Here is a 143,240-nt window from a genome sequence, read left to right as displayed (position 1 = left end):
GTGCGCACCTTGCCAACTGATAGAAAACAGTACCTTTGCACTCTCCTGACTTTTCCAATCACAGGAACATTCGATTGGAAGCTGTTTTGGACAACTTTTCTTTTCTTCCTGCCAAACACTTGGCAGACATCCGTGCAACTTCGAGAACACGATGGGAGATGTTTTCTGTGCTGGCACAGTTTTTCCTAGCCAGACATAGTGGAAAAGCGTTTTGCTAAGATGTAGACTACAAAAGACGCGAAAGACGAAGGTAGGATGCTCTCCGGAGGTAAGAGCCGCTGCCGGGCGTCTTTCGGCAGAAGCCGCGCTAAGGAGAGCACTGTGAGCGGCACAATCGTCTTTGCGCGAAGAAGCCGCTTCTTGGGCTCCGGCAGCCGGCGAGAGCGGCAGCTTCGGGAAGGTGAAGAAGCAAGCTGTACAACACTGGGATTGTGTGCGCACCTTGCCAACTGATAGAAAACAGTACCTTTGCACTCTCCTGACTTTTCCAATCACAGGAACATTCGATTGGAAGCTGTTTTGGACAACTTTTCTTTTCTTCCTGCCAAACACTTGGCAGACATCCGTGCAACTTCTAGAACACGATGGGAGATGTTTTCTGTGCTGGCACAGTTTTTCCTAGCCAGACATAGTGGAAAAGCGTTTTGCTAAGATGTAGACTACAAAAGACGCGAAAGACGAAGGTAGGATGCTCTCCGGAGGTAAGAGCCGCTGCCGGGCGTCTTTCGGCAGAAGCCGCGCTAAGGAGAGCACTGTGAGCGGCACAATCGTCTTTGCGCGAAGAAGCCGCTTCTTGGGCTCCGGCAGCCGGCGAGAGCGGCAGCTTCGGGAAGGTGAAGAAGCAAGCTGTACAACACTGGGATTGTGTGCGCACCTTGCCAACTGATAGAAAACAGTACCTTTGCACTCTCCTGACTTTTCCAATCACAGGAACATTCGATTGGAAGCTGTTTTGGACAACTTTTCTTTTCTTCCTGCCAAACACTTGGCAGACATCCGTGCAACTTCTAGAACACGATGGGAGATGTTTTCTGTGCTGGCACAGTTTTTCCTAGCCAGACATAGTGGAAAAGCTTTTTGCCGAGGTGTAGACTACATAAGACGCGAAAGACGAAGGTAGGATGCTCTCCGGAGGTAAGAGCCGCTGCCGGGCGTCTTTCGGCAGAAGCCGCGCTAAGGAGAGCACTGTGAGCGGCACAATCGTCTTTGCGCGAAGAAGCCGCTTCTTGGGCTCCGGCAGCCGGCGAGAGCGGCAGCTTCGGGAAGGTGAAGAAGCAAGCTGTACAACACTGGGATTGTGTGCGCACCTTGCCAACTGATAGAAAACAGTACCTTTGCACTCTCCTGACTTTTCCAATCACAGGAACATTCGATTGGAAGCTGTTTTGGACAACTTTTCTTTTCTTCCTGCCAAACACTTGGCAGACATCCGTGCAACTTCTAGAACACGATGGGAGATGTTTTCTGTGCTGGCACAGTTTTTCCTAGCCAGACATAGTGGAAAAGCTTTTTGCCGAGGTGTAGACTACATAAGACGCGAAAGACGAAGGTAGGATGCTCTCCGGAGGTAAGAGCCGCTGCCGGGCGTCTTTCGGCAGAAGCCGCGCTAAGGAGAGCCCTGTGAGCGGCACAATCGTCTTTGCGCGAAGAAGCCGCTTCTTGGGCTCCGGCAGCCGGCGAGAGCGGCAGCTTCGGGAAGGTGAAGAAGCAAGCTGTACAACACTGGGATTGTGTGCGCACTTTGCCAACTGATAGAAAACAGTACCTTTGCACTCTCCTGACTTTTCCAATCACATGAACATTCGATTGGAAGCTGTTTTGGACAACTTTTCTTTTCTTCCTGCCAAACACTTGGCAGACATCCGTGCAACTTCGAGAACACGATGGGAGATGTTTTCTGTGCTGGCACAGTTTTTCCTAGCCAGACATAGTGGAAAAGCGTTTTGCCGAGGTGTAGATGAGAAGAGGAGCTAAAGACGAAGGTAGGATGCTCTCCGGAGGTAAGAGCCGCTGCCGGGCGTCTTTCGGCAGAAGCCGCGCTAAGGAGAGCACTGTGAGCGGCACAATCGTCTTTGCGCGAAGAAGCCGCTTCTTGGGCTCCGGCAGCCGGCGAGAGCGGCAGCTTCGGGAAGGTGAAGAAGCAAGCTGTACAACACTGGGATTGTGTGCGCACCTTGCCAACTGATAGAAAACAGTACCTTTGCACTCTCCTGACTTTTCCAATCACAGGAACATTCGATTGGAAGCTGTTTTGGACAACTTTTCTTTTCTTCCTGCCAAACACTTGGCAGACATCCGTGCAACTTCTAGAACACGATGGGAGATGTTTTCTGTGCTGGCACAGTTTTTCCTAGCCAGACATAGTGGAAAAGCTTTTTGCCGAGGTGTAGATGAGAAGAGGAGCTAAAGAGTGGATGTTAGCAAATGACACCCATCTTCAAAAAAGGCAATTAAGAGGACTCGCCATAGTACAAACCAGCCAGCCTCTTTTTTATCCCCAGGAAGTTGATGAAGCAGCTCTTCCTGGAAATCCTTGCCAGGCACATGACAGATGACCAAATAATGTAGTTAGCATGATTTTTCAGGGGAATTTCATGCTGAACATCACTTTAAACTCCTCTGATGAATCAACTTGACTGGTAGATGAAGGGAATATTATCTGCCTGGGCTTCAGGGAGGTTTTTGACATACCTCTACATGGCATCACACATACATATGGAAGCAATAGTGCAAAGGGGAGGGAATCAGTGTCTTTTCAGTGATGCTGAGGGAAAAGACAAGAGGCAGTGGGCACACACTGAAATACAGGAGATTGCCTTTGAACATCAGTAAATGTTTCTTTACTGTCAGGGTGACTGAACCACGGCACAGACTGCCCAGAAAGATTGTGGAGCCTGGATCTTTGAAGACATTAAAAGTACACCCAGATAGAATCCTGGGCAAGAGGCTCTAGGTATCCTGGTTTAGGCAGGGGGGTTGGGCCTGGTTAGCCCCACCAACCCCTTCCACTCTCTTTCATTCTGTGCTAGTGAATTCTCTTCAAGATGCATTTCAAAGCACTGGCATGACAAAGTTCTGTGCAGACAGAGATCCAAATGGACATGGCATCTAAGTTCCTTAAGCAGTGTTCAAGAAGAATGTAAAACTCTGGCACAAGTGTCTCTTCCCTAACTGAATCCCTTTCATGGGAAAATTCCCAGCTCTAGAAAGATCTTCTGATACGCATGCTTAAGACTGACACTGGCTGAGCAAATTTCTCCCTATGTATATCTAAGACCAGTTAGGATCTTCACCCAAAGTGCAGTCAACATAGTCACAGAATGCCTATTGTTAAGAAGTGACAGCTTCCATCAGAATGGCAGCTATTGGTCCACAAAATGGATTAATGGATGGGAATTATCTACGTGGGTTAAAAACAAAAATAAAGAGTTGGTCTTTATTTATCAATTTCATGGCAATATTGATAAGGGAAGAAAAAGATCTAAGTCCTTGACTTTCTGGACTCGAGGAAAGATTTTAAAAATTCCTTGTAAAAATGTATGATCACAATCAGACTATTGAAACCATTTTAGTTGGGAACAAAGTTCCAAAATTGTCTAGATAGTGGCAAAGAAGCCAAGAAAATAGGAAAGAAACAAAAAGAGAGCAAAAGAGTCAGCTTCAGTGTACAAGCTCGTTCTAGAAGTAGTCTGCTGGGAAAAGGAACCCCCAGCTAAATTTCCAATGTATTCCTGCGCTTGATTCAGTAACTGGTCAATGTAAAAACCAATCCTTTTGTACAACTTCTTCCAGCAACAAAAACTCCAACAGGTTGACACTACCATCATGCCTGTTCCAGACATATTTAAAAGAGAAATGATGATTTTCTTGAAAACCTACTTACATAAAAGTTGCAAGATGGTGGAGGGATTCCCACATCCTCCTTCCTCCATCTGGCTTGAAAGTATATTTGATAAAATATGCAACAAAGCACATGATTTATAAGGGAGAGTCAAATGGATGATTTGGGAATCGATCTCTTGTTGATAGTAAACTTCATATCCACTCGGTGTGACCTTTTTAAAACAAAATGTGGAGCTGAGGCATGAATCTGCCACAACAATTGTAAAGCAAACATACACACTCCCCTTCATATGCCCCCCCCTCCACACACACCTAGGCACACACAGAGATCAGCATAGCAGATCATGAACACCTTGGAAAAGACTGAAATGCTAAATGCCTCTCTTGATGGGCAAAAGAGCTGGTGCAGTAATTCAAATGCCTGGTACAAAAATTCTGTTTAATATTTAGCTCCTATTTAAAACACAGCTTTTCATTTCATTCTATTTACAGAATATTTTCATTTCATTTGTTTCTTTAAAATTACTTAGTTCTCACCTGTTGTATGTCTAGGAATATTTTCTTCCAAAAATAGAAAAAAATAGATGATATCTTTTCAGCAGAAAACATTGGTTGATACAATTTTAAACCATCATGATATGGAAGAATTCTTCTGTCCCTCTCGAAGGTGGAAGAAGCATTTGGATCACAGATCATCTACAATGAAATACTTGACATGTTTAAGATGCTTTCAATCAATTTTGATCGTCAATTGCTTATTTGTTGTAAACAGTAATTTTTCAGTGAAGGGAAAGTGTGTGTGGTATATCTACATGATATGTTCAAAGGCAGTTCCTACTAATGGCCAGGCTGAATTCCAGTAAATAATGTCCCGAATGATATTTTGCCGCCTTCTTTGGCACTTCATGAAATCTTACCCCGATGAAGTGCTGAAACAAAGAGATTTTCTCTTAGAGAGTGTCTCATGTTGTAACCTATCCCATGGATTTTATGCTGTAATTCTTATCTCTTTTAAAATTTACTATCTTCTGTACAGTTTTCATGAAACTTTCTGTTACAGTAGTGAATAGCACAGATAAATGTCATTTTGTACAACTTTGAATTTACCCCAAGAGCTGAGAGAAAACTTGATCCTATACTTCAATCCGAGTTTCTTCTATAGTCCAACTTTGTTTCTCTACCATCAAGCTTCTCCTTTGTTGCTGCTCCAAGCCCCGTCCAAGGTGACCTTGAATACTTTCAGGGATGGGACACCCACAACTTCTCTGGGCAACCTGTTCCAGTGTTCCAGCACTCCCACAGTAAAAAAGGCCTTCCTTTCATCTAATATGTGTAGGAAATCATAAATCTAGGCATAGAAGCTTGGAGTGCAAATTTGAAATTCTTTGGATTTGAAGCACATTTTATATGAATACTGACTTACAGATGACTAAAAGATGTTGATGGGCATTTGAGCTGACAAGTTTTGAAAAAGTGCACGGAAATTAAAATTGAAACCACTAAAATTAAAAACTCCTTGCCATTTTCTTTTTCCTCTCCTATTCAAAATTGCATATGTCAGATATCAGTGCTTCATGCAAACCTCTCAGATGCTCTCAGAGAAAAAGCTTTTCTTTCAGACTAAGTTGCGGTTGACGTAGAACACTAGCAGGAGTGAAAGATTTTCTGGGCATCGGGGCAGCCCGTTCTCCTTGGATTTGTGTGCAGAATGCATTTTATCCAAACTGGAAAATAGATCCCAGCTCTGTTCTATTCATCATTCTTACTTCATCAGGCCAGAAGATTCTGTGAAAAGTAGCCTGTGGACCTTGAAGACAGCGCATGTGAACCAGATGAGAGGTGATAGAGAAGTTGAGGGAGAGAAGAAAGAGCATGAGGCTGAAACCAGAAAGTATTTCTCCACGTGATCATGGAAGATTGCAGGAGCCACTTGGTACTATCAAACCAGCCCAACTTGGCACTGGTGCCACCTTGGGTCTGGGAGCCATGTTGCATATCGTGCATTTTAAGGAGCCAGCTGGCCACACCCAGCCATATGCCCCCAAACACAAACCAAGGCCCTTTTCTCTGGCAAACAAAACTCAGCTGCCCTGCTTCTGGATGGCAGATTGCAGGAACCACTTGGTACTATCAAACCAGCCCAACTTGGCACTGGTGCCACCATGGGTCTGGTCACCATCCTGCCTATTGTAGCTTTTCAGGAGCCAGCCGGTCACTCTCAGCCATAGGCCCCCAAACACAAACCTCGGCCCGTTTCCCTGGCAAACAAAAGTAAGCTGCCCCGCTTCTGGATGGCAGATTGCAGGAGCTACTTAGTACTATCAAATCAGCCCGACTTGGCACAGGTGCCACCTTGGATCTGGGAACCATCCTGTGTATCGTGGATTTTCAGGGGCCACCCAGCCACTCTCAGCCATATGCCCCCAAAAACAAACCACGGACCTTTTCTCTGGCAAACAAAACTCAACTGCCCCTCTTCTGGATGGCAAATTTTAGGACGCACTTTGTACTACGAAAACCGCCCGACGTGGCACTGGTGCCACCTTGTGTCAGGGAACCATCCTGCATATCGAGCTTTTTAAGGAGCCAGCCGGCCAGGCCCAGCCATATACCCCCAAAAACAAACCACGGACCATTTCTCATGGAAACAAAAATCCGCTGCCCCGCGTCTGGATGGCAGATTGCAGGAGCCACTTTGCACCATCAAACCAGCCCGACTTGGCACTGGTGCCACCTTGGGTCTGGGAACAATCCTGCGTATCGTACATATTCAGGAACCAGCCGAACACTCCCAGCCACAGGCCCCCAAACACAAACAACGGCCCATTTCCCTGGCAAACAAAACTCAGCTGCCCCGCTTCTGGATGGCAGTTTGCAGGAGCCACTTGGGACTATCAAACCAGCCCGACTTGGCACTGGTGCCACCTTGGGTCTGGGAACCATCCTGCGTATCGATCTTTTTAATGAGACAGCCGGCCACTCCCAGCCATATGCCCCCAAACACAACCCACGGCCCTTTTCTCTGGTAAACAAAACTCAACTGCACCGCTTCTGGATGGCAGATTGCAGGAGCCACTTGGTACTATCAAACCAGCCCGACTTGGCACTGGTGCCACCTTGGGTCTGGGAACCATCCAGCCTATCGTGGATTTTAAGGAGCCAGCCGGCTACTCCCAGCCACAGGCCCCCAACAAAAACCACGGCCCTTTTTTCTGGCAAACAAAACTTAGCTGCCTCACTTCTGGATGGCAGATTGCAGGAGCCACTTGGTGTAATCAAACCAGCCCGACTTGGCACTGGTGCCACCTTGGGTCTGGGAACCATCCTGCGTATCGTGGATTCTAAGGAGCCAGCCGGCCACTCCCAGCCACAGGTCCCCAAACAAAATCAACGGCGCTGTTCCCTGGAAAACAAAACACGTCTGCCAACATTTTGATGGAGTTTGCAGGAGCCACTTGGTACTATCAAACCAGCCCGACTTGGCACTGGTGCCACCTTGGGTCTGGGAAACATCCTGCGTATCGTGGATTCTAAGGAGCCAGCCGGCCACTCCTAGCCACAGGCCCCCAGACAAAAACCTAGGCCCGTTTCCCTGGCAAACAAAAGTAAGCTGCCCCGCTTCTGGATGGCAGATTGCAGGAGACACTTGGGACTATCAAACCAGCCCAACTTGGCACTGGTGCCACCTTGGATCTGGGAACCATGCTGTGTATCGTGGATATTCAGGGGCCAGCCGGCCACTCTCAGCCATATGTCCCCAAACAGAAACCTCGGCCCGTTTCTCTGGCAAACAAAACTCAACTGCCCCTCTTCTGGATGGCAAATTGCAGGATGAACTTGATACTAAAACCGCAGGCCGACTTGGTAGTGGTGACACCTTGGGCCTGGGAACCATCATGCGTATCGAGCATTTTAAGGAGCCAGCCGGCCACTCCCAGCAATATGCCCCCAAAAACAATCCACGGAATTTTTCTCTGGCAAACAAAAATCAGCTGCCCCGCTTCTGGATGGCAGATTGCAGGAGCCACTTTGCACCATCAAACCAGCCCGACTTGGCACTGGTGCCACCTTGCATCTGGGAACCATGCTGCCTAGCGTGGATTTTCAGGAGCCAGCCGGCCACTCTCAGCCATAGGCCCCCATACAAAACCCACGGCCCGTTTCCCTGGCAAACAAAATTAAGCTGCCCCGCTTCTGGATGGCAGATTGCAGGACGCACTTGGTAGTATCAAACCAGCCCGACTTGGCACTGGTGCCACCTTGGGTCTGGGAACCATGCTGCGTATCATGGATTTTCAGGAGCCAGCCGTCCACTGCCAGCCACAGGCCCCGAAACACAAACAACAGCCTTTTTCTCTGGCAAACAAAATTCAGCTGCCCCGCTTCTGGATGGCAGATTGCAGGAACCACTTGGTACTAACAAACCAGCCCGACTTGGCACTGGTGCCACCTTGGGTCTGGGAACCATCCTGCGTATCGTGGATTCTAAGGAGCCAGCTGGCCACTCCCAGCCACAGGCCCCAAAACACAAACAACGGTGCTTTTCCCTGGAAAACAAAACTCGCCTGCCAAACATTTGATGGCAGATTGCAGGAGCCACTTGGTACTATCAAACCAGCCCAACTTGGCACTGGTGCCACCATGGGTCTGGTCACCATCCTGCCTATCGTAGCTTTTCAGGTGCCAGCCAGCCACCCCCAGCCAGAGGCGCCTAGACAAATATTTCGGCCCGTTTCCCTGGCAAACAAAAGTAAGCTACCCCGCTTCTGGATGGCAGATTGCAGGAGCCACTTTGCACCATCAAACCAGCCCAACTTGGCACTGGTGCCACCTCTGGTCTGGGAACCATCCTGCGTATCGTGGCTTCTAAGGAGCCAGCTGGCCACTCCCAGCCACAGGCCCCCAAACACAAACAACGGCGCTTTTCCCTGGAAAACAAAACTCGCCTGCCAACTTTTTGATGGCAGATTGCCGGAGCCACTTGGTACTATCAAACCAGCCCAACTTGGCACTGGTGCCACCATGGGTCTGGTCACCATCCTGCCTATCGTAGCTTTTCAGGAGCCAGTCGGTCACTCCCAGCCATAGGCCCCCAGACACAAACCTCGGCCCGTTTCCCTGGCAAACAAAAGTAAGCTGCCCCGCTTCTGCATGGCAGATTGAAGGAGCTATTTAGTACTATCAAACCAGCCCGACTTGGCACTGGTGACACCTCTGGTCTGGGAACCATCCTGCCTATCGTGGATTTTCAGGGGCCAGCCGGCCACTCTCAGCCATATGCCCCCAAAAACAAACCACGGACCTTTTCTCTGGCAAACAAAACTCAACTGCCCCTCTTCTGGATGGCAAATTTTAGGACGCACTTTGTACTACGAAAACCGCCCGACGTGGCACTGGTGCCACCTTGTGTCAGGGAACCATCCTGCATATCGAGCTTTTTAAGGGGCCAGCCGGCCACGCCCAGCCATATACCCCCAAAAACAAACCACGGACCATTTCTCATGGAAACAAAAATCCGCTGCCCCGCGTCTGGATGGCAGATTGCAGGAGCCACTTTGCACCATCAAACCAGCCCGACTTGGCACTGGTGCCACCTTGGGTCTGGGAACAATCCTGCATATCGTGGATTCTAAGGAGCCAGCCGGCCACTCCCAGCCACAGGCCCCCAAACACAAACAACGGCGCTTTTCCCTGGAAAACAAAACTCGCCTGCCAGCTTTTTGATGGCAGATTGCAGGAGCCACTTGGTACTATCAAATCATCCCAACTTGGCACTGGTGCCACTATGGGTCTGGGAACCATCCTGCCTATTGTAGCATTTCATGAGCCAGCCGGTCACTCCCAGCCATAGTCCCCCAGACACAAACCTCGGACCGTTTCCCTGGCAAACAAAATTTGGCTGCCCCGATTCTGGATGGCAGATTGCAGGAGCCACATGGTAGTGTCAAACCAGCCCGACTTGGCACTGGTGCCACCTTGGGTCTGGGAACCATCCTGCGTATCGTGGATTCTAAGCAGCCACCCGGCCACTCTGAGCCACAGGCGCCCAAACACAAACAACGGCGCTTTTCCCTGGAAAACAAAACTCGCTTGCCAACATTTTGATGGCAGATTGCAGGAGCCACTTGGTGCTATCAAACCAGCCCAACTTGGCACTGGTGCCACCATGGGTCTGGTCACCATCCTGCCTATCGTAGCTTTTCAGGAGCCAGCCGGTCACTCCCAGCCATAGACCCCCAGACACAAACCTCGGCCCGTTTCCCTGGAAAACAAAAGTAATCTGCCCCGATTCTGGATGGCAGATTGCAGGAGCCACTTGGTACTATCAAATCAGCCCAACTTGGCACTGGTGCCACCATGGGTCTGGTAAACATCCTGCCTATCGTAGCTTCTCAGGAGCCAGCCGGTCACTCCCTGCCATAGGCCCCCAGACACAAACCTCGGCCCGTTTCCCTGGCAAACAAAAGTAAACTGCCCCGCTTTTGGATGGCAGATTGCAGGATGCATTTGGTACTATCAAACCTGCCCGACTTGGCCCTCGTGCAACCTTGGCTCTGGGAACCATGCTGCGTAACGTAGATTCTACGAGGACAGGCGGCCATTCCCAGCCACAGGCCTCTAAACAAAAACAGCGGCGCTTTTCCCTGGAAAACAAAACTCGCCTGCCAAATTTTTGATGGCAGATTGCAGGAGCCACTTGGTACTATCAAACCAGCCCAACTTGGTACTGGTGCCACCATGGGTCTGGTAACCATCCTGCCTATCGTAGCTTTTCAGGAGCCAGCCGGTCACTCCCACCCATAGGCCCCCAGACAAATATCTCGGCCCGTTTCCCTGGCAAACAAAAGTAAGCTGCCCCGCTTCTGGATGGCAGATTACAGCAGCCACATGGTACTATCAAACCAGGCCAACATGGCACTGGTGCCACCTTGGCTCTGGGAACCATCCTGCCTATCGTGGATTTTCAGGGGCCAGCCGGCCACTCTCAGCCATATGCCCCCAAACACATACCACGGCCCTTTGCTCTGGCAAACAAAACTCAACTGCCCCTCTTCTGGATGGCAAATTGCAGGACGCACTTGGTACTACGAAAACAGCCCGACTTGGCAGTGATGCCACCTTGGGTCAGGGAACAATCCTGCGTATCGGTCTTTTTAAGGAGCCAGCCGGCCACGTCCAGCCATATACCCCCAAAAACAAACCACGGAACTTTTCTCCAGCAAACAAAAATCCGCTGCCCCGCGTCTGAATGGCAGATTTCAGGAGCTATTTAGTATTATCAAACCAGCCCGACTTGGCACTGGTGCCACCATGAGTCTGGTAACCATCCTGCCTATCGTAGCTTTTCAGTAGCCAGCCGGTCACTCCCAGCCATAGGCCCCCAGACACAAACCTCGGCCCGTTTCCCTGGGAAACAAAAGTAAGCTGACCCGCTTCTGGATGGCAGATTGCAGGAGCCACTTGGTACTATCAAACCAGCCCAACTTGGCACTGGTGCCACCTTGGCTCTGGGAACCATCCTGCGTATCCTGGGTTCAAAGGAGGCAGCCGGCCACTCCCAGCCACAGGCCTCTAAACAAGAACAACGGCGCTTTTCCCTGGAAAACAAAAGTCGCCTGACAACTTTTTGATGGCAGATTGCAGGAGCCACTTGGTACTATCAAACCAGCCCAACTTGGCACTGGTGCCACCATGGGTCTGGTCACCATCCTGCCTATCGTAGCTTTTCAGGAGCCAGCCGCTCACTCCCAGCCATAGGCCCCCAGACAAATATCTCGGCCCGTTTCCCTGGCAAACAAAAGTAAGCAGCCCCGCTTCTGGATGGCAGATTGCAGGAGCCACATGGTACTATCAAACCAGGCCAACATGGCACTGGTGCCACCTCTGGTCTGGGAACCATCCTGCGTATCGTGGATTCTAAGGAGCCAGCTGGCCACTCCCAGCCACAGGCCCCCAAACACAAACAACGGTGCTTTTCCCTGGAAAACAAAACTCGCCTGCCAAACATTTGATGGCAGATTGCAGGAGCCACTTGGTACTATCAAACCAGCCCAACTTGGCACTGGTGCCACCATGGGTCTGGTCACCATCCTGCCTATCGTAGCTTTTCAGGTGCCAGCCAGCCACCCCCAGCCAGAGGCCCCTAGACAAATATTTCGGCCCGTTTCCCTGGCAAACAAAAGTAAGCTACCCCGCTTCTGGATGGCAGATTGCAGGAGCCACTTTGCACCATCAAACCACCCCAACTTGGCACTGGTGCCACCTCTGGTCTGGGAACCATCCTGCGTATCGTGGCTTCTAAGGAGCCAGCTGGCCACTCCCAGCCACAGGCCCCCAAACACAAACAACGGCGCTTTTCCCTGGAAAACAAAACTCGCCTGCCAACTTTTTGATGGCAGATTGCCGGAGCCACTTGGTACTATCAAACCAGCCCAACTTGGCACTGGTGCCACCATGGGTCTGGTCACCATCCTGCCTATCGTAGCTTTTCAGGAGCCAGTCGGTCACTCCCAGCCATAGGCCCCCAGACACAAACCTCGGCCCGTTTCCCTGGCAAACAAAAGTAAGCTGCCCCGCTTCTGCATGGCAGATTGAAGGAGCTATTTAGTACTATCAAACCAGCCCGACTTGGCACTGGTGACACCTCTGGTCTGGGAACCATCCTGCCTATCGTGGATTTTCAGGGGCCAGACGGCCACTCTCAGCCATATGCCCCCAAAAACAAACCACGGACCTTTTCTCTGGTAAACAAAACTCAACTGCCCCTCTTCTGGATGGCAAATTTTAGGACGCACTTTGTACTACGAAAACCGCCCGACGTGGCACTGGTGCCACCTTGTGTCAGGGAACCATCCTGCATATCGAGCTTTTTAAGGGGCCAGCCGGCCACGCCCAGCCATATACCCCCAAAAACAAACCACGGACCATTTCTCATGGAAACAAAAATCCGCTGCCCCGCGTCTGGATGGCAGATTGCAGGAGCCACTTTGCACCATCAAACCAGCCCGACTTGGCACTGGTGCCACCTTGGGTCTGGGAACAATCCTGCATATCGTGGATTCTAAGGAGCCAGCCGGCCACTCCCAGCCACAGGCCCCCAAACACAAACAACGGCGCTTTTCCCTGGAAAACAAAACTCGCCTGCCAGCTTTTTGATGGCAGATTGCAGGAGCCACTTGGTACTATCAAATCATCCCAACTTGGCACTGGTGCCACTATGGGTCTGGGAACCATCCTGCCTATTGTAGCATTTCAGGAGCCAGCCGGTCACTCCCAGCCATAGTCCCCCAGACACAAACCTCGGACCGTTTCCCTGGCAAACAAAATTTGGCTGCCCCGATTCTGGATGGCAGATTGCAGGAGCAACATGGTAGTGTCAAACCAGCCCGACTTGGCACTGGTGCCACCTTGGGTCTGGGAACCATCCTGCGTATCGTGGATTCTAAGCAGCCACCCGGCCACTCTGAGCCACAGGCGCCCAAACACAAACAACGGCGCTTTTCCCTGGAAAACAAAACTCGCTTGCCAACATTTTGATGGCAGATTGCAGGAGCCACTTGGTGCTATCAAACCAGCCCAACTTGGCACTGGTGCCACCATGGGTCTGGTCACCATCCTGCCTATCGTAGCTTTTCAGGAGCCAGCCGGTCACTCCCAGCCATAGACCCCCAGACACAAACCTCGGCCCGTTTCCCTGGAAAACAAAAGTAATCTGCCCCGATTCTGGATGGCAGATTGCAGGAGCCACTTGGTACTATCAAATCAGCCCAACTTGGCACTGGTGCCACCATGGGTCTGGTAAACATCCTGCCTATCGTAGCTTCTCAGGAGCCAGCCGGTCACTCCCTGCCATAGGCCCCCAGACACAAACCTCGGCCCGTTTCCCTGGCAAACAAAAGTAAACTGCCCCGCTTTTGGATGGCAGATTGCAGGATGCATTTGGTACTATCAAACCTGCCCGACTTGGCCCTCGTGCAACCTTGGCTCTGGGAACCATGCTGCGTAACGTAGATTCTACGAGGACAGGCGGCCATTCCCAGTCACATGCCTCTAAACAAAAACAACGGCGCTTTTCCCTGGAAAACAAAACTCGCCTGCCAAATTTTTGATGGCAGATTGCAGGAGCCACTTGGTACTATCAAACCAGCCCAACTTGGTACTGGTGCCACCATGGGTCTGGTAACCATCCTGCCTATCGTAGCTTTTCAGGAGCCCGCCGGTCACTCCCACCCATAGGCCCCCAGACAAATATCTCGGCCCGTTTCCCTGGCAAACAAAAGTAAGCTGCCCCGCTTCTGGATGGCAGATTACAGCAGCCACATGGTACTATCAAACCAGGCCAACATGGCACTGGTGCCACCTTGGCTCTGGGAACCATCCTGCCTATCGTGGATTTTCAGGGGCCAGCCGGCCACTCTCAGCCATATGCCCCCAAACACATACCACGGCCCTTTGCTCTGGCAAACAAAACTCAACTGCCCCTCTTCTGGATGGCAAATTGCAGGACGCACTTGGTACTACGAAAACAGCCCGACTTGGCAGTGATGCCACCTTGGGTCAGGGAACAATCCTGCGTATCGATCTTTTTAAGGAGCCAGCAGTCCACGTCCAGCCATATACCCCCAAAAACAAACCACGGAACTTTTCTCCAGCAAACAAAAATCCGCTGCCCCGCGTCTGAATGGCAGATTTCAGGAGCTATTTAGTATTATCAAACCAGCCCGACTTGGCACTGGTGCCACCATGAGTCTGGAAACCATCCTGCCTATCGTAGCTTTTCAGTAGCCAGCCGGTCACTCCCAGCCATAGGCCCCCAGACACAAACCTCGGCCCGTTTCCCTGGGAAACAAAAGTAAGCTGACCCGCTTCTGGATGGCAGATTGCAGGAGCCACTTGGTACTATCAAACCAGCCCAACTTGGCACTGGTGCCACCTTGGCTCTGGGAACCATCCTGCGTATCCTGGGTTCAAAGGAGGCAGCCGGCCACTCCCAGCCACAGGCCTCTAAACAAGAACAACGGCGCTTTTCCCTGGAAAACAAAAGTCGCCTGACAACTTTTTGATGGCAGATTGCAGGAGCCACTTGGTACTATCAAACCAGCCCAACTTGGCACTGGTGCCACCATGGGTCTGGTCACCATCCTGCCTATCGTAGCTTTTCAGGAGCCAGCCGCTCACTCCCAGCCATAGGCCCCCAGACAAATATCTCGGCCCGTTTCCCTGGCAAACAAAAGTAAGCAGCCCCGCTTCTGGATGGCAGATTGCAGGAGCCACATGGTACTATCAAACCAGGCCAACATGGCACTGGTGCCACCTCTGGTCTGGGAACCATCCTGCGTATCGTGGATTCTAAGGAGCCAGCTGGCCACTCCCAGCCACAGGCCCCCAAACACAAACAACGGTGCTTTTCCCTGGAAAACAAAACTCACCTGCCAACTTTTTGATGGCAGATTGCAGGAGCCACTTGGTACTATCAAACCAGCCCAACTTGGCACTGGTGCCACCATGGGTCTGGTCACCATCCTGCCTATCGTAGCTTTTCAGGAGCCAGCCGGTCACTCCCAGCCATAGGCCCCCAGACACAAAGCTCTACCCGTTTCCCTGGCAAACAAAAGTAAGCTACCCCGCTTCTGGATGGCAGATTGCAGGAGTCACTTTGCACCATCAAACCAGCCCGACTTGGCACTGGTGCCACCTCTGGTCTGGGACCCATCCTGCGTATCGTGGATTCTAAGGAGACAGCTGGCCACTCCCAGCCACAGGCCCCCAAACACAAACAACGGCGCTTTTCCCTGGAAAACAAAACTCGCTTGCCAACTTTTTGATGGCAGATTGCAGGAGCCACTTGGTACTATCAAACCACCCCAACTTGGCAACAAGTGGTTCCTGCAATCTGACATCCAGAAGCGGGGCAGCTTACTTTTGTTTGCCAGGGAAATGGACCGTTGTTTGTGTTTGGAGGCGTATGGCTGGGAGTGGCCGACTGGCTCCTTAAAATCCACGATACGCAGCATGGTTCCCAGACCAGAGGTGGCACCAGTGCCAAGTCGGGCTGGTTTGATAGTACAAAGTGGCTCCTGCAATCTGCCATCCAGAAGCGGGGCAGCTTACTTTTGTTTGCCAGGGAAACGGGCCGGGCTTTCTGTCTCGGGGCCTATGGCAGGGAGTGACCGGCTGGCTCCTGAAAAGCTACGATAGGCAGGATGGTGACCAGACCCATGGTGGCACCAGTGGCAAGTTGGGCTGGTTTGATAGTACCAAGTGGCTCCTGCAATCTGCCATCAAAAAGTTGGCAGGCGAGTTTTGTTTTCCAGGGAAAAGCGCCATTGTTTGTGTTTGGGGACCTGTGGTTGGGAGTGCCCGGCTGGCTCCTTAGAAACCACGATACGCAGCATGGTTACCAGACAAGAGGTGCCACCAGTGCCAAGTTGTGCTGGTTTGATACTACCAAGTGGTTCCTGCAATCTGCCATCCAGAAGCGGGGCAGCTTACTTTTGTTTGCCACGGAAACGGGCCGTTGTTTGTGTTTGGGGGCCTGTGGCTGGGAGTGGCCGACTGGCTCCTTAGAATCCATGATACGCAGGATGGGTCTCAGACCAGAGGTGGCACCAGTGCCAAGTCGGGCTGGTTTGATAGTACCAAGTGGCTCCTGCAATCTGCCATCCAGAAGCGGGGCAGCTTACTTTTGTTTGCCAGGGAAACGGGCCGAGGTTTGTGACTGGGGACCTATGGCTGGGAGTGACCGGCTGGCTCCTGAAAAGTTACGATAGGCAGGATTGTGACCAGACCCATGGTGGCACCAGTGCCAAGTTGGGCTGGTTTGATAGTACCAAGTGGCTCCTGTAATCTGCCATCAAATAGTTGGTAGGCGAGTTTTGTTTTCCAGGGAAAAGCGCAGTTGTTTGTGTTTGGGTGCCTGTGGTAGGGAGTGGCCGGCTGGCTAATTAGAATCCACGATACGCAGGATGGTTCCCAGACCAGAGGTGGCACCAGTGCCAAGACGGGCTAGTTTGATGGTACAAAGTGGCTCCTGCAATCTGCCATCCAGAAGCGGGGTAGCTTACTTTTGTTTGCCAGGGAAACGGGCCGAGGTTTTTCTCTGGGGGCCTATGGCGGGGAGTGACCGGCTGGCTCCTGAAAAGATAAGATAGGCAGGATGGTGACCAGACCCATGGTGGCACCAGTGCCAAGTTGGGCTGATTTGATAAAACCAAGTGGCTCCTGCAATCTGCCATCAAAAAGTTGGCAGGAGAGTTTTGTTTTCCAGGGAAAAGCGCCGTTGTTTGTGTTTGGGGTCCTGTGGCTGGGAGTGGCCGGCTGGCTCCTTAGAATCCACGATACGCAGCATGGTATCCAGACCCAAGGTGGCACCAGTGCCAAGTTTTGCTGGTTTGATAGTACCAAGTGGTTCCTGCAATCTGCCATCCAGAAGCAGGGCAGCTTACTTTTGTTTGCCAGGGAAACGGGCCGAGGTTTGTGTCTGGGGGCCTATGGCTGGGAGTGACCGGCTGGCTCCTGAAAAGCTACGATAGGCAGGATGGTGACCAGACCCATGGTGGCACCAGTCCCAAGTTGGGCTGGTTTGATAGTACCAAGTGGCTCCTGCAATCTGCCGTCAAAATTTGGCAGGCGAGTTTTTATTTTCCAGGGAAAAGCGCCGTTGTTTGTGTTTGGGGGCCTGTGGCTGGGAGTGGCCGGCTGGCTGCTTAGAATCCACGATACGCAGGATGGTTCCCAGACCCAAGGTGGCACCAGTGCCAAGTCGGGCTAGTATGATGGTGCAAAGTGGCTCCTGCAATCTGCCATCCAGAAGCGGGGCAGCTTACTTTTGTTTGCCAGGGAAAAGGTCCGAGCTTTGTGTCTCGGGGCCTATGGCTGGGAGTGACCGGCTGGCTCCTGAAAAGCTACGATAGGCAGGATGGTGACCAGACCCATGGTGGCACCAGTGCCAAGTTGGGCTGGTTTGATAGTACCAAGTGGCTCCTGCAATCTGCCATCAAAAAGTCGGCAGGCGAGTTTTGTTTTCCAGGGAAAAGCGCCGTTGTTTGTGTCTGCGGGCCTGTGGCTGGAGTGACCGGCTGGCTCCTTAGAATCCACGATACGCAGCATGGTTCCCAGACCCAAGGTGGCACCAGTGCCAAGTCGGGCTGGTTTGATAGTACCAAGTGGTTCCTGCAATCTGCCATCAAAAAGTTGGCAGGCGAGTTTTGTTTTCCAGGGAAAAGCGTCGTTGTTTGTGTTTGGGGGCCTGTGGCTGGGAGTGGCCGGCTGGCTCCTTAGAATCCACGATACGCAGGATGGTTCCCAGACCCAAGGTGGCACCAGTCCCAAGTTGGGCTGGTTTGATAGTACCAAGTGGTTCCTGCAATCTGCCATCCAGAAGCGGGGCAGCTTACTTTTGTTTGCCAGGGAAACGGGCCGAGCTTTGTGTCTGGGGGCCTATGGCTGGGAGTGACCGGCTGGCTCCTGAAAGGCTACGATAGGCAGGATGGTGACCAGACCCATGGTGGCACCAGTGCCAAGTTGGGCTGGTTTGATAGTACCAAGTGGCTCCTGCAATCTGCCATCAAAAACTTGGCAGGCGAGTTTTGTTTCCCTGGGAAAAGCGCCGTTGTTTGTGTTTGGGGGCCTGTGGCTGGGAGTGGCCGGCTGGCTAATTAGAATCCACGACAGGCAGGATGGTTCCCAGACCAGAGGTGACACCAGTGCCAAGTCGGGCTAGTTTGATGGTGAAAAGTGGCTCCTGCAATCTGCCATCCAGAAGCGGGTCAACTTACTTTTGTTTGCCAGGGAAAAGGGCCGAGGTTTTTGTCTGGGGGCCTATGGCTGGGAGTGACCGGCTGTCTCCTGAAAAGCTACGATAGGCAGGATGGTGACCAGACCCATGGTGGCACCAGTGCCAAGTTGGGCTGGTTTCATAGTACCAAGTGGCTCCTGCAATCTGCCATCAAAAAGTTGGCAGGCGAGTTTGTTATCCAGGGAAAAGCGCCGTTGTTTTTGTTTGGGGGCCTGTGGCTGGGAGTGGCCGGCTGGCTCCTTAGAACACACGATACGCAGGATGGTTCCCAGACCCAAGGTGGCACCAGTACCAAGTCGGGCTGGTTTGATAATAACAAGTGGATCCTGCAATCTGCCATCCAGAAGCGGGGCAGCTTACTTTTGTTTGCCAGGGAAACGGGCCGAGCTTTTTGTCTGGGGGCCTATGGCTGGGAGTGACCGGCTGGCTCCTGAAAAGCTACGATAGGCAGGATGGTGACCAGACCCATGGTGGCACCAGTGCCAAGTTGGGCTGGTTTGATAGTACCAAGTGGCTCCTGCAATCTGCCATCAAAAAGTTGGCAGGCGAGTTTTGTTTTCCAGGGAAAAGCGCCGTTGTGTGTGTTTTGGGGCCTGTGGCTGGGAGTGGCCAGCTGGCTCCTTAGAATCCACGATACGCAGGATGGTTCCCAGACCCAAGGTGGCACCAGTGCCAAGTCGGGCTGGTTTGTTAGTACCAAGTGGTTCCTGCAATCTGCCATCCAGAAGCGGGGCAGCTGAATTTTGTTTGCCAGAGAAAAAGGCTGTTGTTTGTGTTTCGGGGCCTGTGGCTGGCAGTGGATGGCTGGCTCCTGAAAATCCATGATACGCAGCATGGTTCCCAGACCCAAGGTGGCACCAGTGCCAAGTCGGGCTGGTTTCATAGTACCCAGTGGCTCCTGCAATCTGCCATCCAGAAGAGGGGCAGTTGAATTTTGTTTTCCAGAGAAAAGGGCCGTGGTTTGTGTTTGGGGCCTATGGCTGAGAGTGACCGGCTGGCTCCTGAAAAGCTACGATAGGCAGGATGGTGACCAGACCGATGGTGGCACCAGTGCCAAGTCAGGCTGGTTTGATAATACTAAATAGCTCCTGCAATCTGCCATCCAGACGCGGGGCAGCGGATTTTTGCTTGCTGGAGAAAAGTTCCGTGGGTTTTTTTTGGGGGTATATGGCTGGACGTTGCCGGCTGACTCCTTAAAAACATCGATACGCAGGATGGTTCCCTGACCCAAGGTGGCATCACTGCCAAGTCGGGCTGTTTTCGTAGTACCAAGTGGCTCCTGCAATTTGCCATCCAGAAGAGGGGCAGTTGAGTTTTGTTTACCAGAGAAAAGGGCCGTGGTTTGTGTTTTGGGGCATATGGCTGAGAGTGGCCGGCTGGCGCCTGAAAATCCACGATAGGCAGGATGGTTCCCAGAGCCAAGGTGGCACCAGTGCCAAGTCGGGCTGTTTTGACACTACCAAGTGGTTCCTGCAATCTGCCATCCAGAAGAGGGGCAGCTTACTTTTGTTTGCCAGGGAAACGGGCCGAGGTATTTCTCTGGGGGCCTATGGCAGGGAGTGACCGGCCGGCTCCTGAAAAGCTAAGATAGGCAGGATGTTTACCAGACCCATGATGGCACCAGTGCCAAGTTGGGCTAATTTGATACTACCAAGTGGCTCCTGCAATCTGCCATCCAGAATCGGGGGTGCTTACTTTTGTTTTCCAGGGAAACGGGCCGAGGTTTGTGTCTGGGGGTTTATGGCTGGGAGTGACCGGCTGGCTCCTGAAAAGCTACGATAGGCAGGATGGTGACCAGACCCATGGTGGCACCAGTGCCAAGTTGGGCTGGTTTGATAGTACCAAGTGGCTCCTGCAATCTGCCATCAAAATGTTGGCAGGCGAGTTTTGTTTTCCAGGGAAAAGCGCCGTTGTTTGTGTTTGGGCGCCTGTGGCACGGAGTGGCCGGGTGGCTGCTTAGAATCCACGATACGCAGGATGGTTCCCAGACCCAAGGTGGCACCAGTGCCAAGTCGGGCTGTTTTGACACTACCAAGTGGCTCCTGCAATCTGCCATCCAGAATCGGGGCAGCTTAATTTTGTTTGCCAGGGAAACGGTCCGAGGTTTGTGATGGGGGCCTATGGCTGGGAGTGACCGGCTGGCTCCTGAAATGGTACATTTGGCAGGATGGTTCCCAGACCCATAATGGCACCAGTGCCAAGTTGGGATGATTTGATAGTACCAAGTGGCTCCTGCAATCTGCCATCAAAAAGCTGGCAGGCGAGTTTTGTTTTCCAGGGAAAAGCGCCGTTGTTTGTATTTGGGGGCCTGTGGCTGGGAGTGGCCGCCTGGCGCCTTAGAATCTACGTTACGCAGCATGGTTCCCAGACCCAAAGTGGCACCAGTGTCAAGTTGGGCTGGTTTGATAGTACCAAGTGGCTCCTGCAATCTGCCATCCAGAAGCGGGGTAGCTTACTTTTGTTTGCCAGGGAAACGGGCAGAGCTTTCTGTCTGGGGGCCTATGGTTGGGAGTAACCGGCTGGCTCCTGAAAAGCTACGATAGGCAGGATGGTTCCCAGATCCAAGATGGCACCAGTGCCAAGTCGGGGTGGTTTGATGGTGCAACGTGGCTCCTGCAATCTGCCATCCTGACGCGGGGCAGCGGATTTTTGTTTCCAAGAGAAATGGTCCGTGGTTTGTTTTTGGGCCTATATGGCTGGGCGTGGCCTGCTGGCTCCTTAAAAAGCTACGATAGGCAGGATGGTTCCCTGACCCAAGGTGGCACCAGTGCCAAGTCGGGCGGTTTTCGTAGTACAAAGTGCGTCCTAAAATTTGCCATCCAGAAGAGGGGCAGTTGAGTTTTGTTTACCAGAGAAAAGGGCCGTGGTTTGTTTTTGGGGGCATATGGCTGATAGTGGCCGTCTGGCGCCTGAAAATCCACGATAGGCAGGATGGTGACCAGACCAGAGGTGGCACCAGTGCCAAGTCGGGCTGGTTTGATAGTAATAAATAGCACCTGCAATCTGCCATGCAGAAGCGGGGCAGCTTACTTTTGTTTGCCAGGGAAACGGGCCGAGGTTTGTGTCTGGGGGCCTATGGCTGGGAGTGACCGCCTGGCTCCTGAAAAGCTACGATAGGCAGGATGGTTACCAGACCCATGGTGGCACCAGTGCCAAGTTGGGCTGGTTTGATAGTACCAAGTGGCTCCTGCAATCTGCCATCAAAAAGTTGTCAGGCGAGTTTTGTTTTCCAGGGAAAAGCGCCGTTGTTTGTGTTTGGGGGACTGTTGGTGGGAGTGGCCAGCTGGCTCCTTAGAACACACGATACGCAGGATGGTTCCCAGACCCAAGGTGGCACCAGTGCCACGTCGGGCTGGTTTGATGGTGAAAAGTGGCTCCTGCAATCTGCCATCCTGAAGCGGGGTAGCTTACTTTTGTGTGCCAGGGAAACGGGCCGAGGTTTATGACTGGGGGCCTAGGGCTAGGAGTGACCGGCTGGCTCCTGAAAAGCAACAATAGGCAGGATGGTTCCCAGACCCAAGGTGGCACCAGTGCCAAGTTGGGCTGGTTTGATGGTACCAACTGGCTCCTGCAATCTGCCATCTAAAAGTTGTCAGGCGAGTTTTGTTTTCCAGGGAAAAGCGCCGTTGATTTTGTTTGGAGGCCTGTGGCTGGCAGTGGCTGCCTGTCGTCTTAGAATCCGGGTTACGCAGCATGGTTCCCAGAGCCAAGGTGGCACCAGTGCCAAGTTGGGCTGATTTGATGGTGCAAAGTGGCTCCTGCAATCTGCCATCCAGAAGTGCGGTAGCTTACTTTTGTGTGCCCGGGAAACAGGCCGAGCTTTGTGTCTGGGGGCCTATGGCTGGGAGTGACCGGCTGGCTCCTGAAAAGCTACGATAGGCAGGATGGTGACCAGACCCATGGTGGCACCAGTGCCAAGTTGGGCTGGTTTGATAGTACCAAGTGGCTCCTGCAATCTGCCATCAAAAAGTTGGCAGGCGAGTTTTGTTTTCCAGGGAAAAGCGCCGTTGTGTGTGTTTTGGGGCCTGTGGCTGGGAGTGGCCAGCTGGCTCCTTAGAATCCACGATACGCAGGATGGTTCCCAGACCCAAGGTGGCACCAGTGCCAAGTCGGGCTGGTTTGTTAGTACCAAGTGGTTCCTGCAATCTGCCATCCAGAAGCGGGGCAGCTGAATTTTGTTTGCCAGAGAAAAAGGCTGTTGTTTGTGTTTCGGGGCCTGTGGCTGGCAGTGGACGGCTGGCTCCTGAAAATCCTTGATACGCAGCATGGTTCCCAGACCCAAGGTGGCACCAGTGCCAAGTAGGGCTGGTTTCATAGTACCCAGTGGCTCCTGCAATCTGCCATCCAGAAGAGGGGCAGTTGAGTTTTGTTTTCCAGAGAAAAGGGCCGTGGTTTGTGTTTGGGGCCTATGGCTGAGAGTGACCGGCTGGCTCCTGAAAAGCTACGATAGGCAGGATGGTGACCAGACCCATGGTGGCACCAGTGCCAAGTCGGGCTGGTTTGATAATACTAAATAGCTCCTGCAATCTGCCATCCAGACGCGGGGCAGCGGATTTTTGCTTGCTGGAGAAAAGTTCCGTGGGTTTTTTTTGGGGGTATATGGCTGGACGTTGCCGGCTGACTCCTTAAAAACATCGATACGCAGGATGGTTCCCTGACCCAAGGTGGCATCACTGCCAAGTCGGGCTGTTTTCGTAGTACCAAGTGCGTCCTGCAATTTGCCATCCAGAAGAGGGGCAGTTGAGTTTTGTTTACCAGAGAAAAGGGCCGTGGTTTGTGTTTGGGGGCATATGGCTGAGAGTGGCCGGCTGGCGCCTGAAAATCCACGATAGGCAGGATGGTTCCCAGAGCCAAGGTGGCACCAGTGCCATGTTGGCCTGGTTTGATAGTACCATGTGGCTCCTGCAATCTGCCATCCAGAAGCGGGGCAGCTTACATTTGTTTGCCAGGGAAACGGGCCGAGGTATTTGTCTGGGGGCCTATGGCTGGGAGTGACCGCCTGGCTCCTGAAAAGCTACGATAGGCAGGATGGTGACCAGACCCATGGTGGCACCAGTGCCAAGTTGGGCTGGTTTGATAGTACCAAGTGGCTCCTGCAATCTGCCATCCAGAAGCGGGGTAGCTTACTTTTGTTTGCCAGGGAAACGGGCAGAGCTTTCTGTCTGGGGGCTATGGTTGGGAGTAACCGGCTGGCTCCTGAAAAGCTACGATAGGCAGGATGGTTCCCAGATCCAAGATGGCACCAGTGCCAAGTCGGGGTGGTTTGATGGTGCAAAGTGGCTCCTGCAATCTGCCATCCTGACGCGGGGCAGCGGATTTTTGTTTCCAAGAGAAATGGTCCGTGGTTTGTTTTTGGGGCTATATGGCTGGGCGTGGCCTGCTGGCTCCTTAAATAGCTATGATAGGCAGGATGGTTCCCTGACCCAAGGTGGCACCAGTGCCAAGTCGGGCGGTATTCGTAGTACAAAGTGCGTCCTAAAATTTGCCATCCAGAAGAGGGGCAGTTGAGTTTTGTTTACCAGAGAAAAGGGCCGTGGTTTGTTTTTGGGGGCATATGGCTGATAGTGGCCGTCTGGCCCCTGAAAATCCACGATAGGCAGGATGGTGACCAGACCAGAGGTGGCACCAGTGCCAAGTCGGTCTGGTTTGATAGTACTAAATAGCGCCTGCAATCTGCCATGCAGAAGCGGGGCAGCTTACTTTTGTTTGCCAGGGAAACGGGCCGAGGTTTGTGTCTGGGGGCCTATGGCTGGGAGTGACCGGCTGGCTCCTGAAAAGCTACGATAGGCAGGATGGTTACCAGACCCATGGTGGCACCAGTGCCAAGTTGGGCTGGTTTGATAGTACCAAGTGGCTCCTGCAATCTGCCATCAAAAAGTTGGCAGGCCAGTTTTGTTTTCCAGGGAAAAGCGCCGTTGTTTTTGTTTGGGGGACTGTGGGTGGGAGTGGCCGGCTGGCTCCTTAGAACACACGATACGCAGGATGGTTCCCAGACCCAAGGTGGCACCAGTGCCACGTCGGGCTGGTTTGATGGTGAAAAGTGGCTCCTGCAATCTGCCATCCTGAAGCGGGGTAGCTTACATTTGTGTGCCAGGGAAACGGGCCGAGGTTTATGACTGGGGGCCTAGGGCTAGAAGTGACCGGCTGGCTCCTGAAAAGCAACAATAGGCAGGATGGTTCCCAGACCCAAGGTGGCACCAGTGCCAAGTTGGGCTGGTTTGATGGTACCAACTGGCTCCTGCAATCTGCCATCTAAAAGTTGTCAGGCGAGTTTTGTTTTCCAGGGAAAAGCGCCGTTGATTTTGTTTGGAGGCCTGTGGCTGGCAGTGGCTGCCTGTCGTCTTAGAATCCGGGTTACGCAGCATGGTTCCCAGAGCCAAGGTGGCACCAGTGTCAAGTTGGGCTGGTTTGATAGTACCAAGTGGCTCCTGCAATCTGCCATCCAGAAGCGGGGCAGCTTACTTTTGTTTGCCAGGGAAACGGGCCGAGGTATTTGTCTGGGGACCTATGGCTGGGAGTGACCGGCTGGCTCCTGAAAAGCTACGATAGGCAGGATGGTTCCCTGACCCAAGGTGGCACCAGTGCCAAGTCGGGCGGTTTTCGTAGTACAAAGTGCGTCCTAAAATTTGCCATCCAGAAGAGGGGCAGTTGAGTTTTGTTTACCAGAGAAAAGCCCGTGGTTTGTTTTTGGGGGCATATGGCTGATAGTGGCCGTCTGGCGCCTGAAAATCCACGATAGGCAGGATGGTTCCCAGACCAGAGGTGGCACCAGTGCCAAGTCGGGCTGGTTTGATAGTACTAAATAGCACCTGCAATCTGCCATGCAGAAGCGGGGCAGCTTACTTTTGTTTGCCAGGGAAACGGGCCGAGGTTTGTGTCTGGGGGCCTATGGCTGGGAGTGACCGCCTGGCTCCTGAAAAGCTACGATAGGCAGGATGGTGACCAGACCCATGGTGGCACCAGTGCCAAGTTGGGCTGGTTTGATAGTACCAAGTGGCTCCTGCAATCTGCCATCAAAAAGTTGGCAGGCCAGTTTTGTTTTCCAGGGAAAAGCGCCGTTGTTTGTGTTTGGAGGACAGTGGCTGGGAGTGGCCGGCTGGCTCCTTAGAACACACGATACGCAGGATGGTTCCCAGACCCAAGGTGGCACCAGTGCCAAGTCGGGCTGGTTTGATGGTGAAAAGTGGCTCCTGCAATCTGCCATCCTGAAGCGGGGTAGCTTACATTTGTGTGCCAGGGAAACGGGCCGAGGTTTATGACTGGGGGCCTAGGGCTAGAAGTGACCGGCTGGCTCCTGAAAAGCAACAATAGGCAGGATGGTTCCCAGACCCAAGGTGGCACCAGTGCCAAGTTGGGCTGGTTTGATGGTACCAACTGGCTCCTGCAATCTGCCATCTAAAAGTTGTCAGGCGAGTTTTGTTTTCCAGGGAAAAGCGCCGTTGATTTTGTTTGGAGGCCTGTGGCTGGCAGTGGCTGCCTGTCGTCTTAGAATCCGGGTTACGCAGCATGGTTCCCAGAGCCAAGGTGGCACCAGTGTCAAGTTGGGCTGGTTTGATAGTACCAAGTGGCTCCTGCAATCTGCCATCCAGAAGCGGGGCAGCTTACTTTTGTTTGCCAGGGAAACGGGCCGAGGTATTTGTCTGGGGACCTATGGCTGGGAGTGACCGGCTGGCTCCTGAAAAGCTACGATAGGCAGGATGGTTCCCTGACCCAAGGTGGCACCAGTGCCAAGTCGGGCGGTTTTCGTAGTACAAAGTGCGTCCTAAAATTTGCCATCCAGAAGAGGGGCAGTTGAGTTTTGTTTACCAGAGAAAAGCCCGTGGTTTGTTTTTGGGGGCATATGGCTGATAGTGGCCGTCTGGCCCCTGAAAATCCACGATAGGCAGGATGGTTCCCAGACCAGAGGTGGCACCAGTGCCAAGTCGGGCTGGTTTGATAGTACTAAATAGCACCTGCAATCTGCCATGCAGAAGCGGGGCAGCTTACTTTTGTTTGCCAGGGAAACGGGCCGAGGTTTGTGTCTGGGGGCCTATGGCTGGGAGTGACCGCCTGGCTCCTGAAAAGCTACGATAGGCAGGATGGTGACCAGACCCATGGTGGCACCAGTGCCAAGTTGGGCTGGTTTGATAGTACCAAGTGGCTCCTGCAATCTGCCATCAAAAAGTTGGCAGGCGAGTTTTGTTTTCCAGGGAAAAGCGCCGTTGTTTGTGTTTGGGGGACTGTGGCTGGGAGTGGCCGGCTGGCTCCTTAGAACACACGATACGCAGGATGGTTCCCAGACCCAAGTTGGCACCAGTGCCAAGTCGGGCTGGTTTGATGGTGAAAAGTGGCTCCTGCAATCTGCCATCCTGAAGCGGGGTAGCTTACATTTGTGTGCCAGGGAAACGGGCCGAGGTATATGACTGGGGGCCTAGGGCTAGAAGTGACCGGCTGGCTCCTGAAAAGCAACAATAGGCAGGATGGTTCCCAGACCCAAGGTGGCACCAGTGCCAAGTTGGGCTGGTTTGATGGTACCAACTGGCTCCTGCAATCTGCCATCTAAAAGTTGTCAGGCGAGTTTTGTTTTCCAGGGAAAAGCGCCGTTGATTTTGTTTGGAGGCCTGTGGCTGGCAGTGGCTGCCTGTCGTCTTAGAATCCGGGTTACGCAGCATGGTTCCCAGAGCCAAGGTGGCACCAGTGTCAAGTTGGGCTGGTTTGATAGTACCAAGTGGCTCCTGCAATCTGCCATCCAGAAGCGGGGCAGCTTACTTTTGTTTGCCAGGGAAACGGGCCGAGGTATTTGTCTGGGGACCTATGGCTGGGAGTGACCGGCTGGCTCCTGAAAAGCTACGATAGGCAGGATGGTGACCAGACCCATGGTGGCACCAGTGCCAAGTTGGGCTGGTTTGATAGTACCAAGTGGCTCCTGCAATCTGCCATCAAAAAGTTGGCAGGCGAGTTTTGTTTTCCAGGGAAAAGCGCCGTTGTGTGTATTTTGGGGCCTGTGGCTGGGAGTGGCCAGCTGGCTCCTTAGAATCCACGATACGCAGGATGGTTCCCAGACCCAAGGTGGCACCAGTGCCAAGTCGGGCTGGTTTGTTAGTACCAAGTGGTTCCTGCAATCTGCCATCCAGAAGCGGGGCAGCTGAATTTTGTTTGCCAGAGAAAAAGGCTGTTGTTTGTGTTTCGGGGCCTGTGGCTGGCAGTGGACGGCTGGCTCCTGAAAATCCATGATACGCAGCATGGTTCCCAGACCCAAGGTGGCACCAGTGCCAAGTAGGGCTAGTTTCATAGTACCCACTGGCTCCTGCAATCTGCCATCCAGAAGAGGGGCAGTTGAGTTTTGTTTTCCAGAGAAAAGGGCCGTGGTTTGTGTTTGGGGCCTATGGCTGAGAGTGACCGGCTGGCCCCTGAAAATCCACGATAGGAAGGATGGTTCCCAGATCCAAGGTGGCAGCAGTGCCATGTTGTGCTGGTGTGATAGTCCCAAGTGGCTCCTGCAATCTGCCATCCAGAAGTGGGGCAGCTGAATTTTGTTTGCCAGAGAAAAAGGCCTAGGTTTTTGTTTGGGGGCCTATGGCTGGGAGTGGCCGGCTGGCTCCTGAAAATCCATGATACGCAGCATGGTTCCCAGACCCAAGGTGGCACCAGTGCCAAGTGGGGCTGGTTTCACAGTGTCAAGTGCCTCCTGCAATCTCCCATCCAGAAGCGGGGCAGCTGAGTTTTGTTTGCCTGTGAAACGGGCCGTTGTTTTTGATTGGGGTCTGTGGCCGAGAATGTTCAGCTGGCTCCTGACAATCCACAATACGCAGGATGGTTCCCAGACCCAAGGTGGCACCAGTGCCAAGTCTTGCTGGTTTGATAGTACCAAGTGGCTCCTGCAATCTGCCATCCAGAAGCGGTGCAGCTGAGTTTTGTTTGCCAGAGGAAAGGGCCGTGGGTTGTGTTTGGGGGCATATGGCTGGGAGTGGCCGGCTGTCTCATTAAAAAGATCGATACGCAGGATGGTTCCCAGACCCAAGGTGGCACCAGTGCCAAGTCGGGCTGTTTTTATAGTACCAAGTGCGTCCTGCAATTTGCCATCCAGAAGAGGGGCAGTTGAGTTTTGTTTGCCAGAGAAAAGCGCCGTTGTTTGTGTTTGGGGGCTTGTGGCTGGGAGTGGCCGACTGGCGCCTTAGAATCTGCGATACGCAGCATGGTTCCCAGACCCAAGGTGGCACCAGTGCCAAGTTGGGCTGGTTTGATAGTACCAAGTGGCTCCTGCAATCTGCCATCCAGAAGCGGGGCAGCTTACTTTTGTTTGCCAGGGAAACGGGCCGAGGTTTGTGTTTGGGGGCCTATGGCTGGGAGTGACCGGCTGGCTCCTGGAAAGCTACAATAGGCAGGATGGTGACCAGACCCATGGTGGCACCAGTGCCAAGTTGGGCTGGTTTGATAGTACCAAGTTGCTCCTGCAATCTGCCATCAAAAAGTTGGCAGGCGAGTTTTGTTTTCCAGGGAAAAGCGCCGTTGTTTGTGTTTGGGGGCCTGTGGCTGGGAGTGGCCGGCTGGCTCCTTAGAATCCACGATACGCAGGATGGTTCCCAGACCCAAGGTGGCACCAGTGCCAAGTCGGGCTGGTTTGTTAGTACCAAGTGGTTCCTGCAATCTGCCATCCAGAAGCAGGGCAGCTTACTTTTGTTTGCCAGGGAAACGGGCCGTGGGTTTTGTTTGGGGGCATATAGCTGAGAGTGGCCCGCTGGCCCCTGAAAATCCACGCTAGGAAGCATGGTTCCCAGATGCAAGGTGGCACCAGTGCCAAGTCGGGCTGGTTTGATGGTGCAAAGTGGCTCCTGCAATCTGCCATCCAGAAGCGGGGCAGCTGATTTTTGTTTGCCAGAGAAAAATTCCGTGGATTGTTTTTGGGGGCATATTGCTGGGAGTGGCCGGCTGGCTCCTTAAAATGCTCGATACGCATGATGGTTCCCAGGCCCAAGGTGTCACCACTACCAAGTCGGCCTGCGGTTTTAGTATCAAGTTCATCCTGCAATTTGCCATCCAGAAGAGGGGCAGTTGAGTTTTGTTTGCCAGAGAAACGGGCCGAGGTTTCTGTTTGGGGACATATGGCTGAGAGTGGCCGGCTGGCCCCTGAAAATCCACGATACACAACATGGTTCCCAGATCCAAGGTGGCACCAGTGCCAAGTTGGGCTGGTTTGATAGTCCCAAGTGTCTCCTGCAATCTGCCATCCAGAAGCGGGGCAGCTTACTTTTGTTTGCCAGAGAAATAGGCCTAGGTTTTTGTTTGGGGGCCTGTGGCTAGGAGTGGCCTGCTGGCTCCTAAGAATCCACGATACGCAGGATGTTTACCAGACCCATGGTGGCACCAGTGCCAAGTTGGGCTGGTTTGATAGTACCAAGTGGCTCCTGCAAACTCCATCAAAAAGTTGGCAGGCGTGTTTTGTTTTCCAGGGAACAGCGCCGTTGATTTTGTTTGGGGGCCTGTGGCTGGGAGTGGCCGGCTGGCTCCTTAGAATCCACGATACGCAGGATGGTTCCCAGACCCAAGGTGACACCAGTGCCAAGTCGGGCTGGTTTGATTACACCAAGTGGCTCCTGCAATCTGCCATCCAGAAGTGAGGCAGCTAAGTTTTGTTTGCCAGAAAAAAGGGACGTGGTTTTTGTTGGGGGCCTGTGGCTGGGAGTAGCCGGCTGGCTCCTTAAAATCCACGATAGGCTGGATGGTTCCCAGACCCAAGGTGGCACCAGTGCCAAGTCGGGCTGGTTTGATAATACCAAGTGGCTCCTGCAATCTGCCATCCAGAAGCGGGGCAGCTTACTTTTGTTTGCCAGGGAAACGGGCCGAGGTTTGTGTCTCGGGGCCTATGGCAGGGAGTGACCGGCTGGCTCCTGAAAAGCTACGATAGGCAGGATGGTGACCAGACCCATGGTGGCACCAGTGGCAAGTTGGGCTGGTTTGATAGTACCAAGTGGCTCCTGCAATCTGCCATCAAAAAGTTGGCAGGCGAGGTTGTTTTCCAGGGAAAAGCGCCGTTGTGTGTGTTTTGGGGCCTGTGGCTGGGAGTGGCCAGCTGGCTCCTTAGAATCCACGATACGCAGGATGGTTCCCAGACCCAAGGTGGCACCAGTGCCAAGTCAGGCTGGTTTGATAGCACCAAGTGGCTCCTGCAATCTGCCATCCAGAAGCGGGGCAGCTTACTTTTGTTTTCCAGGGAAACGGACCGAGGTTTTTTTCTGGGGGCCTATGGCTGGGAGTGACCGGCTGGCTCCTGAAAAGCTACGATAGGCAGGATGGTGACCAGACCCATGGTGGCACCAGTGCCAAGTTGGGCTGGTTTGATAGTACCAAGTGGCTCCTGCAATCTGCCATCAAAAAGTTGGCAGGCGAGTTTTGTTTTCCAGGGAAAAGCGCCGTTGTGTGTATTTTGGGGCCTGTGGCTGGGAGTGGCCAGCTGGCTCCTTAGAATCCACGATACGCAGGATGGTTCCCAGACCCAAGGTGGCACCAGTGCCAAGTCGGGCTGGTTTGTTAGTACCAAGTGGTTCCTGCAATCTGCCATCCAGAAGCGGGGCAGCTGAATTTTGTTTGCCAGAGAAAAAGGATGTTGTTTGTGTTTCGAGGCCTGTGGCTGGCAGTGGACGGCTGGCTCCTGAAAATCCATGATACGCAGCATGGTTCCCAGACCCAAGGTGGCACCAGTGCCAAGTAGGGCTGGTTTCATAGTACCCAGTGGCTCCTGCAATCTGCCATCCAGAAGAGGGGCAGTTGAGTTTTGTTTTCCAGAGAAAAGGGCCGTGGTTTGTGTTTGGGGCCTATGGCTGAGAGTGACCGGCTGGCCCCTGAAAATCCACGATAGGAAGGATGATTCCCAGATCCAAGGTGGCACCAGTGCCATGTTGTGCTGGTGTGATAGTCCCAAGTGGCTCCTGCAATCTGCCATCCAGAAGCGGGGCAGCTGAATTTTGTTTGCCAGAGAAAAAGGCTGTGGTTTTTGTTTGGGGGCCTGTGGCTGGGAGTGGCCGGCTGGCTCCTGAAAATCCATGATACGCAGCATGGTTCCCAGACCCAAGGTGGCACCAGTGCCAAGTGGGGCTGGTTTCACAGTGTCAAGTGCCTCCTGCAATCTCCCATCCAGAAGCGGGGCAGCTGAGTTTTGTTTGCCTGTGAAACGGGCCGTTGTTTTTGATTGGGGTCTGTGGCCGAGAGTGTCCAGCTGGCTCCTGACAATCCACAATACGCAGGATGGTTCCCAGACCCAAGGTGGCACCCGTGCCAAGTCGTGCTGGTTTGATAGTACCAAGTGCGTCCTGCAATTTGCCATCCAGAAGAGGGGCAGTTGAGTTTTGTTTGCCAGAGAAAAGCGCCGTTGTTTGTGTTTGGGGTCTTGTGGCTGGGAGTGGCCGACTGGCGCCTTAGAATCTGCGATACGCAGCATGGTTCCCAGACCCAAGGTGGCACCAGTGCCAAGTCGGGCTGGTTTGATAGTACCAAGTGGCTCCTGCAATCTGCCATCCAGAAGCGGGGCAGCTTACTTTTGTTTGCCAGGGAAACGGGCCGAGGTTTGTGTTTGGGGGCCTATGGCTGGGAGTGACCGGCTGGCTCCTGGAAAGCTACAATAGGCAGGATGCTTACCAGACCCATGGTGGCACCAGTGCCAAGTTGGGCTGGTTTGATAGTACCAAGTTGCTCCTGCAATCTGCCATCAAAAAGTTGGCAGGCGAGTTTTGTTTTCCAGGGAAAAGCGCCGTTGTTTGTATTTGGGGGCCTGTGGCTGGGAGTGGCCGGCTGGCTCCTTAGAATCCACGATACGCAGGATGGTTCCCAGACCCAAGGTGGCACCAGTGCCAAGTCGGGCTGGTTTGATACTACCAAGTGGTTCCTGCAATCTGCCATCCAGAAGCGGGGCAGCTTACTTTTGTTTGCCAGAGAAAAATTCCGTGGATTGTTTTTGGGGGCATATTGCTGGGAGTGGCCGGCTGGCTCCTTAAAATGCTCGATACGCATGATGGTTCCCAGGCCCAAGGTGTCACCACTACCAAGTCGGCCTGCGGTTTTAGTATCAAGTTCATCTTGCAATTTGCCATCCAGAAGAGGGGCAGTTGAGTTTTGTTTGCCAGAGAAACGGGCCGAGGTTTCTGTTTGGGGGCATATGGCTGAGAGTGGCCGGCTGGCCCCTGAAAATCCACGATACACAGCATGGTTCCCAGATCCAAGGTGGCACCAGTGCCAAGTTGGGCTGGTTTGATAGTCCCAAGTGTCTCCTGCAATCTGCCATCCAGAAGCGGGGCAGCTTACTTTTGTTTGCCAGAGAAATAGGCCTAGGTTTTTGTTTGGGGGCCTGTGGCTAGGAGTGGCCGGCTGGCTCCTAAGAATCCACGATACGCAGGATGTTTACCAGACCCATGGTGGCACCAGTGCCAAGTTGGGCTGGTTTGATAGTACCAAGTGGCTCCTGCAAACTCCATCAAAAAGTTGGCAGGCGTGTTTTGTTTTCCAGGGAACAGCGCCGTTGATTTTGTTTGGGGGCCTGTGGCTGGGAGTGGCCGGCTGGCTCCTTAGAATCCACGATACGCAGGATGGTTCCCAGACCCAAGGTGGCACCAGTGCCAAGTCGGGCTGGTTTGATTACACCAAGTGACTCCTGCAATCTGCCATCCAGAAGTGAGGCAGCTAAGTTTTGTTTGCGAGAAAAAAGGGCCGTGGTTTTTGTTGGGGGCCTGTGGCTGGGAGTAGCCGGCTGGCTCCTTAAAATCCACGATAGGCAGGATGGTTCCCAGACCCAAGGTGGCACCAGTGCCAAGTCGGGCTGGTTTGATAGTACCAAGTGGCTCCTGCAATCTGCCATCCAGAAGCAGGGCAGCTGAGTTTTGTTTGCCAGAGAAAAAGGCTGTGGTTTTTGTTTGGGGGCCTGTGGCTGGCAGTGGCCGGCTGGCTCCTGAAAATCCACGATACGCAGCATGGTTCCCAGACCCAAGGTGGCACCAGTACAAAGTGGGGCTCTTTTGACAGTGTCAAGTGCCTCCTGCAATCTCCCATCCAGAAGCGGGGCAGCTGAGTTTTTTTTGCCAGGGAAACGGACCTTTGTTTTTGATTGGGGTCTGTGGCCGAGAGTGGTCGGCTGTCTCCTGACAATCCACAATACGCAGGATGGTTCCCAGACCAAAGGTGGCACCAGTGCCAAGTCGGGCTGGTTTGATAGTACCAAGTGTCTCCTGCACTCTGCCATCCAGAAGCGGGGCAGCTGAGTTTTGTTTGCCAGAGAAAAGGGCCGTGGGTTGTGTTTGGGGGCATATGGCTGGGAGTGGCCACCTGGCTCCTTAAAATGCACGATACGCCGCATGGTAACCAGACGCAAGGTGGCACCTGTGCCAAGTCGGGCTGTTTTTGTAGTACCCAGTGGCTCCTGCAATTTGCCATCCAGAAGCGGGGCAGCTAAATTTTGTTTGCTAGAGAAAAGGGCTGTGGTTTGTGTTTGGGGGCCTATGGCCGAGAGTGGTAGGCTGGCCCCTGAAAATCAACGATAGGCAGGATGGTTCCCAGATACAAGGTGGCACCAGTGCCAAGTAAGGCTGGTTGTATGGTTCAAAGTGACTCCTGCAATCTGCCATCCAGAAGCGGGACAGCTGAGTTTTTTTTGCCAGAGAAAAGGTCCGTGGTTTCTTTTTGGGGCATACGGCTGGGAATTGCCGGCTGGCTCCTTAAAATGCTCGATACGCAGGATGGTTCCCAGAGCCAAGGTGGCACCACTGCCAAGTCGGGCTCTTTTTGTAGTACCAAGTGCGTCCTGCAATTTGCCATCCAGAAGAGGGGCAGTTGAGTTTTGTTTGCCAGAGAAAAGGGCCGAGGTTTGTGTTTGGGAGCATATGGCTGGGAATGACCGGCTGGCCCCTGAAAATCCACGATACGCCGGATGGTTCCCAGATCCAAGATGGTACCATTACCAAGTCGGGCTGCTTTGATAGTCCCAAGTGGCTCCTGCAAACTGCCACACCAGAAGCGGGGCAGCTGAGTTTTGTTTGCCAGGGAAATGGGCCGTTGTTTGTGTTTGGGGGCCTGTGGCTGGGAGTGTTCGGCTGGTTCCTGAATATGTACGATACGCAGGATTGTTCCCAGATCCAAGGTGGCAGCAGTGCCATGTTGTGCTGGTGTGATAGTCCCAAGTGGCTCCTGCAATCTGCCATCCAGAAGTGGGGCAGCTGATTTTTGTTTGCCAGAGAAAAGGTCCGTGGTTTGTGTTTGGGGGCATATGGCTGAGAGTGGCCGGCTGGCCCCTGAAAATCCACGATACACAGGATGGTTCCCAGATCCAAGGTGGCACCTGTGCCAAGTCGGGCTGATTTGATAGTACTAAGTAGCTCCTGCAATCTGCCATCCAGAAGCGGGGCAGCTTACTTTTGTTTGCCAGGGAAACGGGCCGAGGTTTCTGTTTGGGGGCCTATGGCTGGGAGTGACCGGCTGGCTCCTGAAAAGCTACAATAGGCAGGATGGTTCCCAGAGCCAAGGTGGCACCAGTGCCAAGTTGGGCTGGTTTGATAGTACCAAGTGGCTCCTGCAATCTGCCATCCAGAAGCAGGGCAGCTGAGTTTTGTTTGCCAGAGAAAAGGGCTTGGTTTGTGTTTGGGGGCATATGGCTGTGTGTGGCCAGCTGGCTCCTTAAAATGCACGATATGCAACATGGCTCCCAGACCCATAGTGGCACCAGTGCCAAGTCGGGCTGGTTTGATAGTACCAAGTGGCTCCTGCAATCTTCCATGATCACGTGGAGAAATACTTTCTGGTTTCAGCCATATGCTCTTTCTTCTCTCCCTCAACTTCTCTATCACCTCTCATCTGGTTCACATGCGCTGTCTTCAAGGTCCACAGGCTACTTTTCACAGAATCTTCTGGCCTGATGAAGTAAGAATGATGAATAGAACAGAGCTGGGATCTATTTTCCAGTTTGGATAAAATGCATTCTGCACACAAATCCAAGGAGAACGTGCTGCCCCAATGCCCAGAAAATCTTTCACTCCTGCTAGTGTTCTACGTCAACCGCAACTTAGTCTGAAAGAAAAGCTTTTTCTCTGAGAGCATCTGAGAGGTTTGCATGAAGCACTGATATCTGACATATGCAATTTTGAATAGGAGAGGAAAAAGAAAATGGCAAGGAGTTTTTAATTTTAGTGGTTTCAATTTTAATTTCCGTGCACTTTTTCAAAACTTGTCAGCTCAAATGCCCATCAACATCTTTTAGTCATCTGTAAGTCAGTATTCATATAAAATGTGCTTCAAATCCAAAGAATTTCAAATTTGCACTCCAAGCTTCTATGCCTAGATTTATGATTTCCTACACATATTAGATGAAAGGAAGGCCTTTTTTACTGTGGGAGTGCTGGAACACTGGAACAGGTTGCCCAGAGAAGTTGTGGGTGTCCCATCCCTGAAAGTATTCAAGGTCACCTTGGACGGGGCTTGGAGCAGCAACAAAGGAGAAGCTTGATGGTAGAGAAACAAAGTTGGACTATAGAAGAAACTCGGATTGAAGTATAGGATCAAGTTTTCTCTCAGCTCTTGGGGTAAATTCAAAGTTGTACAAAATGACATTTATCTGTGCTATTCACTACTGTAACAGAAAGTTTCATGAAAACTGTACAGAAGATAGTAAATTTTAAAAGAGATAAGAATTACAGCATAAAATCCATGGGATAGGTTACAACATGAGACACTCTCTAAGAGAAAATCTCTTTGTTTCAGCACTTCATCGGGGTAAGATTTCATGAAGTGCCAAAGAAGGCGGCAAAATATCATTCGGGACATTATTTACTGGAATTCAGCCTGGCCATTAGTAGGAACTGCCTTTGAACATATCATGTAGATATACCACACACACTTTCCCTTCACTGAAAAATTACTGTTTACAACAAATAAGCAATTGACGATCAAAATTGATTGAAAGCATCTTAAACATGTCAAGTATTTCATTGTAGATGATCTGTGATCCAAATGCTTCTTCCACCTTCGAGAGGGACAGAAGAATTCTTCCATATCATGATGGTTTAAAATTGTATCAACCAATGTTTTCTGCTGAAAAGATATCATCTATTTTTTTCTATTTTTGGAAGAAAATATTCCTAGACATACAACAGGTGAGAACTAAGTAATTTTAAAGAAACAAATGAAATGAAAATATTCTGTAAATAGAATGAAATGAAAAGCTGTGTTTTAAATAGGAGCTAAATATTAAACAGAATTTTTGTACCAGGCATTTGAATTACTGCACCAGCTCTTTTGCCCATCAAGAGAGGCATTTAGCATTTCAGTCTTTTCCAAGGTGTTCATGATCTGCTATGCTGATCTCTGTGTGTGCCTAGGTGTGTGTGGAGGGGGGGGCATATGAAGGGGAGTGTGTATGTTTGCTTTACAATTGTTGTGGCAGATTCATGCCTCAGCTCCACATTTTGTTTTAAAAAGGTCACACCGAGTGGATATGAAGTTTACTATCAACAAGAGATCGATTCCCAAATCATCCATTTGACTCTCCCTTATAAATCATGTGCTTTGTTGCATATTTTATCAAATATACTTTCAAGCCAGATGGAGGAAGGAGGATGTGGGAATCCCTCCACCATCTTGCAACTTTTATGTAAGTAGGTTTTCAAGAAAATCATCATTTCTCTTTTAAATATGTCTGGAACAGGCATGATGGTAGTGTCAACCTGTTGGAGTTTTTGTTGCTGGAAGAAGTTGTACAAAAGGATTGGTTTTTACATTGACCAGTTACTGAATCAAGCGCAGGAATACATTGGAAATTTAGCTGGGGGTTCCTTTTCCCAGCAGACTACTTCTAGAACGAGCTTGTACACTGAAGCTGACTCTTTTGCTCTCTTTTTGTTTCTTTCCTATTTTCTTGGCTTCTTTGCCACTATCTAGACAATTTTGGAACTTTGTTCCCAACTAAAATGGTTTCAATAGTCTGATTGTGATCATACATTTTTACAAGGAATTTTTAAAATCTTTCCTCGAGTCCAGAAAGTCAAGGACTTAGATCTTTTTCTTCCCTTATCAATATTGCCATGAAATTGATAAATAAAGACCAACTCTTTATTTTTGTTTTTAACCCACGTAGATAATTCCCATCCATTAATCCATTTTGTGGACCAATAGCTGCCATTCTGATGGAAGCTGTCACTTCTTAACAATAGGCATTCTGTGACTATGTTGACTGCACTTTGGGTGAAGATCCTAACTGGTCTTAGATATACATAGGGAGAAATTTGCTCAGCCAGTGTCAGTCTTAAGCATGCGTATCAGAAAATCTTTCTAGAGCTGGGAATTTTCCCATGAAAGGGATTCAGTTAGGGAAGAGACACTTGTGCCAGAGTTTTACATTCTTCTTGAACACTGCTTAAGGAACTTAGATGCCATGTCCATTTGGATCTCTGTCTGCACAGAACTTTGTCATGCCAGCGCTTTGAAATGCATCTTGAAGAGAATTCACTAGCACAGAATGAAAGAGAGTGGAAGGGGTTGGTGGGGCTAACCAGGCCCAACCCCCCTGCCTAAACCAGGATACCTAGAGCCTCTTGCCCAGGATTCTATCTGGGTGTACTTTTAATGTCTTCGAAGATCCAGGCTCCACAATCTTTCTGGGCAGTCTGTGCCGTGGTTCAGTCACCCTGACAGTAAAGAAACATTTACTGATGTTCAAAGGCAATCTCCTGTATTTCAGTGTGTGCCCACTGCCTCTTGTCTTTTCCCTCAGCATCACTGAAAAGACACTGATTCCCTCCCCTTTGCACTATTGCTTCCATATGTATGTGTGATGCCATGTAGAGGTATGTCAAAAACCTCCCTGAAGCCCAGGCAGATAATATTCCCTTCATCTACCAGTCAAGTTGATTCATCAGAGGAGTTTAAAGTGATGTTCAGCATGAAATTCCCCTGAAAAATCATGCTAACTACATTATTTGGTCATCTGTCATGTGCCTGGCAAGGATTTCCAGGAAGAGCTGCTTCATCAACTTCCTGGGGATAAAAAAGAGGCTGGCTGGTTTGTACTATGGCGAGTCCTCTTAATTGCCTTTTTTGAAGATGGGTGTCATTTGCTAACATCCACTCTTTAGCTCCTCTTCTCATCTACACCTCGGCAAAAAGCTTTTCCACTATGTCTGGCTAGGAAAAACTGTGCCAGCACAGAAAACATCTCCCATCGTGTTCTAGAAGTTGCACGGATGTCTGCCAAGTGTTTGGCAGGAAGAAAAGAAAAGTTGTCCAAAACAGCTTCCAATCGAATGTTCCTGTGATTGGAAAAGTCAGGAGAGTGCAAAGGTACTGTTTTCTATCAGTTGGCAAGGTGCGCACACAATCCCAGTGTTGTACAGCTTGCTTCTTCACCTTCCCGAAGCTGCCGCTCTCGCCGGCTGCCGGAGCCCAAGAAGCGGCTTCTTCGCGCAAAGACGATTGTGCCGCTCACAGTGCTCTCCTTAGCGCGGCTTCTGCCGAAAGACGCCCGGCAGCGGCTCTTACCTCCGGAGAGCATCCTACCTTCGTCTTTAGCTCCTCTTCTCATCTACACCTCGGCAAAACGCTTTTCCACTATGTCTGGCTAGGAAAAACTGTGCCAGCACAGAAAACATCTCCCATCGTGTTCTAGAAGTTGCACGGATGTCTGCCAAGTGTTTGGCAGGAAGAAAAGAAAAGTTGTCCAAAACAGCTTCCAATCGAATGTTCATGTGATTGGAAAAGTCAGGAGAGTGCAAAGGTACTGTTTTCTATCAGTTGGCAAGGTGCGCACACAATCCCAGTGTTGTACAGCTTGCTTCTTCACCTTCCCGAAGCTGCCGCTCTCGCCGGCTCCCGGAACCGAAGAAGCGGCTTCTTCGCGCAAAGACGATTGTGCCGCTCACAGTGCTCTCCTTAGCGCGGCTTCTGCCGAAAGACGCCCGGCAGCGGCTCTTACCTCCGGAGAGCATCCTACCTTCGTCTTTCGCGTCTTTTGTAGTCTACATCTTAGCAAAACGCTTCTCCACTATGTCTGGCTAGGAAAAACTGTGCCAGCACAGAAAACATCTCCCATCGTGTTCTAGAAGTTGCACGGATGTCTGCCAAGTGTTTGGCAGGAAGAAAAGAAAAGTTGTCCAAAACAGCTTCCAATCGAATGTTCCTGTGATTGGAAAAGTCAGGAGAGTGCAAAGGTACTGTTTTCTATCAGTTGGCAAGGTGCGCACACAATCCCAGTGTTGTACAGCTTGCTTCTTCACCTTCCCGAAGCTGCCGCTCTCGCCGGCTCCCGGAACCGAAGAAGCGGCTTCTTCGCGCAAAGACGATTGTGCCGCTCACAGTGCTCTCCTTAGCGCGGCTTCTGCCGAAAGACGCCCGGCAGCGGCTCTTACCTCCGGAGAGCATCCTACCTTCGTCTTTCGCGTCTTTTGTAGTCTACATCTTAGCAAAACGCTTCTCCACTATGTCTGGCTAGGAAAAACTGTGCCAGCACAGAAAACATCTCCCATCGTGTTCTAGAAGTTGCACGGATGTCTGCCAAGTGTTTGGCAGGAAGAAAAGAAAAGTTGTCCAAAACAGCTTCCAATCGAATGTTCCTGTGATTGGAAAAGTCAGGAGAGTGCAAAGGTACTGTTTTCTATCAGTTGGCAAGGTGCGCACACAATCCCAGTGTTGTACAGCTTGCTTCTTCACCTTCCCGAAGCTGCCGCTCTCGCCGGCTGCCGGAGCCCAAGAAGCGGCTTCTTCGCGCAAAGACGATTGTGCCGCTCACAGTGCTCTCCTTAGCGCGGCTTCTGCCGAAAGACGCCCGGCAGCGGCTCTTACCTCCGGAGAGCATCCTACCTTCGTCTTTCGCGTCTTTTGTAGTCTACATCTTAGCAAAACGCTTTTCCACTATGTCTGGCTAGGAAAAACTGTGCCAGCACAGAAAACATCTCCCATCGTGTTCTAGAAGTTGCACGGATGTCTGCCAAGTGTTTGGCAGGAAGAAAAGAAAAGTTGTCCAAAACAGCTTCCAATCGAATGTTCCTGTGATTGGAAAAGTCAGGAGAGTGCAAAGGTACTGTTTTCTATCAGTTGGCAAGGTGCGCACACAATCCCAGTGTTGTACAGCTTGCTTCTTCACCTTCCCGAAGCTGCCGCTCTCGCCGGCTGCCGGAGCCCAAGAAGCGGCTTCTTCGCGCAAAGACGATTGTGCCGCTCACAGTGCTCTCCTTAGCGCGGCTTCTGCCGAAAGACGCCCGGCAGCGGCTCTTACCTCCGGAGAGCATCCTACCTTCGTCTTTCGCGTCTTATGTAGTCTACACCTCGGCAAAAAGCTTTTCCACTATGTCTGGCTAGGAAAAACTGTGCCAGCACAGAAAACATCTCCCATCGTGTTCTAGAAGTTGCACGGATGTCTGCCAAGTGTTTGGCAGGAAGAAAAGAAAAGTTGTCCAAAACAGCTTCCAATCGAATGTTCCTGTGATTGGAAAAGTCAGGAGAGTGCAAAGGTACTGTTTTCTATCAGTTGGCAAGGTGCGCACACAATCCCAGTGTTGTACAGCTTGCTTCTTCACCTTCCCGAAGCTGCCGCTCTCGCCGGCTCCCGGAACCGAAGAAGCGGCTTCTTCGCGCAAAGACGATTGTGCCGCTCACAGTGCTCTCCTTAGCGCGGCTTCTGCCGAAAGACGCCCGGCAGCGGCTCTTACCTCCGGAGAGCATCCTACCTTCGTCTTTCGCGTCTTTTGTAGTCTACACCTCGGCAAAACGCTTTTCCACTATGTCTGGCTAGGAAAAACTGTGCCAGCACAGAAAACATCTCCCATCGTGTTCTAGAAGTTGCACGGATGTCTGCCAAGTGTTTGGCAGGAAGAAAAGAAAAGTTGTCCAAAACAGCTTCCAATCGAATGTTCCTGTGATTGGAAAAGTCAGGAGAGTGCAAAGGTACTGTTTTCTATCAGTTGGCAAGGTGCGCACACAATCCCAGTGTTGTACAGCTTGCTTCTTCACCTTCCCGAAGCTGCCGCTCTCGCCGGCTCCCGGAGCCCAAGAAGCGGCTTCTTCGCGCAAAGACGATTGTGCCGCTCACAGTGCTCTCCTTAGCGCGGCTTCTGCCGAAAGACGCCCGGCAGCGGCTCTTACCTCCGGAGAGCATCCTACCTTCGTCTTTCGCGTCTTTTGTAGTCTACATCTTAGCAAAACGCTTTTCCACTATGTCTGGCTAGGAAAAACTGTGCCAGCACAGAAAACATCTCCCATCGTGTTCTAGAAGTTGCACGGATGTCTGCCAAGTGTTTGGCAGGAAGAAAAGAAAAGTTGTCCAAAACAGCTTCCAATCGAATGTTCCTGTGATTGGAAAAGTCAGGAGAGTGCAAAGGTACTGTTTTCTATCAGTTGGCAAGGTGCGCACACAATCCCAGTGTTGTACAGCTTGCTTCTTCACCTTCCCGAAGCTGCCGCTCTCGCCGGCTGCCGGAGCCCAAGAAGCGGCTTCTTCGCGCAAAGACGATTGTGCCGCTCACAGTGCTCTCCTTAGCGCGGCTTCTGCCGAAAGACGCCCGGCAGCGGCTCTTACCTCCTGAGAGTGGCAGCTTCGGGAAGGTGAAGAAGCAAGCTGTACAACACTGGGATTGTGTGCGCACCTTGCCAACTGATAGAAAACAGTACCTTTGCACTCTCCTGACTTTTCCAATCACAGGAACATTCGATTGGAAGCTGTTTTGGACAACTTTTCTTTTCTTCCTGCCAAACACTTGGCAGACATCCGTGCAACTTCTAGAACACGATGGGAGATGTTTTCTGTGCTGGCACAGTTTTTCCTAGCCAGACATAGTGGAAAAGCGTTTTGCCGAGGTGTAGATGAGAAGAGGAGCTAAAGACGAAGGTAGGATGCTCTCCGGAGGTAAGAGCCGCTGCCGGGCGTCTTTCGGCAGAAGCCGCGCTAAGGAGAGCACTGTGAGCGGCACAATCGTCTTTGCGCGAAGAAGCCGCTTCTTGGGCTCCGGCAGCCGACGAGAGCGGCAGCTTCGGGAAGGTGAAGAAGCAAGCTGTACAACACTGGGATTGTGTGCGCACCTTGCCAACTGATAGAAAACAGTACCTTTGCACTCTCCTGACTTTTCCAATCACAGGAACATTCGATTGGAAGCTGTTTTGGACAACTTTTCTTTTCTTCCTGCCAAACACTTGGCAGACATCCGTGCAACTTCTAGAACACGATGGGAGATGTTTTCTGTGCTGGCACAGTTTTTCCTAGCCAGACATAGTGGAAAAGCGTTTTGCCGAGGTGTAGATGAGAAGTGGAGCTAAAGACGAAGGTAGGATGCTCTCCGGAGGTAAGAGCCGCTGCCGGGCGTCTTTCGGCAGAAGCCGCGCTAAGGAGAGCCCTGTGAGCGGCACAATCGTCTTTGCGCGAAGAAGCCGCTTCTTGGGCTCCGGCAGCCGGCGAGAGCGGCAGCTTCGGGAAGGTGAAGAAGCAAGCTGTACAACACTGGGATTGTGTGCGCACCTTGCCAACTGATAGAAAACAGTACCTTTGCACTCTCCTGACTTTTCCAATCACAGGAACATTCGATTGGAAGCTGTTTTGGACAACTTTTCTTTTCTTCCTGCCAAACACTTGGCAGACATCCGTGCAACTTCTAGAACAAGATGGGAGATGTTTTCTGTGCTGGCACAGTTTTTCCTAGCCAGACATAGTGGAAAAGCGTTTTGCTAAGATGTAGACGACAACAGAGGCTAAAGAGTGGATGTTAGCAAATGACATCCATCTTCAAAAAAGGCAATTAAGAGGACTCGCCATAGTACAAACCAGCCAGCCTCTTTTTTATCCCCAGGAAGTTGATGAAGCAGCTCTTCCTGGAAATCCTTGCCAGGCACATGACAGATGACCAAATAATGTAGTTAGCATGATTTTTCAGGGGAATTTCATGCTGAACATCACTTTAAACTCCTCTGATGAATCAACTTGACTGGTAGATGAAGGGAATATTATCTGCCTGGGCTTCAGGGAGGTTTTTGACATACCTCTACATGGCATCACACATACATATGGAAGCAATAGTGCAAAGGGGAGGGAATCAGTGTCTTTTCAGTGATGCTGAGGGAAAAGACAAGAGGCAGTGGGCACACACTGAAATACAGGAGATTGCCTTTGAACATCAGTAAATGTTTCTTTACTGTCAGGGTGACTGAACCACGGCACAGACTGCCCAGAAAGATTGTGGAGCCTGGATCTTCGAAGACATTAAAAGTACACCCAGATAGAATCCTGGGCAAGAGGCTCTAGGTATCCTGGTTTAGGCAGGGGGGTTGGGCCTGGTTAGCCCCACCAACCCCTTCCACTCTCTTTCATTCTGTGCTAGTGAATTCTCTTCAAGATGCATTTCAAAGCGCTGGCATGACAAAGTTCTGTGCAGACAGAGATCCAAATGGACATGGCATCTAAGTTCCTTAAGCAGTGTTCAAGAAGAATGTAAAACTCTGGCACAAGTGTCTCTTCCCTAACTGAATCCCTTTCATGGGAAAATTCCCAGCTCTAGAAAGATCTTCTGATACGCATGCTTAAGACTGACACTGGCTGAGCAAATTTCTCCCTATGTATATCTAAGACCAGTTAGGATCTTCACCCAAAGTGCAGTCAACATAGTCACAGAATGCCTATTGTTAAGAAGTGACAGCTTCCATCAGAATGGCAGCTATTGGTCCACAAAATGGATTAATGGATGGGAATTATCTACGTGGGTTAAAAACAAAAATAAAGAGTTGGTCTTTATTTATCAATTTCATGGCAATATTGATAAGGGAAGAAAAAGATCTAAGTCCTTGACTTTCTGGACTCGAGGAAAGATTTTAAAAATTCCTTGTAAAAATGTATGATCACAATCAGACTATTGAAACCATTTTAGTTGGGAACAAAGTTCCAAAATTGTCTAGATAGTGGCAAAGAAGCCAAGAAAATAGGAAAGAAACAAAAAGAGAGCAAAAGAGTCAGCTTCAGTGTACAAGCTCGTTCTAGAAGTAGTCTGCTGGGAAAAGGAACCCCCAGCTAAATTTCCAATGTATTCCTGCGCTTGATTCAGTAACTGGTCAATGTAAAAACCAATCCTTTTGTACAACTTCTTCCAGCAACAAAAACTCCAACAGGTTGACACTACCATCATGCCTGTTCCAGACATATTTAAAAGAGAAATGATGATTTTCTTGAAAACCTACTTACATAAAAGTTGCAAGATGGTGGAGGGATTCCCACATCCTCCTTCCTCCATCTGGCTTGAAAGTATATTTGATAAAATATGCAACAAAGCACATGATTTATAAGGGAGAGTCAAATGGATGATTTGGGAATCGATCTCTTGTTGATAGTAAACTTCATATCCACTCGGTGTGACCTTTTTAAAACAAAATGTGGAGCTGAGGCATGAATCTGCCACAACAATTGTAAAGCAAACATACACACTCCCCTTCATATGCCCCCCCCTCCACACACACCTAGGCACACACAGAGATCAGCATAGCAGATCATGAACACCTTGGAAAAGACTGAAATGCTAAATGCCTCTCTTGATGGGCAAAAGAGCTGGTGCAGTAATTCAAATGCCTGGTACAAAAATTCTGTTTAATATTTAGCTCCTATTTAAAACACAGCTTTTCATTTCATTCTATTTACAGAATATTTTCATTTCATTTGTTTCTTTAAAATTACTTAGTTCTCACCTGTTGTATGTCTAGGAATATTTTCTTCCAAAAATAGAAAAAAATAGATGATATCTTTTCAGCAGAAAACATTGGTTGATACAATTTTAAACCATCATGATATGGAAGAATTCTTCTGTCCCTCTCGAAGGTGGAAGAAGCATTTGGATCACAGATCATCTACAATGAAATACTTGACATGTTTAAGATGCTTTCAATCAATTTTGATCGTCAATTGCTTATTTGTTGTAAACAGTAATTTTTCAGTGAAGGGAAAGCGTGTGTGGTATATCTACATGATATGTTCAAAGGCAGTTCCTACTAATGGCCAGGCTGAATTCCAGTAAATAATGTCCCGAATGATATTTTGCCACCTTCTTTGGCACTTCATGAAATCTTACCCCGATGAAGTGCTGAAACAAAGAGATTTTCTCTTAGAGAGTGTCTCATGTTGTAACCTATCCCATGGATTTTATGCTGTAATTCTTATCTCTTTTAAAATTTACTATCTTCTGTACAGTTTTCATGAAACTTTCTGTTACAGTAGTGAATAGCACAGATAAATGTCATTTTGTACAACTTTGAATTTACCCCAAGAGCTGAGAGAAAACTTGATCCTATACTTCAATCCGAGTTTCTTCTATAGTCCAACTTTGTTTCTCTACCATCAAGCTTCTCCTTTGTTGCTGCTCCAAGCCCCGTCCAAGGTGACCTTGAATACTTTCAGGGATGGGACACCCACAACTTCTCTGGGCAACCTGTTCCAGTGTTCCAGCACTCCCACAGTAAAAAAGGCCTTCCTTTCATCTAATATGTGTAGGAAATCATAAATCTAGGCATAGAAGCTTGGAGTGCAAATTTGAAATTCTTTGGATTTGAAGCACATTTTATATGAATACTGACTTACAGATGACTAAAAGATGTTGATGGGCATTTGAGCTGACAAGTTTTGAAAAAGTGCACGGAAATTAAAATTGAAACCACTAAAATTAAAAACTCCTTGCCATTTTCTTTTTCCTCTCCTATTCAAAATTGCATATGTCAGATATCAGTGCTTCATGCAAACCTCTCAGATGCTCTCAGAGAAAAAGCTTTTCTTTCAGACTAAGTTGCGGTTGACGTAGAACACTAGCAGGAGTGAAAGATTTTCTGGGCATCGGGGCAGCACGTTCTCCTTGGATTTGTGTGCAGAATGCATTTTATCCAAACTGGAAAATAGATCCCAGCTCTGTTCTATTCATCATTCTTACTTCATCAGGCCAGAAGATTCTGTGAAAAGTAGCCTGTGGACCTTGAAGACAGCGCATGTGAACCAGATGAGAGGTGATAGAGAAGTTGAGGGAGAGAAGAAAGAGCATGAGGCTGAAACCAGAAAGTATTTCTCCACGTGATCATGGAAGATTGCAGGAGCCACTTGGTACTATCAAACCAGCCCAACTTGGCACTGGTGCCACCTTGGGTCTGGGAGCCATGTTGCATATCGTGCATTTTAAGGAGCCAGCTGGCCACACCCAGCCATATGCCCCCAAACACAAACCAAGGCCCTTTTCTCTGGCAAACAAAACTCAGCTGCCCTGCTTCTGGATGGCAGATTGCAGGAACCACTTGGTACTATCAAACCAGCCCAACTTGGCACTGGTGCCACCATGGGTCTGGTCACCATCCTGCCTATTGTAGCTTTTCAGGAGCCAGCCGGTCACTCTCAGCCATAGGCCCCCAAACACAAACCTCGGCCCGTTTCCCTGGCAAACAAAAGTAAGCTGCCCCGCTTCTGGATGGCAGATTGCAGGAGCTACTTAGTACTATCAAATCAGCCCGACTTGGCACAGGTGCCACCTTGGATCTGGGAACCATCCTGTGTATCGTGGATTTTCAGGGGCCACCCAGCCACTCTCAGCCATATGCCCCCAAAAAAAAACCACGGACCTTTTCTCTGGCAAACAAAACTCAACTGCCCCTCTTCTGGATGGCAAATTTTAGGACGCACTTTGTACTACGAAAACCGCCCGACGTGGCACTGGTGCCACCTTGTGTCAGGGAACCATCCTGCATATCGAGCTTTTTAAGGAGCCAGCCGGCCAGGCCCAGCCATATACCCCCAAAAACAAACCACGGACCATTTCTCATGGAAACAAAAATCCGCTGCCCCGCGTCTGGATGGCAGATTGCAGGAGCCACTTTGCACCATCAAACCAGCCCGACTTGGCACTGGTGCCACCTTGGGTCTGGGAACAATCCTGCGTATCGTACATATTCAGGAACCAGCCGAACACTCCCAGCCACAGGCCCCCAAACACAAACAACGGCCCATTTCCCTGGCAAACAAAACTCAGCTGCCCCGCTTCTGGATGGCAGTTTGCAGGAGCCACTTGGGACTATCAAACCAGCCCGACTTGGCACTGGTGCCACCTTGGGTCTGGGAACCATCCTGCGTATGGTGGATTCTAAGGAGCCAGCCGGCCACTCCCAGCCACAGGCCCCCAACAAAAACCACGGCCCTTTTTTCTGGCAAACAAAACTTAGCTGCCTCACTTCTGGATGGCAGATTGCAGGAGCCACTTGGTGTAATCAAACCAGCCCGACTTGGCACTGGTGCCACCTTGGGTCTGGGAACCATCCTGCGTATCGTGGATTCTAAGGAGCCAGCCGGCCACTCCCAGCCACAGGCCCCCAAACAAAATCAACGGCGCTGTTCCCTGGAAAACAAAACACGCCTGCCAACTTTTTGATGGAGTTTGCAGGAGCCACTTGGTACTATCAAACCAGCCCGACTTGGCACTGGTGTCACCTTGGGTCTGGGAAACATCCTGCGTATCGTGGATTCTTAGGAGCCAGCCGGCCACTCCTAGCCACAGGCCCCCAGACAAAAACCTAGGCCTATTTCTCTGGCAAACAAAAGTAAGCTGCCCCGCTTCTGGATGGCAGATTGCAGGAGCCGCTTGGTACTATCAAACCAGCCCAACTTGGCACTGGTGCCACCTTGGCTCTGGGAACCATCCTGCCTATTGTAGCTTTTCAGGAGCCAGCCGGTCACTCCCAGCCATAGGCCCCCAAACAGAAACCTCGGCCCGTTTCCCTGGCAAACAAAAGTAAGCTGCCCCGCTTCTGGATGGCAGATTGCAGGAGCTACTTAGTACTATCAAATCAGCCCGACTTGGCACAGGTGCCACCTTGGATCTGGGAACCATCCTGTGTATCGTGGATTTTCAGGGGCCAGCCGGCCACTCTCAGCCATATGCCCCCAAACACAAACCACGGACCTTTTCTCTGGCAAACAAAAATCAGCTGCCCCACTTCTGGATGGCAGATTGCAGGAGCCACTTTGCACCATCAAACCAGCCCGACTTGGCACTGGTGCCACCTTGCATCTGGGAACCATGCTGCCTAGCGTGGATTTTCAGGGGCCAGCGGGCCACTCTCAGCTATATGCCCCCAAACAAAACCCACGGCCCGTTTCCCTGGCAAACAAAAGTAAGCTGCCCTGCTTCTGGATGGCAGATTGCAGGAACCACTTGGTAGTATCAAACCAGCCCGACTTGGCACTGGTGCCACCTTGGGTCTGGGAACCATCCTGCGTATCGTGGATTCTAAGGAGCCAGCCGGCCACTCCCAGCCACAGGCCCCCAAATACAAACAACGGCGCTTTTCCCTGGAAAACAAAACTCGCCTGCCAACTTTTTGATGGCAGATTGCAGGAGCAACTTGGTACTATCAAACCAGCCCAACTTGGCACTGGTGCCACCATGGGTCTGGTAACCATCCTGCCTATCGTAGCTTTTCAGGAGCCAGCCGGTCACTCCCAGCCATAGGCCCCCAGTCACAAACCTCGGCCCGTTTCCCTGGCAAACAAAAGTAAGCTGCCCCGCTTCTGGATGGCAGATTGCAGGAGCCACTTGGTACTATCAAACCAGCCCGACTTGGCACTGGTGCCACCTTGGGTCTGGGAACCATGCTGCGTATCGCAGATTCTAAGGCGCCACTCGGCCACTCACAGCCACAAGCCCCCAAACACAAACAACGGCGCTTTTCTCTGGCAAACAAAACTCAACTGCCCCTCTTCTGGATGGCAAATTGCAGGACGCACTTGGTACTATCAAAGCAGCACGACTTGGCACTGGTGCCACCATGGGTCTGGGAACCATCTTGCGTATTGTGGATTGTCAGGAGCCAGCTGGACACTCTCGGCCACAGACCCCAATCAAAATCAACGGCGCTGTTCCCTGGAAAACAAAACACGCCTGCCAACTTTTTGATGGAGTTTGCAGGAGCCACTTGGTACTATCAAACCAGCCCAACTTGGCACTGGTGCCACCATGGGTCTGGTAAACATCCTGCGTATCGTGGATTCTTAGGCGCCAGCAGGCCACTCCTAGCCACAGGCCCCCAAACAAAAACCTAGGCCTATTTCTCTGGCAAACAAAAGTAAGCTGCCCCGCTTCTGGATGGCAGATTGCAGGAGACACTTGGGACTATCAAACCAGCCCAACTTGGCACTGGTGCCACCTTGGATCTGGGAACCATGTTGTGTATCGTGGATATTCAGGGGCCAGCCGGCCACTCTCAGCCATATGTCCCCAAACAGAGACCTCGGCCCGTTTCTCTGGCAAACAAAACTCAACTGCCCCTCTTCTGGATGGCAAATTGCAGGATGAACTTGATACTAAAACCGCAGGCCGACTTGGTAGTGGTGACACCTTGGGCCTGGGAACCATCATGCGTATCGAGCATTTTAAGGAGCCAGCCGGCCACTCCCAGCAATATGCCCCCAAAAACAATCCACGGAATTTTTCTCTGGCAAACAAAAATCAGCTGCCCCGCTTCTGGATGGCAGATTGCAGGAGCCACTTTGCACCATCAAACCAGCCCGACTTGGCACTGGTGCCACCTTGCATCTGGGAACCATGCTGCCTAGCGTGGATTTTCAGGGGCCAGCGGGCCACTCTCAGCTATATGCCCCCAAACAAAACCCACGGCCCGTTTCCCTGGCAAACAAAAGTAAGCTGCCCTGCTTCTGGATGGCAGATTGCAGGAACCACTTGGTAGTATCAAACCAGCCCGACTTGGCACTGGTGCCACCTTGGGTCTGGGAACCATCCTGCGTATCGTGGATTCTAAGGAGCCAGCCGGCCACTCCCAGCCACAGGCCCCCAAACACAAACAACGGCGCTTTTCCCTGGAAAACAAAACTCGCCTGCCAACTTTTTGATGGCAGATTGCAGGAGCAACTTGGTACTATCAAACCAGCCCAACTTGGCACTGGTGCCACCATGGGTCTGGTCACCATCCTGCCTATTGTAGCTTTCCAGGAGCCAGCCGGTCACTCCCAGCCATAGGCCCCCAAACACAAACCTCGGCCCGTTTCCCTGGCAAACAAAAGTAAGCTGCCCCGCTTCTGGATGGCAGATTGCAGGAGCCACTTGGTACTATCAAACCAGCCCAACTTGGAAATGGTGCCACCTTGGGTCTGGGAACCATGCTGCGTATCGCAGATTCTAAGGCGCCAGTCGGCCACTCACAGCCACAAGCCCCCAAACACAAACAACGGCGCTTTCTCTGGCAAACAAAACTCAACTGCCCCTCTTCTGGATGGCAAATTGCAGGACGCACTTGGTACTATAAAAACAGCCCGACTTGGCACTGGTGCCACCTTGGGTCTGGGAACCATCCTGCGTATCGATCTTTTTAATGAGACAGCCGGCCACTCCCAGCCATATGCCCCCAAACACAACCCACGGCCCTTTCCTCTGGCAAACAAAACTCAGCTGCACCGCTTCTGGATGGCAGATTGCAGGAGCCACTTGGTACTATACAACCAGCAAGACTTGGCACTGGTGCCACCTTGGGTCTGGGAACCATCCTGCATATTGTGGATTGTCAGGAGCCAGCTGAACATTCTCGGCCACAGACCCCAATCAAAAACAACGGCCCGTTTCACAGGCAAACAAAACTCAGCTGCCCCGCTTCTGGATGGGAGATTGCAGGAGGCACTTGACACTGTGAAACCAGCCCCACTTGGCACTGGTGCCACCTTGGGTCTGGGAACCATGCTGCGTATCATGGATTTTCAGGAGCCAGCCGGCCACTCCCAGCCATAGGCCCCCAAACAAAAACCACAGCCTTTTTCTCTGGCAAACAAAATTCAGCTGCCCCACTTCTGGATGGCAGATTGCAGGAGCCACTTGGGACTATCACACCAGCACAACTTGGCACTGCTGCCACCTTGGATCTGGGAACCATCCTTCCTATCGTGGATTTTCAGGGGCCAGCCGGTCACTCTCAGCCATAGGCCGCAAACACAAACCACGGCCCTTTTCTCTGGAAAACAAAACTCAACTGCCCCTCTTCTGGATGGCAGATTGCAGGAGCCACTGGGTACTATGAAACTAGCCCTACTTGGCACTGGTGCCACCTTGGGTCTGGGAACCATGCTGCGTATCATGGATTTTCAGGAGCCAGCCGTCCACTGCCAGCCACAGGCCCCGAAACACAAACAACAGCCTTTTTCTCTGGCAAACAAAATTCAGCTGCCCCGCTTCTGGATGGCAGATTGCAGGAACCACTTAGTACTAACAAACCAGCCCGACTTGGCACTGGTGCCACCTTGGGTCTGGGAACCATCCTGCGTATCGTGGATTCTAAGGAGCCAGCTGGCCACTCCCAGCCACAGGCCCCAAAATAAACACAACGGCGCTTTTCCCTGGAAAACAAAACTCGCATGCCAACATTTTGATGGCAGATTGCAGGAGCCACTTGGTACTATCAAACCAGCCCAACTTGGCACTGGTGCCACCATGGGTCTGGTCACCATCCTGCCTATCGTAGCTTTTCAGGAGCCAGCCGGTCACTCCCAGGCATAGGCCCCCAGAAAAAAACCTCGGTCCGTTTCCCTGGAAAACAAAAGTAAGCTGCCCCGCTTCTGGATGGCAGATTGCAGGAGCCACTTGGTGCTATCAAACCAGCCCGACTTGGCACTGGTGCCACCTTGGGTCTGGGAACCGTCCTGCGTATCCTGTGTTCTAAGGAGCCAGCCGGCCACTCCCAGCCACAGTCCCCCAAACAGAAACAACGGCGCTTTTCCCTGGAAAACAAAACTGACCTGCCAACTTTTTGATGGCAAATTGCAGGAGCCACTTGGTACTATCAAACCAGCCCAACTTGGCACTGGTGCCACCATGGGTCTGGTCACCATCCTGCCTATCGTAGCTTTTCAGGAGCCAGCCGGTCACTCCCAGCCATAGGTCCCCAGAAAAATACCTCGGCCCGTTTCCCTGGCAAACAAAAGTAAGCTGCCCCGCTTCTGGATGGCAGATTGCAGGAGCCACTTGGTACAATCAAACCAGCCCAACTTGACACTGGTGCCACCTTGGCTCTGGGAACCATGCTGCGTAACCCGGATTCTAAGACGACAGGCAGCCACTGCCAGCCACAGGCCTCCAAACAAAATCAACGGCGCTTTTCCCTGGAAAACAAAACTCGCCTGACAACTTTTAGATGGCAGATTGCAGGAGCCAGTTGGTACCATCAAACCAGCCCAACTTGGCACTGGTGCCACCTTGGGTCTGGGAACCATCCTGCCTATTGTTGCTTTTCAGGAGCCAGCCGGTCACTTCTAGCCCTAGGCCCCCAGTCATAAACCTCGGCCCGTTTCCCTGGCACACAAATGTAAGCTACCCCGCTTCAGGATGGCAGATTGCAGGAGCCACTTTTCACCATCAAATCAGCCCGACGTGGCACTGGTGCCACCTTGGGTCTGGGAACCATCCTGCGTATCGTGTGTTCTAAGGAGCCAGCCGGCCACTCCCAGCCACAGTCCCCCAAACACAAACAACGGCGCTTTTCCCTGGAAAACAAAACTGGCCTGCCAACTTTTTGATGGCAGATTGCAGGAGCCACTTGGTACTATCAAACCAGCCCAACTTGGCACTGGTGCCACCATGGGTCTGGTAACCATCCTGCCTATCGTAGCTTTTCAGGAGCCAGGCGGTCACTCCCAGCCATAGGCCCCCAGACACAAACCTCGGCCCGTTTCCCTGGCAAACAAAATAAGCTGCCCCGCTTCTGCATGGCAGATTGCAGGTGCTATTTAGTACTATCAAACCAGCCCGACTTGGCACTGGTCCCACCTCTGGTCTGGGAACCATCCTGCCTATCGTGGATTTTCAGGGGCCAGACGGCCACTATCAGCCATATGCCCCCAAAAACAAACCACGGCCCTTTTCTCTGGTAAACAAAACTCAACTGCCCCTCTTCTGGTTGGCAAATTTTAGGACGCACTTTGTACTACGAAAACCGCCCGACTTGGCACTGGTGCCACCTTGGGTCAGGGAACCATCCTGCCTATCGTAGCTTTTCAGGAGCCAGCCGGTCACTCCCAGCCATAGGTCCCCAGACAAATACCTCGGCCCGTTTCCCTGGCAAACAAAAGTAAGCTGCCCCGCTTCTGGATGGCAGATTGCAGGAGCCACTTGGTACTATCAAACCAGCCCAACTTGACACTGGTGCCACCTTGGCTCTGGGAACCATGCTGCGTAACCCGGATTCTAAGACGACAGGCAGCCACTGCCAGCCACAGGCCTCCAAACAAAATCAACGGCGCTTTTCCCTGGAAAACAAAACTCGCCTGACAACTTTTAGATGGCAGATTGCAGGAGCCAGTTGGTACCATCAAACCAGCCCAACTTGGCACTGGTGCCACCTTGGGTCTGGGAACCATCCTGCCTATTGTTGCTCTTCAGGAGCCAGCCGGTCACTTCTAGCCCTAGGCCCCCAGTCATAAACCTCGGCCCGTTTCCCTGGCACACAAATGTAAGCTACCCCGCTTCAGGATGGCAGATTGCAGGAGCCACTTTTCACCATCAAACCAGCCCGACGTGGCACTGGTGCCACCTTGGGTCTGGGAACCATCCTGCGTATCGTGTGTTCTAAGGAGCCAGCCGTCCACTGCCAGCCACAGTCCCCCAAACACAAACAACGGCGCTTTTCCCTGGAAAACAAAACTGGCCTGCCAACTTTTTGATGGCAGATTGCAGGAGCCACTTGGTACTATCAAACCAGCCCAACTTGGCACTGGTGCCACCATGGGTCTGGTAACCATCCTGCCTATCGTAGCTTTTCAGGAGCCAGGCGGTCACTCCCAGCCATAGGCCCCCAGACACAAACCTCGGCCCGTTTCCCTGGCAAACAAAAGTAAGCTGCCCCGCTTCTGCATGGCAGATTGCAGGTGCTATTTAGTACTATCAAACCAGCCCGACTTGGCACTGGTGCCACCTCTGGTCTGGGAACCATCCTGCCTATCGTGGATTTTCAGGCGCCAGACGGCCACTATCAGCCATATGCCCCCAAAAACAAACCACGGCCCTTTTCTCTGGTAAACAAAACTCAACTGCCCCTCTTCTGGATGGCAAATTTTAGGACGCACTTTGTACTACGAATACCGCCCGACTTGGCACTGGTGCCACCTTGGGTCAGGGAACCATCCTGCCTATCGTAGCTTTTTAAGGAGCCAGCAGGCCACGCCCAGCCATATAGCCCCAAAAACAAACCACGGACCATTTCTCTTGGAAACAAAAATCCGCTGCCCCACGTCAGGATGGCAGATTGCAGGAGCCACTTTGCACCATCAAACCACCCCGACTTGGCACTGGTGCCATCTTGGATCTGGGAACCATCCTGCCTATCGTAGCTTTTCAGGAGCCAGCCGGTTACTCCCAACCATAGGCCCCCAGACAGAAAGCTCTGCCCGTTTCCCTGGCAAACAAAAGTAAGCTACCCCGCTTCTGGATGGCAGATTGCAGGAGCCACTTGGTACTATCAAACCAGCCCAACTTGGCACTGGTGCCACCATGGGTCTGGTCACCATCCTGCCTATCGTAGCTTTTCAGGAGCCAGGCGGTCACTCCCAGCCATAGGCCCCCAGACAAATACCTCGGCCCGTTTCCCTGGCAAACAAAAGTAAGCTGCCCCGCTTCTGGATGGCAGATTGCAGGAGCCACATGGTACTATCAAACCAGGCCAACATGGCACTGGTGCCACCTTGGCTCTGGGAACCATCCTGCCTATCGTGGATTTTCAGGCGCCAGCCGGCCACTCTCAGCCATATGCCCCAAAACACAAACCACGGCCCTTTTCTCTGGTAAACAAAACTCAACTGCCCCTCTTCTGGATGGCAAATTGCAGGAGCCACTTGGTACTACGAAAACAGCCCGACTTGGCAGTGATGCCACCTTGGGTCAGGGAACCATCCTGCGTATCGATGTTTTTAAGGAGTCAGCCGGCAACGTCCAGCCATATACCCCCAAAAAAAACCCACGGAACTTTTCTCCAGCAAGCAAAAATCCGCTGCCCCGCGTCTGGATGGCAGATTGCAGGAGCTATTTATTATTATCAAACCAGCCCGACTTGGCACTGGTGCCACCATGGGTCTGGTCACCATCCTGCCTATCGTAGCTTTTCAGGAGCCAGCCGGTCACTCTCAGCCATAGGCCCCAAACACAAACCACGGCCCTTTTCTCTGGAAAACAAAACTCAACTGCCCCTCTTCTGGATGGCAGATTGCAGGAGCCACTGGGTACTATGAAACCAGCCCTACTTGGCACTGGTGCCACCTTGGGTCTGGGAACCATGCTGCGTATCATGGATTTTCAGGAGCCAGCCGTCCACTGCCAGCCACAGGCCCCGAAACACAAACAACAGCCTTTTTCTCTGGCAAACAAAATTCAGCTGCCCCGCTTCTGGATGGCAGATTGCAGGAACCACTTGGTACTAACAAACCAGCCCGACTTGGCACTGGTGCCACCTTGGGTCTGGGAACCATCCTGCGTATCGTGGATTCTAAGGAGCCAGCTGGCCACTCCCAGCCACAGGCCCCAAAACACACACAACGGCGCTTTTCCCTGGAAAACAAAACTCGCCTGCCAACTTTTTGATGGCAGATTGCAGGAGCCACTTGGTACTATCAAACCAGCCCAACTTGGCACTGGTGCCACCATGGGTCTGGTCACCATCCTGCCTATCGTAGCTTTTCAGGAGCCAGCTGGTCACTCCCAGCCATAGGCCCCCAGACACAAACCTCGGCCTGTTTCCCTGGCACACAAAAGTAAGCTACCGCACTTCTGGATGGCAGATTGCAGGAGCCACTTTGCACCATCAAACCAGCCCAACTTGGCACTGGTGCCACCTTGGCTCTGGGAACCATGCTGCGTAACCCGGATTCTAAGACGACAGGCAGCCACTGCCAGCCACAGGCCTCCAAACAAAATCAACGGCGCTTTTCCCTGGAAAACAAAACTCGCCTGACAACTTTTAGATGGCAGATTGCAGGAGCCAGTTGGTACCATCAAACCAGCCCAACTTGGCACTGGTGCCACCTTGGGTCTGGGAACCATCCTGCCTATTGTTGCTTTTCAGGAGCCAGCCGGTCACTCCTAGCCCTAGGCCCCCAGTCATAAACCTCGGCCCGTTTCCCTGGCACACAAAAGTAAGCTACCCCGCTTCAGGATGGCAGATTGCAGGAGCCACTTTTCACCATCAAACCAGCCCGACGTGGCACTGGTGCCACCTTGGGTCTGGGAACCATCCTGCGTATCGTGTGTTCTAAGGAGCCAGCCGGCCACTCCCACCAACAGTCCCCCAAACACAAACAACGGCGCTTTTCCCTGGAAAACAAAACTGGCCTGACAACTTTTTGATGGCAGATTGCAGGAGCCACTTGGTACTATCAAACCAGCCCAACTTGGCACTGGTGCCACCATGGGTCTGGTAACCATCCTGCCTATCGTAGCTTTTCAGGAGCCAGGCGGTCACTCCCAGCCATAGGCCCCCAGACACAAACCTCGGCCCGTTTCCCTGGCAAACAAAAGTAAGCTGCCCCGCTTCTGCATGGCAGATTGCAGGTGCTATTTAGTACTATCAAACCAGCCCGACTTGGCACTGGTGCCACCTCTGGTCTGGGAACCATCCTGCCTATCGTGGATTTTCAGGCGCCAGACGGCCACTATCAGCCATATGCCCCCAAAAACAAACCACGGCCCTTTTCTCTGGTAAACAAAACTCAACTGCCCCTCTTCTGGATGGCAAATTTTAGGACGCACTTTGTACTACGAAAACCGCCCGACTTGGCACTGGTGCCACCTTGGGTCAGGGAACCATCCTGCCTATCGTAGCTTTTTAAGGAGCCAGCAGGCCACGCCCAGCCATATAGCCCCAAAAACAAACCACGGACCATTTCTCTTGGAAACAAAAATCCGCTGCCCCGCGTCAGGATGGCAGATTGCAGGAGCCACGTTGCACCATCAAACCACCCCGACTTGGCACTGGTGCCATCTTGGATCTGGGAACCATCCTGCCTATCGTAGCTTTTCAGGAGCCAGCCGGTTACTCCCAACCATAGGCCCCCAGACAGAAAGCTCTGCCCGTTTCCCTGGCAAACAAAAGTAAGCTACCCCGCTTCTGGATGGCAGATTGCAGGAGCCACTTGGTACTATCAAACCAGCCCAACTTGACACTGGTGCCACTTTGGGTCTGGGAACCATGCTGCGTAACGTAGATTCTAAGGCGCCAGGCGGCCACTCCCAGCCACAGGCCCCCAAATACAAACAACGGCGCTTTTCCCTGGAAAACAAAACTCGCCTGCCAGCTTTTTGATGGCAGATTGCAGGAGCCACTTGGTACTATCAAATCATCCCAACTTGGCACTGGTGCCACTATGGGTCTGGGAACCATCCTGCCAATTGTACCATTTCAGGAGCCAGCCGGTCACTCCCAGCCATAGGCCCCCATCACAAACCTCGGCCCGTTTCCCTGGCAAACAAAATTAAGCTGCCCCGATTCTGGATGGCAGATTGCAGGAGCCACTTGGTAGTGTCAAAACAGCCCGACTTGGCACTGGTGCCACCTTGGGTCTGGGAACCATCCTGCGTATCGTGGATTCTAAGCAGCCACCCGGCCACTCCGTGCCACAGGCGCCCAAACACAAACAACGGCGCTTTTCCCTGGAAAACAAAACTCGCCTGCCAACATTTTGATGACAGATTGCAGGAGCCACTTGGTACTATCAAACCAGCCCAACTTGGCACTGGTGCCACCATGGGTCTGGTCACCATCCTGCCTATCGTAGCTTTTCAGGAGCCAGCCGGTCACTCCCAGCCATAAACCCCCAGTCACAAACCTCGGCCTGTTTCCCTGGAAAACAAAAGTAAGCACCCCCGATTCTGGATGGCAGATTGCAGGAGCCACTTTGTAGTATCAAATTAGCCCGACTTGGCACAGGTGCCATCATGGGTCTGGTAAACATCCTGCCTATCTTAGCTTTTCAGGAGCCGGCCGGTCACTCCCTGCCATAGGCCCCCAGAGAAATACCTCGGCCCGTTTCGCTGGCAAACAAAAGTAAGCTGCCCCTCTTCTGGATGGCAGATTGCAGGAACCACTTGCTACTATCAAACCAGCCCAACTTGGCACTGGTGCCACCTTGGCTCTGGGAACCATGCTGCGTAAAGTAGATTCTAAGAGGACAGGCGGACACTCCCAGCCACAGGCCTCTAAACAAAAACAACGGCGCGTTACCCTGGAAAACAAAACTCGCCTGCCAAGATTTTGATGGCAGATTGCAGGAGCCACTTGGTACTATCAAACCAGCCCAACTTGGCACTGGTGCCACCATGGGTCTGGTCACCATCCTGCCTATCGTAGCTTTTCAGGAGCCAGGCGGTCACTCCCAGCCATAGGCCCCCAGACAAATACCTCGGCCCGTTTCCCTGGCAAACAAAAGTAAGCTGCCCCGCTTCTGGATGGCAGATTGCAGGAGCCACATGGTACTATCAAACCAGGCCAACATGGCACTGGTGCCACCTTGGCTCTGGGAACCATCCTGCCTATCGTGGATTTTCAGGCGCCAGCCGGCCACTCTCAGCCATATGCCCCAAAACACAAACCACGGCCCTTTTCTCTGGTAAACAAAACTCAACTGCCCCTCTTCTGGATGGCAAATTGCAGGAGCCACTTGGTACTACGAAAACAGCCCGACTTGGCAGTGATGCCACCTTGGGTCAGGGAACCATCCTGCGTATCGATGTTTTTAAGGAGTCAGCCGGCAACGTCCAGCCATATACCCCCAAAAAAAACCCACGGAACTTTTCTCCAGCAAGCAAAAATCCGCTGCCCCGCATCTGGATGGCAGATTGCAGGAGCTATTTAGTATTATCAAACCAGCCCGACTTGGCACTGGTGCCACCATCGGTCTGGTCACCATCCTGCCTATCGTAGCTTTTCAGGAGCCAGCCGGTCACTCTCAGCCATAGGCCCCAAACACAAACCACGGCCCTTTTCTCTGGAAAACAAAATTCAACTGCCCCTCTTCTGGATGGCAGATTGCAGGAGCCACTGGGTACTATGAAACCAGCCCGACTTGGCACTGGTGCCACCTTGGGTCTGGGAACCATGCTGCGTATCATGGATTTTCAGGAGCCAGCCGTCCACTGCCAGCCACAGGCCCCGAAACACAAACAACAGCCTTTTTCTCTGGCAAACAAAATTCAGCTGCCCCGCTTCTGGATGGCAGATTGCAGGAACCACTTGGTACTAACAAACCAGCCCGACTTGGCACTGGTGCCACCTTGGGTCTGGGAACCATCCTGCGTATCGTGGATTCTAAGGAGCCAGCTGGCCACTCCCAGCCACAGGCCCCAAAACACACACAACGGCGCTTTTCACTGGAAAACAAAACTCGCCTGCCAACATTTTGATGGCAGATTGCAGGAGCCACTTGGTACTATCAAACCAGCCCAACTTGGCACTGGTGCCACCATGGGTCTGGTCACCATCCTGCCTATCGTAGCTTTTCAGGAGCCAGCCGGTCACTCCCAGCCATAGGCCCCCAGACACAAAGCTCGGATGGTTTCCCTGGCAAACAAAAGTAAGCTGCCCCGCTTCTGGATGGCAGATTGCAGGATCCACTTGTTATTATCAAACCAGCCCGACTTGGTACTGGTACCACCTCTGGTCTGGGTACCATCCTGGGTATCGTGGATCCTAAGGAGCCAGCCGGCCACTCCCAGCCACAGGCCCCCAAACAAAAACAACGGCGATTTTCCCTGGAAAACAAAACTCGCCTGACAAATTTTGATGGCAGATTGCAGGAACCACTTGGTACTATCAAACCAGCCCAACTTGGCACTGGTGCCACCTTGGGTCTGGGAACCATGCTGCGTATTGTGGATTCTAAGGAGCCAGCCGGCCACTCCAGCCACAGGCCCGCAGACACAAACAACGGCGCTTTTCCCTGGAAAACAAAACTCGCCTGCCAACTTTTTGATGGCAGATTGCAGGAGCCACATGGTACTATGAAATCAGCCGAACATGGCACTGGTGCCACCATGGGTCTGGTCACCATCCTGCCTATCGTAGCTTTTCAGGAGCCAGCCGGTCACTCCCAGCCATAGGCCCCCAGACACAAAGCTCGGCCCGTTTCCCTGGCAAACAAAAGTAAGCTGCCCCGCTTCTGGATGGTAGATTGCAGGAACCATTTGCTACAATCAAACCAGCCCAACTTGGCACTGGTGCCACCTCAGGTCTGGGAACCATCCTGCGTATTTTGGATTCTAAGGAGCCAGCCGGCCACTCCCAGCCACAGGCCCCCAAACACAAACAACGGCGCTTTTCCCTGGAAAACAAAACTCGCCTGCCAACATTTTGATGGCAGATTGCAGGAGCCACTTGGTACTATCAAACCAGCCCAACTTGGCACTGGTGCCACCATGGGTCTGGTCACCATCCTGCCTATCGTAGTTTCTCAGGAGCCAGCCGGTCACTCCCTGCCATAGGCCCCCAGACAAAACCTCGGCCCGTTTCCCTGGCAAACAAAAGTAAGCTGCCCCGCTTCTGAATGGCAGATTGCAGGACGCACTTGGTAGTATCAAACCAGCCCAACTTGGCACTGGTGCCACCTCAGGTCTGGGAACCATGCTGCGTATCGTGGATTCTAATTAGCCATCCGGCCACTCCCAGCCACAGGCCCCCAAACAAAAACAACGGCGCTTTTCCCTGGATAACAAACTCGCCTGCCAACTTTTTGATGGCAGATTGCAGGAGCCACTTGGTACTATCAAACCAGCCCAACTTGGCACTGGTGCCACCATGGGTCTGGTCACAATCCTGCCTATCGTAGCCTTTCAGGAGCCAGCCGGTCACTCCCAGCCATAGGCCCCCAGACAAATACCTCGGCCCGTTTCCCTGGCAAACAAAAGTAAGCTGCCCCGCTTCTGGATGGCAGATTGCAGGAAACACTTGGTACTATCAAACCAGCCCAACTTGGGACTGGTGCCACCTTGGGTCTGGGAACCATCCTGCGTATCGTGGATTCTAAGGAGCCAGCCGGCCACTCCCATCCACAGGCCCCCAAACACAATCAACGACGCTTTTCCCTGGAAAACAAAACTCGCCTGCCAACTTTTTGATGGCAGATTGCAGGAACCACTTGGTACTATCAAACCAGCCCAACTTGGCACTGGTGCCACCTTGGGTCTGGGAACCATGCTGCGTATCGTGGATTCTAAGGAACCAGCTGGCCACTCCAGCCACAGGCCCGCAGACAAAAACAACGGCGCTTTTCCCTGGAAAACAAAACTCGCCTGCCAACTTTTTGATGGCAGATTGCAGGAGCCACTTGGTACTATGAAATCAGCCGAACATGGCACTGGTGCCACCATGGGTCTGGTCACCATCCTGCCTATCGTAGCTTTTCAGGAGCCAGCCGGTCACTCCCAGCCATAGGCCCCCTGACACAAAGCTCGGCCCGTTTCCCTGGCAAACAAAAGTAAGCTGCCCCGCTTCTGGATGGCAGATTGCAGGAGCCACTTTGCACCATCAAACCAGCCCGACTTGGCACTGGTGCCACCTTGGGTCTGGGAACCATCCTGCGTATCGTGGATTCTAAGCAGCCAGCCGGCCACTCCCAGCCACAGGCCCCCAAACACAAACAACGGCGCTTTTCCCTGGAAAATAAAAACTCGCCTGCCAAATTTTGACGGCAGATTGCAGGAGCCACTTGGTACTATCAAATCAGCCCAACTTGGCACTGGTGCCACCATGGGTCTGGTCACCATCCTGCCTATCGTAGCTTTTCAGGAGCCAGCCGGTCACTCCCTGCCATAGGCCCCCAGACAAAAACCTCGGCCCGTTTCCCTGGCAAACAAAAGTAAGCTGCCCTGCTTCTGGATGGCAGATTGCAGGAACCACTTGGTACTATCAAACCAGCAAAACTTGGCACTGGTGCCACCTTGGGTCTGGATACCATGCTGCGTATCGTGGATTCTAAGGAGCCAGCAGGCCACTCCCAGCCACAGGCCCCCAAACACAAACAACGGCGCTTTTCCCTGGAAAACAAAACTCTCCTGCCAACTTTTTGATGGCAGATTGCAGGAGCCACTTGGTTTTATCAAATCATCCCAACTTGGCACTGGTGCCACCATGGGTCTGGTCACCATCCTGCCTATCTTAGCTTTTCAGGAGCCAGCCGGTCACTCCCCGCCATAGGCCCCCAGACAAATACCTCGGCCCGTTTCCCTGGCAAACAAAAGTAAGCTACCCCGCTTCTGGATGGCAGATTGCAGGAGCCACTTTGCACCATCAAACTAGCCCGTCTTGGCGCTGGTGCCACCTCTGGTCTGGGACCCATCCTGCGTATCGTGGATTCTAAGGAGCCAGTCGGCCACTCCCAGCCACAGGCCCCCAAACACAAACAACGGCCCGTTTCCGTGGCAAACAAAAGTAAGCTGCCCCGTTTCTGGATGGCAGATTGCAGGAACCACTTGGCAGTATCAAACCAGCACAACTTGGCACTGGTGGCACCTCTTGTCTGGTAACCATGCTGCGTATCGTGGTTTCTAAGGAGCCAGCCGGGCACTCCCAACCACAGGTCCCCAAACACAAACAATGGCGCTTTTCCCTGGAAAACAAAACTCGCCTGCCAACTTTTTGATGGCAGATTGCAGGAGCCACTTGGTACTATCAAACCAGCCCAACTTGGCACTGGTGCCACCATGGGTCTGGTGACCATCCTGCCTATCGTAGCTTTTCAGGAGCCAGCCGGTCACTCCCAGCCATAGGCCCCGAGACAGAAAGCCCGGCCCGTTTCCCTGGCAAACAAAAGTAAGCTGCCCCGCTTCTGGATGGCAGATTGCAGGAGCCACTTTGTACTATCAAACCAGCCCGACTTGGCACTGGTGCCACCTCTGGTCTGGGAACCATGCTGCGTATCGTGGATTTTAAGGAGCCAGTCGGCCACTCCCAGCCATACGCCTCCAAACACAAACAACGGTCCATTTCCCTGGCAAACAAAAGTAAGCTGCCCCGCTTCTGGATGTCAGATTGCAGGAACCACTTGTTGCCAAGTTGGGGTGGTTTGATAGTACCAAGTGGCTCCTGCAATCTGCCATCAAAAAGTTGGCAGGCGAGTTTTGTTTTCCAGGGAAAAGCACCGTTGTTTGTGTTTGGGGGCCAGTGGCTGGGAGTGGCCAGCTGTCTCCTTAGAATCCACGATACGCAGGATGGGTCCCAGACCAGAGGTGGCACCAGTGCCATGTTGGCCTGGTTTGATACTACCAAGTGCGTCCTGCAATCTGCCATCCAGAAGCGGGGCTGCTTACTTTTGTTTGCCAGGGAAACGGGCCGAGATATTTGTCTGGGGGCCTATGGCTGGGAGTGAGCGGCTGGCTCCTGAAAAGCTACGATAGGCAGGATGGTGACCAGACCCATGGTGGCACCAGTGCCAAGTTGGGCTGGTTTGATAGTACCAAGTGGCTCCTGCAATCTGCCATCAAAAAGCTGTCAGGCGACTTTTGTTTTCCAGGGAAAAGCGCCGTTGTTCTTGTTTAGAGGCATGTGGCTGGGAGTGGCCGGCTGCCTCCTTTGAACCCAGGATACGCAGGATGGTTCCCAGAGCCAAGGTGGCACCAGTGCCAAGTTGGGCTGGTTTGATAGTACCAAGTGGCTCCTGCAATCTGCCATCCAGAAGCGGGTCAGCTTACTTTGGTTTCCCAGGGAAACGGGCCGAGGTTTGTGTCTGGGGGCCTATGGCTGGGAGTGACCGGCTGGCTACTGAAAAGCTACGATAGGCAGGATGGTTACCAGACTCATGGTGGCACCAGTGCCAAGTCGGGCTGGTTTGATAATACTAAATAGCTCCTGAAATCTGCCATTCAGACGCGGGGCAGCGGATTTTTGTTTGCTGGGGAAAAGTTCCGTGGTTTTTTTTTGGGGGTATATGGCTGGACGTGGCCGGCTGGCTCCTTAAAAAGTTCGATACGCAGGATTGTTCCCTGACCCAAGGTGGCATCACTGCCAAGTCGGGCTGTTTTCGTAGTACCAAGTGCGTCCTGCAATTTGCCATCCAGAAGAGGGGCAGTTGAGTTTTGTTTGCCAGAGCAAAGGGCCGTGGTATGTGTTTGGGGGCATATGGCTGAGAGTGGCCGGCTGGCCCCTGAAAATCCACGATAGGCAGGATGGTTCGCAGAGCCAAGGTGGCACCAGTGCCATGTTGGCCTGGTTTGATAGTACCATGTGGCTGCTGTAATCTGCCATCCAGAAGCGGGGCAGCTTACTTTTGTTTGCCAGGGAAACGGGCCGAAATATTTGTCTGGGGGCCTATGGCTGGGAGTGACCGGCTGGCTCCTGAAAAGCTACGATAGGCAGGATGGTGACCAGACCCATGGTGGCACCAGTACCAAGTTGGGCTGGTTTGATAGTACCAAGTGGCTCCTGCAATCTGCCATCAAAAATTTGGCAGGCGAGTTTTGTTTTCCAGGGAAAAGCGCCGTTGTTTTTGTTTGGGCGCCTGTGGCTCAGAGTGGCCGGGTGGCTGCTTAGAATCCACGATACGCAGGATGGTTCCCAGACCCAAGGTGGCACCAGTGCCAAGTCGGGCTGGTTTGACACTACCAAGTGGTTCCTGCAATCTGCCATCCAGAATTGGGGCAGCTTAATTTTGTTTGCCAGGGAAACGGTCCGAGGTTTGTGTCTGGGGGCCTATGGCTGGGAGTGACCGGCTGGCTCCTGAAATGCTACAATAGGCAGGATGGTTCCCAGACCCATAGTGGCACCAGTGCCAAGTTGGGATGATTTGATAGTACCAAGTGGCTCCTGCAATCTGCCATCAAAAAGCTGGCAGGCGAGTTTTGTTTTCCAGGGAAAAGCGCCGTTGTTTGTGTTTGGGGGCCTGTGGCTGGGAGTGGCCGGCTGGCTCCTTAGAATCCACGATATGCAGGATTGTTCCCAGACCCAAGGTGGCACCAGTGCCAAGTCGGGCCGGTTTGATGGTGCAAAGTGGCTCCTGCAATCTGCCATCCAGACGCGGGGCAGCGGATTTTTGTTTCCATGAGAAATGGTCCGTGGTTTGTTTTTGGGGGTATATGGCTGGGCCTGGCCGGCTGGCTCCTTAAAAAGCTCGATATGCAGGATGGTTCCCTGACACAAGGTGGCACCAGTGCCACGTCGGGCGGTTTTCGTAGTACAAAGTGCGTCCTAAAATTTGCCATCCAGAAGAGGGGCATTTGAGTTTTGTTTGCCAGAGAAAAGGGCCGTGGTTTGTTTTTGGGGGCATATGGCTGAGAGTGGCCGGCTGGCCCCTGAAAATCCACGATAGGCAGGATGGTTCCCAGACCAGAGGTGTCACCAGTGCCAAGTCGGGCTGGTTTGATAGTACTAAATAGCTCCTGCAATCTGCCATGCCGAAGCGGGGCAGCTTACTTTTGTTTGCCAGGGAAACGGGCCGAGGTTTGTGTCTGGGGGCCTATGGCTGGGAGTGACCGGCTGGCTCCTGAAAAGCTACGATAGGCAGGATGGTGACCAGACCCATGGTGGCACCAGTGCCAAGTTGGGCTGGTTTGATAGTACCAAGTGGCTCCGGCAATCTGCCATCAAAAAGTTGGCAGGCGAGTTTTGTTTTCCAGGGAAAAGCGCCGTTGTTTGTGTTTGGGGGCCTGTGGCTGGGCGTGGCCAGCTGGCTCCTTAGAACCCACGATACGCAGGATGGTTCCCAGACCAGAGGTGGCACCAGTGCCAAGTTGGGCTGGTTTGATGGTGCAAAGTGGCTCCTGCAATCTGCCATCCAGAAGCGGGGTAGCTTACTTTTGTTTGCCAGGGAAACGGGCCGAAATATTTGTCTAGGGGCCTCTGGCTGGGGGTGGCTGGCTGGCACCTGAAAAGCTACGATAGGCAGGATGGTGACCAGACCCATGGTGGCACCAGTGCCAAGTTGGGCTGGTTTGATAGTACCAAGTGGCTCCTGCAATCTGCCATCAAATGTTTGGCAGGCGAGTTTTGTTTTCCAGGGAAAAGCACCGTTGTTTGTGTTTTGGGGCCTGTGGCTGGGAGTGGCCAGCTGGCTCCTTAGAATCCACGATACGCAGGATGGTTCCCAGACCCAAGGTGGCACCAGTGCCAAGTCGGGCTGGTTTGTTAGTACCAAGTGGTTCCTGCAATCTGCCATCCAGAAGCGGGGCAGCTGAATTTTGTTTGCCAGAGAAAAAGGCTGTTGTTTGTGTTTCGGGGCCTGTGGCTGGCAGTGGACGGCTGGCTCCTGAAAATCCATGATACGCAGCATGGTTCCCAGACCCAAGGTGGCACCAGTGCCAAGTCGGGCTGGTTTGATACTACCAAGTGCGTCCTGCAATCTGCCATCCAGAAGCGGGGCAGCTTAATTTTGTTTGCCAGGGAAACGGGCCGTGGGTTTTGTATGGGGGCCTATGGCTGAGAGTGGCCGGCTGGCTCCTGAAAATCCACGCTAGGCAGCATGGTTCCCAGATGCAAGGTGGCACCAGTGCCAAGTCGGGCTGGTTTGATGGTGCAAAGTGGCTCCTGCAATCTGCCATCCAGAAGCGGGGCAGCTGATTTTTGTTTGCCAGAGAAAAATTCCGTGGATTGTTTTTGGGGGCATATTGCTGGGAGTGGCCGGCTGGCTCCTTAAAATGCTCGATACGCATGATGGTTCCCAGGCCCAAGGTGTCACCACTACCAAGTCGGCCTGCGGTTTTAGTATCAAGTTCATCCTGCAATTTGCCATCCAGAAGAGGGGCAGTTGAGTTTTGTTTGCCAGAGAAACGGGCCGAGGTTTCTGTTTGGGGACATATGGCTGAGAGTGGCCGGCTGGCCCCTGAATATCCACGATACACAGCATGGTTCCCAGATCCAAGGTGGCACCAGTGCCAAGTTGGGCTGGTTTGATAGTCCCAAGTGTCTCCTGCAATCTGCCATCCAGAAGCGGGGCAGCTTACTTTTGTTTGCCAGAGAAATAGGCCTAGGTTTTTGTCTGGGGGCCTGTGGCTAGGAGTGGCCGGCTGGCTCCTTAGAATCCACGATACGCAGGATGTTTCCCAGACCCAAGGTGGCACCAGTGCCAAGTCGGGCTGGTTTGATAGTACCAAGTGGCTCCTGCAAACTCCATCAAAATGTTGGCAGACGTGTTTTGTTTTCCAGGGAACAGCGCCGTTGATTTTGTTTGGGGACCTGTGGCTGGGAGTGGCCGGCTGGCTCCTTAGAATCCACGATACGCAGGATGGTTCCCAGACCCAAGGTGGCACCAGTGCCAAGTCGGGCTGGTTTGATTACACCAAGTGGCTCCTGCAATCTGCCATCCATAAGTGAGGCAGCTAAGTTTTGTTTGCCAGGAAAAAGGGCCGTGGTTTTTGTTGGGGGCCTGTGGCTGGGAGTAGCCGGCTGGCTCCTTAAAATCCACGATAGGCTGGATGGTTCCCAGACCCAAGGTGGCACCAGTGCCAAGTCGGGCTGGTTTGATAGCACCAAGTGGCTCCTGCAATCTGCCATCCAGAAGCGGTGCAGTTGAGTTTTGTTTGCCAGAGAAAAGGGCCGTGGGTTGTGTTTGGGGGCATATGGCTGGGAGTGGCCGGCTGTCTCATTAAAAAGATCGATACGCAGGATGGTTCCCAGACCCAAGGTGGCACCAGTGCCAAGTCGGGCTGTTTTTATAGTACCAAGTGCGTCCTGCAATTTGCCATCCAGAAGAGGGGCAGTGGAGTTTTGTTTGCCAGAGAATAGCGCCGTTGTTTGTGTTTGGGGGCTTGTGGCTGGGAGTGGCCAACTGGCGCCTTAGAATCTGTGTTACGCAGCATGGTTCCCAGACCAGAGGTGGCACCAGTGCCAAGTTGGGCTGGTTTGATAGTACCAAGTGGCTCCTGCAATCTGCCATCAAAAAGTTGGCAGGCGAGTTTTGTTTTCCAGGGAAAAGCGCCGTTGTTTGTATTTGGGGCCTGTGGCTGGGAGTGGTCGGCTGGCTCCTTTGAACCCACGATACGCAGGATGGTTCCCAGACCCAAGGTGGCACCAGTGCCAAGTCGGGCTGGTTTGATACTACCAAGTGCGTCCTGCAATCTGCCATCCAGAAGCGGGGCAGCTTAATTTTGTTTGCCAGGGAAACGGGCCGTGGGTTTTGTTTGGGGGCCTATGGCTGAGAGTGGCCGGCTGGCTCCTGAAAATCCACGCTAGGCAGCATGGTTCCCAGATGCAAGGTGGCACCAGTGCCAAGTCGGGCTGGTTTGATGGTGCAAAGTGGCTCCTGCAATCTGCCATCCAGAAGCGGGGCAGCTGATTTTTGTTTGCCAGAGAAAAATTCCGTGGATTGTTTTTGGGGGCATATTGCTGGGAGTGGCTGGCTGGCTCCTTAAAATGCTCGATACGCATGATGGTTCCCAGGTCCAAGGTGTCACCACTACCAAGTCGGCCTGCGGTTTTAGTATCAAGTTCATCCTGCAATTTGCCATCCAGAAGAGGGGCAGTTGAGTTTTGTTTGCCAGAGAAACGGGCCGAGGTTTCTGTTTGGGGACATATGGCTGAGAGTGGCCGGCTGGCCCCTGAATATCCACGATACACAGCATGGTTCCCAGATCCAAGGTGGCACCAGTGCCAAGTTGGGCTGGTTTGATAGTACCAAGTGTCTCCTGCAATCTGCCATGCAGAAGCGGGGCAGCTTACTTTTGTTTGCCAGAGAAATAGGCCTAGGTTTTTGTCTGGGGGCCTGTGGCTAGGAGTGGCCGGCTGGCTCCTAAGAATCCACGATACGCAGGATGTTTCCCAGACCCAAGGTGGCACCAGTGCCAAGTCGGGCTGGTTTGATAGTACCAAGTGGCTCCTGCAAACTCCATCAAAAAGTTGGCAGGCGTGTTTTGTTTTCCAGGGAACAGCGCCGTTGATTTTGTTTGGGGGCCTGTGGCTGGGAGTGGCCGGCTGGCTCCTTAGAATCCACGATACGCAGGATGGTTCCCAGACCCAAGGTGGCACCAGTGCCAAGTCGGGCTGGTTTGATTACACCAAGTGGCTCCTGCAATCTGCCATCCAGAAGTGAGGCAGCTAAGTTTTGTTTGCCAGAAAAAAGGGCCGTGGTTTTTGTTGGGGGCCTGTGGCTGGGAGTGGCCGGCTGGCTCCTTAGAATCCACCATACGCAGGATGGTTCCCAGACCCAAGGTGGCACCAGTGCCAAGTCGGGCTGGTTTGATAGTACCAAGTGGCTCCTGCAATCTGCCATCCAGAAGCGGTGCAGTTGAGTTTTGTTTGCCAGAGAAAAGGGCCGTGGGTTGTGTTTGGGGGCATATGGCTGGGAGTGGCCGGCTGTCTCATTAAAAAGATCGATACGCAGGATGGTTCCCAGACCCAAGGTGGCACCAGTGCCAAGTCGGGCTGTTTTTATAGTACCAAGTGCGTCCTGCAATTTGCCATCCAGAAGAGGGGCAGTGGAGTTTTGTTTGCCAGAGAATAGCGCCGTTGTTTGTGTTTGGGAGCTTGTGGCTGGGAGTGGCCGACTGGCGCCGTAGAATCTGTGTTACGCAGCATGGTTCCCAGACCAGAGGTGGCACCAGTGCCAAATTGGGCTGGTTTGATAGTACCAAGTGGCTCCTGCAATCTGCCATCCAGAAGCGGGGCAGCTTACTTTTGTTTGCCAGGGAAACGGGCCGAGGTTTGTGACTGGGGACCTATGGCTGGGAGTGACCGGCTGGCTCCTGAAAAGCTACGATAGGCAGGATGGTGACCAGACCCATGGTGGCACCAGTGCCAAGTTGGGCTGGTTTGATAGTACCAAGTGGCTCCTGCAATCTGCCATCAAAAAGTTGTCAGGCGAGTTTTGTTTTCCAGGGAAAAGCGCCGTTGTTTGTATTTGGGGGCCTGTGGCTGGGAGTGGCCGGCTGGCTCCTTTGAACCCACAATACGCAGGATGGTTCCCAGACCCAAGGTGGCACCAGTGCCAAGTCGGGCTGGTTTGATACTACCAAGTGGTTCCTGCAATCTGCCATCCAGAAGCGGGGCAGCTTAATTTTGTTTGCCAGGGAAACGGGCCGTGGGTTTTGTTTGGGGGCCTATGGCTGAGAGTGGCCGGCTGGCTCCTGAAAATCCACGCTAGGCAGCATGGTTCCCAGATGCAAGGTGGCACCAGTGCCAAGTCGGGCTGGTTTGATGGTGCAAAGTGTCTCCTGCAATCTGCCATCCAGAAGCGGGGCAGCTTACTTTTGTTTGCCAGAGAAATAGGCCTAGGTTTTTGTTTGGGGGCCTGTGGCTAGGAGTGGCCGGCTGGCTCCTAAGAATCCACGATACGCAGGATGTTTCCCAGACCCAAGGTGGCACCAGTGCCAAGTCGGGCTGGTTTGATAGTACCAAGTGGCTCCTGCAAACTCCATCAAAATGTTGGCAGGCGTGTTTTGTTTTCCAGGGAACAGCGCCGTTGATTTTGTTTGGGGGCCTGTGGCTGGGAGTGGCCGGCTGGCTCCTTAGAATCCACGATACGCAGGATGGTTCCCAGACCCAAGGTGGCACCAGTGCCAAGTCGGGCTGGTTTGATTACACCAAGTGGCTCCTGCAATCTGCCATCCAGAAGTGAGGCAGCTAAGTTTTGTTTGCCAGAAAAAAGGGCCGTGGTTTTTGTTGGGGGCCTGTGGCTGGGAGTGGCCGGCTGGCTCCTTAGAATCCACCATACGCAGGATGGTTCCCAGACCCAAGGTGGCACCAGTGCCAAGTCGGGCTGGTTTGATAGTCCCAAGTGGCTCCTGCAATCTGCCATCCAGAAGCGGGGCAGCTGAGTTTTGTTTGCCAGGGAAATGGGCCGTTGTTTGTGTTTGGGGGCCTGTGGCTGGGAGTGTTCGGCTGGTTCCTGATTATGTACGATACGCAGGATTGTTCCCAGACCCAAGGTGGCACCAGTGCCAAGTCGGGCTGGTTTGATGGTGCAAAGTGGCTCCTGCAATCTGCCATCCAGACGCGGGGCAGCGGATTTTTGTTTCCATGAGAAATGGTCCGTGGTTTGTTTTTGGGGGTATATGGCTGGGCCTGGCCGGCTGGCTCCTTAAAAAGCTCGATATGCAGGATGGTTCCCTGACACAAGGTGGCACCAGTGCCACGTCGGGCGGTTTTCGTAGTACAAAGTGCGTCCTAAAATTTGCCATCCAGAAGAGGGGCAGTTGAGTTTTGTTTGCCAGAGAAAAGGTCTGTGGTTTGTTTTTGGGGGCATATGGCTGAGAGTGGCTGGGTGGCCCCTGAAAATCCACGATACACAGGATGGTTCCCAGATCCAAGGTGGCACCTGTGCCAAGTCGGGCTGATTTGATAGTACTAAGTAGCTCCTGCAATCTGCCATCCAGAAGCGGGGCAGCTTACTTTTGTTTGCCAGGGAAACGGGCCGAGGTTTCTGTTTGGGGGCCTATGGCTGAGAGTGACCGGCTGGCTCCTGAAAAGCTACAATAGGCAGGATGGTGACCAGACCCATGGTGGCACCAGTGCCAAGTTGGGCTGGTTTGATAGTACCAAGTGGTTCCTGCAATCTGCCATCCAGAAGCAGGGCAGCTGAGTTTTGTTTGCCAGAGAAAAGGGCCTTGGTTTGTGTTTGGGGGCATATGGCTGGGTGTGGCCAGCTGGCTCCTTAAAATGCACGATATGCAACATGGCTCCCAGACCCAAGGTGGCACCAGTGCCAAGTTGGGCTGGTTTGATAGTACCAAGTGGCTCCTGCAATCTTCCATGATCACGTGGAGAAATACTTTCTGGTTTCAGCCTCATGCTCTTTCTTCTCTCCCTCAACTTCTCTATCACCTCTCATCTGGTTCACATGCGCTGTCTTCAAGGTCCACAGGCTACTTTTCACAGAATCTTCTGGCCTGATGAAGTAAGAATGATGAATAGAACAGAGCTGGGATCTATTTTCCAGTTTGGATAAAATGCATTCTGCACACAAATCCAAGGAGAACGGGCTGCCCCGATGCCCAGAAAATCTTTCACTCCTGCTAGTGTTCTACGTCAACCGCAACTTAGTCTGAAAGAAAAGCTTTTTCTCTGAGAGCATCTGAGAGGTTTGCATGAAGCACTGATATCTGACATATGCAATTTTGAATAGGAGAGGAAAAAGAAAATGGCAAGGAGTTTTTAATTTTAGTGGTTTCAATTTTAATTTCCGTGCACTTTTTCAAAACTTGTCAGCTCAAATGCCCATCAACATCTTTTAGTCATCTGTAAGTCAGTATTCATATAAAATGTGCTTCAAATCCAAAGAATTTCAAATTTGCACTCCAAGCTTCTATGCCTAGATTTATGATTTCCTACACATATTAGATGAAAGGAAGGCCTTTTTTACTGTGGGAGTGCTGGAACACTGGAACAGGTTGCCCAGAGAAGTTGTGGGTGTCCCATCCCTGAAAGTATTCAAGGTCACCTTGGACGGGGCTTGGAGCAGCAACAAAGGAGAAGCTTGATGGTAGAGAAACAAAGTCGGACTATAGAAGAAACTCGGATTGAAGTATAGGATCAAGTTTTCTCTCAGCTCTTGGGGTAAATTCAAAGTTGTACAAAATGACATTTATCTGTGCTATTCACTACTGTAACAGAAAGTTTCATGAAAACTGTACAGAAGATAGTAAATTTTAAAAGAGATAAGAATTACAGCATAAAATCCATGGGATAGGTTACAACATGAGACACTCTCTAAGAGAAAATCTCTTTGTTTCAGCACTTCATCGGGGTAAGATTTCATGAAGTGCCAAAGAAGGCGGCAAAATATCATTCGGGACATTATTTACTGGAATTCAGCCTGGCCATTAGTAGGAACTGCCTTTGAACATATCATGTAGATATACCACACACACTTTCCCTTCACTGAAAAATTACTGTTTACAACAAATAAGCAATTGACGATCAAAATTGATTGAAAGCATCTTAAACATGTCAAGTATTTCATTGTAGATGATCTGTGATCCAAATGCTTCTTCCACCTTCGAGAGGGACAGAAGAATTCTTCCATATCATGATGGTTTAAAATTGTATCAACCAATGTTTTCTGCTGAAAAGATATCATCTATTTTTTTCTATTTTTGGAAGAAAATATTCCTAGACATACAACAGGTGAGAACTAAGTAATTTTAAAGAAACAAATGAAATGAAAATATTCTGTAAATAGAATGAAATGAAAAGCTGTGTTTTAAATAGGAGCTAAATATTAAACAGAATTTTTGTACCAGGCATTTGAATTACTGCACCAGCTCTTTTGCCCATCAAGAGAGGCATTTAGCATTTCAGTCTTTTCCAAGGTGTTCATGATCTGCTATGCTGATCTCTGTGTGTGCCTAGGTGTGTGTGGAGGGGGGGGCATATGAAGGGGAGTGTGTATGTTTGCTTTACAATTGTTGTGGCAGATTCATGCCTCAGCTCCACATTTTGTTTTAAAAAGGTCACACCGAGTGGATATGAAGTTTACTATCAACAAGAGATCGATTCCCAAATCATCCATTTGACTCTCCCTTATAAATCATGTGCTTTGTTGCATATTTTATCAAATATACTTTCAAGCCAGATGGAGGAAGGAGGATGTGGGAATCCCTCCACCATCTTGCAACTTTTATGTAAGTAGGTTTTCAAGAAAATCATCATTTCTCTTTTAAATATGTCTGGAACAGGCATGATGGTAGTGTCAACCTGTTGGAGTTTTTGTTGCTGGAAGAAGTTGTACAAAAGGATTGGTTTTTACATTGACCAGTTACTGAATCAAGCGCAGGAATACATTGGAAATTTAGCTGGGGGTTCCTTTTCCCAGCAGACTACTTCTAGAACGAGCTTGTACACTGAAGCTGACTCTTTTGCTCTCTTTTTGTTTCTTTCCTATTTTCTTGGCTTCTTTGCCACTATCTAGACAATTTTGGAACTTTGTTCCCAACTAAAATGGTTTCAATAGTCTGATTGTGATCATACATTTTTACAAGGAATTTTTAAAATCTTTCCTCGAGTCCAGAAAGTCAAGGACTTAGATCTTTTTCTTCCCTTATCAATATTGCCATGAAATTGATAAATAAAGACCAACTCTTTATTTTTGTTTTTAACCCACGTAGATAATTCCCATCCATTAATCCATTTTGTGGACCAATAGCTGCCATTCTGATGGAAGCTGTCACTTCTTAACAATAGGCATTCTGTGACTATGTTGACTGCACTTTGGGTGAAGATCCTAACTGGTCTTAGATATACATAGGGAGAAATTTGCTCAGCCAGTGTCAGTCTTAAGCATGCGTATCAGAAGATCTTTCTAGAGCTGGGAATTTTCCCATGAAAGGGATTCAGTTAGGGAAGAGACACTTGTGCCAGAGTTTTACATTCTTCTTGAACACTGCTTAAGGAACTTAGATGCCATGTCCATTTGGATCTCTGTCTGCACAGAACTTTGTCATGCCAGCGCTTTGAAATGCATCTTGAAGAGAATTCACTAGCACAGAATGAAAGAGAGTGGAAGGGGTTGGTGGGGCTAACCAGGCCCAACCCCCCTGCCTAAACCAGGATACCTAGAGCCTCTTGCCCAGGATTCTATCTGGGTGTACTTTTAATGTCTTCAAAGATCCAGGCTCCACAATCTTTCTGGGCAGTCTGTGCCGTGGTTCAGTCACCCTGACAGTAAAGAAACATTTACTGATGTTCAAAGGCAATCTCCTGTATTTCAGTGTGTGCCCACTGCCTCTTGTCTTTTCCCTCAGCATCACTGAAAAGACACTGATTCCCTCCCCTTTGCACTATTGCTTCCATATGTATGTGTGATGCCATGTAGAGGTATGTCAAAAACCTCCCTGAAGCCCAGGCAGATAATATTCCCTTCATCTACCAGTCAAGTTGATTCATCAGAGGAGTTTAAAGTGATGTTCAGCATGAAATTCCCCTGAAAAATCATGCTAACTACATTATTTGGTCATCTGTCATGTGCCTGGCAAGGATTTCCAGGAAGAGCTGCTTCATCAACTTCCTGGGGATAAAAAAGAGGCTGGCTGGTTTGTACTATGGCGAGTCCTCTTAATTGCCTTTTTTGAAGATGGGTGTCATTTGCCAACATCCACTCTTTAGCTCCTCTTCTAATCTACACCTCGGCAAAAAGCTTTTCCACTATGTCTGGCTAGGAAAAACTGTGCCAGCACAGAAAACATCTCCCATCGTGTTCTCGAAGTTGCACGGATGTCTGCCAAGTGTTTGGCAGGAAGAAAAGAAAAGTTGTCCAAAACAGCTTCCAATCGAATGTTCATGTGATTGGAAAAGTCAGGAGAGTGCAAAGGTACTGTTTTCTATCAGTTGGCAAAGTGCGCACACAATCCCAGTGTTGTACAGCTTGCTTCTTCACCTTCCCGAAGCTGCCGCTCTCGCCGGCTGCCGGAGCCCAAGAAGCGGCTTCTTCGCGCAAAGACGATTGTGCCGCTCACAGGGCTCTCCTTAGCGCGGCTTCTGCCGAAAGACGCCCGGCAGCGGCTCTTACCTCCGGAGAGCATCCTACCTTCGTCTTTCGCGTCTTTTGTAGTCTACATCTTAGCAAAACGCTTTTCCACTATGTCTGGCTAGGAAAAACTGTGCCAGCACAGAAAACATCTCCCATCGTGTTCTAGAAGTTGCACGGATGTCTGCCAAGTGTTTGGCAGGAAGAAAAGAAAAGTTGTCCAAAACAGCTTCCAATCGAATGTTCCTGTGATTGGAAAAGTCAGGAGAGTGCAAAGGTACTGTTTTCTATCAGTTGGCAAGGTGCGCACACAATCCCAGTGTTGTACAGCTTGCTTCTTCACCTTCCCGAAGCTGCCGCTCTCGCCGGCTCCCGGAACCGAAGAAGCGGCTTCTTCGCGCAAAGACGATTGTGCCGCTCACAGGGCTCTCCTTAGCGCGGCTTCTGCCGAAAGACGCCCGGCAGCGGCTCTTACCTCCGGAGAGCATCCTACCTTCGTCTTTCGCGTCTTTTGTAGTCTACATCTTAGCAAAACGCTTTTCCACTATGTCTGGCTAGGAAAAACTGTGCCAGCACAGAAAACATCTCCCATCGTGTTCTAGAAGTTGCACGGATGTCTGCTAAGTGTTTGGCAGGAAGAAAAGAAAAGTTGTCCAAAACAGCTTCCAATCGAATGTTCCTGTGATTGGAAAAGTCAGGAGAGTGCAAAGGTACTGTTTTCTATCAGTTGGCAAGGTGCGCACACAATCCCAGTGTTGTACAGCTTGCTTCTTCACCTTCCCGAAGCTGCCGCTCTCGCCGGCTGCCGGAGCCTAAGAAGCGGCTTCTTCGCGCAAAGACGATTGTGCCGCTCACAGTGCTCTCCTTAGCGCGGCTTCTGCCGAAAGACGCCCGGCAGCGGCTCTTACCTCCGGAGAGCATCCTACCTTCGTCTTTCGCGTCTTATGTAGTCTACACCTCGGCAAAAAGCTTTTCCACTATGTCTGGCTAGGAAAAACTGTGCCAGCACAGAAAACATCTCCCATCGTGTTCTAGAAGTTGCACGGATGTCTGCCAAGTGTTTGGCAGGAAGAAAAGAAAAGTTGTCCAAAACAGCTTCCAATCGAATGTTCCTGTGATTGGAAAAGTCAGGAGAGTGCAAAGGTACTGTTTTCTATCAGTTGGCAAGGTGCGCACACAATCCCAGTGTTGTACAGCTTGCTTCTTCACCTTCCCGAAGCTGCCGCTCTCGCCGGCTGCCGGAGCCCAAGAAGCGGCTTCTTCGCGCAAAGACGATTGTGCCGCTCACAGTGCTCTCCTTAGCGCGGCTTCTGCCGAAAGACGCCCGGCAGCGGCTCTTACCTCCGGAGAGCATCCTACCTTCGTCTTTCGCGTCTTTTGTAGTCTACATCTTAGCAAAACGCTTTTCCACTATGTCTGGCTAGGAAAAACTGTGCCAGCACAGAAAACATCTCCCATCGTGTTCTCGAAGTTGCACGGATGTCTGCCAAGTGTTTGGCAGGAAGAAAAGAAAAGTTGTCCAAAACAGCTTCCAATCGAATGTTCATGTGATTGGAAAAGTCAGGAGAGTGCAAAGGTACTGTTTTCTATCAGTTGGCAAAGCGCGCACACAATCCCAGTGTTGTACAGCTTGCTTCTTCACCTTCCCGAAGCTGCCGCTCTCGCCGGCTGCCGGAGCCCAAGAAGCGGCTTCTTCGCGCAAAGACGATTGTGCCGCTCACAGCGCTCTCCTTAGCGCGGCTTCTGCCGAAAGACGCCCGGCAGCGGCTCTTACCTCCGGAGAGCATCCTACCTTCGTCTTTCGCGTCTTTTGTAGTCTACATCTTAGCAAAACGCTTTTCCACTATGTCTGGCTAGGAAAAACTGTGCCAGCACAGAAAACATCTCCCATCGTGTTCTAGAAGTTGCACGGATGTCTGCCAAGTGTTTGGCAGGAAGAAAAGTTGTCCAAAACAGCTTCCAATCGAATGTTCCTGTGATTGGAAAAGTCAGGAGAGTGCAAAGGTACTGTTTTCTATCAGTTGGCAAAGTGCGCACACAATCCCAGTGTTGTACAGCTTGCTTCTTCACCTTCCCGAAGCTGCCGCTCTCGCCGGCTCCCGGAACCGAAGAAGCGGCTTCTTCGCGCAAAGACGATTGTGCCGCTCACAGGGCTCTCCTTAGCGCGGCTTCTGCCGAAAGACGCCCGGCAGCGGCTCTTACCTCCGGAGAGCATCCTACCTTCGTCTTTCGCGTCTTTTGTAGTCTACATCTTAGCAAAACGCTTTTCCACTATGTCTGGCTAGGAAAAACTGTGCCAGCACAGAAAACATCTCCCATCGTGTTCTAGAAGTTGCACGGATGTCTGCCAAGTGTTTGGCAGGAAGAAAAGAAAAGTTGTCCAAAACAGCTTCCAATCGAATGTTCCTGTGATTGGAAAAGTCAGGAGAGTGCAAAGGTACTGTTTTCTATCAGTTGGCAAGGTGCGCACACAATCCCAGTGTTGTACAGCTTGCTTCTTCACCTTCCCGAAGCTGCCGCTCTCGCCGGCTGCCGGAGCCCAAGAAGCGGCTTCTTCGCGCAAAGACGATTGTGCCGCTCACAGTGCTCTCCTTAGCGCGGCTTCTGCCGAAAGACGCCCGGCAGCGGCTCTTACCTCCGGAGAGCATCCTACCTTCGTCTTTCGCGTCTTATGTAGTCTACACCTCGGCAAAAAGCTTTTCCACTATGTCTGGCTAGGAAAAACTGTGCCAGCACAGAAAACATCTCCCATCGTGTTCTAGAAGTTGCACGGATGTCTGCCAAGTGTTTGGCAGGAAGAAAAGAAAAGTTGTCCAAAACAGCTTCCAATCGAATGTTCCTGTGATTGGAAAAGTCAGGAGAGTGCAAAGGTACTGTTTTCTATCAGTTGGCAAGGTGCGCACACAATCCCAGTGTTGTACAGCTTGCTTCTTCACCTTCCCGAAGCTGCCGCTCTCGCCGGCTGCCGGAGCCCAAGAAGCGGCTTCTTCGCGCAAAGACGATTGTGCCGCTCACAGTGCTCTCCTTAGCGCGGCTTCTGCCGAAAGACGCCCGGCAGCGGCTCTTACCTCCGGAGAGCATCCTACCTTCGTCTTTCGCGTCTTTTGTAGTCTACATCTTAGCAAAACGCTTTTCCACTATGTCTGGCTAGGAAAAACTGTGCCAGCACAGAAAACATCTCCCATCGTGTTCTAGAAGTTGCACGGATGTCTGCCAAGTGTTTGGCAGGAAGAAAAGAAAAGTTGTCCAAAACAGCTTCCAATCGAATGTTCCTGTGATTGGAAAAGTCAGGAGAGTGCAAAGGTACTGTTTTCTATCAGTTGGCAAGGTGCGCACACAATCCCAGTGTTGTACAGCTTGCTTCTTCACCTTCCCGAAGCTGCCGCTCTCGCCGGCTGCCGGAGCCCAAGAAGCGGCTTCTTCGCGCAAAGACGATTGTGCCGCTCACAGGGCTCTCCTTAGCGCGGCTTCTGCCGAAAGACGCCCGGCAGCGGCTCTTACCTCCGGAGAGCATCCTACCTTCGTCTTTCGCGTCTTTTGTAGTCTACATCTTAGCAAAACGCTTTTCCACTATGTCTGGCTAGGAAAAACTGTGCCAGCACAGAAAACATCTCCCATCGTGTTCTAGAAGTTGCACGGATGTCTGCCAAGTGTTTGGCAGGAAGAAAAGAAAAGTTGTCCAAAACAGCTTCCAATCGAATGTTCCTGTGATTGGAAAAGTCAGGAGAGTGCAAAGGTACTGTTTTCTATCAGTTGGCAAAGTGCGCACACAATCCCAGTGTTGTACAGCTTGCTTCTTCACCTTCCCGAAGCTGCCGCTCTCGCCGGCTCCCGGAACCGAAGAAGCGGCTTCTTCGCGCAAAGACGATTGTGCCGCTCACAGGGCTCTCCTTAGCGCGGCTTCTGCCGAAAGACGCCCGGCAGCGGCTCTTACCTCCGGAGAGCATCCTACCTTCGTCTTTCGCGTCTTTTGTAGTCTACATCTTAGCAAAACGCTTTTCCACTATGTCTGGCTAGGAAAAACTGTGCCAGCACAGAAAACATCTCCCATCGTGTTCTAGAAGTTGCACGGATGTCTGCCAAGTGTTTGGCAGGAAGAAAAGAAAAGTTGTCCAAAACAGCTTCCAATCGAATGTTCCTGTGATTGGAAAAGTCAGGAGAGTGCAAAGGTACTGTTTTCTATCAGTTGGCAAGGTGCGCACACAATCCCAGTGTTGTACAGCTTGCTTCTTCACCTTCCCGAAGCTGCCGCTCTCGCCGGCTGCCGGAGCCCAAGAAGCGGCTTCTTCGCGCAAAGACGATTGTGCCGCTCACAGTGCTCTCCTTAGCGCGGCTTCTGCCGAAAGACGCCCGGCAGCGGCTCTTACCTCCGGAGAGCATCCTACCTTCGTCTTTCGCGTCTTATGTAGTCTACACCTCGGCAAAAAGCTTTTCCACTATGTCTGGCTAGGAAAAACTGTGCCAGCACAGAAAACATCTCCCATCGTGTTCTAGAAGTTGCACGGATGTCTGCCAAGTGTTTGGCAGGAAGAAAAGAAAAGTTGTCCAAAACAGCTTCCAATCGAATGTTCCTGTGATTGGAAAAGTCAGGAGAGTGCAAAGGTACTGTTTTCTATCAGTTGGCAAGGTGCGCACACAATCCCAGTGTTGTACAGCTTGCTTCTTCACCTTCCCGAAGCTGCCGCTCTCGCCGGCTGCCGGAGCCCAAGAAGCGGCTTCTTCGCGCAAAGACGATTGTGCCGCTCACAGTGCTCTCCTTAGCGCGGCTTCTGCCGAAAGACGCCCGGCAGCGGCTCTTACCTCCGGAGAGCATCCTACCTTCGTCTTTCGCGTCTTTTGTAGTCTACATCTTAGCAAAACGCTTTTCCACTATGTCTGGCTAGGAAAAACTGTGCCAGCACAGAAAACATCTCCCATCGTGTTCTAGAAGTTGCACGGATGTCTGCCAAGTGTTTGGCAGGAAGAAAAGAAAAGTTGTCCAAAACAGCTTCCAATCGAATGTTCCTGTGATTGGAAAAGTCAGGAGAGTGCAAAGGTACTGTTTTCTATCAGTTGGCAAGGTGCGCACACAATCCCAGTGTTGTACAGCTTGCTTCTTCACCTTCCCGAAGCTGCCGCTCTCGCCGGCTGCCGGAGCCCAAGAAGCGGCTTCTTCGCGCAAAGACGATTGTGCCGCTCACAGGGCTCTCCTTAGCGCGGCTTCTGCCGAAAGACGCCCGGCAGCGGCTCTTACCTCCGGAGAGCATCCTACCTTCGTCTTTCGCGTCTTTTGTAGTCTACATCTTAGCAAAACGCTTTTCCACTATGTCTGGCTAGGAAAAACTGTGCCAGCACAGAAAACATCTCCCATCGTGTTCTAGAAGTTGCACGGATGTCTGCCAAGTGTTTGGCAGGAAGAAAAGAAAAGTTGTCCAAAACAGCTTCCAATCGAATGTTCCTGTGATTGGAAAAGTCAGGAGAGTGCAAAGGTACTGTTTTCTATCAGTTGGCAAGGTGCGCACACAATCCCAGTGTTGTACAGCTTGCTTCTTCACCTTCCCGAAGCTGCCGCTCTCGCCGGCTGCCGGAGCCCAAGAAGCGGCTTCTTCGCGCAAAGACGATTGTGCCGCTCACAGTGCTCTCCTTAGCGCGGCTTCTGCCGAAAGACGCCCGGCAGCGGCTCTTACCTCCGGAGAGCATCCTACCTTCGTCTTTCGCGTCTTTTGTAGTCTACATCTTAGCAAAACGCTTTTCCACTATGTCTGGCTAGGAAAAACTGTGCCAGCACAGAAAACATCTCCCATCGTGTTCTAGAAGTTGCACGGATGTCTGCCAAGTGTTTGGCAGGAAGAAAAGAAAAGTTGTCCAAAACAGCTTCCAATCGAATGTTCCTGTGATTGGAAAAGTCAGGAGAGTGCAAAGGTACTGTTTTCTATCAGTTGGCAAGGTGCGCACACAATCCCAGTGTTGTACAGCTTGCTTCTTCACCTTCCCGAAGCTGCCACTCTCAGGAGGTAAGAGCCGCTGCCGGGCGTCTTTCGGCAGAAGCCGCGCTAAGGAGAGCCCTGTGAGCGGCACAATCGTCTTTGCGCGAAGAAGCCGCTTCTTGGGCTCCGGCAGCCGGCGAGAGCGGCAGCTTCGGGAAGGTGAAGAAGCAAGCTGTACAACACTGGGATTGTGTGCGCACCTTGCCAACTGATAGAAAACAGTACCTTTGCACTCTCCTGACTTTTCCAATCACAGGAACATTCGATTGGAAGCTGTTTTGGACAACTTTTCTTTTCTTCCTGCCAAACACTTGGCAGACATCCGTGCAACTTCTAGAACACGATGGGAGATGTTTTCTGTGCTGGCACAGTTTTTCCTAGCCAGACATAGTGGAAAAGCGTTTTGCTAAGATGTAGACTACAAAAGACGCGAAAGACGAAGGTAGGATGCTCTCCGGAGGTAAGAGCCGCTGCCGGGCGTCTTTCGGCAGAAGCCGCGCTAAGGAGAGCCCTGTGAGCGGCACAATCGTCTTTGCGCGAAGAAGCCGCTTCTTGGGCTCCGGCAGCCGGCGAGAGCGGCAGCTTCGGGAAGGTGAAGAAGCAAGCTGTACAACACTGGGATTGTGTGCGCACCTTGCCAACTGATAGAAAACAGTACCTTTGCACTCTCCTGACTTTTCCAATCACAGGAACATTCGATTGGAAGCTGTTTTGGACAACTTTTCTTTTCTTCCTGCCAAACACTTGGCAGACATCCGTGCAACTTCTAGAACACGATGGGAGATGTTTTCTGTGCTGGCACAGTTTTTCCTAGCCAGACATAGTGGAAAAGCTTTTTGCCGAGGTGTAGACTACATAAGACGCGAAAGACGAAGGTAGGATGCTCTCCGGAGGTAAGAGCCGCTGCCGGGCGTCTTTCGGCAGAAGCCGCGCTAAGGAGAGCACTGTGAGCGGCACAATCGTCTTTGCGCGAAGAAGCCGCTTCTTGGGCTCCGGCAGCCGGCGAGAGCGGCAGCTTCGGGAAGGTGAAGAAGCAAGCTGTACAACACTGGGATTGTGTGCGCACCTTGCCAACTGATAGAAAACAGTACCTTTGCACTCTCCTGACTTTTCCAATCACAGGAACATTCGATTGGAAGCTGTTTTGGACAACTTTTCTTTTCTTCCTGCCAAACACTTGGCAGACATCCGTGCAACTTCTAGAACACGATGGGAGATGTTTTCTGTGCTGGCACAGTTTTTCCTAGCCAGACATAGTGGAAAAGCTTTTTGCCGAGGTGTAGACGACATAAGACGCGAAAGACGAAGGTAGGATGCTCTCCGGAGGTAAGAGCCGCTGCCGGGCGTCTTTCGGCAGAAGCCGCGCTAAGGAGAGCACTGTGAGCGGCACAATCGTCTTTGCGCGAAGAAGCCGCTTCTTGGGCTCCGGCAGCCGGCGAGAGCGGCAGCTTCGGGAAGGTGAAGAAGCAAGCTGTACAACACTGGGATTGTGTGCGCACCTTGCCAACTGATAGAAAACAGTACCTTTGCACTCTCCTGACTTTTCCAATCACAGGAACATTCGATTGGAAGCTGTTTTGGACAACTTTTCTTTTCTTCCTGCCAAACACTTGGCAGACATCCGTGCAACTTCTAGAACACGATGGGAGATGTTTTCTGTGCTGGCACAGTTTTTCCTAGCCAGACATAGTGGAAAAGCGTTTTGCTAAGATGTAGACTACAAAAGACGCGAAAGACGAAGGTAGGATGCTCTCCGGAGGTAAGAGCCGCTGCCGGGCGTCTTTCGGCAGAAGCCGCGCTAAGGAGAGCCCTGTGAGCGGCACAATCGTCTTTGCGCGAAGAAGCCGCTTCTTCGGTTCCGGGAGCCGGCGAGAGCGGCAGCTTCGGGAAGGTGAAGAAGCAAGCTGTACAACACTGGGATTGTGTGCGCACTTTGCCAACTGATAGAAAACAGTACCTTTGCACTCTCCTGACTTTTCCAATCACATGAACATTCGATTGGAAGCTGTTTTGGACAACTTTTCTTTTCTTCCTGCCAAACACTTGGCAGACATCCGTGCAACTTCGAGAACACGATGGGAGATGTTTTCTGTGCTGGCACAGTTTTTCCTAGCCAGACATAGTGGAAAAGCGTTTTGCCGAGGTGTAGATGAGAAGAGGAGCTAAAGACGAAGGTAGGATGCTCTCCGGAGGTAAGAGCCGCTGCCGGGCGTCTTTCGGCAGAAGCCGCGCTAAGGAGAGCCCTGTGAGCGGCACAATCGTCTTTGCGCGAAGAAGCCGCTTCTTGGGCTCCGGCAGCCGGCGAGAGCGGCAGCTTCGGGAAGGTGAAGAAGCAAGCTGTACAACACTGGGATTGTGTGCGCACCTTGCCAACTGATAGAAAACAGTACCTTTGCACTCTCCTGACTTTTCCAATCACAGGAACATTCGATTGGAAGCTGTTTTGGACAACTTTTCTTTTCTTCCTGCCAAACACTTGGCAGACATCCGTGCAACTTCTAGAACACGATGGGAGATGTTTTCTGTGCTGGCACAGTTTTTCCTAGCCAGACATAGTGGAAAAGCTTTTTGCCGAGGTGTAGATGAGAAGAGGAGCTAAAGAGTGGATGTTAGCAAATGACACCCATCTTCAAAAAAGGCAATTAAGAGGACTCGCCATAGTACAAACCAGCCAGCCTCTTTTTTATCCCCAGGAAGTTGATGAAGCAGCTCTTCCTGGAAATCCTTGCCAGGCACATGACAGATGACCAAATAATGTAGTTAGCATGATTTTTCAGGGGAATTTCATGCTGAACATCACTTTAAACTCCTCTGATGAATCAACTTGACTGGTAGATGAAGGGAATATTATCTGCCTGGGCTTCAGGGAGGTTTTTGACATACCTCTACATGGCATCACACATACATATGGAAGCAATAGTGCAAAGGGGAGGGAATCAGTGTCTTTTCAGTGATGCTGAGGGAAAAGACAAGAGGCAGTGGGCACACACTGAAATACAGGAGATTGCCTTTGAACATCAGTAAATGTTTCTTTACTGTCAGGGTGACTGAACCACGGCACAGACTGCCCAGAAAGATTGTGGAGCCTGGATCTTTGAAGACATTAAAAGTACACCCAGATAGAATCCTGGGCAAGAGGCTCTAGGTATCCTGGTTTAGGCAGGGGGGTTGGGCCTGGTTAGCCCCACCAACCCCTTCCACTCTCTTTCATTCTGTGCTAGTGAATTCTCTTCAAGATGCATTTCAAAGCGCTGGCATGACAAAGTTCTGTGCAGACAGAGATCCAAATGGACATGGCATCTAAGTTCCTTAAGCAGTGTTCAAGAAGAATGTAAAACTCTGGCACAAGTGTCTCTTCCCTAACTGAATCCCTTTCATGGGAAAATTCCCAGCTCTAGAAAGATCTTCTGATACGCATGCTTAAGACTGACACTGGCTGAGCAAATTTCTCCCTATGTATATCTAAGACCAGTTAGGATCTTCACCCAAAGTGCAGTCAACATAGTCACAGAATGCCTGTTGTTAAGAAGTGACAGCTTCCATCAGAATGGCAGCTATTGGTCCACAAAATGGATTAATGGATGGGAATTATCTACGTGGGTTAAAAACAAAAATAAAGAGTTGGTCTTTATTTATCAATTTCATGGCAATATTGATAAGGGAAGAAAAAGATCTAAGTCCTTGACTTTCTGGACTCGAGGAAAGATTTTAAAAATTCCTTGTAAAAATGTATGATCACAATCAGACTATTGAAACCATTTTAGTTGGGAACAAAGTTCCAAAATTGTCTAGATAGTGGCAAAGAAGCCAAGAAAATAGGAAAGAAACAAAAAGAGAGCAAAAGAGTCAGCTTCAGTGTACAAGCTCGTTCTAGAAGTAGTCTGCTGGGAAAAGGAACCCCCAGCTAAATTTCCAATGTATTCCTGCGCTTGATTCAGTAACTGGTCAATGTAAAAACCAATCCTTTTGTACAACTTCTTCCAGCAACAAAAACTCCAACAGGTTGACACTACCATCATGCCTGTTCCAGACATATTTAAAAGAGAAATGATGATTTTCTTGAAAACCTACTTACATAAAAGTTGCAAGATGGTGGAGGGATTCCCACATCCTCCTTCCTCCATCTGGCTTGAAAGTATATTTGATAAAATATGCAACAAAGCACATGATTTATAAGGGAGAGTCAAATGGATGATTTGGGAATCGATCTCTTGTTGATAGTAAACTTCATATCCACTCGGTGTGACCTTTTTAAAACAAAATGTGGAGCTGAGGCATGAATCTGCCACAACAATTGTAAAGCAAACATACACACTCCCCTTCATATGCCCCCCCCTCCACACACACCTAGGCACACACAGAGATCAGCATAGCAGATCATGAACACCTTGGAAAAGACTGAAATGCTAAATGCCTCTCTTGATGGGCAAAAGAGCTGGTGCAGTAATTCAAATGCCTGGTACAAAAATTCTGTTTAATATTTAGCTCCTATTTAAAACACAGCTTTTCATTTCATTCTATTTACAGAATATTTTCATTTCATTTGTTTCTTTAAAATTACTTAGTTCTCACCTGTTGTATGTCTAGGAATATTTTCTTCCAAAAATAGAAAAAAATAGATGATATCTTTTCAGCAGAAAACATTGGTTGATACAATTTTAAACCATCATGATATGGAAGAATTCTTCTGTCCCTCTCGAAGGTGGAAGAAGCATTTGGATCACAGATCATCTACAATGAAATACTTGACATGTTTAAGATGCTTTCAATCAATTTTGATCGTCAATTGCTTATTTGTTGTAAACAGTAATTTTTCAGTGAAGGGAAAGTGTGTGTGGTATATCTACATGATATGTTCAAAGGCAGTTCCTACTAATGGCCAGGCTGAATTCCAGTAAATAATGTCCCGAATGATATTTTGCCGCCTTCTTTGGCACTTCATGAAATCTTACCCCGATGAAGTGCTGAAACAAAGAGATTTTCTCTTAGAGAGTGTCTCATGTTGTAACCTATCCCATGGATTTTATGCTGTAATTCTTATCTCTTTTAAAATTTACTATCTTCTGTACAGTTTTCATGAAACTTTCTGTTACAGTAGTGAATAGCACAGATAAATGTCATTTTGTACAACTTTGAATTTACCCCAAGAGCTGAGAGAAAACTTGATCCTATACTTCAATCCGAGTTTCTTCTATAGTCCGACTTTGTTTCTCTACCATCAAGCTTCTCCTTTGTTGCTGCTCCAAGCCCCGTCCAAGGTGACCTTGAATACTTTCAGGGATGGGACACCCACAACTTCTCTGGGCAACCTGTTCCAGTGTTCCAGCACTCCCACAGTAAAAAAGGCCTTCCTTTCATCTAATATGTGTAGGAAATCATAAATCTAGGCATAGAAGCTTGGAGTGCAAATTTGAAATTCTTTGGATTTGAAGCACATTTTATATGAATACTGACTTACAGATGACTAAAAGATGTTGATGGGCATTTGAGCTGACAAGTTTTGAAAAAGTGCACGGAAATTAAAATTGAAACCACTAAAATTAAAAACTCCTTGCCATTTTCTTTTTCCTCTCCTATTCAAAATTGCATATGTCAGATATCAGTGCTTCATGCAAACCTCTCAGATGCTCTCAGAGAAAAAGCTTTTCTTTCAGACTAAGTTGCGGTTGACGTAGAACACTAGCAGGAGTGAAAGATTTTCTGGGCATCGGGGCAGCCCGTTCTCCTTGGATTTGTGTGCAGAATGCATTTTATCCAAACTGGAAAATAGATCCCAGCTCTGTTCTATTCATCATTCTTACTTCATCAGGCCAGAAGATTCTGTGAAAAGTAGCCTGTGGACCTTGAAGACAGCGCATGTGAACCAGATGAGAGGTGATAGAGAAGTTGAGGGAGAGAAGAAAGAGCATGAGGCTGAAACCAGAAAGTATTTCTCCACGTGATCATGGAAGATTGCAGGAGCCACTTGGTACTATCAAACCAGCCCAACTTGGCACTGGTGCCACCTTGGGTCTGGGAGCCATGTTGCATATCGTGCATTTTAAGGAGCCAGCTGGCCACACCCAGCCATATGCCCCCAAACACAAACCAAGGCCCTTTTCTCTGGCAAACAAAACTCAGCTGCCCTGCTTCTGGATGGCAGATTGCAGGAACCACTTGGTACTATCAAACCAGCCCAACTTGGCACTGGTGCCACCATGGGTCTGGTCACCATCCTGCCTATTGTAGCTTTTCAGGAGCCAGCCGGTCACTCTCAGCCATAGGCCCCCAAACACAAACCTCGGCCCGTTTCCCTGGCAAACAAAAGTAAGCTGCCCCGCTTCTGGATGGCAGATTGCAGGAGCTACTTAGTACTATCAAATCAGCCCGACTTGGCACAGGTGCCACCTTGGATCTGGGAACCATCCTGTGTATCGTGGATTTTCAGGGGCCACCCAGCCACTCTCAGCCATATGCCCCCAAAAACAAACCACGGACCTTTTCTCTGGCAAACAAAACTCAACTGCCCCTCTTCTGGATGGCAAATTTTAGGACGCACTTTGTACTACGAAAACCGCCCGACGTGGCACTGGTGCCACCTTGTGTCAGGGAACCATCCTGCATATCGAGCTTTTTAAGGAGCCAGCCGGCCAGGCCCAGCCATATACCCCCAAAAACAAACCACGGACCATTTCTCATGGAAACAAAAATCCGCTGCCCCGCGTCTGGATGGCAGATTGCAGGAGCCACTTTGCACCATCAAACCAGCCCGACTTGGCACTGGTGCCACCTTGGGTCTGGGAACAATCCTGCGTATCGTACATATTCAGGAACCAGCCGAACACTCCCAGCCACAGGCCTCCAAACACAAACAACGGCCCATTTCCCTGGCAAACAAAACTCAGCTGCCCCGCTTCTGGATGGCAGTTTGCAGGAGCCACTTGGGACTATCAAACCAGCCCGACTTGGCACTGGTGCCACCTTGGGTCTGGGAACCATCCTGCGTATCGATCTTTTTAATGAGACAGCCGGCCACTCCCAGCCATATGCCCCCAAACACAACCCACGGCCCTTTTCTCTGGCAAACAAAACTCAACTGCACCGCTTCTGGATGGCAGATTGCAGGAGCCACTTGGTACTATCAAACCAGCCCGACTTGGCACTGGTGCCACCTTGGGTCTGGGAACCATCCTGCGTATGGTGGATTCTAAGGAGCCAGCCGGCCACTCCCAGCCACAGGCCCCCAAACAAAATCAACGGCGCTGTTCCCTGGAAAACAAAACACGCCTGCCAACTTTTTGATGGAGTTTGCAGGAGCCACTTGGTACTATCAAACCAGCCCGACTTGGCACTGGTGCCACCTTGGGTCTGGGAAACATCCTGCGTATCGTGGATTCTTAGGAGCCAGCCGGCCACTCCTAGCCACAGGCCCCCAGACAAAAACCTAGGCCTATTTCTCTGGCAAACAAAAGTAAGCTGCCCCGCTTCTGGATGGCAGATTGCAGGAGACACTTGGTACTATCAAACCAGCCCAACTTGGCACTGGTGCCACCTTGGATCTGGGAACCATGCTGTGTATCGTGGATATTCAGGGGCCAGCCGGCCACTCTCAGCCATATGTCCCCAAACAGAAACCTCGGCCCGTTTCTCTGGCAAACAAAACTCAACTGCCCCTCTTCTGGATGGCAAATTGCAGGATGAACTTGATACTAAAACCGCAGGCCGACTTGGTAGTGGTGACACCTTGGACCTGGGAACCATCATGCGTATCGAGCATTTTAAGGAGCCAGCCGGCCACTCCCAGCAATATGCCCCCAAAAACAATCCACGGAATTTTTCTCTGGCAAACAAAAATCAGCTGCCCCGCTTCTGGATGGCAGATTGCAGGAGCCACTTTGCACCATCAAACCAGCCCGACTTGGCACTGGTGCCACCTTGCATCTGGGAACCATGCTGCCTAGCGTGGATTTTCAGGAGCCAGCCGGCCACTCTCAGCCATAGGCCCCCAAACAAAACCCACGGCCCGTTTCCCTGGCAAACAAAATTAAGCTGCCCCGCTTCTGGATGGCAGATTGCAGGACGCACTTGGTAGTATCAAACCAGCCCGACTTGGCACTGGTGCCACCTTGGGTCTGGGAACCATCCTGCGTATTGTGGGTTCAAAGGAGCCAGCCGGCCACTCCCAGCCACAGGCCCCCAAATACAAACAACGGCGCTTTTCCCTGGAAAACAAAACTCGCCTGACAACTTTTTGATGGCAGATTGCAGGAGCCACTTGGTACTATCAAACCAGCCCAACTTGGCACTGGTGCCACCATGGGTCTGGTCACCATCCTGCCTATCGTAGCTTTTCAGGAGCCAGCCGGTCACTCCCAGCCATAGGTCCCCAGTCACAAACCTCGGCCCGTTTCCCTGGCAAACAAAAGTAAGCTGCCCCACTTCTGGATGGCAGATTGCAGGAGCCACTTGGTACTATCAAACCAGCCCAACTTGGCACTGGTGCCACCTCTGGTCTGGGAACCATGCTGCGTAACACAGATTCTAAGGCGCCAGTCGGCCACTCCCAGCCACAAGCCCCCAAACACAAACAACGGCGCTATTCTCTGGCAAACAAAACTCCACTGCCCCTCTTCTGGATGGCAAATTGCAGGACGCACTTGGTACTATAAAAACAGCCCGACTTGGCACTGGTGCCACCTTGGGTCTGGGAACCATCCTGCGTATCGATCTTTTTAATGAGACAGCCGGCCACTCCCAGCCATATGCCCCCAAACACAACCCACGGCCCTTTTCTCTGGTAAACAAAACTCAACTGCACCGCTTCTGGATGGCAGATTGCAGGAGCCACTTGGTACTATCAAACCAGCCCGACTTGGCACTGGTGCCACCTTGGGTCTGGGAACCATCCAGCCTATCGTGGATTTTAAGGAGCCAGCCGGCTACTCCCAGCCACAGGCCCCCAACAAAAACCACGGCCCTTTTTTCTGGCAAACAAAACTTAGCTGCCTCACTTCTGGATGGCAGATTGCAGGAGCCACTTGGTGTAATCAAACCAGCCCGACTTGGCACTGGTGCCACCTTGGGTCTGGGAACCATCCTGCGTATCGTGGATTCTAAGGAGCCAGCCGGCCACTCCCAGCCACAGGTCCCCAAACAAAATCAACGGCGCTGTTCCCTGGAAAACAAAACACGTCTGCCAACATTTTGATGGAGTTTGCAGGAGCCACTTGGTACTATCAAACCAGCCCGACTTGGCACTGGTGCCACCTTGGGTCTGGGAAACATCCTGCGTATCGTGGATTCTAAGGAGCCAGCCGGCCACTCCTAGCCACAGGCCCCCAGACAAAAACCTAGGCCTATTTCTCTGGCAAACAAAAGTAAGCTGCCCCGCTTCTGGATGGCAGATTGCAGGAGACACTTGGGACTATCAAACCAGCCCAACTTGGCACTGGTGCCACCTTGGATCTGGGAACCATGCTGTGTATCGTGGATATTCAGGGGCCAGCCGGCCACTCTCAGCCATATGTCCCCAAACAGAAACCTCGGCCCGTTTCTCTGGCAAACAAAACTCAACTGCCCCTCTTCTGGATGGCAAATTGCAGGATGAACTTGATACTAAAACCGCAGGCCGACTTGGTAGTGGTGACACCTTGGGCCTGGGAACCATCATGCGTATCGAGCATTTTAAGGAGCCAGCCGGCCACTCCCAGCAATATGCCCCCAAAAACAATCCACGGAATTTTTCTCTGGCAAACAAAAATCAGCTGCCCCGCTTCTGGATGGCAGATTGCAGGAGCCACTTTGCACCATCAAACCAGCCCGACTTGGCACTGGTGCCACCTTGCATCTGGGAACCATGCTGCCTAGCGTGGATTTTCAGGAGCCAGCCGGCCACTCTCAGCCATAGGCCCCCATACAAAACCCACGGCCCGTTTCCCTGGCAAACAAAATTAAGCTGCCCCGCTTCTGGATGGCAGATTGCAGGACGCACTTGGTAGTATCAAACCAGCCCGACGTGGCACTGGTGCCACCTTGGGTCTGGGAACCATGCTGCGTATCATGGATTTTCAGGAGCCAGCCGTCCACTGCCAGCCACAGGCCCCGAAACACAAACAACAGCCTTTTTCTCTGGCAAACAAAATTCAGCTGCCCCGCTTCTGGATGGCAGATTGCAGGAACCACTTGGTACTAACAAACCAGCCCGACTTGGCACTGGTGCCACCTTGGGTCTGGGAACCATCCTGCGTATCGTGGATTCTAAGGAGCCAGCTGGCCACTCCCAGCCACAGGCCCCCAAACACAAACAACGGTGCTTTTCCCTGGAAAACAAAACTCGTCTGCCAACTTTTTGATGGCAGATTGCAGGAGCCACTTGGTACTATCAAACCAGCCCAACTTGGCACTGGTGCCACCATGGGTCTGGTCACCATCCTGCCTATCGTAGCTTTTCAGGTGCCAGCCAGCCACCCCCAGCCAGAGGCCCCTAGACAAATATTTCGGCCCGTTTCCCTGGCAAACAAAAGTAAGCTACCCCGCTTCTGGATGGCAGATTGCAGGAGCCACTTTGCACCATCAAACCAGCCCAACTTGGCACTGGTGCCACCTCTGGTCTGGGAACCATCCTGCGTATCCTGGCTTCTAAGGAGCCAGCTGGCCACTCCCAGCCACAGGCCCCCAAACACAAACAACGGCGCTTTTCCCTGGAAAACAAAACTCGCCTGCCAACTTTTTGATGGCAGATTGCCGGAGCCACTTGGTACTATCAAACCAGCCCAACTTGGCACTGGTGCCACCATGGGTCTGGTCACCATCCTGCCTATCGTAGCTTTTCAGGAGCCAGTCGGTCACTCCCAGCCATAGGCCCCCAGACACAAACCTCGGCCCGTTTCCCTGGCAAACAAAAGTAAGCTGCCCCGCTTCTGCATGGCAGATTGAAGGAGCTATTTAGTACTATCAAACCAGCCCGACTTGGCACTGGTGACACCTCTGGTCTGGGAACCATCCTGCCTATCGTGGATTTTCAGGGGCCAGCCGGCCACTCTCAGCCATATGCCCCCAAAACAAACCACGGCCCTTTTCTCTGGCAAACAAAACTCAACTGCCCCTCTTCTGGATGGCAAATTTTAGGACGCACTTTGTACTACGAAAACCGCCCGACGTGGCACTGGTGCCACCTTGTGTCAGGGAACCATCCTGCATATCGAGCTTTTTAAGGGGCCAGCCGGCCACGCCCAGCCATATACCCCCAAAAACAAACCACGGACCATTTCTCATGGAAACAAAAATCCGCTGCCCCGCGTCTGGATGGCAGATTGCAGGAGCCACTTTGCACCATCAAACCAGCCCGACTTGGCACTGGTGCCACCTTGGGTCTGGGAACAATCCTGCATATCGTGGATTCTAAGGAGCCAGCCGGCCACTCCCAGCCACAGGCCCCCAAACACAAACAACGGCGCTTTTCCCTGGAAAACAAAACTCGCCTGCCAGCTTTTTGATGGCAGATTGCAGGAGCCACTTGGTACTATCAAATCATCCCAACTTGGCACTGGTGCCACTATGGGTCTGGGAACCATCCTGCCTATTGTAGCATTTCAGGAGCCAGCCGGTCACTCCCAGCCATAGTCCCCCAGACACAAACCTCGGACCGTTTCCCTGGCAAACAAAATTTGGCTGCCCCGATTCTGGATGGCAGATTGCAGGAGCCACATGGTAGTGTCAAACCAGCCCGACTTGGCACTGGTGCCACCTTGGGTCTGGGAACCATCCTGCGTATCGTGGATTCTAAGCAGCCACCCGGCCACTCTGAGCCACAGGCGCCCAAACACAAACAACGGCGCTTTTCCCTGGAAAACAAAACTCGCTTGCCAACATTTTGATGGCAGATTGCAGGAGCCACTTGGTGCTATCAAACCAGCCCAACTTGGCACTGGTGCCACCATGGGTCTGGTCACCATCCTGCCTATCGTAGCTTTTCAGGAGCCAGCCGGTCACTCCCAGCCATAGACCCCCAGACACAAACCTCGGCCCGTTTCCCTGGAAAACAAAAGTAATCTGCCCCGATTCTGGATGGCAGATTGCAGGAGCCACTTGGTACTATCAAATCAGCCCAACTTGGCACTGGTGCCACCATGGGTCTGGTAAACATCCTGCCTATCGTAGCTTCTCAGGAGCCAGCCGGTCACTCCCTGCCATAGGCCCCCAGACACAAACCTCGGCCCGTTTCCCTGGCAAACAAAAGTAAACTGCCCCGCTTTTGGATGGCAGATTGCAGGATGCATTTGGTACTATCAAACCTGCCCGACTTGGCCCTCGTGCAACCTTGGCTCTGGGAACCATGCTGCGTAACGTAGATTCTACGAGGACAGGCGGCCATTCCCAGCCACAGGCCTCTAAACAAAAACAACGGCGCTTTTCCCTGGAAAACAAAACTCGCCTGCCAAATTTTTGATGGCAGATTGCAGGAGCCACTTGGTACTATCAAACCAGCCCAACTTGGTACTGGTGCCACCATGGGTCTGGTAACCATCCTGCCTATCGTAGCTTTTCAGGAGCCAGCCGGTCACTCCCACCCATAGGCCCCCAGACAAATATCTCGGCCCGTTTCCCTGGCAAACAAAAGTAAGCTGCCCCGCTTCTGGATGGCAGATTACAGCAGCCACATGGTACTATCAAACCAGGCCAACATGGCACTGGTGCCACCTTGGCTCTGGGAACCATCCTGCCTATCGTGGATTTTCAGGGGCCAGCCGGCCACTCTCAGCCATATGCCCCCAAACACATACCACGGCCCTTTGCTCTGGCAAACAAAACTCAACTGCCCCTCTTCTGGATGGCAAATTGCAGGACGCACTTGGTACTACGAAAACAGCCCGACTTGGCAGTGATGCCACCTTGGGTAAGGGAACAATCCTGCGTATCGATCTTTTTAAGGAGCCAGCCGGCCACGTCCAGCCATATACCCCCAAAAACAAACCACGGAACTTTTCTCCAGCAAACAAAAATCCGCTGCCCCGCGTCTGAATGGCAGATTTCAGGAGCTATTTAGTATTATCAAACCAGCCCGACTTGGCACTGGTGCCACCATGAGTCTGGTAACCATCCTGCCTATCGTAGCTTTTCAGTAGCCAGCCGGTCACTCCCAGCCATAGGCCCCCAGACACAAACCTCGGCCCGTTTCCCTGGGAAACAAAAGTAAGCTGACCCGCTTCTGGATGGCAGATTGCAGGAGCCACTTGGTACTATCAAACCAGCCCAACTTGGCACTGGTGCCACCTTGGCTCTGGGAACCATCCTGCGTATCCTGGGTTCAAAGGAGGCAGCCGGCCACTCCCAGCCACAGGCCTCTAAACAAGAACAACGGCGCTTTTCCCTGGAAAACAAAAGTCGCCTGACAACTTTTTGATGGCAGATTGCAGGAGCCACTTGGTACTATCAAACCAGCCCAACTTGGCACTGGTGCCACCATGGGTCTGGTCACCATCCTGCCTATCGTAGCTTTTCAGGAGCCAGCCGCTCACTCCCAGCCATAGGCCCCCAGACAAATATCTCGGCCCGTTTCCCTGGCAAACAAAAGTAAGCAGCCCCGCTTCTGGATGGCAGATTGCAGGAGCCACATGGTACTATCAAACCAGGCCAACATGGCACTGGTGCCACCTCTGGTCTGGGAACCATCCTGCGTATCGTGGATTCTAAGGAGCCAGCTGGCCACTCCCAGCCACAGGCCCCCAAACAAAAACAACGGTGCTTTTCCCTGGAAAACAAAACTCGCCTGCCAAACATTTGATGGCAGATTGCAGGAGCCACTTGGTACTATCAAACCAGCCCAACTTGGCACTGGTGCCACCATGGGTCTGGTCACCATCCTGCCTATCGTAGCTTTTCAGGTGCCAGCCAGCCACCCCCAGCCAGAGGCCCCTAGACAAATATTTCGGCCCGTTTCCCTGGCAAACAAAAGTAAGCTACCCCGCTTCTGGATGGCAGATTGCAGGAGCCACTTTGCACCATCAAACCAGCCCAACTTGGCACTGGTGCCACCTCTGGTCTGGGAACCATCCTGCGTATCGTGGCTTCTAAGGAGCCAGCTGGCCACTCCCAGCCACAGGCCCCCAAACACAAACAACGGCGCTTTTCCCTGGAAAACAAAACTCGCCTGCCAACTTTTTGATGGCAGATTGCCGGAGCCACTTGGTACTATCAAACCAGCCCAACTTGGCACTGGTGCCACCATGGGTCTGGTAACCATCCTGCCTATCGTAGCTTTTCAGGAGCCAGTCGGTCACTCCCAGCCATAGGCCCCCAGACACAAACCTCGGCCCGTTTCCCTGGCAAACAAAAGTAAGCTGCCCCGCTTCTGCATGGCAGATTGAAGGAGCTATTTAGTACTATCAAACCAGCCCGACTTGGCACTGGTGACACCTCTGGTCTGGGAACCATCCTGCCTATCGTGGATTTTCAGGGGCCAGCCGGCCACTCTCAGCCATATGCCCCCAAAAACAAACCACGGACCTTTTCTCTGGCAAACAAAACTCAACTGCCCCTCTTCTGGATGGCAAATTTTAGGACGCACTTTGTACTACGAAAACCGCCCGACGTGGCACTGGTGCCACCTTGTGTCAGGGAACCATCCTGCATATCGAGCTTTTTAAGGGGCCAGCCGGCCACGCCCAGCCATATACCCCCAAAAACAAACCACGGACCATTTCTCATGGAAACAAAAATCCGCTGCCCCGCGTCTGGATGGCAGATTGCAGGAGCCACTTTGCACCATCAAACCAGCCCGACTTGGCACTGGTGCCACCTTGGGTCTGGGAACAATCCTGCGTATCGTACATATTCAGGAACCAGCCGAACACTCCCAGCCACAGGCCCCCAAACACAAACAACGGCACATTTCCCTGGCAAACAAAACTCAGCTGCCCCGCTTCTGGATGGCAGTTTGCAGGAGCCACTTGGGACTATCAAACCAGCCCGACTTGGCACTGGTGCCACCTTGGGTCTGGGAACCATCCTGCGTATCGATCTTTTTAAGGAGACAGCCGGCCACTCCCAGCCATATGCCCCCAAACACAACCCACGGCCCTTTTCTCTGGCAAACAAAACTCAACTGCACCGCTTCTGGATGGCAGATTGCAGGAGCCACTTGGTACTATCAAACCAGCCCGACTTGGCACTGGTGCCACCTTGGGTCTGGGAACCATCCTGCGTATGGTGGATTCTAAGGAGCCAGCCGGCCACTCCCAGCCACAGGCCCCCAAACAAAATCAACGGCGCTGTTCCCTGGAAAACAAAACACGCCTGCCAACTTTTTGATGGAGTTTGCAGGAGCCACTTGGTACTATCAAACCAGCCCGACTTGGCACTGGTGCCACCTTGGGTCTGGGAAACATCCTGCGTATCGTGGATTCTTAGGAGCCAGCCGGCCACTCCTAGCCACAGGCCCCCAGACAAAAACCTAGGCCTATTTCTCTGGCAAACAAAAGTAAGCTGCCCCGCTTCTGGATGGCAGATTGCAGGAGACACTTGGGACTATCAAACCAGCCCAACTTGGCACTGGTGCCACCTTGGATCTGGGAACCATGCTGTGTATCGTGGATATTCAGGGGCCAGCCGGCCACTCTCAGCCATATGTCCCCAAACAGAAACCTCGGCCCGTTTCTCTGGCAAACAAAACTCAACTGCCCCTCTTCTGGATGGCAAATTGCAGGATGAACTTGATACTAAAACCGCAGGCCGACTTGGTAGTGGTGACACCTTGGACCTGGGAACCATCATGCGTATCGAGCATTTTAAGGAGCCAGCCGGCCACTCCCAGCAATATGCCCCCAAAAACAATCCACGGAATTTTTCTCTGGCAAACAAAAATCAGCTGCCCCGCTTCTGGATGGCAGATTGCAGGAGCCACTTTGCACCATCAAACCAGCCCGACTTGGCACTGGTGCCACCTTGCATCTGGGAACCATGCTGCCTAGCGTGGATTTTCAGGAGCCAGCCGGCCACTCTCAGCCATAGGCCCCCATACAAAACCCACGGCCCGTTTCCCTGGCAAACAAAATTAAGCTGCCCCGCTTCTGGATGGCAGATTGCAGGACGCACTTGGTAGTATCAAACCAGCCCGACTTGGCACTGGTGCCACCTTGGGTCTGGGAACCATCCTGCGTATCGTGGGTTCAAAGGAGCCAGCCGGCCACTCCCAGCCACAGGCCCCCAAATACAAACAACGGCGCTTTTCCCTGGAAAACAAAACTCGCCTGACAACTTTTTGATGGCAGATTGCAGGAGCCACTTGGTACTATCAAACCAGCCCAACTTGGCACTGGTGCCACCATGGGTCTGGTCACCATCCTGCCTATCGTAGCTTTTCAGGAGCCAGCCGCTCACTCCCAGCCATAGGTCCCCAGTCACAAACCTCGGCCCGTTTCCCTGGCAAACAAAAGTAAGCTGCCCCACTTCTGGATGGCAGATTGCAGGAGCCACTTTGTACTATCAAACCAGCCCAACTTGGCACTGGTGCCACCTCTGGTCTGGGAACCATGCTGCGTAACACAGATTCTAAGGCGCCAGTCGGCCACTCCCAGCCACAAGCCCCCAAACACAAACAACGGCGCTATTCTCTGGCAAACAAAACTCCACTGCCCCTCTTCTGGATGGCAAATTGCAGGACGCACTTGGTACTATAAAAACAGCCCGACTTGGCACTGGTGCCACCTTGGGTCTGGGAACCATCCTGCGTATCGATCTTTTTAATGAGACAGCCGGCCACTCCCAGCCATATGCCCCCAAACACAACCCACGGCCCTTTTCTCTGGTAAACAAAACTCAACTGCACCGCTTCTGGATGGCAGATTGCAGGAGCCACTTGGTACTATCAAACCAGCCCGACTTGGCACTGGTGCCACCTTGGGTCTGGGAACCATCCAGCCTATCGTGGATTTTAAGGAGCCAGCCGGCTACTCCCAGCCACAGGCCCCCAACAAAAACCACGGCCCTTTTTTCTGGCAAACAAAACTTAGCTGCCTCACTTCTGGATGGCAGATTGCAGGAGCCACTTGGTGTAATCAAACCAGCCCGACTTGGCACTGGTGCCACCTTGGGTCTGGGAACCATCCTGCGTATCGTGGATTCTAAGGAGCCAGCCGGCCACTCCCAGCCACAGGTCCCCAAACAAAATCAACGGCGCTGTTCCCTGGAAAACAAAACACGTCTGCCAACATTTTGATGGAGTTTGCAGGAGCCACTTGGTACTATCAAACCAGCCCGACTTGGCACTGGTGCCACCTTGGGTCTGGGAAACATCCTGCGTATCGTGGATTCTAAGGAGCCAGCCGGCCACTCCTAGCCACAGGCCCCCAGACAAAAACCTAGGCCTATTTCTCTGGCAAACAAAAGTAAGCTGCCCCGCTTCTGGATGGCAGATTGCAGGAGACACTTGGGACTATCAAACCAGCCCAACTTGGCACTGGTGCCACCTTGGATCTGGGAACCATGCTGTGTATCGTGGATATTCAGGGGCCAGCCGGCCACTCTCAGCCATATGTCCCCAAACAGAAACCTCGGCCCATTTCTCTGGCAAACAAAACTCAACTGCCCCTCTTCTGGATGGCAAATTGCAGGATGAACTTGATACTAAAACCGCAGGCCGACTTGGTAGTGGTGACACCTTGGGCCTGGGAACCATCATGCGTATCGAGCATTTTAAGGAGCCAGCCGGCCACTCCCAGCAATATGCCCCCAAAAACAATCCACGGAATTTTTCTCTGGCAAACAAAAATCAGCTGCCCCGCTTCTGGATGGCAGATTGCAGGAGCCACTTTGCACCATCAAACCAGCCCGACTTGGCACTGGTGCCACCTTGCATCTGGGAACCATGCTGCCTAGCGTGGATTTTCAGGAGCCAGCCGGCCACTCTCAGCCATAGGCCCCCATACAAAACCCACGGCCCGTTTCCCTGGCAAACAAAATTAAGCTGCCCCGCTTCTGGATGGCAGATTGCAGGACGCACTTGGTAGTATCAAACCAGCCCGACTTGGCACTGGTGCCACCTTGGGTCTGGGAACCATGCTGCGTATCATGGATTTTCAGGAGCCAGCCGTCCACTGCCAGCCACAGGCCCCGAAACACAAACAACAGCCTTTTTCTCTGGCAAACAAAATTCAGCTGCCCCGCTTCTGGATGGCAGATTGCAGGAACCACTTGGTACTAACAAACCAGCCCGACTTGGCACTGGTGCCACCTTGGGTCTGGGAACCATCCTGCGTATCGTGGATTCTAAGGAGCCAGCTGGCCACTCCCAGCCACAGGCCCCAAAACACAAACAACGGTGCTTTTCCCTGGAAAACAAAACTCGCCTGCCAAACATTTGATGGCAGATTGCAGGAGCCACTTGGTACTATCAAACCAGCCCAACTTGGCACTGGTGCCACCATGGGTCTGGTCACCATCCTGCCTATCGTAGCTTTTCAGGTGCCAGCCAGCCACCCCCAGCCAGAGGCCCCTAGACAAATATTTCGGCCCGTTTCCCTGGCAAACAAAAGTAAGCTACCCCGCTTCTGGATGGCAGATTGCAGGAGCCACTTTGCACCATCAAACCAGCCCAACTTGGCACTGGTGCCACCTCTGGTCTGGGAACCATCCTGCGTATCGTGGCTTCTAAGGAGCCAGCTGGCCACTCCCAGCCACAGGCCCCCAAACACAAACAACGGCGCTTTTCCCTGGAAAACAAAACTCGCCTGCCAACTTTTTGATGGCAGATTGCCGGAGCCACTTGGTACTATCAAACCAGCCCAACTTGGCACTGGTGCCACCATGGGTCTGGTCACCATCCTGCCTATCGTAGCTTTTCAGGAGCCAGTCGGTCACTCCCAGCCATAGGCCCCCAGACACAAACCTCGGCCCGTTTCCCTGGCAAACAAAAGTAAGCTGCCCCGCTTCTGCATGGCAGATTGAAGGAGCTATTTAGTACTATCAAACCAGCCCGACTTGGCACTGGTGACACCTCTGGTCTGGGAACCATCCTGCCTATCGTGGATTTTCAGGGGCCAGCCGGCCACTCTCAGCCATATGCCCCCAAAAACAAACCACGGACCTTTTCTCTGGCAAACAAAACTCAACTGCCCCTCTTCTGGATGGCAAATTTTAGGACGCACTTTGTACTACGAAAACCGCCCGACGTGGCACTGGTGCCACCTTGTGTCAGGGAACCATCCTGCATATCGAGCTTTTTAAGGGGCCAGCCGGCCACGCCCAGCCATATACCCCCAAAAACAAACCACGGACCATTTCTCATGGAAACAAAAATCCGCTGCCCCGCGTCTGGATGGCAGATTGCAGGAGCCACTTTGCACCATCAAACCAGCCCGACTTGGCACTGGTGCCACCTTGGGTCTGGGAACAATCCTGCATATCGTGGATTCTAAGGAGCCAGCCGGCCACTCCCAGCCACAGGCCCCCAAACACAAACAACGGCGCTTTTCCCTGGAAAACAAAACTCGCCTGCCAGCTTTTTGATGGCAGATTGCAGGAGCCACTTGGTACTATCAAATCATCCCAACTTGGCACTGGTGCCACTATGGGTCTGGGAACCATCCTGCCTATTGTAGCATTTCAGGAGCCAGCCGGTCACTCCCAGCCATAGTCCCCCAGACACAAACCTCGGACCGTTTCCCTGGCAAACAAAATTTGGCTGCCCCGATTCTGGATGGCAGATTGCAGGAGCCACATGGTAGTGTCAAACCAGCCCGACTTGGCACTGGTGCCACCTTGGGTCTGGGAACCATCCTGCGTATCGTGGATTCTAAGCAGCCACCCGGCCACTCTGAGCCACAGGCGCCCAAACACAAACAACGGCGCTTTTCCCTGGAAAACAAAACTCGCTTGCCAACATTTTGATGGCAGATTGCAGGAGCCACTTGGTGCTATCAAACCAGCCCAACTTGGCACTGGTGCCACCATGGGTCTGGTCACCATCCTGCCTATCGTAGCTTTTCAGGAGCCAGCCGGTCACTCCCAGCCATAGACCCCCAGACACAAACCTCGGCCCGTTTCCCTGGAAAACAAAAGTAATCTGCCCCGATTCTGGATGGCAGATTGCAGGAGCCACTTGGTACTATCAAATCAGCCCAACTTGGCACTGGTGCCACCATGGGTCTGGTAAACATCCTGCCTATCGTAGCTTCTCAGGAGCCAGCCGGTCACTCCCTGCCATAGGCCCCCAGACACAAACCTCGGCCCGTTTCCCTGGCAAACAAAAGTAAACTGCCCCGCTTTTGGATGGCAGATTGCAGGATGCATTTGGTACTATCAAACCTGCCCGACTTGGCCCTCGTGCAACCTTGGCTCTGGGAACCATGCTGCGTAACGTAGATTCTACGAGGACAGGCGGCCATTCCCAGCCACAGGCCTCTAAACAAAAACAACGGCGCTTTTCCCTGGAAAACAAAACTCGCCTGCCAAATTTTTGATGGCAGATTGCAGGAGCCACTTGGTACTATCAAACCAGCCCAACTTGGTACTGGTGCCACCATGGGTCTGGTAACCATCCTGCCTATCGTAGCTTTTCAGGAGCCAGCCGGTCACTCCCACCCATAGGCCCCCAGACAAATATCTCGGCCCGTTTCCCTGGCAAACAAAAGTAAGCTGCCCCGCTTCTGGATGGCAGATTACAGCAGCCACATGGTACTATCAAACCAGGCCAACATGGCACTGGTGCCACCTTGGCTCTGGGAACCATCCTGCCTATCGTGGATTTTCAGGGGCCAGCCGGCCACTCTCAGCCATATGCCCCCAAACACATACCACGGCCCTTTGCTCTGGCAAACAAAACTCAACTGCCCCTCTTCTGGATGGCAAATTGCAGGACGCACTTGGTACTACGAAAACAGCCCGACTTGGCAGTGATGCCACCTTGGGTAAGGGAACAATCCTGCGTATCGATCTTTTTAAGGAGCCAGCCGGCCACGTCCAGCCATATACCCCCAAAAACAAACCACGGAACTTTTCTCCAGCAAACAAAAATCCGCTGCCCCGCGTCTGAATGGCAGATTTCAGGAGCTATTTAGTATTATCAAACCAGCCCGACTTGGCACTGGTGCCACCATGAGTCTGGTAACCATCCTGCCTATCGTAGCTTTTCAGTAGCCAGCCGGTCACTCCCAGCCATAGGCCCCCAGACACAAACCTCGGCCCGTTTCCCTGGGAAACAAAAGTAAGCTGACCCGCTTCTGGATGGCAGATTGCAGGAGCCACTTGGTACTATCAAACCAGCCCAACTTGGCACTGGTGCCACCTTGGCTCTGGGAACCATCCTGCGTATCCTGGGTTCAAAGGAGGCAGCCGGCCACTCCCAGCCACAGGCCTCTAAACAAGAACAACGGCGCTTTTCCCTGGAAAACAAAAGTCGCCTGACAACTTTTTGATGGCAGATTGCAGGAGCCACTTGGTACTATCAAACCAGCCCAACTTGGCACTGGTGCCACCATGGGTCTGGTCACCATCCTGCCTATCGTAGCTTTTCAGGAGCCAGCCGCTCACTCCCAGCCATAGGCCCCCAGACAAATATCTCGGCCCGTTTCCCTGGCAAACAAAAGTAAGCAGCCCCGCTTCTGGATGGCAGATTGCAGGAGCCACATGGTACTATCAAACCAGGCCAACATGGCACTGGTGCCACCTCTGGTCTGGGAACCATCCTGCGTATCGTGGATTCTAAGGAGCCAGCTGGCCACTCCCAGCCACAGGCCCCCAAACACAAACAACGGTGCTTTTCCCTGGAAAACAAAACTCGCCTGCCAAACATTTGATGGCAGATTGCAGGAGCCACTTGGTACTATCAAACCAGCCCAACTTGGCACTGGTGCCACCATGGGTCTGGTCACCATCCTGCCTATCGTAGCTTTTCAGGTGCCAGCCAGCCACCCCCAGCCAGAGGCCCCTAGACAAATATTTCGGCCCGTTTCCCTGGCAAACAAAAGTAAGCTACCCCGCTTCTGGATGGCAGATTGCAGGAGCCACTTTGCACCATCAAACCAGCCCAACTTGGCACTGGTGCCACCTCTGGTCTGGGAACCATCCTGCCTATCGTGGCTTCTAAGGAGCCAGCTGGCCACTCCCAGCCACAGGCCCCCAAACACAAACAACGGCGCTTTTCCCTGGAAAACAAAACTCGCCTGCCAACTTTTTGATGGCAGATTGCCGGAGCCACTTGGTACTATCAAACCAGCCCAACTTGGCACTGGTGCCACCATGGGTCTGGTCACCATCCTGCCTATCGTAGCTTTTCAGGAGCCAGTCGGTCACTCCCAGCCATAGGCCCCCAGACACAAACCTCGGCCCGTTTCCCTGGCAAACAAAAGTAAGCTGCCCCGCTTCTGCATGGCAGATTGAAGGAGCTATTTAGTACTATCAAACCAGCCCGACTTGGCACTGGTGACACCTCTGGTCTGGGAACCATCCTGCCTATCGTGGATTTTCAGGGGCCAGCCGGCCACTCTCAGCCATATGCCCCCAAAAACAAACCACGGACCTTTTCTCTGGCAAACAAAACTCAACTGCCCCTCTTCTGGATGGCAAATTTTAGGACGCACTTTGTACTACGAAAACCGCCCGACGTGGCACTGGTGCCACCTTGTGTCAGGGAACCATCCTGCATATCGAGCTTTTTAAGGGGCCAGCCGGCCACGCCCAGCCATATACCCCCAAAAACAAACCACGGACCATTTCTCATGGAAACAAAAATCCGCTGCCCCGCGTCTGGATGGCAGATTGCAGGAGCCACTTTGCACCATCAAACCAGCCCGACTTGGCACTGGTGCCACCTTGGGTCTGGGAACAATCCTGCGTATCGTACATATTCAGGAACCAGCCGAACACTCCCAGCCACAGGCCCCCAAACACAAACAACGGCACATTTCCCTGGCAAACAAAACTCAGCTGCCCCGCTTCTGGATGGCAGTTTGCAGGAGCCACTTGGGACTATCAAACCAGCCCGACTTGGCACTGGTGCCACCTTGGGTCTGGGAACCATCCTGCGTATCGATCTTTTTAAGGAGACAGCCGGCCACTCCCAGCCATATGCCCCCAAACACAACCCACGGCCCTTTTCTCTGGCAAACAAAACTCAACTGCACCGCTTCTGGATGGCAGATTGCAGGAGCCACTTGGTACTATCAAACCAGCCCGACTTGGCACTGGTGCCACCTTGGGTCTGGGAACCATCCTGCGTATGGTGGATTCTAAGGAGCCAGCCGGCCACTCCCAGCCACAGGCCCCCAAACAAAATCAACGGCGCTGTTCCCTGGAAAACAAAACACGCCTGCCAACTTTTTGATGGAGTTTGCAGGAGCCACTTGGTACTATCAAACCAGCCCGACTTGGCACTGGTGCCACCTTGGGTCTGGGAAACATCCTGCGTATCGTGGATTCTTAGGAGCCAGCCGGCCACTCCTAGCCACAGGCCCCCAGACAAAAACCTAGGCCTATTTCTCTGGCAAACAAAAGTAAGCTGCCCCGCTTCTGGATGGCAGATTGCAGGAGACACTTGGGACTATCAAACCAGCCCAACTTGGCACTGGTGCCACCTTGGATCTGGGAACCATGCTGTGTATCGTGGATATTCAGGGGCCAGCCGGCCACTCTCAGCCATATGTCCCCAAACAGAAACCTCGGCCCGTTTCTCTGGCAAACAAAACTCAACTGCCCCTCTTCTGGATGGCAAATTGCAGGATGAACTTGATACTAAAACCGCAGGCCGACTTGGTAGTGGTGACACCTTGGACCTGGGAACCATCATGCGTATCGAGCATTTTAAGGAGCCAGCCGGCCACTCCCAGCAATATGCCCCCAAAAACAATCCACGGAATTTTTCTCTGGCAAACAAAAATCAGCTGCCCCGCTTCTGGATGGCAGATTGCAGGAGCCACTTTGCACCATCAAACCAGCCCGACTTGGCACTGGTGCCACCTTGCATCTGGGAACCATGCTGCCTAGCGTGGATTTTCAGGAGCCAGCCGGCCACTCTCAGCCATAGGCCCCCATACAAAACCCACGGCCCGTTTCCCTGGCAAACAAAATTAAGCTGCCCCGCTTCTGGATGGCAGATTGCAGGACGCACTTGGTAGTATCAAACCAGCCCGACTTGGCACTGGTGCCACCTTGGGTCTGGGAACCATCCTGCGTATCGTGGGTTCAAAGGAGCCAGCCGGCCACTCCCAGCCACAGGCCCCCAAATACAAACAACGGCGCTTTTCCCTGGAAAACAAAACTCGCCTGACAACTTTTTGATGGCAGATTGCAGGAGCCACTTGGTACTATCAAACCAGCCCAACTTGGCACTGGTGCCACCATGGGTCTGGTCACCATCCTGCCTATCGTAGCTTTTCAGGAGCCAGCCGCTCACTCCCAGCCATAGGTCCCCAGTCACAAACCTCGGCCCGTTTCCCTGGCAAACAAAAGTAAGCTGCCCCACTTCTGGATGGCAGATTGCAGGAGCCACTTTGTACTATCAAACCAGCCCAACTTGGCACTGGTGCCACCTCTGGTCTGGGAACCATGCTGCGTAACACAGATTCTAAGGCGCCAGTCGGCCACTCCCAGCCACAAGCCCCCAAACACAAACAACGGCGCTATTCTCTGGCAAACAAAACTCCACTGCCCCTCTTCTGGATGGCAAATTGCAGGACGCACTTGGTACTATAAAAACAGCCCGACTTGGCACTGGTGCCACCTTGGGTCTGGGAACCATCCTGCGTATCGATCTTTTTAATGAGACAGCCGGCCACTCCCAGCCATATGCCCCCAAACACAACCCACGGCCCTTTTCTCTGGTAAACAAAACTCAACTGCACCGCTTCTGGATGGCAGATTGCAGGAGCCACTTGGTACTATCAAACCAGCCCGACTTGGCACTGGTGCCACCTTGGGTCTGGGAACCATCCAGCCTATCGTGGATTTTAAGGAGCCAGCCGGCTACTCCCAGCCACAGGCCCCCAACAAAAACCACGGCCCTTTTTTCTGGCAAACAAAACTTAGCTGCCTCACTTCTGGATGGCAGATTGCAGGAGCCACTTGGTGTAATCAAACCAGCCCGACTTGGCACTGGTGCCACCTTGGGTCTGGGAACCATCCTGCGTATCGTGGATTCTAAGGAGCCAGCCGGCCACTCCCAGCCACAGGTCCCCAAACAAAATCAACGGCGCTGTTCCCTGGAAAACAAAACACGTCTGCCAACATTTTGATGGAGTTTGCAGGAGCCACTTGGTACTATCAAACCAGCCCGACTTGGCACTGGTGCCACCTTGGGTCTGGGAAACATCCTGCGTATCGTGGATTCTAAGGAGCCAGCCGGCCACTCCTAGCCACAGGCCCCCAGACAAAAACCTAGGCCTATTTCTCTGGCAAACAAAAGTAAGCTGCCCCGCTTCTGGATGGCAGATTGCAGGAGACACTTGGGACTATCAAACCAGCCCAACTTGGCACTGGTGCCACCTTGGATCTGGGAACCATGCTGTGTATCGTGGATATTCAGGGGCCAGCCGGCCACTCTCAGCCATATGTCCCCAAACAGAAACCTCGGCCCATTTCTCTGGCAAACAAAACTCAACTGCCCCTCTTCTGGATGGCAAATTGCAGGATGAACTTGATACTAAAACCGCAGGCCGACTTGGTAGTGGTGACACCTTGGGCCTGGGAACCATCATGCGTATCGAGCATTTTAAGGAGCCAGCCGGCCACTCCCAGCAATATGCCCCCAAAAACAATCCACGGAATTTTTCTCTGGCAAACAAAAATCAGCTGCCCCGCTTCTGGATGGCAGATTGCAGGAGCCACTTTGCACCATCAAACCAGCCCGACTTGGCACTGGTGCCACCTTGCATCTGGGAACCATGCTGCCTAGCGTGGATTTTCAGGAGCCAGCCGGCCACTCTCAGCCATAGGCCCCCATACAAAACCCACGGCCCGTTTCCCTGGCAAACAAAATTAAGCTGCCCCGCTTCTGGATGGCAGATTGCAGGACGCACTTGGTAGTATCAAACCAGCCCGACTTGGCACTGGTGCCACCTTGGGTCTGGGAACCATGCTGCGTATCATGGATTTTCAGGAGCCAGCCGTCCACTGCCAGCCACAGGCCCCGAAACACAAACAACAGCCTTTTTCTCTGGCAAACAAAATTCAGCTGCCCCGCTTCTGGATGGCAGATTGCAGGAACCACTTGGTACTAACAAACCAGCCCGACTTGGCACTGGTGCCACCTTGGGTCTGGGAACCATCCTGCGTATCGTGGATTCTAAGGAGCCAGCTGGCCACTCCCAGCCACAGGCCCCAAAACACAAACAACGGTGCTTTTCCCTGGAAAACAAAACTCGCCTGCCAAACATTTGATGGCAGATTGCAGGAGCCACTTGGTACTATCAAACCAGCCCAACTTGGCACTGGTGCCACCATGGGTCTGGTCACCATCCTGCCTATCGTAGCTTTTCAGGTGCCAGCCAGCCACCCCCAGCCAGAGGCCCCTAGACAAATATTTCGGCCCGTTTCCCTGGCAAACAAAAGTAAGCTACCCCGCTTCTGGATGGCAGATTGCAGGAGCCACTTTGCACCATCAAACCAGCCCAACTTGGCACTGGTGCCACCTCTGGTCTGGGAACCATCCTGCGTATCGTGGCTTCTAAGGAGCCAGCTGGCCACTCCCAGCCACAGGCCCCCAAACACAAACAACGGCGCTTTTCCCTGGAAAACAAAACTCGCCTGCCAACTTTTTGATGGCAGATTGCCGGAGCCACTTGGTACTATCAAACCAGCCCAACTTGGCACTGGTGCCACCATGGGTCTGGTCACCATCCTGCCTATCGTAGCTTTTCAGGAGCCAGTCGGTCACTCCCAGCCATAGGCCCCCAGACACAAACCTCGGCCCGTTTCCCTGGCAAACAAAAGTAAGCTGCCCCGCTTCTGCATGGCAGATTGAAGGAGCTATTTAGTACTATCAAACCAGCCCGACTTGGCACTGGTGACACCTCTGGTCTGGGAACCATCCTGCCTATCGTGGATTTTCAGGGGCCAGCCGGCCACTCTCAGCCATATGCCCCCAAAAACAAACCACGGACCTTTTCTCTGGCAAACAAAACTCAACTGCCCCTCTTCTGGATGGCAAATTTTAGGACGCACTTTGTACTACGAAAACCGCCCGACGTGGCACTGGTGCCACCTTGTGTCAGGGAACCATCCTGCATATCGAGCTTTTTAAGGGGCCAGCCGGCCACGCCCAGCCATATACCCCCAAAAACAAACCACGGACCATTTCTCATGGAAACAAAAATCCGCTGCCCCGCGTCTGGATGGCAGATTGCAGGAGCCACTTTGCACCATCAAACCAGCCCGACTTGGCACTGGTGCCACCTTGGGTCTGGGAACAATCCTGCATATCGTGGATTCTAAGGAGCCAGCCGGCCACTCCCAGCCACAGGCCCCCAAACACAAACAACGGCGCTTTTCCCTGGAAAACAAAACTCGCCTGCCAGCTTTTTGATGGCAGATTGCAGGAGCCACTTGGTACTATCAAATCATCCCAACTTGGCACTGGTGCCACTATGGGTCTGGGAACCATCCTGCCTATTGTAGCATTTCAGGAGCCAGCCGGTCACTCCCAGCCATAGTCCCCCAGACACAAACCTCGGACCGTTTCCCTGGCAAACAAAATTTGGCTGCCCCGATTCTGGATGGCAGATTGCAGGAGCCACATGGTAGTGTCAAACCAGCCCGACTTGGCACTGGTGCCACCTTGGGTCTGGGAACCATCCTGCGTATCGTGGATTCTAAGCAGCCACCCGGCCACTCTGAGCCACAGGCGCCCAAACACAAACAACGGCGCTTTTCCCTGGAAAACAAAACTCGCTTGCCAACATTTTGATGGCAGATTGCAGGAGCCACTTGGTGCTATCAAACCAGCCCAACTTGGCACTGGTGCCACCATGGGTCTGGTCACCATCCTGCCTATCGTAGCTTTTCAGGAGCCAGCCGGTCACTCCCAGCCATAGACCCCCAGACACAAACCTCGGCCCGTTTCCCTGGAAAACAAAAGTAATCTGCCCCGATTCTGGATGGCAGATTGCAGGAGCCACTTGGTACTATCAAATCAGCCCAACTTGGCACTGGTGCCACCATGGGTCTGGTAAACATCCTGCCTATCGTAGCTTCTCAGGAGCCAGCCGGTCACTCCCTGCCATAGGCCCCCAGACACAAACCTCGGCCCGTTTCCCTGGCAAACAAAAGTAAACTGCCCCGCTTTTGGATGGCAGATTGCAGGATGCATTTGGTACTATCAAACCTGCCCGACTTGGCCCTCGTGCAACCTTGGCTCTGGGAACCATGCTGCGTAACGTAGATTCTACGAGGACAGGCGGCCATTCCCAGCCACAGGCCTCTAAACAAAAACAACGGCGCTTTTCCCTGGAAAACAAAACTCGCCTGCCAAATTTTTGATGGCAGATTGCAGGAGCCACTTGGTACTATCAAACCAGCCCAACTTGGTACTGGTGCCACCATGGGTCTGGTAACCATCCTGCCTATCGTAGCTTTTCAGGAGCCAGCCGGTCACTCCCACCCATAGGCCCCCAGACAAATATCTCGGCCCGTTTCCCTGGCAAACAAAAGTAAGCTGCCCCGCTTCTGGATGGCAGATTACAGCAGCCACATGGTACTATCAAACCAGGCCAACATGGCACTGGTGCCACCTTGGCTCTGGGAACCATCCTGCCTATCGTGGATTTTCAGGGGCCAGCCGGCCACTCTCAGCCATATGCCCCCAAACACATACCACGGCCCTTTGCTCTGGCAAACAAAACTCAACTGCCCCTCTTCTGGATGGCAAATTGCAGGACGCACTTGGTACTACGAAAACAGCCCGACTTGGCAGTGATGCCACCTTGGGTAAGGGAACAATCCTGCGTATCGATCTTTTTAAGGAGCCAGCCGGCCACGTCCAGCCATATACCCCCAAAAACAAACCACGGAACTTTTCTCCAGCAAACAAAAATCCGCTGCCCCGCGTCTGAATGGCAGATTTCAGGAGCTATTTAGTATTATCAAACCAGCCCGACTTGGCACTGGTGCCACCATGAGTCTGGTAACCATCCTGCCTATCGTAGCTTTTCAGTAGCCAGCCGGTCACTCCCAGCCATAGGCCCCCAGACACAAACCTCGGCCCGTTTCCCTGGGAAACAAAAGTAAGCTGACCCGCTTCTGGATGGCAGATTGCAGGAGCCACTTGGTACTATCAAACCAGCCCAACTTGGCACTGGTGCCACCTTGGCTCTGGGAACCATCCTGCGTATCCTGGGTTCAAAGGAGGCAGCCGGCCACTCCCAGCCACAGGCCTCTAAACAAGAACAACGGCGCTTTTCCCTGGAAAACAAAAGTCGCCTGACAACTTTTTGATGGCAGATTGCAGGAGCCACTTGGTACTATCAAACCAGCCCAACTTGGCACTGGTGCCACCATGGGTCTGGTCACCATCCTGCCTATCGTAGCTTTTCAGGAGCCAGCCGCTCACTCCCAGCCATAGGCCCCCAGACAAATATCTCGGCCCGTTTCCCTGGCAAACAAAAGTAAGCAGCCCCGCTTCTGGATGGCAGATTGCAGGAGCCACATGGTACTATCAAACCAGGCCAACATGGCACTGGTGCCACCTCTGGTCTGGGAACCATCCTGCGTATCGTGGATTCTAAGGAGCCAGCTGGCCACTCCCAGCCACAGGCCCCCAAACACAAACAACGGTGCTTTTCCCTGGAAAACAAAACTCGCCTGCCAAACATTTGATGGCAGATTGCAGGAGCCACTTGGTACTATCAAACCAGCCCAACTTGGCACTGGTGCCACCATGGGTCTGGTCACCATCCTGCCTATCGTAGCTTTTCAGGTGCCAGCCAGCCACCCCCAGCCAGAGGCCCCTAGACAAATATTTCGGCCCGTTTCCCTGGCAAACAAAAGTAAGCTACCCCGCTTCTGGATGGCAGATTGCAGGAGCCACTTTGCACCATCAAACCAGCCCAACTTGGCACTGGTGCCACCTCTGGTCTGGGAACCATCCTGCCTATCGTGGCTTCTAAGGAGCCAGCTGGCCACTCCCAGCCACAGGCCCCCAAACACAAACAACGGCGCTTTTCCCTGGAAAACAAAACTCGCCTGCCAACTTTTTGATGGCAGATTGCCGGAGCCACTTGGTACTATCAAACCAGCCCAACTTGGCACTGGTGCCACCATGGGTCTGGTCACCATCCTGCCTATCGTAGCTTTTCAGGAGCCAGTCGGTCACTCCCAGCCATAGGCCCCCAGACACAAACCTCGGCCCGTTTCCCTGGCAAACAAAAGTAAGCTGCCCCGCTTCTGCATGGCAGATTGAAGGAGCTATTTAGTACTATCAAACCAGCCCGACTTGGCACTGGTGACACCTCTGGTCTGGGAACCATCCTGCCTATCGTGGATTTTCAGGGGCCAGCCGGCCACTCTCAGCCATATGCCCCCAAAAACAAACCACGGACCTTTTCTCTGGCAAACAAAACTCAACTGCCCCTCTTCTGGATGGCAAATTTTAGGACGCACTTTGTACTACGAAAACCGCCCGACGTGGCACTGGTGCCACCTTGTGTCAGGGAACCATCCTGCATATCGAGCTTTTTAAGGGGCCAGCCGGCCACGCCCAGCCATATACCCCCAAAAACAAACCACGGACCATTTCTCATGGAAACAAAAATCCGCTGCCCCGCGTCTGGATGGCAGATTGCAGGAGCCACTTTGCACCATCAAACCAGCCCGACTTGGCACTGGTGCCACCTTGGGTCTGGGAACAATCCTGCATATCGTGGATTCTAAGGAGCCAGCCGGCCACTCCCAGCCACAGGCCCCCAAACACAAACAACGGCGCTTTTCCCTGGAAAACAAAACTCGCCTGCCAGCTTTTTGATGGCAGATTGCAGGAGCCACTTGGTACTATCAAATCATCCCAACTTGGCACTGGTGCCACCATGGGTCTGGGAACCATCCTGCCTATTGTAGCATTTCAGGAGCCAGCCGGTCACTCCCAGCCATAGTCCCCCAGACACAAACCTCGGACCGTTTCCCTGGCAAACAAAATTTGGCTGCCCCGATTCTGGATGGCAGATTGCAGGAGCCACATGGTAGTGTCAAACCAGCCCGACTTGGCACTGGTGCCACCTTGGGTCTGGGAACCATCCTGCGTATCGTGGATTCTAAGCAGCCACCCGGCCACTCTGAGCCACAGGCGCCCAAACACAAACAACGGCGCTTTTCCCTGGAAAACAAAACTCGCTTGCCAACATTTTGATGGCAGATTGCAGGAGCCACTTGGTGCTATCAAACCAGCCCAACTTGGCACTGGTGCCACCATGGGTCTGGTCACCATCCTGCCTATCGTAGCTTTTCAGGAGCCAGCCGGTCACTCCCAGCCATAGACCCCCAGACACAAACCTCGGCCCGTTTCCCTGGAAAACAAAAGTAAGCTGCCCCGATTCTGGATGGCAGATTGCAGGAGCCACTTGGTACTATCAAATCAGCCCAACTTGGCACTGGTGCCACCATGGGTCTGGTAAACATCCTGCCTATCGTAGCTTCTCAGGAGCCAGCCGGTCACTCCCTGCCATAGGCCCCCAGACACAAACCTCGGCCCGTTTCCCTGGCAAACAAAAGTAAACTGCCCCGCTTTTGGATGGCAGATTGCAGGATGCATTTGGTACTATCAAACCTGCCCGACTTGGCCCTCGTGCAACCTTGGCTCTGGGAACCATGCTGCGTAACGTAGATTCTACGAGGACAGGCGGCCATTCCCAGCCACAGGCCTCTAAACAAAACAACGGCGCTTTTCCCTGGAAAACAAAACTCGCCTGCCAAATTTTTGATGGCAGATTGCAGGAGCCACTTGGTACTATCAAACCAGCCCAACTTGGGACTGGTGCCACCATGGGTCTGGTAACCATCCTGCCTATCGTAGCTTTTCAGGAGCCAGCCGGTCACTCCCACCCATAGGCCCCCAGACAAATATCTCGGCCCGTTTCCCTGGCAAACAAAAGTAAGCTGCCCCGCTTCTGGATGGCAGATTACAGCAGCCACATGGTACTATCAAACCAGGCCAACATGGCACTGGTGCCACCTTGGCTCTGGGAACCATCCTGCCTATCGTGGATTTTCAGGGGCCAGCCGGCCACTCTCAGCCATATGCCCCCAAACACATACCACGGCCCTTTGCTCTGGCAAACAAAACTCAACTGCCCCTCTTCTGGATGGCAAATTGCAGGACGCACTTGGTACTACGAAAACAGCCCGACTTGGCAGTGATGCCACCTTGGGTCAGGGAACAATCCTGCGTATCGATCTTTTTAAGGAGCCAGCCGGCCACGTCCAGCCATATACCCCCAAAAACAAACCACGGAACTTTTCTCCAGCAAACAAAAATCCGCTGCCCCGCGTCTGAATGGCAGATTTCAGGAGCTATTTAGTATTATCAAACCAGCCCGACTTGGCACTGGTGCCACCATGAGTCTGGTAACCATCCTGCCTATCGTAGCTTTTCAGTAGCCAGCCGGTCACTCCCAGCCATAGGCCCCCAGACACAAACCTCGGCCCGTTTCCCTGGGAAACAAAAGTAAGCTGACCCGCTTCTGGATGGCAGATTGCAGGAGCCACTTGGTACTATCAAACCAGCCCAACTTGGCACTGGTGCCACCATGGGTCTGGTCACCATCCTGCCTATCGTAGCTTTTCAGGAGCCAGCCGGTCACTCCCAGCCATAGGCCCCCAGACAAAAAGCTCTACCCGTTTCCCTGGCAAACAAAAGTAAGCTACCCCGCTTCTGGATGGCAGATTGCAGGAGTCACTTTGCACCATCAAACCAGCCCGACTTGGCACTGGTGCCACCTCTGGTCTGGGACCCATCCTGCGTATCGTGGATTCTAAGGAGACAGCTGGCCACTCCCAGCCACAGGCCCCCAAACACAAACAACGGCGCTTTTCCCTGGAAAACAAAACTCGCTTGCCAACTTTTTGATGGCAGATTACACGAGCCACTTGGTACTATCAAACCACCCCAACTTGGCAACAAGTGGTTCCTGCAATCTGACATCCAGAAGCGGGGCAGCTTACTTTTGTTTGCCAGGGAAATGGACCGTTGTTTGTGTTTGGAGGCGTATGGCTGGGAGTGGCCGACTGGCTCCTTAAAATCCACGATACGCAGCATGGTTCCCAGACCAGAGGTGGCACCAGTGCCAAGTCGGGCTGGTTTGATAGTACAAAGTGGCTCCTGAAATCTGCCATCCAGAAGCGGGGCAGCTTACTTTTGTTTGCCAGGGAAACGGGCCGGGCTTTCTGTCTCGGGGCCTATGGCAGGGAGTGACCGGCTGGCTCCTGAAAAGCTACGATAGGCAGGATGGTGACCAGACCCATGGTGGCACCAGTGCCAAGTTGGGCTGGTTTGATAGTACCAAGTGGCTCCTGCAATCTGCCATCAAATAGTTGGTAGGCGAGTTTTGTTTTCCAGGGAAAAGCGCCGTTGTTTGTGTTTGGGTGCCTGTGGTAGGGAGTGGCCGGCTGGCTAATTAGAATCCACGATACGCAGGATGGTTCCCAGACCAGAGGTGGCACCAGTGCCAAGACGGGCTAGTTTGATGGTACAAAGTGGCTCCTGAAATCTGCCATCCAGGAGCGGGGTAGCTTACTTTTGTTTGCCAGGGAAATGGGCCGAGGTTTTTCTCTGGGGGCCTATGGCGGGGAGTGACCGGCTGGCTCCTGAAAAGATAAGATAGGCAGGATGGTGACCAGACCCATGGTGGCACCAGTGCCAAGTTGGGCTGATTTGATAAAACCAAGTGGCTCCTGCAATCTGCCATCAAAAAGTTGGCAGGAGAGTTTTGTTTTCCAGGGAAAAGCGCCGTTGTTTGTGTTTGGGGTCCTGTGGCTGGGAGTGGCCGGCTGGCTCCTTAGAATCCACGATACGCAGCATGGTATCCAGACCCAAGGTGGCACCAGTGCCAAGTTTTGCTGGTTTGATAGTACCAAGTGGTTCCTGCAATCTGCCATCCAGAAGCAGGGCAGCTTACTTTTGTTTGCCAGGGAAACGGGCCGAGGTTTTTGTCTGGGGGCCTATGGCTGGGAGTGACCGGCTGGCTCCTGAAAAGCTACGATAGGCAGGATGGTGACCAGACCCATGGTGGCACCAGTCCCAAGTTGGGCTGGTTTGATAGTACCAAGTGGCTCCTGCAATCTGCCGTCAAAATTTGGCAGGCGAGTTTTTATTTTCCAGGGAAAAGCGCCGTTGTTTGTGTTTGGGGGCCTGTGGCTGGGAGTGGCCGGCTGGCTGCTTAGAATCCACGATACGCAGGATGGTTCCCAGACCCAAGGTGGCACCAGTGCCAAGTCGGGCTAGTATGATGGTGCAAAGTGGCTCCTGCAATCTGCCATCCAGAAGCGGGGCAGCTTACTTTTGTTTGCCAGGGAAAAGGTCCGAGCTTTGTGTCTCGGGGCCTATGGCTGGGAGTGACCGGCTGGCTCCTGAAAAGCTACGATAGGCAGGATGGTGACCAGACCCATGGTGGCACCAGTGCCAAGTTGGGCTGGTTTGATAGTACCAAGTGGCTCCTGCAATCTGCCATCAAAAAGTCGGCAGGCGAGTTTTGTTTTCCAGGGAAAAGCGCCGTTGTTTGTGTCTGCGGGCCTGTGGCTGGAGTGACCGGCTGGCTCCTTAGAATCCACGATACGCAGCATGGTTCCCAGACCCAAGGTGGCACCAGTGCCAAGTCGGGCTGGTTTGATAGTACCAAGTGGTTCCTGCAATCTGCCATCAAAAAGTTGGCAGGCGAGTTTTGTTTTCCAGGGAAAAGCGTCGTTGTTTGTGTTTGGGGGCCTGTGGCTGGGAGTGGCCGGCTGGCTCCTTAGAATCCACGATACGCAGGATGGTTCCCAGACCCAAGGTGGCACCAGTGCCAAGTCGGGCTGGTTTGATAGTACCAAGTGGTTCCTGCAATCTGCCATCCAGAAGCGGGGCAGCTTACTTTTGTTTGCCAGGGAAACGGGCCGAGCTTTGTGTCTGGGGGCCTATGGCTGGGAGTGACCGGCTGGCTCCTGAAAGGCTACGATAGGCAGGATGTTTACCAGACCCATGGTGGCACCAGTGCCAAGTTGGGCTGGTTTGATAGTACCAAGTGGCTCCTGCAATCTGCCATCAAAAACTTGGCAGGCGAGTTTTGTTTCCCAGGGAAAAGCGCCGTTGTTTGTGTTTGGGGGCCTGTGGCTGGGAGTGGCCGGCTGGCTAATTAGAATCCACGACAGGCAGGATGGTTCCCAGACCAGAGGTGACACCAGTGCCAAGTCGGGCTAGTTTGATGGTGAAAAGTGGCTCCTGCAATCTGCCATCCAGAAGCGGGTTAACTTACTTTTGTTTGCCAGGGAAAAGGGCCGAGGTTTTTGTCTGGGGGCCTATGGCTGGGAGTGACCGGCTGTCTCCTGAAAAGCTACGATAGGCAGGATGTTGACCAGACCCATGGTGGCACCAGTGCCAAGTTGGGCTGGTTTCATAGTACCAAGTGGCTCCTGCAATCTGCCATCAAAAAGTTGGCAGGCGAGTTTGTTATCCAGGGAAAAGCGCCGTTGTTTTTGTTTGGGGGCCTGTGGCTGGGAGTGGACGGATGGCTAATTAGAATCCACGATACGCAGCATGGTTCCCAGACCTGAGGTGGCACCAGTGCCAAGTTGGGCTGGTTTGATACTACCAAGTGCGTCCTGCAATCTGCCATCCAGAAGCGGGGCAGCTTACTTTTGTTTGCCAGGGAAACGGGCCGAGGTTTTGTCTGGGGGCCTATGGCAGGGAGTGACCGGCTGGCTCCTGAAAAACTACGATAGGCAGGATGGTGACCAGACCCATGGTGGCACCAGTGCCAAGTTGGGCTGGTTTGATAGTACCAAGTGGCTCCTGCAATCTGCCATCAAAATGTTGGCAGGCGAGTTTTGTTTTCCATGGAAAAGCGCCGTTGTTTGTGTTTGGGGGCCTGTGGCTGGGAGTGGCCGGCTGGCTCCTTAGAATCCAAAATACGCAGGATGGCTCCCAGACCTGAGGTGGCACCAGTGCCAAGTTGGGCTGGTTTGATTGTAGCAAATGGTTCCTGCAATCTACCATCCAGAAGCGGGGCAGCTTACTTTTGTTTGCCAGGGAAACGGGCCGAGCTTTGTGTCTGGGGGCCTATGGCTGGGAGTGACCGGCTGGCTCCTGAAAAGCTACGATAGGCAGGATGGTGACCAGACCCATGGTGGCACCAGTGCCATGTTCGGCTGATTTCATAGTACCAAGTGGCTCCTGCAATCTGCCATCAAAATGTTGGCAGGCAAGTTTTGTTTTCCAGGGAAAAGCGCCGTTGTTTGTGTCTGCGGGCCTGTGGCTGGAGTGGCCGGCTGGCTCCTTAGAATCCACAATACGCAGCATGGTTCCCAGACCCAAGGTGGCACCAGTGCCAAGTTGGGCTGGTTTGATAGTACCAAGTGGTTCCTGCAATCTGCCATCAAAAAGTTGTCAGGCGAGTTTTGTTTTCCAGGGAAAATCGCCGTTGTTTTTGTTTGGGGGCCTGTGGCTGGGAGTGGCCGGCTGGCTCCTTAGAACACACGATACGCAGGATGGTTCCCAGACCCAAGGTGGCACCAGTACCAAGTCGGGCTGGTTTGATAATAACAAGTGTATCCTGCAATCTGCCATCCAGAAGCGGGGCAGCTTACTTTTGTTTGCCAGGGAAACGGGCCGAGCTTCGTGTCTGGGGGCCTATGGCTGGGAGTGACCGGCTGGCTCCTGAAAAGCTACGATAGGCAGGATGGTGACCAGACCCATGGTGGCACCAGTGCCAAGTTGGGCTGGTTTGATAGTACCAAGTGGCTCCTGCAATCTGCCATCAAAAAGTTGGCAGGCGAGTTTTGTTTTCCAGGGAAAAGCGCCGTTGTGTGTGTTTTGGGGCCTGTGGCTGGGAGTGGCCAGCTGGCTCCTTAGAATCCACGATACGCAGGATGGTTCCCAGACCCAAGGTGGCACCAGTGCCAAGTCGGGCTGGTTTGTTAGTACCAAGTGGTTCCTGCAATCTGCCATCCAGAAGAGGGGCAGTTGAATTTTGTTTTCCAGAGAAAAGGGCCGTGGTTTGTGTTTGGGGCCTATGGCTGAGAGTGACCGGCTGGCTCCTGAAAAGCTACGATAGGCAGGATGGTGACCAGACCGATGGTGGCACCAGTGCCAAGTCGGGCTGGTTTGATAATACTAAATAGCTCCTGCAATCTGCCATCCAGACGCGGGGCAGCGGATTTTTGCTTGCTGGAGAAAAGTTCCGTGGGTTTTTTTTGGGGGTATATGGCTGGACGTTGCCGGCTGACTCCTTAAAAACATCGATACGCAGGATGGTTCCCTGACCCAAGGTGGCATCACTGCCAAGTCGGGCTGTTTTCGTAGTACCAAGTGGCTCCTGCAATTTGCCATCCAGAAGAGGGGCAGTTGAGTTTTGTTTACCAGAGAAAAGGGCCGTGGTTTGTGTTTTGGGGCATATGGCTGAGAGTGGCCGGCTGGCGCCTGAAAATCCACGATAGGCAGGATGGTTCCCAGAGCCAAGGTGGCACCAGTGCCATGTTGGCCTGGTTTGATAGTACCATGTGGCTCCTGCAATCTTCCATCCAGAAGCGGGGCAGCTTACTTTTGTTTGCCAGGGAAACGGGCCGAGGTATTTGTCTGGGGGCCTATGGCTGGGAGTGACCGGCTGGCTCCTGAAAAGCTACGATAGGCAGGATGGTGACCAGACCCATGGTGGCACCAGTGCCAAGTAGGGCTGGTTTGATAGTACCAAGTGGCTCCTGCAATCTGCCATCAAAAAGTTGGCAGGCGAGTTTTGTTTTCCAGGGTAACGCGCCGTTGTTTTTGTTTAGAGGCCTGTGGCCGGGAGTGTCCGGCTGTCCTCTTAGAATCTACGTTACGCAGCATGGTTCCCAGAGCCAAGGTGGCACCTGTGCCAAGTTGGGCTGGTTTGATAGTAGCAAGTGGTTCCTGCAATCTGCCATCCAGAAGAGGGGCAGCTTACTTTTGTTTGCCAGGGAAACGGGCCGAGGTATTTCTCTGGGGGCCTATGGCAGGGAGTGACCGGCCGGCTCCTGAAAAGCTAAGATAGGCAGGATGTTTACCAGACCCATGATGGCACCAGTGCCAAGTTGGGCTAATTTGATACTACCAAGTGGCTCCTGCAATCTGCCATCCAGAATCGGGGGTGCTTACTTTTGTTTTCCAGGGAAACGGGCCGAGGTTTGTGTCTGGGGGTTTATGGCTGGGAGTGACCGGCTGGCTCCTGAAAAGCTACGATAGGCAGGATGGTGACCAGACCCATGGTGGCACCAGTGCCAAGTTGGGCTGGTTTGATAGTACCAAGTGGCTCCTGCAATCTGCCATCAAAATGTTGGCAGGCGAGTTTTGTTTTCCAGGGAAAAGCGCACTTGTTTGTGTTTGGGCGCCTGTGGCACGGAGTGGCCGGGTGGCTGCTTAGAATCCACGATACGCAGGATGGTTCCCAGACCCAAGGTGGCACCAGTGCCAAGTCGGGCTGTTTTGACACTACCAAGTGGCTCCTGCAATCTGCCATCCAGAATCGGGGCAGCTTAATTTTGTTTGCCAGGGAAACGGTCCGAGGTTTGTGATGGGGGCCTATGGCTGGGAGTGACCGGCTGGCTCCTGAAATGGTACATTTGGCAGGATGGTTCCCAGACCCATAATGGCACCAGTGCCAAGTTGGGATGATTTGATAGTACCAAGTGGCTCCTGCAATCTGCCATCAAAAAGCTGGCAGGCGAGTTTTGTTTTCCAGGGAAAAGCGCCGTTGTTTGTATTTGGGGGCCTGTGGCTGGGAGTGGCCGCCTGGCGCCTTAGAATCTACGTTACGCAGCATGGTTCCCAGACCCAAAGTGGCACCAGTGTCAAGTTGGGCTGGTTTGATAGTACCAAGTGGCTCCTGCAATCTGCCATCCAGAAGCGGGGTAGCTTACTTTTGTTTGCCAGGGAAACGGGCAGAGTTTTCTGTCTGGGGGCCTATGGTTGGGAGTAACCGGCTGGCTCCTGAAAAGCTACGATAGGCAGGATGGTTCCCAGATCCAAGATGGCACCAGTGCCAAGTCGGGGTGGTTTGATGGTGCAACGTGGCTCCTGCAATCTGCCATCCTGACGCGGGGCAGCGGATTTTTGTTTCCAAGAGAAATGGTCCGTGGTTTGTTTTTGGGGCTATATGGCTGGGCGTGGCCTGCTGGCTCCTTAAATAGCTACGATAGGCAGGATGGTTCCCTGACCCAAGGTGGCACCAGTGCCAAGTCGGGCGGTTTTCGTAGTACAAAGTGCGTCCTAAAATTTGCCATCCAGAAGAGGGGCAGTTGAGTTTTGTTTACCAGAGAAAAGGGCCGTGGTTTGTTTTTGGGGGCATATGGCTGATAGTGGCCGTCTGGCGCCTGAAAATCCACGATAGGCAGGATGGTGACCAGACCAGAGGTGGCACCAGTGCCAAGTCGGGCTGGTTTGATAGTACTAAATAGCACCTGCAATCTGCCATGCAGAAGCGGGGCAGCTTACTTTTGTTTGCCAGGGAAACGGGCCGAGGTTTGTGTCTGGGGGCCTATGGCTGGGAGTGACCGCCTGGCTCCTGAAAAGCTACGATAGGCAGGATGGTTACCAGACCCATGGTGGCACCAGTGCCAAGTTGGGCTGGTTTGATAGTACCAAGTGGCTCCTGCAATCTGCCATCAAAAAGTTGTCAGGCGAGTTTTGTTTTCCAGGGAAAAGCGCCGTTGTTTGTGTTTGGGGGACTGTTGGTGGGAGTGGCCGGCTGGCTCCTTAGAACACAGGATACGCAGGATGGTTCCCAGACCCAAGGTGGCACCAGTGCCACGTCGGGCTGGTTTGATGGTGAAAAGTGGCTCCTGCAATCTGCCATCCTGAAGCGGGGTAGCTTACTTTTGTGTGCCAGGGAAACGGGCCGAGGTTTATGACTGGGGGCCTAGGGCTAGGAGTGACCGGCTGGCTCCTGAAAAGCAACAATAGGCAGGATGGTTCCCAGACCCATGGTGGCACCAGTGCCAAGTTGGGCTGGTTTGATGGTACCAACTGGCTCCTGCAATCTGCCATCTAAAAGTTGTCAGGCGAGTTTTGTTTTCCAGGGAAAAGCGCCGTTGATTTTGTTTGGAGGCCTGTGGCTGGCAGTGGCTGCCTGTCGTCTTAGAATCCGGGTTACGCAGCATGGTTCCCAGAGCCAAGGTGGCACCAGTGCCAAGTTGGGCTGGTTTGATGGTGCAAAGTGGCTCCTGCAATCTGCCATCCAGAAGTGCGGTAGCTTACTTTTGTGTGCCAGGGAAACAGGCCGAGCTTTGTGTCTGGGGGCCTATGGCTGGGAGTGACCGGCTGGCTCCTGAAAAGCTACGATAGGCAGGATGGTGACCAGACCCATGGTGGCACCAGTGCCAAGTTGGGCTGGTTTGATAGTACCAAGTGGCTCCTGCAATCTGCCATCAAAAAGTTGGCAGGCGAGTTTTGTTTTCCAGGGAAAAGCGCCGTTGTTTGTGTTTTGGGGCCTGTGGCTGGGAGTGGCCAGCTGGCTCCTTAGAATCCACGATACGCAGGATGGTTCCCAGACCCAAGGTGGCACCAGTGCCAAGTCGGGCTGGTTTGTTAGTACCAAGTGGTTCCTGCAATCTGCCATCCAGAAGCGGGGCAGCTGAATTTTGTTTGCCAGAGAAAAAGGCTGTTGTTTGTGTTTCGGGGCCTGTGGCTGGCAGTGGACGGCTGGCTCCTGAAAATCCATGATACGCAGCATGGTTCCCAGACCCAAGGTGGCACCAGTGCCAAGTAGGGCTGGTTTCATAGTACCCAGTGGCTCCTGCAATCTGCCATCCAGAAGAGGGGCAGTTGAGTTTTGTTTTCCAGAGAAAAGGGCCGTGGTTTGTGTTTGGGGCCTATGGCTGAGAGTGACCGGCTGGCTCCTGAAAAGCTACGATAGGCAGGATGGTGACCAGACCCATGGTGGCACCAGTGCCAAGTCGGGCTGGTTTGATAATACTAAATAGCTCCTGCAATCTGCCATCCAGACGCGGGGCAGCGGATTTTTGCTTGCTGGAGAAAAGTTCCGTGGGTTTTTTTTGGGGGTATATGGCTGGACGTTGCCGGCTGACTCCTTAAAAACATCGATACGCATGATGGTTCCCTGACCCAAGGTGGCATCACTGCCAAGTCGGGCTGTTTTCGTAGTACCAAGTGCGTCCTGCAATTTGCCATCCAGAAGAGGGGCAGTTGAGTTTTGTTTACCAGAGAAAAGGGCCGTGGTTTGTGTTTGGGGGCATATGGCTGAGAGTGGCCGGCTGGCGCCTGAAAATCCACGATAGGCAGGATGGTTCCCAGAGCCAAGGTGGCACCAGTGCCATGTTGGCCTGGTTTGATAGTACCATGTGGCTCCTGCAATCTGCCATCCAGAAGCGGGGCAACTTACATTTGTTTGCCAGGGAAACGGGCCGAGGTATTTGTCTGGGGGCCTATGGCTGGGAGTGACCGCCTGGCTCCTGAAAAGCTACGATAGGCAGGATGGTGACCAGACCCATGGTGGCACCAGTGCCAAGTTGGGGTGGTTTGATGGTGCAAAGTGGCTCCTGCAATCTGCCATCCTGACGCGGGGCAGCGGATTTTTGTTTCCAAGAGAAATGGTCCGTGGTTTGTTTTTGGGGCTATATGGCTGGGCGTGGCCTGCTGGCTCCTTAAATAGCTACGATAGGCAGGATGGTTCCCTGACCCAAGGTGGCACCAGTGCCAAGTCGGGCGGTATTCGTAGTACAAAGTGCGTCCTAAAATTTGCCATCCAGAAGAGGGGCAGTTGAGTTTTGTTTACCAGAGAAAAGGGCCGTGGTTTGTTTTTGGGGGCATATGGCTGATAGTGGCCGTCTGGCGCCTGAAAATCCACGATAGGCAGGATGGTGACCAGACCAGAGGTGGCACCAGTGCCAAGTCGGTCTGGTTTGATAGTACTAAATAGCGCCTGCAATCTGCCATGCAGAAGCGGGGCAGCTTACTTTTGTTTGCCAGGGAAACGGGCCGAGGTTTGTGTCTGGGGGCCTATGGCTGGGAGTGACCGGCTGGCTCCTGAAAAGCTACGATAGGCAGGATGGTTACCAGACCCAAGGTGGCACCAGTGCCAAGTTGGGCTGGTTTGATAGTACCAAGTGGCTCCTGCAATCTGCCATCAAAAAGTTGGCAGGCCAGTTTTGTTTTCCAGGGAAAAGCGCCGTTGTTTGTGTTTGGAGGACTGTGGCTGGGAGTGGCCGGCTGGCTCCTTAGAACACACGATACGCAGGATGGTTCCCAGACCCAAGGTGGCACCAGTGCCAAGTCGGGCTGGTTTGATGGTGAAAAGTGGCTCCTGCAATCTGCCATCCTGAAGCGGGGTAGCTTACATTTGTCTGCCAGGGAAACGGGCCGAGGTTTATGCCTGGGGGCCTAGGGCTAGAAGTGACCGGCTGGCTCCTGAAAAGCTACGATAGGCAGGATGGTGACCAGACCCATGGTGGCACCAGTGCCAAGTTGGGCTGGTTTGATAGTACCAAGTGGCTCCTGCAATCTGCCATCAAATGTTTGGCAGGCGAGTTTTGTTTTCCAGGGAAAAGCACCGTTGTTTGTGTTTTGGGGCCTGTGGCTGGGAGTGGCCAGCTGGCTCCTTAGAATCCACGATACGCAGGATGGTTCCCAGACCCAAGGTGGCACCAGTGCCAAGTCGGGCTGGTTTGTTAGTACCAAGTGGTTCCTGCAATCTGCCATCCAGAAGCGGGGCAGCTGAATTTTGTTTGCCAGAGAAAAAGGCTGTTGTTTGTGTTTCGGGGCCTGTGGCTGGCAGTGGACGGCTGGCTCCTGAAAATCCATGATACGCAGCATGGTTCCCAGACCCAAGGTGGCACCAGTGCCAAGTAGGGCTGGTTTCATAGTACCCAGTGGCTCCTGCAATCTGCCATCCAGAAGAGGGGCAGTTGAGTTTTGTTTTCCAGAGAAAAGGGCCGTGGTTTGTGTTTGGGGCCTATGGCTGAGAGTGACCGGCTGGCTCCTGAAAAGCTACGATAGGCAGGATGGTGACCAGACCCATGGTGGCACCAGTGCCAAGTCGGGCTGGTTTGATAATACTAAATAGCTCCTGCAATCTGCCATCCAGACGCGGGGCAGCGGATTTTTGCTTGCTGGAGAAAAGTTCCGTGGGTTTTTTTTGGGGGTATATGGCTGGACGTTGCCGGCTGACTCCTTAAAAACATCGATACGCATGATGGTTCCCTGACCCAAGGTGGCATCACTGCCAAGTCGGGCTGTTTTCGTAGTACCAAGTGCGTCCTGCAATTTGCCATCCAGAAGAGGGGCAGTTGAGTTTTGTTTACCAGAGAAAAGGGCCGTGGTTTGTGTTTGGGGGCATATGGCTGAGAGTGGCCGGCTGGCGCCTGAAAATCCACGATAGGCAGGATGGTTCCCAGAGCCAAGGTGGCACCAGTGCCATGTTGGCCTGGTTTGATAGTACCATGTGGCTCCTGCAATCTGCCATCCAGAAGCGGGGCAACTTACATTTGTTTGCCAGGGAAACGGGCCGAGGTATTTGTCTGGGGGCCTATGGCTGGGAGTGACCGCCTGGCTCCTGAAAAGCTACGATAGGCAGGATGGTGACCAGACCCATGGTGGCACCAGTGCCAAGTTGGGGTGGTTTGATGGTGCAAAGTGGCTCCTGCAATCTGCCATCCTGACGCGGGGCAGCGGATTTTTGTTTCCAAGAGAAATGGTCCGTGGTTTGTTTTTGGGGCTATATGGCTGGGCGTGGCCTGCTGGCTCCTTAAATAGCTACGATAGGCAGGATGGTTCCCTGACCCAAGGTGGCACCAGTGCCAAGTCGGGCGGTATTCGTAGTACAAAGTGCGTCCTAAAATTTGCCATCCAGAAGAGGGGCAGTTGAGTTTTGTTTACCAGAGAAAAGGGCCGTGGTTTGTTTTTGGGGGCATATGGCTGATAGTGGCCGTCTGGCCCCTGAAAATCCACGATAGGCAGGATGGTGACCAGACCAGAGGTGGCACCAGTGCCAAGTCGGTCTGGTTTGATAGTACTAAATAGCGCCTGCAATCTGCCATGCAGAAGCGGGGCAGCTTACTTTTGTTTGCCAGGGAAACGGGCCGAGGTTTGTGTCTGGGGGCCTATGGCTGGGAGTGACCGGCTGGCTCCTGAAAAGCTACGATAGGCAGGATGGTTACCAGACCCAAGGTGGCACCAGTGCCAAGTTGGGCTGGTTTGATAGTACCAAGTGGCTCCTGCAATCTGCCATCAAAAAGTTGGCAGGCCAGTTTTGTTTTCCAGGGAAAAGCGCCGTTGTTTGTGTTTGGAGGACTGTGGCTGGGAGTGGCCGGCTGGCTCCTTAGAACACACGATACGCAGGATGGTTCCCAGACCCAAGGTGGCACCAGTGCCAAGTCGGGCTGGTTTGATGGTGAAAAGTGGCTCCTGCAATCTGCCATCCTGAAGCGGGGTAGCTTACATTTGTCTGCCAGGGAAACGGGCCGAGGTTTATGCCTGGGGGCCTAGGGCTAGAAGTGACCGGCTGGCTCCTGAAAAGCTACAATAGGCAGGATGGTTCCCAGACCCAAGGTGGCACCAGTGCCAAGTTGGGCTGGTTTGATGGTACCAACTGGCTCCTGCAATCTGCCATCTAAAAGTTGTCAGGCGAGTTTTGTTTTCCAGGGAAAAGCGCCGTTGATTTTGTTTGGAGGCCTGTGGCTGGCAGTGGCTGCCTGTCGTCTTAGAATCCGGGTTACGCAGCATGGTTCCCAGAGCCAAGGTGGCACCAGTGTCAAGTTGGGCTGGTTTGATAGTACCAAGTGGCTCCTGCAATCTGCCATCCAGAAGCGGGGCAGCTTACTTTTGTTTGCCAGGGAAACGGGCCGAGGTATTTGTCTGGGGACCTATGGCTGGGAGTGACCGGCTGGCTCCTGAAAAGCTACGATAGGCAGGATGGTTCCCTGACCCAAGGTGGCACCAGTGCCAAGTCGGGCGGTTTTCGTAGTACAAAGTGCGTCCTAAAATTTGCCATCCAGAAGAGGGGCAGTTGAGTTTTGTTTACCAGAGAAAAGCCCGTGGTTTGTTTTTGGGGGCATATGGCTGATAGTGGCCGTCTGGCCCCTGAAAATCTACGATAGGCAGGATGGTTCCCAGACCAGAGGTGGCACCAGTGCCAAGTCGGGCTGGTTTGATAGTACTAAATAGCACCTGCAATCTGCCATGCAGAAGCGGGGCAGCTTACTTTTGTTTGCCAGGGAAACGGGCCGAGGTTTGTGTCTGGGGGCCTATGGCTGGGAGTGACCGGCTGGCTCCTGAAAAGCTACGATAGGCAGGATGGTGACCAGACCCATGGTGGCACCAGTGCCAAGTTGGGCTGGTTTGATAGTACCAAGTGGCTCCTGCAATCTGCCATCAAAAAGTTGGCAGGCCAGTTTTGTTTTCCAGGGAAAAGCGCCGTTGTTTGTGTTTGGGGGACTGTGGCTGGGAGTGGCCGGCTGGCTCCTTAGAACACACGATACGCAGGATGGTTCCCAGACCCAAGGTGGCACCAGTGCCAAGTCGGGCTGGTTTGATGGTGAAAAGTGGCTCCTGCAATCTGCCATCCTGAAGCGGGGTAGCTTACATTTGTGTGCCAGGGAAACGGGCCGAGGTATATGACTGGGGGCCTAGGGCTAGAAGTGACCGGCTGGCTCCTGAAAAGCAACAATAGGCAGGATGGTTCCCAGACCCAAGGTGGCACCAGTGCCAAGTTGGGCTGGTTTGATGGTACCAACTGGCTCCTGCAATCTGCCATCTAAAAGTTGTCAGGCGAGTTTTGTTTTCCAGGGAAAAGCGCCGTTGATTTTGTTTGGAGGCCTGTGGCTGGCAGTGGCTGCCTGTCGTCTTAGAATCCGGGTTACGCAGCATGGTTCCCAGAGCCAAGGTGGCACCAGTGTCAAGTTGGGCTGGTTTGATAGTACCAAGTGGCTCCTGCAATCTGCCATCCAGAAGCGGGGCAGCTTACTTTTGTTTGCCAGGGAAACGGGCCGAGGTATTTGTCTGGGTACCTATGGCTGGGAGTGACCGGCTGGCTCCTGAAAAGCTACGATAGGCAGGATGGTGACCAGACCCATGGTGGCACCAGTGCCAAGTTGGGCTGGTTTGATAGTACCAAGTGGCTCCTGCAATCTGCCATCAAAAAGTTGGCAGGTCAGTTTTGTTTTCCAGGGAAAAGCGCCGTTGTTTTTGTTTGGGGGACTGTGGCTGGGAGTGGCCGGCTGGCTCCTTAGAACACAGGATACGCAGGATGGTTCCCAGACCCAAGGTGGCACCAGTGCCAAGTCGGGCTGGTTTGTTAGTACCAAGTGGTTCCTGCAATCTGCCATCCAGAAGCGGGGCAGCTGAATTTTGTTTGCCAGAGAAAAAGGCTGTTGTTTGTGTTTCGGGGCCTGTGGCTGGCAGTGGACGGCTGGCTCCTGAAAATCCATGATACGCAGCATGGTTCCCAGACCCAAGGTGGCACCAGTGCCAAGTAGGGCTAGTTTCATAGTACCCACTGGCTCCTGCAATCTGCCATCCAGAAGAGGGGCAGTTGAGTTTTGTTTTCCAGAGAAAAGGGCCGTGGTTTGTGTTTGGGGCCTATGGCTGAGAGTGACCGGCTGGCCCCTGAAAATCCACGATAGGAAGGATGGTTCCCAGATCCAAGGTGGCAGCAGTGCCATGTTGTGCTGGTGTGATAGTCCCAAGTGGCTCCTGCAATCTGCCATCCAGAAGTGGGGCAGCTGAATTTTGTTTGCCAGAGAAAAAGGCTGTGGTTTTTGTTTGGGGGCCTATGGCTAGGAGTGGCCGGCTGGCTCCTGAAAATCCATGATACGCAGCATGGTTCCCAGACCCAAGGTGGCACCAGTGCCAAGTGGGGCTGGTTTCACAGTGTCAAGTGCCTCCTGCAATCTCCCATCCAGAAGCGGGGCAGCTGAGTTTTGTTTGCCTGTGAAACGGGCCGTTGTTTTTGATTGGGGTCTGTGGCCGAGAATGTTCAGCTGGCTCCTGACAATCCACAATACGCAGGATGGTTCCCAGACCCAAGGTGGCACCAGTGCCAAGTCTTGCTGGTTTGATAGTACCAAGTGGCTCCTGCAATCTGCCATCCAGAAGCGGTGCAGCTGAGTTTTGTTTGCCAGAGGAAAGGGCCGTGGGTTGTGTTTGGGGGCATATGGCTGGGAGTGGCCGGCTGTCTCATTAAAAAGATCGATACGCAGGATGGTTCCCAGACCCAAGGTGGCACCAGTGCCAAGTCGGGCTGTTTTTATAGTACCAAGTGCGTCCTGCAATTTGCCATCCAGAAGAGGGGCAGTTGAGTTTTGTTTGCCAGAGAAAAGCGCCGTTGTTTGTGTTTGGGGGCTTGTGGCTGGGAGTGGCCGACTGGCGCCTTAGAATCTGCGATACGCAGCATGGTTCCCAGACCCAAGGTGGCACCAGTGCCAAGTTGGGCTGGTTTGATAGTACCAAGTGGCTCCTGCAATCTGCCATCCAGAAGCGGGGCAGCTTACTTTTGTTTGCCAGGGAAACGGGCCGAGGTTTGTGTTTGGGGGCCTATGGCTGGGAGTGACCGGCTGGCTCCTGGAAAGCTACAATAGGCAGGATGCTTACCAGACCCATGGTGGCACCAGTGCCAAGTTGGGCTGGTTTGATAGTACCAAGTTGCTCCTGCAATCTGCCATCAAAAAGTTGGCAGGCGAGTTTTGTTTTCCAGGGAAAAGCGCCGTTGTTTGTGTTTGGGGGCCTGTGGCTGGGAGTGGCCGGCTGGCTCCTTAGAATCCACGATACGCAGGATGGTTCCCAGACCCAAGGTGGCACCAGTGCCAAGTCGGGCTGGTTTGATACTACCAAGTGGTTCCTGCAATCTGCCATCCAGAAGCAGGGCAGCTTACTTTTGTTTGCCAGGGAAACGGGCCGTGGGTTTTGTTTGGGGGCATATAGCTGAGAGTGGCCCGCTGGCCCCTGAAAATCCACGCTAGGCAGCATGGTTCCCAGATGCAAGGTGGCACCAGTGCCAAGTCGGGCTGGTTTGATGGTGCAAAGTGGCTCCTGCAATCTGCCATCCAGAAGCGGGGCAGCTGATTTTTGTTTGCCAGAGAAAAATTCCGTGGATTGTTTTTGGGGGCATATTGCTGGGAGTGGCCGGCTGGCTCCTTAAAATGTTCGATACGCATGATGGTTCCCAGGCCCAAGGTGTCACCACTACCAAGTCGGCCTGCGGTTTTAGTATCAAGTTCATCCTGCAATTTGCCATCCAGAAGAGGGGCAGTTGAGTTTTGTTTGCCAGAGAAACGGGCCGAGGTTTCTGTTTGGGGACATATGGCTGAGAGTGGCCGGCTGGCCCCTGAAAATCCACGATACACAACATGGTTCCCAGATCCAAGGTGGCACCAGTGCCAAGTTGGGCTGGTTTGATAGTCCCAAGTGTCTCCTGCAATCTTCCATCCAGAAGCGGGGCAGCTTACTTTTGTTTGCCAGAGAAATAGGCCTAGGTTTTTGTTTGGGTGCCTGTGGCTAGGAGTGGCCTGCTGGCTCCTAAGAATCCACGATACACAGGATGTTTACCAGACCCATGGTGGCACCAGTGCCAAGTTGGGCTGGTTTGATAGTACCAAGTGGCTCCTGCAAACTCCATCAAAAAGTTGGCAGGCGTGTTTTGTTTTTCAGGGAACAGCGCCGTTGATTTTGTTTGGGGGCCTGTGGCTGGGAGTGGCCGGCTGGCTCCTTAGAATCCACGATACGCAGGATGGTTCCCAGACCCAAGGTGACACCAGTGCCAAGTCGGGCTGGTTTGATTACACCAAGTGGCTCCTGCAATCTGCCATCCAGAAGTGAGGCAGCTAAGTTTTGTTTGCCAGAAAAAAGGGCCGTGGTTTTTGTTGGGGGCCTGTGGCTGGGAGTGGCCGGCTGGCTCCTTAGAATCCACGATACGCAGGATGGTTCCCAGACCCAAGGTGGCACCAGTGCCAAGTCGGGCTGGTTTGTTAGTACCAAGTGGTTCCTGCAATCTGCCATCCAGAAGCGGGGCAGCTGAATTTTGTTTGCCAGAGAAAAAGGCTGTTGTTTGTGTTTCGGGGCCTGTGGCTGGCAGTGGACGGCTGGCTCCTGAAAATCCATGATACGCAGCATGGTTCCCAGACCCAAGGTGGCACCAGTGCCAAGTAGGGCTGGTTTCATAGTACCCAGTGGCTCCTGCAATCTGCCATCCAGAAGAGGGGCAGTTGAGTTTTGTTTTCCAGAGAAAAGGGCCGTGGTTTGTGTTTGGGGCCTATGGCTGAGAGTGACCGGCTGGCCCCTGAAAATCCACGATAGGAAGGATGATTCCCAGATCCAAGGTGGCACCAGTGCCATGTTGTGCTGGTGTGATAGTCCCAAGTGGCTCCTGCAATCTGCCATCCAGAAGCGGGGCAGCTGAATTTTGTTTGCCAGAGAAAAAGGCTGTGGTTTTTGTTTGGGGGCCTATGGCTGGGAGTGGCCGGCTGGCTCCTGAAAATCCATGATACGCAGCATGGTTCCCAGACCCAAGGTGGCACCAGTGCCAAGTGGGGCTGGTTTCACAGTGTCAAGTGCCTCCTGCAATCTCCCATCCAGAAGCGGGGCAGCTGAGTTTTGTTTGCCTGTGAAACGGGCCGTTGTTTTTGATTGGGGTCTGTGGCCGAGAGTGTCCAGCTGGCTCCTGACAATCCACAATACGCAGGATGGTTCCCAGACCCAAGGTGGCACCCGTGCCAAGTCGTGCTGGTTTGATAGTACCAAGTGCGTCCTGCAATTTGCCATCCAGAAGAGGGGCAGTTGAGTTTTGTTTGCCAGAGAAAAGCGCCGTTGTTTGTGTTTGGGGTCTTGTGGCTGGGAGTGGCCGACTGGCGCCTTAGAATCTGCGATACGCAGCATGGTTCCCAGACCCAAGGTGGCACCAGTGCCAAGTCGGGCTGGTTTGATAGTACCAAGTGGCTCCTGCAATCTGCCATCCAGAAGCGGGGCAGCTTACTTTTGTTTGCGAGAAAAAAGGGCCGTGGTTTTTGTTGGGGGCCTGTGGCTGGGAGTAGCCGGCTGGCTCCTTAAAATCCACGATAGGCAGGATGGTTCCCAGACCCAAGGTGGCACCAGTGCCAAGTCGGGCTGGTTTGATAGTACCAAGTGGCTCCTGCAATCTGCCATCCAGAAGCAGGGCAGCTGAGTTTTGTTTGCCAGAGAAAAAGGCTGTGGTTTTTGTTTGGGGGCCTGTGGCTGGCAGTGGCCGGCTGGCTCCTGAAAATCCACGATACGCAGCATGGTTCCCAGACCCAAGGTGGCACCAGTACAAAGTGGGGCTCTTTTGACAGTGTCAAGTGCCTCCTGCAATCTCCCATCCAGAAGCGGGGCAGCTGAGTTTTTTTTGCCAGGGAAACGGACCTTTGTTTTTGATTGGGGTCTGTGGCCGAGAGTGGTCGGCTGTCTCCTGACAATCCACAATACGCAGGATGGTTCCCAGACCAAAGGTGGCACCAGTGCCAAGTCGGGCTGGTTTGATAGTACCAAGTGTCTCCTGCACTCTGCCATCCAGAAGCGGGGCAGCTGAGTTTTGTTTGCCAGAGAAAAGGGCCGTGGGTTGTGTTTGGGGGCATATGGCTGGGAGTGGCCACCTGGCTCCTTAAAATGCACGATACGCCGCATGGTAACCAGACGCAAGGTGGCACCTGTGCCAAGTCGGGCTGTTTTTGTAGTACCCAGTGGCTCCTGCAATTTGCCATCCAGAAGCGGGGCAGCTAAATTTTGTTTGCTAGAGAAAAGGGCTGTGGTTTGTGTTTGGGGGCCTATGGCCGAGAGTGGTAGGCTGGCCCCTGAAAATCAACGATAGGCAGGATGGTTCCCAGATACAAGGTGGCACCAGTGCCAAGTAAGGCTGGTTGTATGGTTCAAAGTGACTCCTGCAATCTGCCATCCAGAAGCGGGACAGCTGAGTTTTTTTTGCCAGAGAAAAGGTCCGTGGTTTCTTTTTGGGGCATACGGCTGGGAATTGCCGGCTGGCTCCTTAAAATGCTCGATACGCAGGATGGTTCCCAGAGCCAAGGTGGCACCACTGCCAAGTCGGGCTCTTTTTGTAGTACCAAGTGCGTCCTGCAATTTGCCATCCAGAAGAGGGGCAGTTGAGTTTTGTTTGCCAGAGAAAAGGGCCGAGGTTTGTGTTTGGGAGCATATGGCTGGGAATGACCGGCTGGCCCCTGAAAATCCAAGATACGCCGGATGGTTCCCAGATCCAAGATGGTACCATTACCAAGTCGGGCTGCTTTGATAGTCCCAAGTGGCTCCTGCAAACTGCCACACCAGAAGCGGGGCAGCTGAGTTTTGTTTGCCAGGGAAATGGGCCGTTGTTTGTGTTTGGGGGCCTGTGGCTGGGAGTGTTCGGCTGGTTCCTGAATATGTACGATACGCAGGATTGTTCCCAGATCCAAGGTGGCAGCAGTGCCATGTTGTGCTGGTGTGATAGTCCCAAGTGTCTCCTGCAATCTGCCATCCAGAAGTGGGGCAGCTGATTTTTGTTTGCCAGAGAAAAGGTCCGTGGTTTGTGTTTGGGGGCATATGGCTGAGAGTGGCCGGCTGGCCCCTGAAAATCCACGATACACAGGATGGTTCCCAGATCCAAGGTGGCACCTGTGCCAAGTCGGGCTGATTTGATAGTACTAAGTAGCTCCTGCAATCTGCCATCCAGAAGCGGGGCAGCTTACTTTTGTTTGCCAGGGAAACGGGCCGAGGTTTCTGTTTGGGGGCCTATGGCTGGGAGTGACCGGCTGGCTCCTGAAAAGCTACAATAGGCAGGATGGTTCCCAGACCCATGGTGGCACCAGTGCCAAGTTGGGCTGGTTTGATAGTACCAAGTGGTTCCTGCAATCTGCCATCCAGAAGCAGGGCAGCTGAGTTTTGTTTGCCAGAGAAAAGGGCCTTGGTTTGTGTTTGGGGGCATATGGCTGGGTGTGGCCAGCTGGCTCCTTAAAATGCACGATATGCAACATGGCTCCCAGACCCAAGGTGGCACCAGTGCCAAGTTGGGCTGGTTTGATAGTACCAAGTGGCTCCTGCAATCTTCCATGATCACGTGGAGAAATACTTTCTGGTTTCAGCCTCATGCTCTTTCTTCTCTCCCTCAACTTCTCTATCACCTCTCATCTGGTTCACATGCGCTGTCTTCAAGGTCCACAGGCTACTTTTCACAGAATCTTCTGGCCTGATGAAGTAAGAATGATGAATAGAACAGAGCTGGGATCTATTTTCCAGTTTGGATAAAATGCATTCTGCACACAAATCCAAGGAGAACGGGCTGCCCCGATGCCCAGAAAATCTTTCACTCCTGCTAGTGTTCTACGTCAACCGCAACTTAGTCTGAAAGAAAAGCTTTTTCTCTGAGAGCATCTGAGAGGTTTGCATGAAGCACTGATATCTGACATATGCAATTTTGAATAGGAGAGGAAAAAGAAAATGGCAAGGAGTTTTTAATTTTAGTGGTTTCAATTTTAATTTCCGTGCACTTTTTCAAAACTTGTCAGCTCAAATGCCCATCAACATCTTTTAGTCATCTGTAAGTCAGTATTCATATAAAATGTGCTTCAAATCCAAAGAATTTCAAATTTGCACTCCAAGCTTCTATGCCTAGATTTATGATTTCCTACACATATTAGATGAAAGGAAGGCCTTTTTTACTGTGGGAGTGCTGGAACACTGGAACAGGTTGCCCAGAGAAGTTGTGGGTGTCCCATCCCTGAAAGTATTCAAGGTCACCTTGGACGGGGCTTGGAGCAGCAACAAAGGAGAAGCTTGATGGTAGAGAAACAAAGTTGGACTATAGAAGAAACTCGGATTGAAGTATAGGATCAAGTTTTCTCTCAGCTCTTGGGGTAAATTCAAAGTTGTACAAAATGACATTTATCTGTGCTATTCACTACTGTAACAGAAAGTTTCATGAAAACTGTACAGAAGATAGTAAATTTTAAAAGAGATAAGAATTACAGCATAAAATCCATGGGATAGGTTACAACATGAGACACTCTCTAAGAGAAAATCTCTTTGTTTCAGCACTTCATCGGGGTAAGATTTCATGAAGTGCCAAAGAAGGCGGCAAAATATCATTCGGGACATTATTTACTGGAATTCAGCCTGGCCATTAGTAGGAACTGCCTTTGAACATATCATGTAGATATACCACACACACTTTCCCTTCACTGAAAAATTACTGTTTACAACAAATAAGCAATTGACGATCAAAATTGATTGAAAGCATCTTAAACATGTCAAGTATTTCATTGTAGATGATCTGTGATCCAAATGCTTCTTCCACCTTCGAGAGGGACAGAAGAATTCTTCCATATCATGATGGTTTAAAATTGTATCAACCAATGTTTTCTGCTGAAAAGATATCATCTATTTTTTTCTATTTTTGGAAGAAAATATTCCTAGACATACAACAGGTGAGAACTAAGTAATTTTAAAGAAACAAATGAAATGAAAATATTCTGTAAATAGAATGAAATGAAAAGCTGTGTTTTAAATAGGAGCTAAATATTAAACAGAATTTTTGTACCAGGCATTTGAATTACTGCACCAGCTCTTTTGCCCATCAAGAGAGGCATTTAGCATTTCAGTCTTTTCCAAGGTGTTCATGATCTGCTATGCTGATCTCTGTGTGTGCCTAGGTGTGTGTGGAGGGGGGGGCATATGAAGGGGAGTGTGTATGTTTGCTTTACAATTGTTGTGGCAGATTCATGCCTCAGCTCCACATTTTGTTTTAAAAAGGTCACACCGAGTGGATATGAAGTTTACTATCAACAAGAGATCGATTCCCAAATCATCCATTTGACTCTCCCTTATAAATCATGTGCTTTGTTGCATATTTTATCAAATATACTTTCAAGCCAGATGGAGGAAGGAGGATGTGGGAATCCCTCCACCATCTTGCAACTTTTATGTAAGTAGGTTTTCAAGAAAATCATCATTTCTCTTTTAAATATGTCTGGAACAGGCATGATGGTAGTGTCAACCTGTTGGAGTTTTTGTTGCTGGAAGAAGTTGTACAAAAGGATTGGTTTTTACATTGACCAGTTACTGAATCAAGCGCAGGAATACATTGGAAATTTAGCTGGGGGTTCCTTTTCCCAGCAGACTACTTCTAGAACGAGCTTGTACACTGAAGCTGACTCTTTTGCTCTCTTTTTGTTTCTTTCCTATTTTCTTGGCTTCTTTGCCACTATCTAGACAATTTTGGAACTTTGTTCCCAACTAAAATGGTTTCAATAGTCTGATTGTGATCATACATTTTTACAAGGAATTTTTAAAATCTTTCCTCGAGTCCAGAAAGTCAAGGACTTAGATCTTTTTCTTCCCTTATCAATATTGCCATGAAATTGATAAATAAAGACCAACTCTTTATTTTTGTTTTTAACCCACGTAGATAATTCCCATCCATTAATCCATTTTGTGGACCAATAGCTGCCATTCTGATGGAAGCTGTCACTTCTTAACAATAGGCATTCTGTGACTATGTTGACTGCACTTTGGGTGAAGATCCTAACTGGTCTTAGATATACATAGGGAGAAATTTGCTCAGCCAGTGTCAGTCTTAAGCATGCGTATCAGAAGATCTTTCTAGAGCTGGGAATTTTCCCATGAAAGGGATTCAGTTAGGGAAGAGACACTTGTGCCAGAGTTTTACATTCTTCTTGAACACTGCTTAAGGAACTTAGATGCCATGTCCATTTGGATCTCTGTCTGCACAGAACTTTGTCATGCCAGCGCTTTGAAATGCATCTTGAAGAGAATTCACTAGCACAGAATGAAAGAGAGTGGAAGGGGTTGGTGGGGCTAACCAGGCCCAACCCCCCTGCCTAAACCAGGATACCTAGAGCCTCTTGCCCAGGATTCTATCTGGGTGTACTTTTAATGTCTTCAAAGATCCAGGCTCCACAATCTTTCTGGGCAGTCTGTGCCGTGGTTCAGTCACCCTGACAGTAAAGAAACATTTACTGATGTTCAAAGGCAATCTCCTGTATTTCAGTGTGTGCCCACTGCCTCTTGTCTTTTCCCTCAGCATCACTGAAAAGACACTGATTCCCTCCCCTTTGCACTATTGCTTCCATATGTATGTGTGATGCCATGTAGAGGTATGTCAAAAACCTCCCTGAAGCCCAGGCAGATAATATTCCCTTCATCTACCAGTCAAGTTGATTCATCAGAGGAGTTTAAAGTGATGTTCAGCATGAAATTCCCCTGAAAAATCATGCTAACTACATTATTTGGTCATCTGTCATGTGCCTGGCAAGGATTTCCAGGAAGAGCTGCTTCATCAACTTCCTGGGGATAAAAAAGAGGCTGGCTGGTTTGTACTATGGCGAGTCCTCTTAATTGCCTTTTTTGAAGATGGGTGTCATTTGCTAACATCCACTCTTTAGCTCCTCTTCTCATCTACACCTCGGCAAAAAGCTTTTCCACTATGTCTGGCTAGGAAAAACTGTGCCAGCACAGAAAACATCTCCCATCGTGTTCTAGAAGTTGCACGGATGTCTGCCAAGTGTTTGGCAGGAAGAAAAGAAAAGTTGTCCAAAACAGCTTCCAATCGAATGTTCCTGTGATTGGAAAAGTCAGGAGAGTGCAAAGGTACTGTTTTCTATCAGTTGGCAAGGTGCGCACACAATCCCAGTGTTGTACAGCTTGCTTCTTCACCTTCCCGAAGCTGCCGCTCTCGCCGGCTGCCGGAGCCCAAGAAGCGGCTTCTTCGCGCAAAGACGATTGTGCCGCTCACAGTGCTCTCCTTAGCGCGGCTTCTGCCGAAAGACGCCCGGCAGCGGCTCTTACCTCCGGAGAGCATCCTACCTTCGTCTTTAGCTCCTCTTCTCATCTACACCTCGGCAAAACGCTTTTCCACTATGTCTGGCTAGGAAAAACTGTGCCAGCACAGAAAACATCTCCCATCGTGTTCTAGAAGTTGCACGGATGTCTGCCAAGTGTTTGGCAGGAAGAAAAGAAAAGTTGTCCAAAACAGCTTCCAATCGAATGTTCATGTGATTGGAAAAGTCAGGAGAGTGCAAAGGTACTGTTTTCTATCAGTTGGCAAGGTGCGCACACAATCCCAGTGTTGTACAGCTTGCTTCTTCACCTTCCCGAAGCTGCCGCTCTCGCCGGCTCCCGGAACCGAAGAAGCGGCTTCTTCGCGCAAAGACGATTGTGCCGCTCACAGTGCTCTCCTTAGCGCGGCTTCTGCCGAAAGACGCCCGGCAGCGGCTCTTACCTCCGGAGAGCATCCTACCTTCGTCTTTCGCGTCTTTTGTAGTCTACATCTTAGCAAAACGCTTCTCCACTATGTCTGGCTAGGAAAAACTGTGCCAGCACAGAAAACATCTCCCATCGTGTTCTAGAAGTTGCACGGATGTCTGCCAAGTGTTTGGCAGGAAGAAAAGAAAAGTTGTCCAAAACAGCTTCCAATCGAATGTTCCTGTGATTGGAAAAGTCAGGAGAGTGCAAAGGTACTGTTTTCTATCAGTTGGCAAGGTGCGCACACAATCCCAGTGTTGTACAGCTTGCTTCTTCACCTTCCCGAAGCTGCCGCTCTCGCCGGCTGCCGGAGCCCAAGAAGCGGCTTCTTCGCGCAAAGACGATTGTGCCGCTCACAGGGCTCTCCTTAGCGCGGCTTCTGCCGAAAGACGCCCGGCAGCGGCTCTTACCTCCGGAGAGCATCCTACCTTCGTCTTTCGCGTCTTTTGTAGTCTACATCTTAGCAAAACGCTTTTCCACTATGTCTGGCTAGGAAAAACTGTGCCAGCACAGAAAACATCTCCCATCGTGTTCTAGAAGTTGCACGGATGTCTGCCAAGTGTTTGGCAGGAAGAAAAGAAAAGTTGTCCAAAACAGCTTCCAATCGAATGTTCCTGTGATTGGAAAAGTCAGGAGAGTGCAAAGGTACTGTTTTCTATCAGTTGGCAAGGTGCGCACACAATCCCAGTGTTGTACAGCTTGCTTCTTCACCTTCCCGAAGCTGCCGCTCTCGCCGGCTGCCGGAGCCCAAGAAGCGGCTTCTTCGCGCAAAGACGATTGTGCCGCTCACAGTGCTCTCCTTAGCGCGGCTTCTGCCGAAAGACGCCCGGCAGCGGCTCTTACCTCCGGAGAGCATCCTACCTTCGTCTTTCGCGTCTTTTGTAGTCTACATCTTAGCAAAACGCTTTTCCACTATGTCTGGCTAGGAAAAACTGTGCCAGCACAGAAAACATCTCCCATCGTGTTCTAGAAGTTGCACGGATGTCTGCCAAGTGTTTGGCAGGAAGAAAAGAAAAGTTGTCCAAAACAGCTTCCAATCGAATGTTCCTGTGATTGGAAAAGTCAGGAGAGTGCAAAGGTACTGTTTTCTATCAGTTGGCAAGGTGCGCACACAATCCCAGTGTTGTACAGCTTGCTTCTTCACCTTCCCGAAGCTGCCGCTCTCGCCGGCTGCCGGAGCCCAAGAAGCGGCTTCTTCGCGCAAAGACGATTGTGCCGCTCACAGGGCTCTCCTTAGCGCGGCTTCTGCCGAAAGACGCCCGGCAGCGGCTCTTACCTCCGGAGAGCATCCTACCTTCGTCTTTCGCGTCTTATGTAGTCTACACCTCGGCAACAAGCTTTTCCACTATGTCTGGCTAGGAAAAACTGTGCCAGCACAGAAAACATCTCCCATCGTGTTCTAGAAGTTGCACGGATGTCTGCCAAGTGTTTGGCAGGAAGAAAAGAAAAGTTGTCCAAAACAGCTTCCAATCGAATGTTCCTGTGATTGGAAATGTCAGGAGAGTGCAAAGGTACTGTTTTCTATCAGTTGGCAAGGTGCGCACACAATCCCAGTGTTGTACAGCTTGCTTCTTCACCTTCCCGAAGCTGCCGCTCTCGCCGGCTGCCGGAGCCCAAGAAGCGGCTTCTTCGCGCAAAGACGATTGTGCCGCTCACAGTGCTCTCCTTAGCGCGGCTTCTGCCGAAAGACGCCCGGCAGCGGCTCTTACCTCCGGAGAGCATCCTACCTTCGTCTTTCGCGTCTTATGTAGTCTACACCTCGGCAAAAAGCTTTTCCACTATGTCTGGCTAGGAAAAACTGTGCCAGCACAGAAAACATCTCCCATCGTGTTCTAGAAGTTGCACGGATGTCTGCCAAGTGTTTGGCAGGAAGAAAAGAAAAGTTGTCCAAAACAGCTTCCAATCGAATGTTCCTGTGATTGGAAAAGTCAGGAGAGTGCAAAGGTACTGTTTTCTATCAGTTGGCAAGGTGCGCACACAATCCCAGTGTTGTACAGCTTGCTTCTTCACCTTCCCGAAGCTGCCGCTCTCGCCGGCTGCCGGAGCCCAAGAAGCGGCTTCTTCGCGCAAAGACGATTGTGCCGCTCACAGTGCTCTCCTTAGCGCGGCTTCTGCCGAAAGACGCCCGGCAGCGGCTCTTACCTCCGGAGAGCATCCTACCTTCGTCTTTCGCGTCTTTTGTAGTCTACATCTTAGCAAAACGCTTTTCCACTATGTCTGGCTAGGAAAAACTGTGCCAGCACAGAAAACATCTCCCATCGTGTTCTAGAAGTTGCACGGATGTCTGCCAAGTGTTTGGCAGGAAGAAAAGAAAAGTTGTCCAAAACAGCTTCCAATCGAATGTTCCTGTGATTGGAAAAGTCAGGAGAGTGCAAAGGTACTGTTTTCTATCAGTTGGCAAGGTGCGCACACAATCCCAGTGTTGTACAGCTTGCTTCTTCACCTTCCCGAAGCTGCCGCTCTCGCCGGCTGCCGGAGCCCAAGAAGCGGCTTCTTCGCGCAAAGACGATTGTGCCGCTCACAGTGCCCTCCTTAGCGCGGCTTCTGCCGAAAGACGCCCGGCAGCGGCTCTTACCTCCGGAGAGCATCCTACCTTCGTCTTTCGCGTCTTATGTAGTCTACACCTCGGCAAAAAGCTTTTCCACTATGTCTGGCTAGGAAAAACTGTGCCAGCACAGAAAACATCTCCCATCGTGTTCTAGAAGTTGCACGGATGTCTGCCAAGTGTTTGGCAGGAAGAAAAGAAAAGTTGTCCAAAACAGCTTCCAATCGAATGTTCCTGTGATTGGAAAAGTCAGGAGAGTGCAAAGGTACTGTTTTCTATCAGTTGGCAAGGTGCGCACACAATCCCAGTGTTGTACAGCTTGCTTCTTCACCTTCCCGAAGCTGCCGCTCTCGCCGGCTGCCGGAGCCCAAGAAGCGGCTTCTTCGCGCAAAGACGATTGTGCCGCTCACAGGGCTCCCCTTAGCGCGGCTTCTGCCGAAAGACGCCCGGCAGCGGCTCTTACCTCCTGAGAGTGGCAGCTTCGGGAAGGTGAAGAAGCAAGCTGTACAACACTGGGATTGTGTGCGCACCTTGCCAACTGATAGAAAACAGTACCTTTGCACTCTCCTGACATTTCCAATCACAGGAACATTCGATTGGAAGCTGTTTTGGACAACTTTTCTTTTCTTCCTGCCAAACACTTGGCAGACATCCGTGCAACTTCTAGAACACGATGGGAGATGTTTTCTGTGCTGGCACAGTTTTTCCTAGCCAGACATAGTGGAAAAGCGTTTTGCCGAGGTGTAGACTACAAAAGACGCGAAAGACGAAGGTAGGATGCTCTCCGGAGGTAAGAGCCGCTGCCGGGCGTCTTTCGGCAGAAGCCGCGCTAAGGAGAGCCCTGTGAGCGGCACAATCGTCTTTGCGCGAAGAAGCCGCTTCTTGGGCTCCGGCAGCCGGCGAGAGCGGCAGCTTCGGGAAGGTGAAGAAGCAAGCTGTACAACACTGGGATTGTGTGCGCACCTTGCCAACTGATAGAAAACAGTACCTTTGCACTCTCCTGACTTTTCCAATCACAGGAACATTCGATTGGAAGCTGTTTTGGACAACTTTTCTTTTCTTCCTGCCAAACACTTGGCAGACATCCGTGCAACTTCTAGAACACGATGGGAGATGTTTTCTGTGCTGGCACAGTTTTTCCTAGCCAGACATAGTGGAGAAGCGTTTTGCTAAGATGTAGACTACAAAAGACGCGAAAGACGAAGGTAGGATGCTCTCCGGAGGTAAGAGCCGCTGCCGGGCGTCTTTCGGCAGAAGCCGCGCTAAGGAGAGCACTGTGAGCGGCACAATCGTCTTTGCGCGAAGAAGCCGCTTCTTGGGCTCCGGCAGCCGGCGAGAGCGGCAGCTTCGGGAAGGTGAAGAAGCAAGCTGTACAACACTGGGATTGTGTGCGCACCTTGCCAACTGATAGAAAACAGTACCTTTGCACTCTCCTGACTTTTCCAATCACAGGAACATTCGATTGGAAGCTGTTTTGGACAACTTTTCTTTTCTTCCTGCCAAACACTTGGCAGACATCCGTGCAACTTCTAGAACACGATGGGAGATGTTTTCTGTGCTGGCACAGTTTTTCCTAGCCAGACATAGTGGAAAAGCGTTTTGCTAAGATGTAGACGGCAACAGAGGCTAAAGAGTGGATGTTAGCAAATGACACCCATCTTCAAAAAAGGCAATTAAGAGGACTCGCCATAGTACAAACCAGCCAGCCTCTTTTTTATCCCCAGGAAGTTGATGAAGCAGCTCTTCCTGGAAATCCTTGCCAGGCACATGACAGATGACCAAATAATGTAGTTAGCATGATTTTTCAGGGGAATTTCATGCTGAACATCACTTTAAACTCCTCTGATGAATCAACTTGACTGGTAGATGAAGGGAATATTATCTGCCTGGGCTTCAGGGAGGTTTTTGACATACCTCTACATGGCATCACACATACATATGGAAGCAATAGTGCAAAGGGGAGGGAATCAGTGTCTTTTCAGTGATGCTGAGGGAAAAGACAAGAGGCAGTGGGCACACACTGAAATACAGGAGATTGCCTTTGAACATCAGTAAATGTTTCTTTACTGTCAGGGTGACTGAACCACGGCACAGACTGCCCAGAAAGATTGTGGAGCCTGGATCTTTGAAGACATTAAAAGTACACCCAGATAGAATCCTGGGCAAGAGGCTCTAGGTATCCTGGTTTAGGCAGGGGGGTTGGGCCTGGTTAGCCCCACCAACCCCTTCCACTCTCTTTCATTCTGTGCTAGTGAATTCTCTTCAAGATGCATTTCAAAGCGCTGGCATGACAAAGTTCTGTGCAGACAGAGATCCAAATGGACATGGCATCTAAGTTCCTTAAGCAGTGTTCAAGAAGAATGTAAAACTCTGGCACA

This window comes from Melospiza melodia, chromosome 4 (assembly GCF_035770615.1).
Source record: "Melospiza melodia melodia isolate bMelMel2 chromosome 4, bMelMel2.pri, whole genome shotgun sequence".
Classification (NCBI taxonomy): Eukaryota; Metazoa; Chordata; class Aves; order Passeriformes; family Passerellidae; genus Melospiza; species Melospiza melodia.
This window is presented reverse-complemented; position numbering follows the sequence as displayed.